This window comes from Episyrphus balteatus, chromosome 4 (assembly GCF_945859705.1).
Source record: "Episyrphus balteatus chromosome 4, idEpiBalt1.1, whole genome shotgun sequence".
Taxonomy (NCBI): domain Eukaryota; kingdom Metazoa; phylum Arthropoda; class Insecta; order Diptera; family Syrphidae; genus Episyrphus; species Episyrphus balteatus.
In genome coordinates, this window is record NC_079137.1 from 75,407,246 (window position 1) to 75,529,141 (window position 121,896).

At 30.9% G+C, this 121,896-nt stretch overlaps 7 protein-coding genes and 1 long non-coding RNA gene across 10 annotated transcripts; 4 read left to right on the forward strand and 4 right to left on the reverse strand.

Moving 5' to 3' along the window:
• Positions 1-42,568: 42,568 nt before the first annotated feature.
• LOC129918228 (calcium channel flower) lies at positions 42,569-59,222 on the reverse strand. 2 transcript variants are annotated; one of them, XM_055998634.1, is made up of 5 exons: positions 59,036-59,219; positions 58,839-58,968; positions 47,627-47,834; positions 47,457-47,564; positions 42,569-43,462 (listed from the first exon to the last, which is right to left on the reverse strand). In XM_055998634.1, exons 1-5 carry the CDS (start codon positions 59,036-59,038, stop codon positions 43,309-43,311), a joined length of 603 nt encoding a protein of 200 aa, XP_055854609.1. In that variant the 5' UTR covers positions 59,039-59,219; the 3' UTR covers positions 42,569-43,308. The 2 variants fall into 2 exon arrangements, with proteins under 2 accessions (XP_055854609.1, XP_055854610.1); XM_055998635.1 differs by lacking the exon at positions 42,569-43,462 and adding an exon at positions 46,226-47,058 and having other exon boundaries at positions 59,036-59,222.
• Positions 59,223-61,234: 2,012 nt separating this feature from the next.
• Positions 61,235-63,409, forward strand: LOC129919738 (endothelial zinc finger protein induced by tumor necrosis factor alpha-like). Its single transcript, XM_056000726.1, has 3 exons — positions 61,235-61,450; positions 61,590-62,570; positions 62,625-63,409. Exons 1-3 carry the CDS (start codon positions 61,292-61,294, stop codon positions 63,372-63,374), a joined length of 1,890 nt encoding a protein of 629 aa, XP_055856701.1. The 5' UTR covers positions 61,235-61,291; the 3' UTR covers positions 63,375-63,409.
• A 1,456-nt stretch (positions 63,410-64,865) lies between these two features.
• LOC129918547 (F-box only protein 32) lies at positions 64,866-83,041 on the reverse strand. Its single transcript, XM_055999152.1, has 5 exons — positions 82,338-83,041; positions 68,657-68,925; positions 68,410-68,591; positions 66,753-66,845; positions 64,866-66,684 (listed from the first exon to the last, which is right to left on the reverse strand). Exons 1-5 carry the CDS (start codon positions 82,439-82,441, stop codon positions 66,301-66,303), a joined length of 1,032 nt encoding a protein of 343 aa, XP_055855127.1. The 5' UTR covers positions 82,442-83,041; the 3' UTR covers positions 64,866-66,300.
• Positions 83,042-91,639: 8,598 nt separating this feature from the next.
• LOC129919600 (dimethyladenosine transferase 1, mitochondrial) lies at positions 91,640-93,183 on the forward strand. Its single transcript, XM_056000540.1, has one exon. The coding sequence runs from the start codon at positions 92,121-92,123 to the stop codon at positions 93,132-93,134; it is 1,014 nt and encodes a 337-aa protein (XP_055856515.1). The 5' UTR covers positions 91,640-92,120; the 3' UTR covers positions 93,135-93,183.
• Positions 93,184-96,199: 3,016 nt separating this feature from the next.
• LOC129918797 (uncharacterized) lies at positions 96,200-111,018 on the reverse strand. Of its 2 annotated transcripts, none has more exons than XM_055999523.1 (3): positions 110,863-111,018; positions 96,711-96,851; positions 96,200-96,648 (listed from the first exon to the last, which is right to left on the reverse strand). In XM_055999523.1, the coding sequence occupies exons 1-3, from the start codon at positions 110,897-110,899 to the stop codon at positions 96,365-96,367; spliced, it is 462 nt and encodes a 153-aa protein (XP_055855498.1). In that variant the 5' UTR covers positions 110,900-111,018; the 3' UTR covers positions 96,200-96,364. The 2 variants fall into 2 exon arrangements, with proteins under 2 accessions (XP_055855498.1, XP_055855497.1); XM_055999522.1 differs by lacking the exon at positions 110,863-111,018 and adding an exon at positions 96,921-97,123.
• Positions 99,423-100,887, forward strand: LOC129918800 (uncharacterized). Its single transcript, XR_008773005.1, has 4 exons — positions 99,423-99,691; positions 99,772-99,842; positions 99,894-100,446; positions 100,531-100,887. It is a non-coding gene; the product is annotated as an uncharacterized LOC129918800 (long non-coding RNA).
• On the reverse strand, positions 101,133-102,743 carry LOC129918799 (cytoplasmic dynein 1 intermediate chain-like). Its single transcript, XM_055999524.1, has 5 exons — positions 102,403-102,743; positions 102,056-102,347; positions 101,642-101,999; positions 101,423-101,583; positions 101,133-101,361 (listed from the first exon to the last, which is right to left on the reverse strand). The coding sequence occupies exons 3-5, from the start codon at positions 101,808-101,810 to the stop codon at positions 101,260-101,262; spliced, it is 432 nt and encodes a 143-aa protein (XP_055855499.1). The 5' UTR covers positions 101,811-101,999; positions 102,056-102,347; positions 102,403-102,743; the 3' UTR covers positions 101,133-101,259.
• A 4,756-nt stretch (positions 111,019-115,774) lies between the features above and the next one.
• Positions 115,775-117,440, forward strand: LOC129919890 (uncharacterized). Its single transcript, XM_056000988.1, has 2 exons — positions 115,775-116,106; positions 117,163-117,440. The coding sequence occupies exons 1-2, from the start codon at positions 116,001-116,003 to the stop codon at positions 117,417-117,419; spliced, it is 363 nt and encodes a 120-aa protein (XP_055856963.1). The 5' UTR covers positions 115,775-116,000; the 3' UTR covers positions 117,420-117,440.
• Positions 117,441-121,896: the final 4,456 nt, after the last annotated feature.

The following is a 121,896-nucleotide window of genomic DNA, read 5'->3' on the forward strand; positions in this document are numbered from 1 at the left end:
TTTTAACCTGCCTACAATTTACCGCCGCCAGCCGGATCGAATAGTAAAAATGCACTTTTCATAACAATGATACTTTTGGAGACTTTTTCAATTTCTCACATTTCCTATTTTAACACTCGTTTTGTAGTCGAGGTCGGACTCACATCGGAGCCGATTCGGACCGAGGTCGGACTCGTTTGCTAGAAGTGATTCTTTCTTTATCTGTTCAATTTGACAGTTACAGTTTTAGACAGTGTTCTTATTGGACTTAAAAAGAGTTTGTCAAATAGAAAATTGTAAATTAATTTAGGGTTTCCTGCCTCTTTTCGCTATCTCTTTACCATCATGAAGTGCAAAGGAAAATATAAGACAGAAATATCAAAATGATTTAACGGAGTGAGCCCAATTTGAACAGTCTGAAATTTCATATGAACAGACCTGTTCGATTTATTTTTTTCTTAAATAATTTGCAAAGCAAAAAAAATCAAAATACCCAGCTTTTGGTATAGTATCTACATATGTCACTTTTATATTCTTTTCAAAATTAATTCCCACCAGACACTAGCAAATTGAAAACACAAAAGACATGCAGCGCGACTAATCACTACACAAAACATTGCAATATTTTCCCACCCAATAATAAAATCCACGGTTGAAAAGAAACAGATCATTGACACGTTCCAATGCGCAATTTGTATTCTTCTAAAATTTTTCATTTCTGATGAAAAAAATATGAAAAATTTCATAATTTTTCCCTATATTTTCCCCGACCGTTCATAGCAAACAATAAACAAAAACATGGGTGGGTATTTTGTATACTTCTTCCGGTTGAATGGATATTTGATTGAGAAGGTGTTAAGCTATTTGAGTTGCGACAGCTGGCTGTATGGCGGACTTTATCTATTCATTTCTTTTCTTTTCAATTTTGTATTATAGCCATTGTTATAAATTTTGTACTCGTGCATGTTCCCACAATTTATATACAATTTTCTTTTCTGTGTATTTCCTCTTTTATTAAAATGTAATTACGTACAGAATATAAAAGCAGTTCATAAAATGGGCCAATTTACATGTTCAATTGATTGTGTATAATTGGCTTTTATTTGGTATTTCCATTGTAACTGGAACTTAACAACCATCCCTGTGTGAATTATGTATGGACGGCTACAAGAATTTAGTTGTCGATTGAACAGAGTTTTAGTTTCATTCCAGGTCAGAATTCAGAATTATTATATTTTAGAAATGATTGATGTGAGGCAATATGCCAAAATGTCTATCGGCTATTGAGTATTGAGTTTGTTATTTATGTGAATTTGCGAATTATAGATTGTTGGGTTGGTTTGATTAGCGTGTTAAGTCAGGGGTGTTACATTTGATGCCTTTGTATGAAGGAGGTCCTTTTTTGATTATATTCGTTGCTCATTTTGATGGGTGGGAAATAGTTTTCACACGATTAGCCTTGTCATGGACAAACCAGAGGCCTACTTTGCAATTTGTATCAAGCAGTTTTGTGTTTACTTGGAATTTGACTTTTGATGGATATCGAAACTATTTTGATATTAGACTTTGTTGGTTGGCGAAACTTAAGAAATTTGTTTTACACAGGTTTGAACTTAAATTTGGAAACTTAATGACCGAATGGTACATAACGAAATTTGAAATATTGCAAACATACTCTTTTTCAATTTGCGAGCATTTGCAAAACTTCGCAAGTTAGAATTCGAAAAAGCAATCAAATCTCAAAATCTATGAATATTAAAAATCTACTTAAGTCTTCATCCTTCCTTCGTCCTTTTGAAAACATTCCAAACCTCCTCTTTTTCCATTTGCAAAGTTTTGCAAATTGATGTCATACATTGCGAAATAGATAAACCATTTTGAAATTCCTCCTTTTTGGCTTTGCGAGCATTTGTAAAGCTTCGCAAAATGATTTCATACATCCATAAATATTGCAAAACGTCTTCTTTGTGAAACATTGCATATTTTTTTTCGCTTTGCGAGTATTTGCAAATCTTTGCAAGGTGATTCTATGCATTGACAAATTATAGTAGCATTTCTGACCTCATCTTTTCAATTTGCAAACATTTAGAACCTTTGCAAAGTGATGTCACATATTCTGAACTTAAAATCGCATTAAAATGGCAAGCATCTACTAATGTTTTTAATATACTTTTCTTCTTCTTTTATTTTATTATTTTATTTTATTAGCAAAGCTTTGCAAAGTGATGTCATAAACTGCAAAGTTTAAATAGCATTTCAAACCTCCTCCGTTTTGGCTTTGCGAGCATTTGCAAAGTGATCAAAAGTTTAAATTTGAAAAAGCATTAAAGTCGAAGACACCTACAAATATTCCAATTCATCTTCGAACCTCTTCTGTTTCAATGGGCGAGCACTTGCAAATCTTGGCAAAATGTATAAGAAATAAGATTCAAATCAAAAGCACCTACAAATATTGCAAATCTTCTTCAGTCTTCTTCCTTCTTTTTCGTTTTTAGTATTTGCTAAACTTAGTAAAGTGATTTAACATTGCGAAATTGAAATCTCATTTACAACGTCATCTTTTCCGATTTCTGACCATTTACAAATCTTCGCACGGATGTCACATAATTCGAAAGTGAAACAGCACTAAAATTCAAGTGTATACTAATATTGCAAATTGTCTTCGGTCTTTTTCTTTCTTTGCGAAACATTGTAAATCATTTTCTTTTTAATTTGCAAGTGTTTGCAAAGCTTCGCAAGGTGATTTCATACATTGCGAAATTTGAATAGCATTTTTAACGTACTCCTTTTCGATTTGCAATTCTTCGCAAAGTGATGTCACATATTGCGAAATTGAAATCGAACTAAAATCGCAAGAATAATTAAGATTTCAAATCGCATTTTGTCTTCTTGTCATAAAATTGAACAAAAAAAAAAGGGCCAAGCATGACATAGAACATTTATCAAGACTGCTAAGAAGTTTTTCTTTTAGGTTTGCACCATTATAGAACCTTTATATCAAATGAAAGAAAACTCTAACTGCAACCATTATATTTTGCTTTAAGGCAAGTACACACCATCCGTCATAATATTATAAAGCTTAATCGTGTCTTGTGGCTATCTTTCACTTAACCCTTTATTTTTTATAACCATATGTCTGTCTAGAGGCTATATACGATTTAATATATCTTCTGCATCAGCAATTAAGGCTAACGCACTTGGATGATATATTGCATTTATGGTCAACGATATGTTAACAATTGTTTTCCTTATGGTGTAAAACACGTGTCCTTTCATAACTTATCACACATATAACTACAATGCATATACGCCCACACTCTTTGATATGGCCAAGCCTCCCAACAATACCACAAGAATCCACATCACACACAGCAACAATCATCAATTAATAATAATCCAAAATGTCTACTCAAAATGATTGATTATCCTTTTTGACCTCAAGGAAACAATAAAGGAAAACAAGAATGCGTGAATCCTTACTACATTCTTCATTGCATATCAAACAATCAACTTCAAAGAAGAAAAAAAAAAAAACAATATACAATTGGTTCCACATACTTCGCCTTCGCCAATATCTTCATTCTTAACACACTCATACAATAATATAAGCAAGAAATATTACTGGAGCCCTTTTTATCCTTTGCAATATTTCCTCATTAAAATTCCACGGGAAAAATACTTTCCTTCATTTCTCGTTCTTGGTTCGTTTCTTATCCAAAGTGCAAACGATAATTCAAACCGATGAAGTAGTTATGCACTTTGGTGATGTATGGGGGCGTTTTGAAACTCAAGGAGTTGCAAATTGCATCTCAAGAGATCGATTCCAGGACAAAGACAAAAAGGAAAAAAATAATGACGAATTTCAAAAGGATATGAATAAGAAGATAGGATAAGTAGTATGTAAATTATATAAATTAAGTAAGGTATGCTTCCAAGTCGCACAGGGATATAAGTCCCAGGGACATAACGCCCACTTTATATTTGTGTAGCTTGTGATATGACCCATAAGCCCATTTTAGTGAGTGGAATATAAGCCACAAATTGAGTGTTAGACTTATGTTATGACATACTCAAGTTGGACATAAGCCCCCACAAATAAAAAGTGGGTTTTATGTCCCACTAACAAAGAATTAGAATTAACAAAATTATAAAATCATCTCCGACCTGTGTTGGACATAACTACATAATTTTTTTCGGACTTATGTCCCACCATATTGGAACATAATTCCATATTAAAATGTTATGGAATTATGCCCCCACCTAATTTTTTTTGATTTTAAATCGAACGAATTGCTTCGTCATGCTTTCTTGCAACTCACCAAATGTTAGCAGTTGCGTTATAAGAAAAAATGTCACTTTCGTCAAAGTACCTACGTATGGCATTGGGCCCATCTAATCCTTTTATAAATATTCATTTGCCTCTTCTCCAATGAAGTACAGTTATTCTTTATTTTATTCACTTGTTTTGTTCAACTCTTGTGGCGCTTCAGAAATCTTCCGATAATAATGCATTACCACCTTCTTTTTCCTCCCACATTCTCAAATGCATATTCGATAGCATTCCACCATTGTGTATCCACCTTCATAACTGTAGTATATGCTCCTGTCAGACAAAAAGGCAATATGGGAGCGGTGGGTGAAGCATATGACGATGATAATGGAGCACTCGCGTTTTAGTACGTGCAACTACCACGTGATGAAGAGAGCTTTCAGTATTATAGAGTATAGAAATGGCGCTACCTAACCTCTCTATGAAGTGATTCCCAGTTTGACGGAATTTCAACTCGATTGAATCATATTCCATCATGCCAACTCCCTCAACAGCATCCAGAGCAACAACAACAACATCAAGGTGAGTGCAGAAAGAAAATCGAAATTGATTTCAATATGACGTGTGAGATTCTGCGAGTTCCTCTCTAATAACGGTAGTATATTCGATTTTGATTGTAATGAGATGCCTGATGGCGGATGAGCGTTCGTTCATGCTTCTCTTGTTGATTATGATTATATGCGAGAATGTGTAAACCAACATACCTACACCCGTCACACGTTTTCCATATATGTGTGATGTGGTTAAAAGGATTCCAATTGACACTTGACGTTTTTGGATTTGAATTCGGGTGGGTGATTAAAGTTGACATTAGCTCAAGGGACCGATGTTGATTGCTCATTTGACAGATGGTTAGGGAATCTCTGCGTTTGACAGGATATACGTTAATATGTGCTTAGTTTTGGTTTCCGCGGGGTGTTTTCACTCGCTTTATGCCTCACATGACGTCTGATTCAATCAAGTGACATTTAATTAAAAACTCTTTGGATTTTCGGTTAAATGTTGAGGAAATTTAATGACGAATTTAATATTAGGTCAGAAGGAAAAGGTTAGGAATTTCTAAAAGCTCTGCGTCACGCCCAACAAATTCACATCGAATTTAAACGTCAGACAACCTTTCAAAATAATATGAAATATGTTTCTCGCCCCCAACCAATCAACACACACCTCCAATTTCGATCTACATAAAATATAACTAAGATAGTTTGCAAAACCTTTTTGCACGAAAGAGCGTGGAGCCACCTCAAACTATCTACACTTAATAATAAAGTCTGTGGTAAAATCTAACCACGTTCCATCGCGTGCCATTGCTGGTTTTCGCCTTTGTTTGGCTTCTGTCAATATCCATCATATCCGTCGAAGCGCGGAAACATTGCCATCTTTTGTGAGTTTCCCCCTTCCTTCTTCAAAAAACCATGATAATCATGTCAATGTTTATGATGACGTGGTTGGAGCAATAAACTATATACACGTTCATTCTTCACCCAAACCCCACCACGTAGATATACATGAAGTGAGAAGCATTAATTGGACATAAAAACTTTAGAGTTGTTCCCCAACGCAGAGATGAGCTATATAGAATGCGAGACATGGGAGGGCTTCTATGACTTAAGTAGCACTCATCAACAGCAGAGCGGCAATGCTGTTGCATTATTGTCAGTTGTCACATCACATTGGAGGATGATGATGATGGTGGAATTTATGAAACGTCACTCATCACGCGGGACCCACCGATAAAAGTGGTGGTGAATGTCATATTCTGCGTGTGAAATGCAATCCTTTTTTCTATTTTGATACAAACTTTGTGGCTCTGTGCTGATGTTGATGGTTATGGAATGAAAAGAGGGTGTGTTTGTTTTTTTTTTAGGAGGATAGAGGAGGATGATGATGATGACAGTTGCAATGAAAATTGCAAGCACAAATTGCATCAAGTGGAGAGATATAAAGTGCGAATGGAAGAGTTTGTCTCTCTTTGATTTTTTTATTATTTTTTGTGTTTTTCTTTTTTTTACAGAAAAAAAGGGGTGCATTTAATCCTATAACACTTTTATTGGTAGCAAGTGCAGATAAGTGTTGGAAAATATTATTTTATGATCCTCCATTTCTATCTATAACTAAAAACATAACAGTGGTGGAGAGATTTGTGTGTTTATTCATTGAACAAGCCTTTTAATAATTCGATGTAATCGCTGGGTTAGTTAATGTAGATAAATGTCATTTTGACATTTGCCAAACTGTCACTCTGATCCGGATAAGAATAAGTATAAACTTTAAAAAGAAGAAAAACTACTTCTGGTTGCGAAGAATTATGAACGCATTCAATGCAAACAATCTCAACTTCGTTCTCACTCCTTATAAATAAGTAAAGTCGGTCCAAAAGTACCTTGTCATCGTCAATAGAAGTCAGAAATTTTGTAAGGTGTCCACATTGGCCTCGTTCTGCCGACTCATTTTGACATTTCTGTGTTGCTTGCTCACTTGCACTTTATGGTACATCTTGCCAAAAGAGTCAGAAAATTTTAAACTCATTTAAAATCATTCACATATGTAGCTGTCAAAATGAGTCAGCGGAGTGAGGCCTAAATGATTACGCGTCCAATTTTTTTTTAAATAAGTTTAAAATTTCCTACCTCTTTTGGCTATCTCTTTCCCACCATGAATTGAGAAAATTGAACACAGCCTTGATAAAAATGGACACTTTCTCATGAGAACCGACCCATAAACCGCGTCCGTCGAGTCTGTCATGTATGGGTCGGTTTTCATAAGAACTTGTTCATTTCATTTAACTGTCAGTTAAATCCCTCGACGTAACTGAAGCGATGGATTCTATGGGTTAGCTCCATTAGGATTGAGTCCAATGTGACACTATTATAAATAAGTACAGAGATAAGTATGTATCCTAACAAATGAAAGCGTTCAGTATGAAACAGAGCTGTCATGGTTCTGTTTTTTTTGTCAATCAATGGTTCTGTTTGCTTTGCCAATCAGCAAATTTGAAGTAATCGTAAGCGAATTAAAAAGAAGACAAAACCTAACAAAGTTTATTATCCTGTGATGCAAATGTAAATGTCATGTCATTATAAACTACCGTTGAATTGAACCATTTAATTTCCCCCAATGACTTTGGAAAAACCTTCAAAATCCAATTCGGTCTTATTTATGGTTACAAAACCTGCGGAAGCTGTCAATTAAAATTCAACTTAATATCATTTCGACGTTGTACAAATGGTCTTTTTTTTGCATTCTTAAGCACCAACTGCGAACTCAATTATATTTGCTGAGTACTTCACTACTAACCAAAAGAAAAACCACCATTACTCTAAATTGACAGAAGTTTAATTTACTCTTCTACGCCACTGCTTCAAGTCACGAAAGCATTCTAAAAATCATTTCGCTCCACAGAGTTGGTAGTCCCCCAAGTTCTCAATCTCCCCATCCATACGGTTTACACCAAAAAAAATGATGTGCTGACTGTAGTTCTCCAACTATATCCACAACAACACCCACCACAGACACAGTAAAAACTATTAGGTACCCTCTCTCGTTTGCGGTGAAATGTTGTGGCTAAAAATATCCCATTATTTTCTAGACTGAAAATACAATTTTATGTGCGGTTTTATGCACCTCGTTACGACCAAATCTCTCTATTATTTCTCTCCCTAGTTTCTATATGTATGTTTCATATAGTTGACATCGTTGTCAAGTAAAGTATAGAGAGAAGTAGAGAGTGTCGACATTGAGGACAGCAGCAACGGAATGGGATAACGTAACGTTTCGTCTTTCATGTGGCTAGCTAAAGCATACCAACCAACTCGTATACATTATAGATTTACTGACTCTCATAACGAATGCCTTCACCACATACCTACATATAGTGACTTAGTGAGTGTTATTGGCTTTTTGGGGTCAAAATATAAACTTCAACATATATAAATTGTCCCGGAGGAGGTTGCATTTAATTAAAAAATGTGTCACTCAAGTAAGAGGTTCCTTCGTGTGGCGGTGATGGAGTCCTTTTTATTGTGTATCTTGTTTGTGGTTAGTGTGCTCTCTTTCGCACTGTTATTTTCTTTACAAATTGTACTGACCTACCTCATTTTTATATGACTTTATTGTTGTCTTATGTCATTTTTTGACATTTACAAATTCAATATGGAACATTTTTGACATAAGAGAAATAATTACTTGTCATGAATAAATGCTTGCAAATCAATTTATCTGTCAATGGTTTTCTTTTTTTTTAAGTTTATTTTGTGAAAAATAAAAAAAATGAAATGAAAAACAAGGTGACAGAAACGCGTTAATACTCTCTGGTAAAAGTCATACAACAACCACATCGCACAACATTATACACATAGCCCTGAACGTGGCATCCAGAGAGATGTTGACAAAGTGTCTGGAGCTTAATTACAATGTTTTCAGCGCGCGGACATGTTGTTTGGGTTGAACTCTTGTGGTAATTATGTGGATGGATGGATGAATGGATTCACATATGGGACATATATGAAAACTGTTGCAAATTAAGATGTGACACATGCAAGATGACATTACATTTTACAAGCAATTTATTTTTGAACAAGGTCATTTTATATTATTGTCTTTTGAATTATTTACAGTTATTTAGGTACTTATTGAGAAATTATAAGGAGAAGATTATTAAAATGACATTTATGATGCGTCATTGTAGTATAATGACGTAAGGTACTAAAAGATGCCTCAATTGGCCTCAACACAGGGACGTCAAAATTAGTCGAAGGACGGTGCTTACATTTTCCTCATTCCGTCAACTCATTCTGACAGTTCTGTGAGTCCAAAGATTTTAAAGGTTGTGGCTAGGGCTGTAAAAGTAACGACAAAATGAGTACCCGCATGTATACGTTACTTTTGGTTCTAGTACCCGCATCAACGATATCGTTACTCGTTACTTTCGTTACTTTAGGTATATTTCGTATGTTTCGCATGTTTTGCATGTTTCGTATGTTTCGTATGCTTCGTATGCTTCGTATGCTTCGTATATTTCGTATATTTCGTATGTTTCGTATATTTCGTATATTTCGTATATTTCCTACATTTGGTATTTTTGTTATGTCTCACGATTTACGTTAAGAACTTATTATTTTGGTTGTTTTTTTTTATATATATATTAAAAGTAAAAACGACATTAAAAATTTAATAATGCAAGATTTTGAATGACAAGAAATCTTTTTTAAAATGGTATACAAATATTCTCTAGCTCAACTAGCTTAGCAAAGAGTAAAGTTTTCAAGAATCTGCTTTCAATATCAGATTTTCGATGTACCTAAACGTAATTTTTTTTTAAGATATGAATGTGCCGGTGCTGAATAAAGTTTTTACCAGAAATAGTTAAATAGAATCATAACTAACATAATTAAGAAACCAAACAATTCAAGATTCAAATAAGAATATACGAACACGCCCATGTTTCGTTTCCTCCCGGTCCAAACTTAAAAATTGTCATTGCAGCCAACCTAAAATAAAAACCCATTCAATCATTTCATTCAATCACATTCATTCCATATTCTCATTCAAAGTTGTCGTCACTCATGTCAGACACCACCTCACCACACACAAGCAAATCAAAAGAAAAAAAACAAAAACTTTAAATCACGAATAAAACCAAAATTGTAATTATTTGTTTGAATCAAACTAAAGAATAAAATAAATTAAACAAATCAAACAAAGGAAAAGAAAAATTCTTTTTATTAATTACAAAAAGAAAAAAGGAGAAAACAGAATACAAGTACGGCTACGCCCCAACAGATGCAGTGTACCATTTTGTTTTTGTTTGACATTTACCTATCCAAATTGGTATTCTAATTGGAATGTATCTACACTACACTCAAACACACTTTCACATAATTCACTCCACACGCACATGTCCATAAAGAACAGGTACGAAAGAGAAAGAAACAGAATTCTTATTTACCCCTTTTGATAAAATGATGATACCGAAATGATGATACCGAACCGATACGAGATGCGAAATAATGCGCACACGACAAATGCAGTGTACCATTTTGTTTTCGTTTCGCATTTCCAAATTGGTATTGGAATTGGAGTATCGTCGCTACTCGTATGTTCCGTATTTTTTGTATGTTTCGCACGTTTCGCACGTTTCGTATGTTTCGCATGTTTCGTTGCTTGTTCAGTACTAGTAACGAAACATACGAGTAACGAAATTATTTGGGCAGTAACGTTTCGTTACTCGTTACTGAAGTGAATACCCGCATTTAAGTAACGAATACATACGGTTTGCTACAGCTCTAGTTGTGGCTATCTCCTTCTCACCATGAAGTGCAAGTGAGAAAGCAACATAGAAATATCAAAATGAATCATCAGATTGAGGAGAATTTGAGTACAGTCACCATCAACGGATGCACTTTGACATTAGGCTAAGCGAAGCAAATGTCACAACTCGCAACAAAAATCTATATTTTTCTGTAAACTTAAGGATCCTATCACAGTTGGTTGTTACTATCTCACCCGTGAGATACAAAATACAGACGTCAAAATTTGTGGTATGAGTAGTCGTAGTAGTAAATAACTTCAAATTTCTGTTAAATGTCACTTGGTACGTCAAATTTACTCAATTACAGTTTAGTGTAGCAAACACCTGACACTCACTTCTTAAAGCCAGAACTATAATTGTCAGATGCGTCGGACGAAACGGAGGGGAACAGCGCTCGCAACTGCACTCGACGGATGAAAACTTGTCGAAAAGTCAAAGAAAACAACAACAAAAACGTGAATTTGACATTAGCATCCGACTGCTTTCTCCAATTAAAGTTCTGGCTTAAGTTTTTTCTTGTTTTTAATTTATTTTCAATAAAGAAAACTGTCATGAAATATTTCTCTTACGTCACAAAATGCCCCATAACGTTGTTGTCGCCTCCTTTAATTAATTGCCATGAGCATCAAAGTCGGAAAGTTAATTTCTTTATCGCCTTTCTTTTTGTGTCATAATACTAATTGTTTACCCTTCACCCATCCGTATATAAACAAGACAAACAGCTAAAAACAATTCACAACGAAAATTTAGCTCTAATCAAAATAAAAATAAAGAAGAAAAGTTCTTATCTTTTGTCATTTTTGTTGGTTATCTTTGACAAAGTGGTAGACAAATAACCCAACGAGAAACAAATCTCTAAAGACCTAGTAGGGTTGTGTCGGGTCCTTTCAACAAATTCAAAAAAGTAGAAACAATAAAAAAAAAACAGCATCACCCACGCCATCACACAAAACAAAACGATAATAATCTTTAACCATATTTTCTCTTTCTCTCTCTCAACTTGCCTTATCGCTCAAAGTTTTCTATTTACTTTGCTCTTTCACCGGAAAAATTACTTTGTTTTGCTTTGCTTTTTGTTGTTGTTTTCTTTGGTAAAAGTCATGGTATCTGAACCAAAAAACTGAAATAGAAACAAACGCAAGGATAAAAGAAGGAAAAAAACTTTAGACTTATAAGCAAAAGTTTTTCCACAAACATACCAGATAAAGTAAAGGAATAATGTATGAAAAAGGAGAAAATAGCTAAAAGAAAAAATGCTTACATTTAGAAGCACTTTAAAACGATTAAGGATAAGGGATAAAGATCAAATACTTTTTTTGGTATTTCCTTATGAAATACAAAGTTACTGTTAGTTTTCTCTACTTTTGTTCATTTAATCTATTACCTACAAACCTTAAACTTGTTAAAAATACCGTTACTATCTTAGTTTTGCAATGCATGCTTTCAGCAACTCAAACACGTCTAAAAATCATCCATATTAGGCGTGTTTCACTCTGAGTTGTAATGGTGCGTTCAGCAATGAAAGTGAAATATGTAAAAGGTATGTTTGGTTTGCCAATTTCTTGTATCCAAAAATATTTTAAATATTTTAAAAAGCTTTATTTATAATCTTGAAGGTTTATATTTTAGTCTATTTAATAGACCCGAGCTCCAGAGCAAAAATAGAACAAATTCGTTCAAGACTTTTTATTGGCGATTATGATTCCTTGGCATACAAGAATACTCCAGCCAAAAGTGCTACTAAATCCATTGGTGCATTTCTGAGAAAACGGCAACACTGGTCGGTTTTCAGTTTTTTTGATTTAACTCGAAAACCAAGCCTGACTTTGAAATGGTTCAAAGACACTTTTCATAGCAAATTAAATTTTCTGTCAAGTTAAGATGGTTAAAAAATTTTAAAAATTATTTTTGACTAAAATTCTAACCTAAAATCAAAGAAAAAAAGTTAAAAAATTGACAATTTTATTTTTTTTTACTAAATCAAGGGGCATTTTGTGTATGTAGCCGGGACGTCCAAACTTTGTACTAATGAAATAAAGTAGAGGTAAAATCCTTTGATAATATGCAATTTTTAATTTCTTTTGTCAAGAAACAACTTAAATGTACCTATTCAAAAATTAGCACTTTTTCTAAATTTTTGACTTTTTTAGTTAAAAGCAAGTTTTTAAAACTCGATAAAATCGTATTAATTGGTAACTTTTAAAGTAAACATACTTCGAGGGATTGATTTAATATAAACTAAATAATATGACAAACAAAAAAATTTATTTGCATCCTTATGGCTTTTTGTGGAATTTTGTGTATGTGCATTTTTATAAATTTGGGTCGAATGGATGGACGGAGAGCTTTTAGCTTTGGTCTATTGCATAGAAGAACATTTAATACCAACTCTTTTACTGTTTTCAATGGCCTGAAAAACAATTCTTGTAAAGTCCACGACCAACGAAAAGTTTCTCTTGAAAAACGAAAAAAATACTCTTATGAGTTTGAAACAAAATAGCTCAGGCAAATTATTAAATCAAATTGCACTTTTCGCGGGACAAATTTTTTTCATGGAACGTGTTTAGGTGAATGTCCTTAAATCATAAAAGTGAATTTTTTGGGATGATAAGATATCGGGAACAGCCGCCATCTTGGAAAAGAGGTCGGTGCCGTTTTTATTTTATAACTCCATTTTTACTCATTTAAACCAAAAATGTCCGAGGATAGACTTATTATCAATTAAATTATCTAAAAAATGATATACAAATGAATTCCGTGAGTTAGTTAAATTCAATTTTATAGTCGGTCAAAGTCCGGGTTCTTCTCGCAAGGTTAAGACAATATGACATTTTTTCAAATATCTGAAGAACTTTTTATTTGTTTGGGATTTTCTTAAAGAATGAATTATAGCACTTTTAATTATCTATGAAATGAACCCTTTATTGTTTTTGTAACCATCACATTGTAGAAGCAACCAAACGTCGAAGTCATGTTATACGATTTTTTAACTGAACATATTTGGGATTTCAATAGTTCAAATAAACAATCAAAAATTAAACACAATAGTCTCGAAAACATAACGGCTTACACACCTCATATCTTGAGTTATACTTATCGTAATGCTGAGATTGAGGTGTTCATGTTTAGAAAAAATGACAGGGCATCAGTTCTTATATTTAGAATTTTAAATAGTGTCACTTTAGCTTATTCACATTAATTGGAAAATTCACTTCATTGAAAACCTCGAAAACTATATAAAGGTTAACATTAAAGATTTCAAACTTTGAATTCAATATTAAGACGAATATAGTTAAAAAACTGTTAACATATATTTTAGTTATACCTCCACTTCAAAAATTTGCTCGGTCTAATAGAAGAAAACTTGTTATTTTCTCACTTTTGACTAGTAGATTGTGAACTTCGACGTTAGATGGCTTATACATTATGTTGGTTACAGTTACGATAAAGGGCTCATTTTATAGATAAATTAAAAGTGCTATAATTCATTCTTTGAGAAAATCCCAAACAAATAAAAAGTTCTTCAGATATTTGAAAAAATGTCATATTGTCTTAACCTTGCGAGAAGAACCCGGACTTTGACCGACTATAAAATTGAATTTAACTAACTCACGGAATTCATTTGTATATCATTTTTTAGATAATTTAATTGATAATAAGTCTATCCTCGGACATTTTTGGTTTAAATGAGTAAAAATGGAGTTATAAAATAAAAACGGCACCGACCTCTTTTCCAAGATGGCGGCTGTTCCCGATATCTTATCATCCCAAAAAATTCACTTTTATGATTTAAGGACATTCACCTAAACACGTTCCATGAAAAAAATTTGTCCCGCGAAAAGTGCAATTTGATTTAATAATTTGCCTGAGCTATTTTGTTTCAAACTCATAAGAGTATTTTTTTCGTTTTTCAAGAGAAACTTTTCGTTGGTCGTGGACTTTACAAGAATTGTTTTTCAGGCCATTGAAAACAGTAAAAGAGTTGGTATTAAATGTTCTTCTATGCAATAGACCAAAGCTAAAGGCTCTCCGTCCATCCATTCGACCCAAATTTATAAAAATGCACATACACAAAATTCCACAAAAAGCCATAAGGATGCAAATAAATTTTTTTGTTTGTCATATTATTTAGTTTATATTAAATCAATCCCTCGAAGTATGTTTACTTTAAAAGTTACCAATTAATACGATTTTATCGAGTTTTAAAAACTTGCTTTTAACTAAAAAAGTCAAAAATTTAGAAAAAGTGCTAATTTTTGAATAGGTACATTTAAGTTGTTTCTTGACAAAAGAAATTAAAAATTGCATATTATCAAAGGATTTTACCTCTACTTTATTTCATTAGTACAAAGTTGTCCCGGCTACATACACAAAATGCCCCTTGATTTAGTAAAAAAAAATAAAATTGTCAATTTTTTAACTTTTTTTTCTTTGATTTTAGGTTAGAATTTTAGTCAAAAATAATTTTTAAAATTTTTTAACCATCTTAACTTGACAGAAAATTTAATTTGCTATGAAAAGTGTCTTTGAACCATTTCAAAGTCAGGCTTGGTTTTCGAGTTAAATCAAAAAAACTGAAAACCGACCAGTGTTGCCGTTTTCTCAGAAATGCACCAATGGATTTAGTAGCACTTTTGGCTGGAGTATTCTTGTATGCCAAGGAATCATAATCGCCAATAAAAAGTCTTGAACGAATTTGTTCCATCCAAAAGGGTCTATTCAATAGACTATTTGTTCAGTAAATCATACGATTCAGAGAATATTATGCATAAATCATTTGAAATCTTGATAAATATAGTTTAAAACAAATATTTTAAGGAGCGTCCAAAGAACTATCACATCAGAATCTTACTTGAAATGATTTTTAACTTATATAATGGCATTTCTTTACATTTAAAGATGTTAACTGAAAACTCTTTAAAACAAAACCAAAAAAAAGTTCAATAAACTATCCTCCGACAGACTGGAAGAAATTTCTTCCTCTCCCCTTGGTTTTGTTCTTGTTGAAAATAAATAAAAACTTTAACAACACAGCACTAAAATCTGACAAATAAAACTCCAGATTTCCAATCACAAGCCATTAACATCACTCGCAGATAGATACACGTAATGATATCGGACTTCTTCGCCCATTAAAAATCGATTTTCATCGTCAGTACAGTGGGGCTGGATTGTTAAAAAATTGTTTAAAAAAAATGTGGAAATCTATTAAATCCTAAATTCTACCACCGTTCAAATTAGTTGTAAATAGATAGTGTTGTCAAACAAACCTAACATCATCTGTCAAACAATACTATTAGTAGTTTACTAGCGATTTTCAATGGTACGCATTTCAACGAAATCAATGGAATTCTTATCAACTCGGGCAGAAGAGCATGAGTTGTTTTAGTAGTAAATGTACTAGATCATTTTTTCATGGAAAATTAGCAGCTCCAAAGGAACGGGGCTAATGTTAAGCATAAATAGAAGATTTTACTAGCCGTGTTCATTTGGCTGGGAGCGATAAAAATGATAAATCTAGTACAACAATGAATGTCATTAAGCTAAAGAGTATCTCTCGTAATTATAAACGTTGTATAACTTTATACGACTGTTTAAATTTGGAAAATGTGATCGAAAACCTTGTTTATTGTTGCCTTATAGCTGTCAAACTTATACACAAGAGTCAAGAGTAGATAGTCTTAACCACGAATAATGTGATTATTATTTTTATTAAATAAAGAATATTTCCAACAACCTCGAATTTTAACACCGTTCTATTGGAGACGGTAAGCTACTCATTAGAAGATGATCTAGTACATTTACAAATAAATTTTTTATGCTTTTTGCGAGTAGATTTGAAAAGAAATGTAAAGTGCGTTCCATTGTAAATGGAAATTACTGGTAAATTACTCATGAGTAGTTTACCATTTCCAAAGGAAGGACATTCAGCGTCTTCTTTTTTTTTTAATATATGGCTCGGAAGTACTTTGAAGTATTTTGAGCTAATTTAACTTAAGAACTGAAGTAGTGTAGCTTGAAGTACTAGGCAATAAATAAAGGACTACAAAGAAGCGCTGAATTAGAAATCGCTAGACAAATTATTGTACTTGAATTTAGTTTCGAAACAGTTTGTTCCACTGTGTTTCGTCGTATCCGCCTTAGGAGCCAAAAATGCAATCAAAGCTAAAGTTGTCTGGGTCTTTGCTGCTGCGGCGTCTTTCCTCTTTATCCCGCCCAACCAAAACCTTTTCGATTTATATACTCAAAGAAGAAAAACCCTGCAGCAGCACTACCAAGCAAATCGATGACATACGATGCATCTCTTGATATTTTTCCAATGACAACGTTGAATGTGAAATGGTTCCGTGATAGGAAAAGGTATGAGGACGAAAATGTTTCTCATCTCATCGTCAAGGCAATAAATTTCTCCGGAAACTGACACCGAAACAGAAGCACAAATGTTGTCTAATTTCGTTCTTCGCGTACCTAAAGTGTTAGAGTATCTTTTTTTTGAAAATAATGTAAGTATTCCCTCAAATATCAACACCATGCCGGCAGATAGTGGCGAGGTAACTTCATAAAATGCAATCAGACTTGCGGTTGAGCCCGAAAAATAAAAGGGGAAGACACATCTCTGTTTACAAGTTCACTTTTTTGTCTGGTTGCAGAGCAATATTTGGTGTGTCGGAACTTTTAGTTTTTTTTTGATAAAAGGTACACATGGTTCAATGTTAAAGTTCATCAACACGAAGTCCATTGGAAAGTGTTTAGAACTCGAGCGTTTTTTTGTTGTTTTGTTTTGATCTTTAAAGAGGAGTGTGCACTTGACTGCATCGTATTCTATTTCGGCTCTTGTACTAAAATGCACCTGATAGTTGTGTTTACACTTTTTAATGATGGCGATAATAACAGTATCGTTGACAGAGTGACCTTTGTGTTTATTTAACAGACATGAACAAGGATATCAGGGGTTTTTTTTGTATTTTAATTTCTTGATAGAGTAAATTAAGTGTAAGAGTGTAACCTTCCGACTTTTCGTTATTCTTTTTCCTTTGAAAGCCACTTTAAGTGTTTGGGGAACATGTCTGTGTAAACAGATAAAATAAGAGCAAGAGACCTTTGTCGGATGAATGCGATGACAAACATTAATTTTTTGTATCCAAAGTAAATGAGAAAATTATAAAACAGAGAAATTTATAATTGGATCTGGTATACAGTAAACAATAAAAAAAAAAGAAGCTGTGCAGTGCAACCAATAAGGAATTTTTTTTTTAGATTTTATTATAAACTGCGAAGTGTTTTTATGTTTAGTTTAAGTTACTGTTATGAATAGCCAAAAAGTGAGAAGTCATTGAACTTGGTCATGAAATTTATAATAACACTTTTAGAACATTGTCTGCCCAGAAAAACCAACTCAATAAAAGGTAGGTTGGGAATATTTGGCCAAGGACACTCAGAAAAAAACTTTGGTAGTTTCAAAAATTTTATAATTTGTTTCAAGAATAGATGTAGCTTAAAAAATTCCCAACAACATCGTATTGTAACGATGAATAACTGAACTACTTTTAAGATAAATGTCTGAACACACTACCTAGTACTGCAAAGGTAGACGTCTAAAATCGAATTATATATGAGGACTGTTGGCCAAGATCGAAAGGCGGACCCATACAAGTGGTGGCCAACACATACTACAAAATTTCATATTTTGACAACATTTGAGGAGCTGATTTCCAGCTATCGGAAAAAAATTGGACAATGAGATATGAATGTCATTTTTTAGGTCTTTTCAACACGCGTCTGATTCAATCAAAAATAATTTTCTTAACAGCACACAGAGATAGTTATTCAATGTCAAAAAACGACTTTATTTCCAAAACAGCCTATTGAACACCAAATATTTTTTCCAAAATGGCCTACGCAAAATGTTCTTTCCAATAATATAAGGCCTCTTCAGTAAAAAAAATATCAATTTGACGTATGATAAAATGCCTTATTACGATGATGGAGGAGTAACAAAAGTAGTTTTCGTCATCACTTAGTTCCGTTCGTCCATCTGTTGAGCGTGCTAGGACCTAAACGGTCTAACGATTTTAATTAAATTTTGTGTACTTAAGGGTTTTAGTAAATAATATTAAGAATCTGTGTTGTTTTTAGTTTTTCTCAAAAATTTGGATAATGCTTTTTGTTTTTTGCGAAAATTGACTTATTTTTTAGCTTATTTCGTACCAATTTTTTTCAAAATTTACAGACTGTTATTTCTTATCATTTAAAAAAATGAAATATAGAGCTATTCAAATAACCAAAATAGACACTCCAAATTACAAGAGCAAGTACGTGCGAGCCAGAAACGCATTTTAATTCAATTTCATTTATAAAAATGTATTTTTGTTTCTTGTTATAAACTAAAATACTGATATTGATAAAGGTTTATTTACAAATTTTTTTTTTAAAAATCGTGATTTTACCTGCAAAAGAAGATTTTTTTAATAGTTTTACTTCCAAAAGAAGACATAACGCAATTATACTCGTACTTCCAAAAGCAGATATACCGACTTTTTAATAAGGAATTTTCAATATAAAGACTTGAGATATATTTATTTTGAAAACTTTAATTTTATTAAAATTTCGTAAAGAATAAATTTGTAGAAGATTATTTTGCTCTATATCTTCTGTATTACGAAGTGAAGGTTTTTGGCATTTTACTCAAAACTACCTTCAGGTCAGATAGCTGGTTTCAGAAATCACCTCCTCATTTGCTAAAGTCTACCTTTCTTCTCCTGGGACAAGTGTTTACAGTGAACGACTATTTTTCGAAGCAGGAATAGTCTACGAAGATAAACGTAATCGTTTACTACCAACAAATGCGGAACAAATAGTTTTCACAACACCACAACTTGCCTTTAGTAGATTTTAAGTGCTAAAATTAAAATTTTTTAATAAAACACACATTTTGGTATAATAATTTATGTCTTTTTTCTTCTCCATTTGGTATTCGGTATTCGGCCGAATAGTTAAACTATTCGGCAGAAAAATAGGCCGAATACCGAATAGTGGCCGAATGTTCGCGGCATCTCTATAAAAAAACTCTAAACGGAATAAATCGACCAACGAATAAAATGACAGATGTCAAAAATGAGAAATTTGTATGAAAGTCGCTCATCGGAAACAGAATGAAGTCGCTCATCGCCCAGCTTTTAAATTTAAGGGAATAGAAAATGATGGATGCAGACGGACGTGACAGAAAAAATTTCAACTTAACAATCCGGCACATCCGTTGATAACAGTTGTTTTCAAAAATAGTTTAGTTTGATCTTCGTTTTCTGAGTGCACACCGGAAAACGTGAGAATTAAGAACTGTATTCCTTTCTTTTCCGAATGAATTAATTTTGAATTTTTATTGTTCATCCCAACTAACAGTATTACCGCCGATACATTTCAGCTTCTGTTAAACTTTAGTTAGTTTGTTGGGCATGGAAAAAGGAGAACTATATACAAGTTAGACCCTTTATAGCAATGTACTTATAAGGTCAATAAGAAGCTTAAACGAAGCTTTACCGAAGCTTTTAGATTTGACAGATAGTTTCGGAAGAGCTTGTATACCTTTTAAATACAAGTTTTATCGAAACTATAGAAACAAAAATTAAAAAAATAAAAAGAATTATCATTTTCAATTGATTTTTATCCTGAATTTTATCTTTTAATCTGAAATCATATATAACATTCTATTAGTTTTTAGTACCTACATGTATTAATAATAATTTTAAAAGTATATCATTTTTTACCTTAACCAGGAATCGAACTTCGTATCTGCTTGCTGGTAGTCCACCACTCTACCAACTCGACCAACCTAGTATATTCATTAATGAAATCAAAAACTTAATCAGTTCAAATAGCTGAAATGTCAAAGCAAAAAAATGTCTGAGCTAGATTATTCAATATCAAAACCAAAAATCAAATACTAAACTTAGTAATTTCTGTAAAGCTTCTATAAATTCATTAACCAAGCTTGTCCGAAAAAGCTTTCTTCTGTTAAGTTTAGCAACTTATTAGAAGTTGTTAAACAAGTTCGAACTTCTACAAGCAATTAAATTCTGAAGCAAGCTCAATACAAGCTGAACAAAAAGGAGTACCTGCGGCACTTCAATTTACAGAAGCTGTTGTGTTTGTTGGGATAAGTGAAGAAATAGTAGTAAAATTACTTGTGACATTTCTGAATCAGTAAGGAAATATCGAAAAATCCTTGAAATTTGAAATGAGCTGTCAAAAAGCAATTCGTCATAGCCCTGAACTTTTTTCAACTTCGTCGCGTGACCAGTTTGACGTTTGTTGTTTTTTTTTTTCACCTGCTGCCTTTTGTCTACTGTTTATTTTTTTTTTCGTTCTTCGCAAGTGGCTCATTGATTTTTTTTTTATTAAAAACGAATGTAAAAACGATCTCTTACATATCTACTTTTTTTGTATTTAAATTACAAATACAGCTCGTCGAGAGACTGCATTCGGTTGCTCATTGTTCCGTGATTTTGAATAGCAAATTATTTTTAGACATCTTTCATTTTAGTCGTTCAGCGACGAGTAACGCATTCTCTGCAGCTCTTAAATCTGTGATTGTCAATAAAATAAAAAAAATCTATAGGATTACCACAATGGAGAGTAATACTTGGTCTCCCTATTCAAATGAAAAAATTTACAATGTTCTCTATATTTTAAATTTAAATATTTGACAGTCAAACTGTCACTACTGGTTTATAATTATTCTCAAAATGCTACCATTGTTCTTTAGCTCGTTTCAATGGAACTCGTTTAGGTTGGTATAAAACTTCTGTTATTCATTAAGGTTAACCTTAATTAAATAAAGGTTATCACTCATTTTTATTTAATATTTTCCCTTCATTGTCATAAAATGAAGTATTGCTGTAAATATGTCAAAGAGTCAACATGCGAATCAATATTTTAAACAATTCCCACATTAACCTTCTTCGAACTCACTGTGCCTCCTACACAAAAAAGTAGAATTAAAAAAAATGACAATTTATACACGTAATTAAGAAGCCCTCCCAAGAAAAAAAAATATTATTCACAAGAAAGTTCACCCTTTCCTCACATTATTCACGCTTGACAGGTCACTATAAAACAGCTCCTCCAGACAACTTCAAAAAAGAACTCAATGAGTGCATTTTCTTATAGTTTTGTGATACACAAACTTGTAGGTATTATGATTCGACAGAAAAGGAATCACCTCTAAAGGTGGAGTCGACTTAAAAAAAAATTTATTTACATATGACTGCGTTTTGTGATTCAAATTTTGTCTCTCTTTTGTTATTTTGTTGTTGTTGTTAGAAAACCATTTAAAATTCTACAGAAAAAAAAAAACAAAACGAAGAAACGGTTAAAGGAATAAGAATTATTTGCATAAAATTTAGTTTTGGGGGTCAGTTCCCACGGGTTAAATTTTGTAAATATTTTACGGGCATGTTCATTGAATCAAACGACACGGTTGTCATTTTTTATAGATAAATAACTGAATTTCCCTCTCCCTTACTCTTTACCAAACCAACCTTGCATGGAAGATGTTCTTTTGAATTTTTGTCTTATAATTAAGAATTCACAAAAAAAGATAGACTAATGCACTCTTTCAAGCAGAACGTGTTTGGAAGCCTTCGCAATGGCTTTTGGCGTACTCCTTGTACGTGACTAATGGTACAGTTGATGACTTGAATTAAATACGAAGATAATAAAATTTTTATATAGGGATTTTCATTTCCAAAAATGAAAATTAAATAGAATTGATTGTTTGAATGTTAAATGCATTCCATCTGGACTTTTTGTGGAATAGCAAAATGAAAAGATGGAATAAATCGGTTTTATATTTATAATTGAGAAAGGTTTCCGCACAACAAAAAAAAAGGACAAGGTCACAAAATTTTGACATAAATAGAATTCGTGTTAAGATATTAAATGATAGAAAAGCAGCAAAAGGCATTTAGGTTAAATTTCTATCGTTTTAATAAAACTTCTTAGCCTCACAACCTTCACAAATAAAATATATCTTTTTTCGACATGACTTCAACTCATACAGAGATAAGATATAGTATTGGAATGCTTAAATTAATTAAAAATTAAAAATCAATTGTTATCAAGTTTTTACCTCAGCTTTTTTGTTTTAAAGATAAGTTCGTAGATTTGCTTATTTTAAAAGTCCTATTGCCTGCCAGATGATTTTTTTTTTAACAATCAAACTAAAATCATTTACCATCAACTATCTAAAAGCAATTTTTATAATTATTCATAATTCCTCACTCCAAAGTCATTAAAAACAGTTCTTCTATTTTTATCGCTTCTTTATCACAATTAATCACTTGTCACTAACTCCTTCAAACTTATAAAATAAAAAGAAGCAACGTTAATCTTCCGCACTTCATTGTCACGGGTGTAATTATATAACTTTTTTATCAACTTATGCCACTAAAGGACTATATACACAAACAAAAACAACTCCAAAAGTGTACATAATACAAGTAATTAATGTCCTTTTTGGTGAATAATTAGTCCACGTTATCTGTTTCAAATGGAAAAACTGAAACAAAAAAATATATAACCAACCATCATCATATCGTCCAACAACCACCCACCAACAACACACAAAAACGACAAACCATTTATTTTGAAAAACTGTGCGTTTAAAAACGAAAGAAGGAGTATAAAAAGAGAGAAAGGGCAAAAAATAAACGCCACGATAATTAATCCTGTTTGCTAACATCTGTTTTAATGACAAACTCTTCTATAAAACATTATAACCCTTTTCAAGTTGGTTAAGCGTTGAATGGTGCTGTTTGGAGCACCAGAAGCAGCAGCAGAGAGAAGTTTGAATGTTTTCACAAAGATTTACAAATATAGAGACAGAGAGAGGGAGAGTGAAAAAGGAGAGAATGAATATTGTGTGAATGCATTGCAACCAAGGATCCAGCAATATCCTCTGTTTTGTGAGTGATAAAATAATTTGTGCCATGTGTGTAATCCTTTGAGTGCGTTAAGTATCACGTTTCATATGCATTCACACGTGCATCCGCCGCACCACCATCCAAATATACTATTTAACACAAAACCAACCACCCACTCACCGAAGCGCCACCTAACTCTCTTTTCAATTCAAAACTCAACTGTCAAAAGCAAGGATTCATAAGGATAAAGGTTTACAATATACCCATACGAACATTATAGAGAGGAAAGAGAAGAAAAAAAAAACTATTAAAAGGATTACTTTTCTCAAATAAACAGCATTAAAACAGCAGTGACACAAAAACCGCTTCAATTTAAAAATTGCATCCACTCTAGTTGGTCACGTCCTCTATTTCCTTCGTTGGTTCTATGATGATGATAATGATGACGACAACGACGACCGACACGACGAGGACGTTTTGGTTTTCGTCTTACGTTTTTCGACTTTCGTCCTGGGCGCTCATCTTCTTTACTATCCTATCATTTTCTACAATGACATTAATTTTTCTTCCTCTACTAAAGTGAAATTTGTCTATACACACGTTATAGTATACACTCCGAGTCTCTTGATTGACACTTTTGATAGAAGAAAAAAGTACTAGAAGAAGTGTTACCCTAAGACAGTCAATTGTTAAGGTGGATATAAAACGGTTTTCACCATCAATCAAATAAGTTTTACAGATCCTTGAATGGCAACTACAGACAATCAAAGAGTGATAGCTGGATTCCAAGAGCTTTTTAGCTTTTAAACACCAGAGCAAAATTATCGCAATGTTGTTGTTTTCAAACACTTTGGAGTAGACTTTAATTTCTTTGAAGTAGAATTTGACGTTTGGGTAAAAAGCACTTTCAGTAGTCGTATTCATTTGGTGGACTACTCATGGGTAAAAATCTAGAACAAAAATTGTACATTTCTTATCTTATCAAATAGAAGACCATGTTTTGATTGTTGTACTAGATTTTATAATTTATCTACTCATGAATAGTCGCCAAATAATACGGCTTGTGATCGCTTTAATCTTATGTAGTGTTAATGAAGGCAAATCTAGTACAATAAAGTCTAGTACAATAAAATCTAGTTCAATAAAATCTAGTAAAATAAAATCTAGTACAATAAAATCTAGTACAATAAAATCTAGTACAATAAAATCTAGTACAATAAAATCTAGTACAATGGAATCTAGTACAATAGAATGTAGTACAATAAAAGTAAATAACAGCTGAGGAAAACGAAGAGAAAAGTATAGGTTCAGTTGTCCTACCCAAGAAGAAGTACAATAAAATCTAGTACAATAGAATCTAGTACAATAGAATGTAGTACAATGAAAGTAAATAACAGCTGAGGAAAACGAAGAGAAAAGTATAGGTTCAGTTGTCTTACCCAAGTAGAAGTTCAATAAAATCTAATACAATAAAAGTAATTAACAGTTGAGGAAAACGAAGAGAAAAGTTAGGTAACTTCAGTAGTAACAAACTACCCGTGGGTACCTGGAAACAACTAGCTGGGAACATTTTCATTATCAGTCCCGAATCCAGTGTTGTCGAGTGTACTTTTTATGCAGAAACGTAAAAGTGTGAGAAAACTTTTTAATGGCATTAAAAATTTCATAATTCTCCTTAAATTTCCCTATGGAAATGGGGGGAACTTTTGTATAGATATTATGAATGAATGAGAGGGGACAGGAGGCAAGAATGAGCTATATTTTATAGATATACAGTAAGCCGCAGTAAGGACTTTCTACTATGAACGCTTGTTTTTCATCGTATCTCTAGAGTGGGAGCGAGTCTAATACTCAAAATGTGTATACCCTGTAGGAGTCAATGAAAGTACACAGAACATGCATTTACCAACGACACTTATATGTACAGAGGATCTCTCTAGATTCTTGTATATACATCTTTATAGTATCGTCCTTTTATAGCGAAAGCTGGTGATGATGATGATGGTCTTGTGTGTGCATCCGATGTGTTTGCCCTAGTTTCCACTAAAAAAAAAACCGTCATGCAAGTGCAGTAGTACACTCTTTTGCTTAGTATGTTAGTAGTTTTATTCGCTTTTGTTCTCCGAATGCGGTTTGACAGTAAATATCCTTAAAGGACACCTCTGCTCTATGTACTTCAATTAGAGAGAAAGAGATTTTTCGCAAACGAAACTGCAGAACTGTGAGCGAATTTGTGCTTGGTGTTTTTTGGAAAATAAACCGGGAATTATCAAGTTTTCTCTGTTTGTGTCAAGAATGGTTCAGTGGTTGTCGCAAGAGATTTGTCCTGTGGGAAATAGCGACAAATCCACCGCCCCGCCAAAAAACTATATGACACAAGAACTAACTTGTGTGTGTGTGTATTTGTGTTGGTATACACAACAGAGCAGACACAGAGGTCACTTGTCATTTTACTCGCCGCTGAATTTGTGTCTCTTGAATGTGAACGCACGCGATTTAAAGTGGCAATCATCGCTCAACGGGACTTAAGAGTCAAACAATACACAACGAACATGGCCAGGACATATTAGACAAAGCGAAAACACAACCCTCTCGCTGTATGTACGAGTAGAGTATATCCCTAGCGGATTTAGATTTTCCGTTGCGATGTCCTTTTTTTGGTTCATTTATTCTACTGTTGTTAGTAGTTGTTGTTGTTGTTGGATGAACAATCATGCTAGATTGAATGGAAAACAGCTTGACAGTTCGTGTAGAACATATGTCGTGAGAATGTACTGAATTTTGATGATAAAACACGGAACTATTGTGGTTGTAGCACTTTAGTGGTAGTACATAAATGAGGACTCTTTAGATATAACACACTGCATGATGTAGACGGACTTTGGAGGATAAGGTTTATGAATGTGAAACAAATCGCGAGTTTGTTGTCGGAGGATTAAGTCAATCGGTTTGATATAAGGCCAGTCTGTGATTTCAAGCCATCGCATCATTGTGTATAGGGGTGATAGGTCAAGTAATATTATTTGAACATTTATTTTGATATATTGGGTCAACAAATAGTATGATGACATATGAACTAAGAATGGGATTTGTTGGTACGTATTTAAATGTTGGGAGTTGTTTTGACAGAAGAGAATTTCGCTTTTATAAAGGTATTTTGATTGTTTTTAGCAGCTGTTTCGTTACCTAAACAATTTTTCATCAGAAAACGGAAATCCGTTCGTATAGCTAGAAGACGCAAATAATATCCAAAATATTTTTATCAGTAAACCTGGAAGGTTTCCAAAATATAACTGTTTAAGTTAGCAGTTTATTCAAAATAAAATAAAAATTTATTTCAAGTTTTTGGAAAACATCTATTTCAGATTAAGATAATCTTTTAATAAATGCTAACATATGCAGTTTTCTAGATAATTTTAAGAAAATCTCATGTTTGTTCTTAGCAAGATTCATAACTATGTACAGAGAAAAAGACACCTTAAATTAAGCGGATTTCTGTATGGTTTTTTTCCAGGATGGCTTCCGTCTTAAATTAAGCGGGAATCCACTAAATTTAAGCTGAAAATCTTCATATTTTTATAATTTTTCATTTTAAATTTAGTGAATTCCCGCTTTATTTAAAACGGAAGTCATCTTGGCAAAAAAAAAAAAAACAATCCAGAAATCCACTTAATTTTAGCTGGTCTTTTCCTCCGTGTGTTATTTTTATTTCGTTTGTTAGCAATTAAAGTGCAAATTAAAGGATTGCTTTTACAAAAATATTAATGTGTGCTTTATTTTTTTTAATACAAAAATGAATAACAAGAAAACCATCCAATTTAATAGTCGAACTTCCGGTTTGTATATTAGAAAAAAAGACATTCAAAAGTTATGAACATCTTTTAAAACCCGTCGGATTAATTGGTCAGTGATAAAAATTTTGTACTAACTATTTAAGTTTTTCTTAAGAAAAAAATGTTACGCATACCTACGCCACAGTGACTAACTTTCCAATAATAAGAATGAGGTACTAAATGAAAGAAGATACTGAGCATAAAGCAAAAAACAAAAACAGCCCAAGTTAAATGAGAACAAAAAGTTGATCCGAAAAATCGGGCCTGAAATCCGGCGAAAACTGAAAATCGTATAAAAAATCACAATTTCGATTTTAGTTTTTTCCAAAAAATGTTTCCCCACTTAAGCAAAAATTTTTTTCTTCAAGAAAGGTTAAATGAATTTAAGTCAATCAGAAAACAAATAATTCTTTTTTAAAGATGGTATAAATAGAGCATAGGAATTACTTTGACTTTATTATTAAAAAATTATTTCTTAGAATCGTAGCTAAGAGTAAAATATGATAATTGTGATGGTGATTAATAAAAAAAAGCATAAAGATTTTGATTACGCTTCAGTTGTAACTAACTGACAATGTAATAAAATCTTTTGGAACTTAATTTTGACTCACTTCCATCTATCGTATCGAACTAAAACCCTGTACATTGTACATATACATTAGGGTGGGTCAAAAAAATCGAAATTCTTTTTTTTTTTATTTGGTACTCCGAAAAATCGATTGCTACACACCAAATATTAGCTCTTAATATTAATGGGAAGGTCCTCCGCTTTGCAATTTTCCATTTTTACATCAAGCTTCTACTAAAAAAAAATAATTTTTTTATTAATTGACTTTTTAGCAAATTTCTTTTCATATTCTTGTAGGAAATTGAACGCTCTACAAAAAAGGCCTTTTGTACACTTTTTTCGTTTATCTAACCGTTTAATAGATATTTTTTGTTCTTAATTTTGTAACAACTTGAAAAATTATAATAATCAAACCGGCAAGACATATTCTTGTAGGAAAAAGATTGTTCCACAAAAAAGGTCTTTTTAACTTTTTTTATTAATCTAACCATTCTAAAGATATTCAAAGTCAAAGTTTAAAAACATTTTTTACTTTTCAAAATTTCTAATTCACTGGAAAGTCATTATTTTCAAATTAGCAAGATATATTCTTGTAGGGGCTTAAACGTTCTATAAAAAATTCCTTGCAATCAAATTGATTGTTTTAACCGTTTAGAAGATATTCGTATCTAAACCAACTGATTTCAGTAGTTTTCTTATGACTCGTATGCATTGCGATTTGGATACGATTATCTTCTAAACGGTTAAAGCAATCAATTTGATTTGATGAATATCCAAAAAAATATTAAAATCAAATTTGTAGACCCTGTTCAGCAATTTCGTATTTTTTTTTTACATTAAAAAAAAAACATGAATGATTGCTTTTTTTCACAACCGAACGAGCGGCTTGCTTGGCGGTGGGTGCGGATACTAAACGACTTTGCGGGCGGCTGGAGGTCGTAATTTTTGTCCAAAAAAAAAAATAAAAATACTAAATTGTAGGTCTGAACAGGGTCTACGAATTCGATTTTTTTGGATATTCATCACCAAAAAAATAGATAATGTCAAAAAACAAATCGCATATCGTAAATTTTTTACTTTTTTTTATCGATATCTCGAAAACGGTTCATGATACGCAAGAAATGTGTATCCATGAATTGTAGAACACGGTAAAAGCTACAAAAAAGCATCTTGTAAAATTTTCGTATCTCGAAGGATAGTCGAGTTATTGTCAAAAAAGTTATTGCGGAAAAAGCTCAGGAAATCTTGGTCGAAAACTTCAAGTTAAGCTTTTTTAAGCATCCTATACCTACATACAACATATCCAAAATTTAGCTTTCTCGGTCATTTTGAATTTCTAAGCCGTTTTTTCCGACATAATGACTGGCCTATTAGTTTTTTAAACTATTATAAGAACAAAATATTATAATTTATTTCTTTTCAAATTCAGCACCTCCAATGAATAGAAACATATTTGTTTATAATTGTTACTATAAGTTTGTAGTAATACGAAAATGGGCTTTCAAAAAGCACAACTTCTCATGTAGGTAACTCTAATTCAAACAGAGACAAAATATTTTTAACACATTTTCAAATTGAAATTTTTAAAAATTGCAAAATATTTTTTTTTTTTTTTTCATATTTCTTATAATTCAACTTCTTGGCATTTTTAAAACTAAATAGCTAGGTAAAAATTCATTTAAATCCGCCTATTAATAACTCAAAATTTATAGCCCGATGTTTTTCGCTCTCACTTATGTGTCCGCTTTTCGATCTACTGTGCGTTGGTCGGTGGCGACCACCTAAAATTTACGGATAAACAAAAGAATCAAGCTTGAAACTTAAGCTTAAATTGAAAAAAAAATCGTTTCCTTAATGAATTTCATATTTTATGTAGGAAGGAATAAAATCACCTGCGTGTTCGTTCAGTTGTAGATTCAACATTCAATTAATTAACTGTCAGCTTCTGTAAATTCAATTTCTCAAGAATCTGACATATTTAATTTTATATCCAAACACAAAAAAAATGCACAAAATCCATGTTAATTCAAATATTTGTACGTGCGTGTGCCTCTGCATTATAATTATTATTGATTCCCGGAGGCAGGCAAACACTCAAAGTAGAATATCATTTTCATTATAAATATGCACTGAAATAAGAATGAAACATGAGAGAGATCAGATAATAAAAATTCCAAGAAGACAAGATGAAGCTTCTTGAAATGAAACCATCGCACACTTAATTTTCATTTGATATGCCCATCGGATTTAACCTTCCAGGTTTTTCAATATGATGATGGTGGTTCACCTTTGTGTTCCTTCAGCAAGAGTCTGGCATTCTCATCTAAACAAATCATTTTCAATTTAATTCAACTAGAAAAACTACGATAGATCATAATTTTTTTTTTTTATTTCTTCCTTTTCTTTTTCAAAACTTACATATATTTTAAACGTTGGATTTGGAATTGAGAAGTTAAATGATTTGGAAAAAGGTCGATTACACTTTTGAGATTGGGCGGTCATATTGAGGAGAGGTTGTTTATATACTGAGAGCGAGTGAGCCTTCTTAAGTTACCATAGATTCCAGATGAAATATGCGAAACTTTTCTGTGTGCAACAGCTCAAATTTCCCAGGATATATTTAACTATGGATGACTAAACACTGACCAAGTGCAATGTTATGAGATTGCTTGCAGCTTGAAAGAGGAATTCAATTGAATTTTTTTTTTTGTTGTTTTTGTTATTATTTTTATATTTTTCCTATTTTTCTTTCTTTTGGAAAAAGAGTCCTTGAAGGATATTTTCTTATCGAATTAAGTTGAGCAGAAAATTTGTAGATTACAATTGAAGAAATTGATACTTTATGGGAATTATATAATGTATTTTGAGGGCAGTATGCTTGGTTACAGGATGTAAGAGTTTGTATTGTGATTTTTAACGCACGTGAGTTATGTATGTATATTCCTTGTAGCACTAGTTAGAAGGTATTTATTAAGGCATATGAATCATGGTTTTATAATACAAATCCTAGACATTACAAATATAAATTCCTCCATTTAGTAGGACTTATTAAGTTATTGGTTCCCAATAGCCTTTATTCTTTTAAAATGTTAAAGCTTTTAAATCTTTCACATCAGCGCACCTTCAGGAAACATTAGGGACTAGATTTTTAATCAACGTCATTTTCTGAACGGAAATTTAGCTAACCCTCTCGAAACCAGCATAACATATATTTAAAAACTCGTAAAAAATATTCCATTAAATAATTTTTTAGGTTCCGAGGGCTAAATTGAAAGATAATAATGTCTAGTTATAGTACAGGTAAAATAGTACAAAAAATCAAGAAATAAAAAAAAATTGTTACACTCATGAAACTTGGCGAAAAGTTTGCTTTGGGTGGAAGGGTGTTTTTTCGCGGACAAGAGGGAGGGGGTGAAGGTCAAATATGTATATACTGAAAATAATTGTTTGTCGAATATCATCATATGACACATGTTTTCAAAGTATTTTTTGATGCTGAATCTAATGACATAAAAATAAAGGCAATACCATTGCCGATTTAAAGCAAGGGTGCTTGTTTTTTGACTTCAACAAGTAAAATATAACCGAAACCCATGTGAAAAACATGCTACACTGATACAATTCGGGATGAAGGTTTTAGATAAAGCAGGGTCAAAGGATTCATAAAGTTCTTAAAATTATTTTTGGTGAAAGGGTGTTTTTTTGATGGGTTAAATTGTGTGTGAGGAAAGTATCATAACAGCTGACTTAAATTGTATTAATTTTTAAAACTTGGTGTAAATATTTTGGTTGGTATAAGAATTAAGAATCTATAAAGTGTACAAAATTATTTTGAGTGAAAGGGTGTTTTTTTTTAAGAAATGATGAAATTCGGAATTAGTACCACAAAAACTAGGAAAAAATTATTACACCAATGAAAATTGGGAACAATGTTTCATTCATAACAGAAACCAAGAACCCAAAAAGTCTATACAAATATTTTAGGTTAAAGGGTGTTTTTTTTTTTTTGGGAAATAGGGAAAATCCGCGATAAGTCCGATAAAATCAGTGGTATAAAAGTTACCCTTACGAAATTTTTTAAAAATGTTATCTTTTCCATGGGAATTACGAATAATGTAAGTCTATAAATTTTTTTTATGTGAAAGGGTGTTTTTTTTAGAAGTAAAGAAAATATGGGTATATTTGAAAAAGTGTGTAATAAAAGAGTAATATTAGTGGTACCCTATTGAAATTTAGAAATTATGTTACTTTTAAGATAAGAAACAAGAATCTAAAGTGTCTATAAAAATATCATGGTTAAAAGGGTGTTTTTTTGAGTGAAAACAAAAATTATGGGTCACCCTAATGAAATTTTGTAAAAACAATGATTTTGGGATAGAAAGCAAGAACAAACAGTTTTCATAAAAAAAATTTTGGTGAAAGGGTGTTTTTTTCGAAGATACAGTAAAATCTGCAATTGGTCCCAAAAAGCCCATGATTCGCGTAAAACGTGTAAGATCTTATCTATAAATGTTTAATTTGTCATCAAAACCATAAATAAAATGAATCATTGGCTTTTCGGGACCAATTGCAGATTTTACTGTATCTTCGCAAAAAACACCCTTTCACCAAAATTTCTTGCTTTCTATCCCAAAATAATCTTAGAGCAATCGTATTGACTTTATTTTTATGTCATTAGATTCAGCATCAAAAAATACCTTGAAAACATGTGTCATATGATGATATTCGACAAACAATTTTTTTCAGTATATATTCGACCTTCACCCCTTCCGCGAAATCCGCAAAAAAAAAAACACCCTTCCACCCAACTTTTTTTTATAGACTTTTTTTGTACTTGGTTCTTATCCCAAAGGCAAACTTTTTGCCAAGTTTCATGAGTGTAACAATTTTTTTTTTTATAAATGCCTATTTTACATGTACTATTACTGGATTTAAAAATTTAGTCAAATATCATACCTTTAATTTTTTTTTTTTTTCAAAAAAAGACTGAAATTAATTTTTTTTTTTGGTAAAAGTTTTTTTTATGGTCATAATTTAAAAAAAAAAAGATATAAAAATTGTAAATCCAGACAGTGTTTTGTTTTTTAGATTAGAAGAAGTAGTACCTATACATTGTACAAGGGACAAGTGATTAATAGTGATAAGGAAGCGAAAAGCGATAAAAGAATTGTTTTTAATGACTTTGGAATGAGAAGTTATGAATAATTACAAAAATTGCTCTCAAGAAGCTGACGGTAAATGATTTTATTTTAGTTGTTATATAAAATAGTCATTTGATTTCATAAGGACTATTTAAATAGGCAAATCTACGAACTTATCTATTAAACAGAAGAGCTGAAGTAAAAACTTGATATCAAATGATTTAATTTTTGAACAAATTAAAATACATATAGATACATTTGGTTGTAGTTTATTTATATTTTAAAGGAGTTTTCACCTGCCTTCGCCTTATGCCTTATAACAGGACTTGGATGTTAAGAGTCTTGTATATGGGCCAGGGATGCAAAAACGGCTTTCAGCACTGTATCGAAAGTGAAATAAAAAGTGTATGGAATAATATTGTACTTTTTGAACTTTTCAACTTTTATTAAGGAATAATTCAAAAAATGAATTTTTAATAAACTTTAAGACTAAGCAAACAAAATTTAATATATCATTTAAAAAATAGGAAAAAATCATTTAATGGTATTTTATGTTTTGTTCTTGCGTGTTACTGTGATGAAAAGTAGGTCGTTTACAATGATGTTTTATTACAACTCATAAGTTTGATCTTAGCGTAGGTAGAGAAAAAGCTTTTGGTAAGTTAATTTCATAACTTTTGCACCATTTATTTATGTGGTATAAAAAAATCAATAGGAACGTATTAGACCAACTTTTTTAAAAATATGAATTTCAGAATGGTAATAGTTTTTATCATATTTAGAGAAATAAGGAAAAATTGGTACAAAAAGGAAAAAAAGCATATTAATTTAATAAGAGGGGCAATAGTAACGCTTCGTTTTATTTCGGCGCTAGCGCAAATTTGAATCCTTACTGAAGTTTTCGAAACAACTCGGAGCATAGAAAGACGGACACGATCTGGGAATTTCTTTTGAACAATTCAAACTGACGATGAAATAATGGAGACTAATATTTTTCACCAACATTACTTTATCATATTAGAATAATCACGATCTATTAAACGCATTAAGCATTGATTTTTCGGTTAACAAATTATGGTAAGAATTTTTGTACAAATCAAAAGTTCGCCATCCAACTTACGTTTGTTGATTCCATTACAATGTAATTATTCAACATGCTGCTTTTTACCTCATGACCTAAATTTTGTATTCAAACTTTTTTATAGTTAAAAACTGAAAACCATACTGACATTACTTATAAAAATACTCCTAAACGTTTTCTTACAAAGACCTCAAGCTGTTTCCTAAATAGGTCATAATTTTTCGATTATTTGCCGATGTCACTATTAACTTCATGCTCAAAAAAAAAAAAACCGCTCGTAGGTACTAATGTGTCCGTTTTTCATCATAAAAAGAGCAACAAAAGGACATTGTTGAGCTAAATTCGGTACTTTAATGTCTCACTTTATGGTACTACAAATTAGAAGGCAAAATCACAAATTGTATCTTCCTTCTAAAAACTAACACATTGCGAGGGTGTACGAATAAATAAATAATAATTGAGATTTCACGGTGCATCATTGATTTTTTCGTCCTGATCAAGATCTTCCTTAGAACCACATTGTCCTGTGTAAAGAAAATACACTTTCAAAAAGGAACACAGAGAAAAAAAATAAACATAAAGATGTAGAAAATATTTCACTTAAAAGGATCAATTCAAGACAATGGAATTGCAAATCATTGCCATGAAAAGGACAATTATCGCATCCACAAAAGCAACCATGATGACGATAAATGGTTAAGGTTCTACTACAACAACAACAAAAAGAAAGGAAAGGATCAGCATTCTTTATTCTTTAAACATCCTGCAGAGCAAAATAGCAGATGTCTCCATACATTCTCGGATTCTTTGCACTGATCTATCCGATCGGTATTGTTTGGCAGTCTTGTTATCCTGTAACTATTATTGGTCTTATCCCTCGTCGCACATTGTGGCCAAAGGATCTTTAACTTGGATTTTAGTACTTTTTTGTCTTTTCTTTGATAACAAGAAGCAATTGCGCTTTTCTTCCTATTTTTTTTTTTTTGTTTTTTGGGATTGAGACTTTTGGCAAACAACTGCACATCCTTAAAGATAAAGAAAAAATAAGATGAAATCTTATTTATGGAAGATCACTGTATTTCACCAGGTAGATTTGAGAGAGATTTACTAGATATTTGTGATTCACTCCTCTTTGAAAATGCTTCCCCAGCAGGAGTTTGCTGTTGCTTTCGAACAAAACATTCCAAAATGCGAGCCACTGGTCAAGGGAGGCATATCTCACTTAAGACATGAGGTCCTTTTGGCAATCTTTTGTGGAGTTTTTTCATTGTTTACGGTTTTTTTTTTTAGTTTTTGACACAATGACGGTAGCAGACGCAATCTGCGGTAGCACAATAGATCGACCGTATACAGCTCTGATAAATTTCGGAAGGATTTATAAAGATTTTCGATTTGAAGGGACCTTCTTTTGTAAAGAAATTTTATTTTATTGTTTGCTTATGCTAGACAGCATGAATTTGTCGGTAAGTTTAATGTTTAAGAACTAAGGAGTAGACACGTTATGATGTCTTGTTTGACTAACTGAAGGCAACGCAACAGGATGTATGTGTCAAGGGGAGTGTCGTCTTTTTTAACTTTTGTGTGATGGTGAACACATTTTTAGCCGAAACAAAAAACAACAAACAATTCCGAGGGAGTCGTCAATTTTTTTTTTGCCGATATCTATTGCAAAAATCAATATTATGTTTTATGGTAGTGAAATTTTAGAAAAAAAAAATAGGTACCAGGATTTCAAATACTAACGGCCAAATTCTTCACATGAGTCTTAAGTCAGTCTAGTACCCGGTCTAGCTAGACCAGGTCCTAGCACTAGTACTCGGTCCTAACGAAAAGTTAGGACCTGAGCATTTCTTCACATTTATAGGACCTGATCTAAAATTACAACGCAGTCCTAAGAATTAATTCGTATAAAAGTGGTCTAACTGTCATTTTGACAATATTTTGATGTTTTAATTATATTATTTTGATAATTCAGCAAATTAAACAAAAGAAAATAGACAAAAAACGTTTAAATTTAGTGATATCACCATTCAGCAAATAATTTTAAAAAATTATAATGACGCAAGAAGACCTAACAAGAAAAAATGCAAATAAAAAAAAGTTAAAATTCAAGATCCAAGTTCTATCAAGAAGTGTCACCATCAAAAATGGGATGTCATGATCTATTAATTATGACGATCGCCTGCCGGAAGAAGAATTATATTAAGTTAAGAAATAAAAAAAGATAGTTTGCGTTTAAGACGTTTGTACTTATATATATCAATAAAAATTACAGTTTTTAAAAGCGCAGTCTTTTTTTGTGTCATTATGTCTCATAGAAGTCATTGTTGTGAGTCGGGTTATTAACTATAACTTGAAGAAATAAAAGGCTCCGACTTTTTTGTTTAAAAAGTCTACCCACAACTTTTTGAATTTGTTTAAAAAGTCTACCCACAACTTTTTGAATTGCGGGATAGATGTCATTTTCCAGCTGTGCATCAAAAATTAAATCCATTTTCTTCAAAAAAAAAAAAAATATATAAAAGGCACAATTTCTATAAAAATGCCAAAATCAGAATAAAAATCAATAAAAGCAAAAAGTATCTATTTGAAAAGTCACCAAATCTCGTAACTGCTAATTAAATTTTGAAATAAATACAAAAAATTCAACCAAATCGTCGCTAGACTGTCGATTTTTAGGTTCTAACTTTTAAGAAGTCCTAAGTAAAAATCGGTACCAATTTGACAGTACTAGGCCTTAGTACTCGTGTGAAGAAATCACTTGGTACCGATTTGAGTCCTAACGATTGGTATAATAACAAAATACTAGCAGATTTTGAGTCCTAAATTGACAGTTCTAGGGCTTAGTACTTGAGTGAAGAAATGAGTTGATACCGATTTGAGTACTAACTTTAGGACTAAGACCGGTTCTAGCGCTAGGACTCTGTGAAGAAATTGGCCGTAAAAAATAGTAACTCCGAATGAGTTAAATCGAGCTAACCTCGGAGCTGAGTCTATTTTAGGGCGATTTTGTTCACTAGAAGTTAAACATAACTTGGGGATTTTTATCTTCAACTTCTGAATTTGGATTTGTTCACTGAAAGTTGACGTTTTCAACTTTTGATTTTAAACTTGAGAGTTTATAAACTTCCAGTTTTCTCAACTTCCAGAAAAAGTGAAGTTTGCCGACCAAACTTGTGAGTTTGCTTCAGATTTTAATTTTTTAATTTTTCTGTCAAAATTTTGTTGGCAGTTTTTGCGTTAACGCATTAATAAGCAAAAAAAAGAGAAAACAAAAATAATTTACAATTAAATAGAGAGTTGCATTTTATATTTTCATATGTATTTTATTAAAACCTTTAAACCTAAACATGTCAACAAAAAAAATACATTTTTTAAGTGAAATGGTTCTTCTTCTGTTTTTTTTTTTTTGTTAAAAATTTCTGCTGGTACCACTCTAGAATTTGTATCCCGAAACAGATTTTAGTTGGATTTTAAATTCTTGAAAAACGGTGCACATGCACATACAATCGATTCGTTGCTAATAATAAATAAGAACAGACATTCTGAACACCAATTAAAACACAAGAACTAATAAAATTTTATCAGATGACGTAAAACATTCAAAATATGATTGGAAGATGTCACTATTTTTGTTTATTGTCGCAAATATCCCAGGGATATTTTAAAAACTAAAAGTTAGCCAACTTTTGTTTTGTAAACTTAAGAGTTAAGAAAAAAATAGTGAACAAAACAGATTCTCAACTTTTGTTTTAACTCTCAAGTTAAAGTCAACTCTCAAGTTTGTCAACTTGAGAGTTTGCCTCAAGTTGAGCAATAGTGAACAAAATGGCCCTTAATGACCTGGATACAAATCTTTATGAAAAGTCAAAACTATTTACAGAATAAATTTATTTAATCTATATTTAAATTCTATACACATTCATGATAAATATTTTACATATTTTTTTTTATATGTATGCTTGTGTTGTTTGTTATTCGAATTTATTTAACAAAATTTTTATTAAAGAAAAAGCAAATAAAATTTTTAATTTACAATAAATAAACAAAATCTATTTTAAGCTTGATGAACTTTTTTTTTTAATTATGTATTTATTTGTCTCTTATATGAACTGAACACAATTAAAATAAACATAAATATCTACAAATAATTTTATTCATTATTTTTGGTTATAAGAAACTATTCAATACATATTACATAAAGGTACATGCTGCAATTTATTAATATATAATTATGTTTTTATTTTGTTTTATTAATAATATGTATTACTTTTTTTAGAATTCACTTGTAGATATTATTTGCGATAAAGTGTTTTTATGTATAGTGCGTAAAATTTTAATGTGAGAGTGCTATAGATAAAATAAACCATTAAGTAGATAATAGATAAATATGTCTAGAATTTATCAATTAGAATTTATCAATTAGATTAGAAAAGAAATGGAGGATTATTGTAAACAGCCTTATCGAGAATTTTTATTCGTATCGGAAAAATTCATTTGTATCATCTTAAATCGGCTGCTGCATTTTGTTCATCGACGAGCCGATGTTTATTCAAAACCACATCATTAAATTCGTACGCCGAATCACATTTTATTCCAAAATTTGAAATGTTTAATGGATATAGCTAAAAAACTTCTAATCAGATAAGTTCCCATTTTAATATTTTTTTTGTTGCATATTTTTAGGCATTGTACACCGAACTTATATCGATAATGTAGTGCTGATCTTTAAATTTTTTTCTTTGAATAATTCAATAATTGTAAGAATTACATACATATCGTCGGTCTCATAAGGAAACCTCGTAACTCCACTTTTTTTCAGAAATGACTTTCATTAGAAAATATGTCAGCGGAGCAACCCAGAAAATTTGGAGTCATTCCAAAAACTCTAAATAGACTTAAATTCAAATTTTGCACAGCGCGTTTCTTCACAAATACTCTGTTGTTTGTTTACTCTTTCGTCTCTTCTTTCGTTTCCTTATGAGACCGACGATATGTAGTTGTGAACGGAGTCCTTGGACTTTCATTCTCGTACCAATTAAATTGCACATTTTATTTATATTTATAGTCTCTTAAAACTTGGTTAACTTATTGAACTTTGTTATTTTTTTTATAATTATTTACGATTCTCGTCTAGTAACCTAACGAGAAAAATCAGCATTCCTTCACAACAGTTGAATTACAAAAATAGTCTCTTCAAATTAATTCGTTGAATTGACAAACAATTTGAAAACGAAGAATCCAATCGTTTTCATTTTAAAAAAGTATAGCCAGTTTCACACTCAATAGATGGTAAGGCAGTGCATATTCTATGATAGAAAGTGCCACTTAATGCTTAGGATATTGGCCATTACAGTACCACTAACTTGATTGTGAAATAAGTCGTAAGGATCAATTTCATATACTAGTGGTAAAATATTAAGGCAGTGCATTTTTTAACGAACTCAATTTTTTAATATTACCCACTTTAGTATCACGGGAATAAATGACTCCTTCCCTATACCTTCATTATACGTCTCAAACACTTCGGTCCAAATTGAATAAAAATAATTTAACTAACATGTTGAATTTGAATGCTAAGACCTTGACAATTTCAATATTCAATAATGAAAACTCGTACGATCATATTTACAAGATTCATGATAAACTAAATGGCAGAATTTTTTTTGTTAAATGATGAGGTAGATGGATTCTTTTTACACCATTTACATAATTTATGGAAAAACTAAAAGCAAAAAATCTATTTGTTGGGCCAATTTCAATTTTGTTTGTATGTTTGTGTGTTTAAAACCAATTAAAACAAATTATAATTTTTTTATTTTCTTATTATTTATCAGTATCGTTCTTTATTTGATATAATTATCCTTAAAATTAAGATATGGACAATATAATAATTATTTTTTTTTTGTTTTATATTTTAAATTTATTTTATTTATATTTTAAATACAATAAAAAAGAAATACATACATGTTGTTGATTTTTTTTATTTAACTTTTTTTATGTAAGTAAGTAAATATGTAAAAAATCATTTTGAATGAGAAAAAAACATAATAATCAAAAATATTAAGGAAACAAATTTTTAAAGCTGTCTTTTTTATTTTTTAAATAATTTACATTTGTTTCATCTCAAAAATTTTAACAATATATAAAAAAAAGGAAAACAAAAATAAAAACAAGAAAACAGAATGTATTTAACAAAGAGAAAAAACAAAAACAATGTAAAAAAAAGGCTCGACAAGTGGAATATATCAGTTTACAATTCAGTTTCATTCGTGTTTTTTTGTTTTATATTAACTTTAAGCTATGGTTTCTTAGAAAAACATTTTCACCAAAAAAACGGTCATAATTTAGATTCTGAAAAAAATGTGTTACAATAAAATCAATTGAGATATTGAATTTGATTGAAAACCAGTCTTATTGAATTTTGTTGAAGTGATTTTGGTCAACACTAAAAACGACTGCATTTTTTGAAAGAACATTTTTCTAAAAAACTTTAGCCCTCAGAATAATTTTTTAATGTTAATTTTAATGATGTTAAGTATTTTTTTTGTTTAATGATTTATACTTAAAAATATAATTTTATTTTTCAATTTATTTTTGTTTAACTTTTTGATAGGATAATGCAGGAATATATTTTATAGTTTTATTTTGTTTTTTTCTTTTTTATGCGAACATTTACATCAATCGATTTTTTTTTTTTATTTTTCATAATAATTACAATTAAATAACTACATTACTAAATATTGTTTTTTGCATTTAAATCATTTCTATATATAAACTTTTTTTTATTCTTAATAATTTGTTAAATTTTATTTTTTAATTTTAACGTGATGATTTATTGCTGATGGTTTATTAAGAAGTTGTTCGATTGTAAACTGGAAACAATTTAAGAAAAAAAAATTTCGGAAACACTCCGATGCCGTCGGGGCTCAATAATTCCTAAGATTAATTGTTGCTTAACAATATTTGGTATAGAACTCAATTGAATATCGTGAGACCGTTGCTACCAGCAGAAAGAAAGGCCAAACAAGTCGACCCTAGTCTTGGTTTTGTGGTGGTATATACACTACAAAGTCGTCGGAATCAGTTCAAGACGATGGAGCTTAAAAACGATCTGTGTCGAGCTATAGGAAAAGTAAAAGCAGTTTAATTTCGTTAAGCTGAGTGAGGAAAAGGCTCGTGAAAGAGAGCACTGTAGCCGGTTGCAAAGCCGGATTTTTCAAAAACAGTCAGAGTAAAACGATTTCCACATTAAGAAATGTGGAACAATGTTATCTTTTTCGTGGAATTTATGTGTAAGATTTATGTAGGCGAAAAATATCCAAGAAAAGACTAAGCTCTGAATGCATCTTACGGATTTCTCCCAAAACTGAAAGTGTGATGGGGATGCTTCTCTGGAGATAAAAAATGTAGAATAGTCTTCAACCAAAGATTACCTACAGGTTTTGGAAAATTTATTAGATCCCTCTGCGATGCAGCTTTTTGGCGGCACTTACAGATTCGTTTTCCACAATGCTCCTTGCGTTTTTCTTATTTCTTTTAAACTTAAAAGTACTTCGTTCGAAAATAAATTCGATGCATTAAATTGCCCTTTCTAGAGTTCAGGTCTCAATCCAATTGAGAATATCTGGTCGGTTATGAAATTTAACATTGCGAAGAAGCGTCCAGTAAATTGAAGAATTGAATTTAACATAAAAAAAATACTTTTTCGGACACGATACCTGCTTCCATATGGAAAAACCTCTCTCAGTCAATTTCTCGGAGTTTTTATTCTTATGAATTTAAATCCATAAGGGATTCATGAAAGCAAAAAAAAAGTAACGAAACGAAATTACCCTCGAGAATCTCGACATGGCTCATTTCTACGGAAAAGAATTTTTACAGAGTCTGATCATTGATCATACATCTGACACTTAAGGAAATTACAAACAAATAATCTTGAAAAAAACGCATTTTTATCTCTCAAAAAAACAACTTCAATGCAACCGAATCAGCTCAATCGAAAATAATATTCAATAATAATTCCTTGTATGAGATAATTTAAAATATATATAATAATAATAATATATAGATATCTATTTTCTTTTTTTTCAAAATAAATATCTAACTTATTTTTTAATATTAATATTTTTTTTACGTGTATATATATATTCAATTTTTTTGTTTAATGTTTTGCTTCCTATTTTCAAAATGAAATTTTAAGTTAACAATTTTTTTTTTAGTTTTGTTTGTTTTTTTTTTGCTATGTAACACTTTTATTTTTAATGCAAACGAAATTTACATACAACATTTTTGTTTTGTTTTTTTATTTTACTAAATTTTTAAGTATTAAATTTTGTTGTTATTTTTTTATATAATTTTCATATAAATTTATTTTTTTCTTCCAATTTTTTGTTTTATTATTAATTTTTCAATTATTATCTATTGCTTTTGTGTCAGGTTTGGTGTATTTGTTTTTTATGTTTATGCCATAAGGGTCACTTTGCAAAATGTTTTTTTTTTTTTTTAATACAAACTTTTTAATGTTTTGTGTTTTTTTGTGTTTATATTTTTTTGTTAATGGAAGTCCTCAATTTTTGAGCGTTTTGCCATTGTTTCTTGGTAATATTTGGCTTTTCAATCAGTGGTGTTTTTGGTGGAAAACAAACAAAAAATAGACATGAAGTATGAATATTTTTAAAAGAAATAAACAATATTTTAATTTTCCTCTTTTTTAAGTGGCACTTTTTATGTTTAAAGATGATTTTTTTAAATTTTGTTTTCAAAACATTTACCCGGAAAAATAAAATTAAAAATTACAAGGAATACAAAAAAATAAATGGAATTGATTAAAAAAAAAACAATAAATAAAAAAAACCTTAACATTTACATTTAATGTATAATATAATAATATATCAACGCGCACAAACCTGGGGTGTTATGATTAATTTTTTTTGTTTTAACTAGAAATTCTTAAAGTTTAACATTTATACTAAAAAAAGAAAACATTATTACATAATTTTTTTAAATTAAAAAAAAAAGGAAGAAGTTTTTTTTTTCTTTCGTTATAAAAAAAAACATAAAGGAAGTTGTAATGTCTTTCTCTCATTGTTATTATTTATCTGTTAGTTATTGTTGATGTTTTTTTTTTTTATTAATTTTTGTTATCACACATTGCTATCCGTACCTACGGCACCGGTAAATGAGAATGGTTGTGCATTATTTACAATGCTGGCACGATCATTTGATGTTGGTGTTGTTGTTGTTACACCGCTAAAGCCTGAATTCATTGCTGCATTACGCATTTCTTCTGCTGATGCTCTGTTTGTTTTTGAAAAAAAAAAAAATAGAAAAATATATTAAAATAAAATTTCAAAATTCTTAACTAAAAATTATAAAAAAAGAAATATTCACTACATAATTAAACAACATTCAAAATAATAATAAAAAATATATTTTGAACAACTAATTTATTAATTTAAAAATTAAAAATCATTATTGTGAATTAGAATATATTTTTGTTGCCATATCTAGCGGATTTTTCTAAGTGCAAATCAAAAACACAGGTAAAAAATTATTAAAAACCAAGAAAAACCAAAATAACAAACTTTCAAAAGTAAAATTGACAACAACAACAACAAAAACTTGCCATGCAAATATTTAAAAAACAATGATATTTTGAAGGAAATTTCTTTTGGTTGGCTACGAAGGAAACGGAGTCAGTGGCTGTATGATGGATTGTGAACGTATAGCTCGTTGTGTTGCCAAACGCTACTTGTTCCAACGATGTAAACCTACAATTAGCACACATTAGAAACCGAAAATTAAAAAAATTGTTTAAAAATTAAGTCGAACGTCTGGCAGGATGCAGAAAATGACTACGATGAATTATTTTGGAACATGAATAGTACTTGGTCTGTATGTTTGTTTGTTTGTTTTTTTTTTTTTAATTAGGATGGGTTTTTTTTTAGTAACAAAAATTAAAGTCTTTTTATGTGTTTAATATTTCAAAATGAGAGATAACGTATTATTTTTTGAAGGCCACGAACCTTAACAATACTATCTTTGAGAAAGAAAGAAGAATCAGCAAGCCAACAACATTTTACGAACGATAAACGATTATTGGGGGGGTAATTCCCTGATTTTTGAAATGAAAATCGACAAAACGATAACAGTCAACGTGACTTCTCGTTTAAATGTTTTTTCTCGCTGGCCAAAGTTCGTATGCCAAGTTGGAATTTAGAATGTTTGATTTTTTTCCTTTTTTCCGTTTACATTACTAGAATTAAAATTAATTCCATTTGTAAAAAAAATCGCAGTATTGTGAATTGCATAAGGATTTTAAAAACAACTTGTTTAGGTAGGTACATGAAAAACTTTGGGAAAAAGCAACCGTCTCGTCCCGTCTTGCAATATTGTGAATCAGGTATGAGAATTTGAAAGTCATTTCATCATTTACAAAAAGTCAAACTTGAGAGTTGAAAACAAAGTAGTGAAGAAAACAAATATTTAACATTTGCTTTAACTTTCGAGTTGAAGTCAATTTTCAATTTCGATAACTTTGAAGTTTGCTTCAAGTTCAGCAATAGTAAAGAAAAATGGCCCACTTATTTTACATTGAATTTTTTTTTCATACAAACATTGCCTATAATTTTTTTTAATTAAATTGTTTTTTAATTGCAATAATTTAATTTTTTTTAATACAAAAAAGTCCCTTCACAACCCCGCAATGAAATATTTCAATTGGATCTCCTTAAATAAATTGTTCATTAGCACATTTCAGACATTTCAACCATTATTTTTTGTTTGCGTTGGCAATGCAATGGTGATTGAAATAAATAACTAAAAACTTCGGTTAAATCGACATAAAGCATTTATCGCATCCAGAAACGAATAAATGCTCCAAATCGAAACCTATTTAGCTATCGTTTAAGCGCTACCCTTTGACGATTATTGACTTACAGAAAGCTAATTTTCAATTGTTAAAACATTATCGTCTAATAAAAAGTGATTATTGTTTTTAAATGAAGCAAAGCTATATTCGAAACCATATCGTCTGTCTATAATGAAATTACGGAATAACCTACACAGAACACTTTACTAAGTTGATTCAGAAACGTAGATGTTTAATATAAATGCACCTATAAATGAAATAGAATATGCAAGAACGACAAAGCAAGTAGGGAAGTGTAATGGTTTCTAAAATGTCGAATTATTTGAGAAACAAAACATATAGCTGATAACGAATCTGAAGTCAGAAATTCACAGGCACGTCCCTTCGAATAAATTCACCGTAATTTTTTTTTTGAAAAACTATATATGCAATCTCAAATGGTTTTCTCGTAATTTCTTCTCTCCCCAAGAATCTATTCGAATAATTAAGCTATTGCGAAAAACCGGTACCGCAATATGCCGGTCACTTTTACTTCTTAAATCAGTAAAAGGCGTTTCAGAATACATGCAGATAAACCATTTTTGTAAAAATTCTTTGTTTCAGCTTCCCAATGCTGTAGAAAAGGCGAAAATACAGTTTAAGAACAATTTTTACAGCGAAGAATGATTTCCTAACAGCGGTTTGATTCCGTATGTCCTCTCTCGAGGAAAATGTCCTCTCTTTCCTGGAAAATATTAGACCCTAAAAAACACGACGCTAGACAACAAAAGACTAAAAAAAAACAATTTTAATCAAAGGACAAGGGATAAATAATTGCAACACTACTTGAGATTTTATGTTTGAAAATTTACTCAAAGGTAGAATACAAAATGAAAATTTTCAAGCAAACCACCATCCAGCCTTTAGACTCATACTTTATTTGTATAGGCGTTTAGGCATTCAAGCATTCTAAAATGTATAAAAGAATAAAAGTGATTTTTGATTGCGAAATTAATGTTAAAACTATTTGCTAAGGTTTTAAAAGAATACAAAAGAAAAGAAATTTTTTAACCAACTTCAACAAAACTAATTAGTTTAATATTAGTTCAACTACAAAAAGTGTGCAACCAACAAAACAATTAAAAATGTAAGCTAAAATAAACAAACAAAAAAAAGTTATTTGCCTTTTCCACACACGCAAGTTATATGTCTTTCGTTTTAAAGGCGCGATGTATTTTTTTTTTTTATTATTAATTTCAAAATGCACTTTGGCGTTATTTTTATTATAAAATTTATAATTTTTTTGGCAGAGAGGTGATGGAGCCACTGGCGTATAACTACTATGATGACGAACTAGGCTGAGGCTGGGTGATGCAAGGTGGTGGCGGTGGTGTTGTTTAGTCGTTATTTTTCATTTTTTTTTATTAAAACTTTTTATCCGATTAATGGTATATTTTTTTTGTATTGATTTGTAGGCGCTAAACATTAAGGACACCAAACTGAAGAAAAGAAACTCAAAAAAGGATCTGGATGGAATATGGGGTCGAAGAAGAAAATGAGGAGCATGGTTGGGGCAAGGATTTTTGAGGACTCTAAAAACTTTCTGTATCGTTTTGTTGGTTCTTTTGAGCAAAAATTATCAAATATTCAAGATCTAAGATCATGTTTTTTTTTTGTTTTGTTTCTGTGATTGTTTTTTTGCTTTGAATGTTTTGTTGTTTTTGTTGAGTTTTTCAATGACACCATTTCAAAATGAATTTTTCTACAATTTCATTAATTTGGTGGGGATGCGTTTTTGTTTTGCTTTGCTTTGTTTTGTTTATATTTGTTTTGTGTTTGCTTGTTTTGTTTTTTGAAAGAGTATTTGTTTAAATGTTTTTTGTTTTGTTCAATGAAATTGGTTTAAATGATTTATGTTGGACGCCATACATCGGGATCTTCCATTAACGTAACATGTTGATCGGTGCTCATTTGCATTTGTCCACCACCAGGTGTCATTGTTGTCGGTGAAGTTGCTGCCGCAGCCATATCTTCACGTGTTCCTCTGTTTTTTGTTTGATTTAATTTTGTGTTGTTGATTTTGTTTTGTGTTAGTCAGTCAAACATTATTGTTTTTTTGTTTAGTAAGAGAAAACGTTTTGGAGTTTATTAAATTCGGGGTAGCATGAGAGAGAAAGGAAAAAGAGAAAAAAGGACAAAGAAACAGAAGTAGTAAGAGAAGAGACAAAAAAAAAACGAAAAAAAACACACATATTAGCGATAAGATTCTTCTCCATTGGTTTAATTTAAAAATTCCATAAAAATATTTTAAGCAGTTATATTTGACTCAAGTATATTTTTGAGGGATTTTTTTAAATTATTTTTTTTTTTAATTTGCGTGTAAACACACTGTGTGGTTAGAAAAAAAAAAATAGTATTTGCAAAAATTAAAATATTACTTACTTTTTACCAAGCGACATCATTCCGTAAATTGTTCCGGTACCGAAAATCAATAATCCTGGGAATAAACTTCCCAAACCGAAGCAGAAGACTAATGGAATAACGGCAAGTCTAAGAAAAAAAAGTAAGGATGTTAAAAAAAATAATTATTTTTTTTATAATTTGTTACTTACGCGCAATAACATGCCGCTCGATTCCATAAAGGTCGATTATCTGCTGTTGTAGCGAATATTTTAGCATGTTCTATAAAGAAACAACAACACGGCGCTTCCACGGCTAATATAAAGAAACCTATAAGTATCTGTACAATTCCAGCGATCAAGCAGCTAATGTTTAATGTCAAAATTCCAAGGGTGTCGTAGAAACCGAACAATATGGAAACTGTAAACACATAAGAAAAAAACATACAACATTAGTCAAAAGCTAATAACAAAGACTGATTGATATCCATCATCATCCAAAATCATCAAATTTAGTTTTAAGAGAAAAAAGGTAATCATCAACTGTTTGTTATTAAGTGATTTAGTACAAGTCTCACAGGTTTGTTCAAAATGTTCGCCTATCTATTCAAAAACGAATAAATTCTCTCTTAAATGAGACCTACTTAGGTATCGTTTATTTATTGACGATTATTGACTTACAGAAAAAAAAAAACAATTTCAATTTCGGGAGGCAAACCTCGGCCACCCGATTAAGAGGCAACTACTAGTTCACCTAGACTAATACGACTTCTAAGGATATGAAAACTTTTATTTATATGAACTGTTTTGAAAATATTGAATCAGGCATGATTTAAAATAGCTTTAAAGATTCTCAAACTGTGAAACGATTATCGTCAGGAAAAAGTCTCAAATAATACGCTGCGCCCCTTTGAACTAATCGAATTGAATTTAATTTCAAATTAAAGCAAATAAAACCCGAGGTCTTTCAAGTCAGAAATTGTAGGTTAGGTCATGCAGCCTGTTTTAAAGTTAGGAGTGTTTTTCATTTCTAACGTTCCCACAGGCTTCGGAGTGAAATGTCAAGATTTGATCCGGCAGGCCTCTAAATTTTGAAAGAAGATATTATTACCTTTATTTTGACATCACTGATTCTTTAATGTCTACATTAACAACAATTGCATCGCACCTTTTGTCTAATTTTTTCTTGTATTTCAATAATTTTAAAAATACTTTGTATCAATAAAAAAAAAAAAAAAACTATCAACAAATGGCATTAAAAACTTCAATGCCAGGAAAGTGCTTAGACCTTTGATTTGATACAAACAAAACTCCTTAAGTCGTCCACGAACACCACCAAAAACAGAATTTTAGTTAAAAACTCATGTTTAGCGCTTTTAAACTTAAAACAATCTGCATAAAAAAAAACTGCCAGGCTTTCACCCGAAAGACCTATTAATTTTGATAGCTGACAATGTCACCTTTAATTTGACGTCTTTTACGAAGTTACGAAAAGGTCTTCGCCGGGTTATATTCTTTTGGATTACTTGTGTGTAAAAAGCTAAAGAGTATGTCATTGAAGTAAGACGTGAATTTGATCGGCTCCGCACATAAAACTTTTATCCGCTTTCCTAGTACCATAGTAATAATATCTATAATTCGTTCAACGATTTTTTTTTTATTAAACATCTTGATTTATTAACTTTAGTTTAAAATCAAATACGACTTAAATAAATCATTATAAATTAAAATCGCGTGAACTGAAACAATTTTGTGCTTAGATAATTTCTTTTGTCTCTTGTCCGCAATGTCAAAAACTAAGACCGACACCACCACAACTATAACAACTGCCACAGCCGCCTCCACCACACCGTCAACTTCCACGACATCATCCACATCTTCCACCGTCTCAGTATCAAGCGCCTCTTCAACCTCTTCTTTAACCATCACCACCAGAGCCACTGCATCGACATCTGCCATGAAAAACTCCCCCGCTTCCTCCTCTGTTGCCGCCAAACAAGCTCAAGTTCAAGCAAAAACTCGCTTGCAGAAAAGTAAGCTTGAAATGAATAAAACTCCCGACCGATCTAATTTATTGTTACCAGGACCTAACAGCAACAAAAAATCGACGCCGACGTTGCTTCTTGATAATAATGAAAACTATAAACGAAACAAACAACTTCGTGATCTAGAAACAAATTTAATGGGAAATCTTTCATCTTCTTTAAAAGAACTCGAAAACAAAATAAAAACACATATAAGTGAAACGTTAACTCTCTTAAACGATCGCTTATTCCAGTGCGAGAGCGAATTAACTGAGCTTAGAAAAGAAAATGATAAAATTAGAGATCAATTAGAGGACCATCAGCGTGTGCAGCGTCTCAGTGATGTAATTGTTTGTGGATTACCAAATGAAGGGAGTGCAATCGATCTAGCAAAAAAACTTGCCGCCAAGCTAAACCATAATCTCTCTCCACATTTTGATGCATTCCGTTTAAACACACGGAACCTCAACACTAATATAAACAAACCAATATTGATCCGTCTCTCGTCTCCTGCAGAAAAAAGAAACCTACTCTCTGCTTTCCAGACAAACGGTTCTCTTACTTCTTCGCAACTATTTGATGCGAGTGGAAGTGAAAATGCAAACAATGAATCTACCAACAATCTTGACCAACGCATTTACATCAATGAAAGCCTCTCACCACTTAATAGCTCTCTATTACGACATGCTATTAAACTTCGAAGGGAGGGAATTTTGTTTTCGGCGAGAACTAAAAATGGTTATGTTTATGTACGGAAGAGCAGTGATGATACAGAGATAAAGATCGACTCTAGCACTTTTTCTACTACTAGTATTGCTACTACTATTACACCTTCTCAGTCTTAATTGGAGCAGATCATCAGTTATGATAATTTATTGTGTAAATACTTTATTATTTTTATTATTATTATTATTTTTTCTTTTTTTAATTTTTTATTTTAATATTAATTTAATTAATTTATTAGAGTTTCCTATCGCTGTAATTCTTTTTACTGTTAGTGCTTTTTATCTTAATTTCTCTTTTTTTTTGTTTTTTTCTTTCAATTTTAGTTAGTTGATATTACTTGTTTTCTATCATGTCTGTTGGTACGTTTCCCTCTGGTGGTATAAATGTTTGTACTAAATCTATGTTGAAAATATTATCTGATGCCCGGGAAGGTTTCAAGGTTTGTTGCATGAATGCGAGAAGTTTGAATTTGGATAAACTTGATTTTGTTAAGTATGTATTTGGTTCCTCGGGAATTGATGTTGTATGCATAACGGAGACATGGTTGAAGCCTGAAATTTCAAACAGTTTGTACCAACTTAATAACTACAAGTGGATTCGTAACGATAGAATCACAGCTACTTCCGGAGGAGGGGTAGCAGTTTATTGTAATGCAGGTCTCAGTACTAAAGTTATCGCCAAATCTGAAAATACTGAAATTGAGTTTCTGATTTTAGAAGTTTCTGATGGTAATATTAAATGTTTACTGGGAGTTGCGTACAATCCAAATAGAAGTTGTTCACCTGAACCTTTGTTTTCAATTCTTCGGGAATTATCGGCAAATTATGAAAACATAATTGTATGTGGAGACTTCAATACAGATTTTTTTCTCTCTGATTCTAGAGCTAATCAACTTAAGGATGAAATTGCAGCAGTTGGTCTATCTGTCGTAAACTCAAATGCTACTCGTTTTGGCCCAAATTCCAACCCAAGTCTTCTTGATTTAATGATTGTGTCAGATTTATCTAATGTTTTTTTATTTGACCAATTATCTCTTGAAGGAGTTTCTGATCATGACTTATTATATTGCGCATACAATATTGACTTCTCGAATAGCTCATCTTCATCTTCGTTTCAATATCGAGACTTTAAATCTATAAATTTTGAAGCGTTGCAAAATGATGCACTTAACTGTCCTTGGACTCTATGTTATAGCCTGCATAATGTAGATGATAAGGTCAATTTCTTTCAAAATGTGCTTCTTGAACTGTATCAACATCATGTTCCATTAAAAACAGTTTTAATAAGAAACAAAAATTGCCCTTGGTTTACATCAGAAGTGCTTAGTTCAATTAAACAACGTCGCAAATTATATTCGAAGTGGAAGCGGCACCCTACAACTGTAAACTGGGAGATTTTCTGTCGCACTCGGAACCAATCGACTTTTGTAACGCGAAGAGCTAAAAAGAGATATTTTTTCTCAAAACTAAGCCCTGGTCAAACTTCACGCAAGTTTTGGAGTAGTTTGCGTACGTTTGGGATAGGTAGAAAAGAAAAAGTGGATAGCTTTCCACATCCCAACGATCTGAACAGAGCTTTTATATCAAATAATCTGCAGACATTGAACTTTATACCTAATAACTCTTCCCAGTATGAAGATTCCACTGAATTTGATTTTGAAGTCGTATCTGATTATGAATTAGTACTGCACTTTCGTTCTCTTAGTTCCAATGCCGTTGGTGACGATGGGGTTCCGATTCGTTTTGTTAAAATGATACTACCGCAAATAATATCCACATTTTCTCATATCATTAACTTTTGTATCACAACCTCCTCGTTCCCGCAGTGTTGGAAACATGCTAAGGTAATACCTGTGCCTAAGAAAAGTAATCCTTCAACCAGTGCTGATTTCCGTCCCATCAGTATATTGCCTTGCTTATCTAAGATTTTTGAAAAAGTTCTATCAAACCAAATTTCAAACCACATACGACAGCATAACTTATTTTGCCAGGTGCAGTCTGGATTTCGGGCTGAGCACAGCTGCTCTACGGCTATGGTTAAAGTTCTAGATGATATTCGAATTGAATATGATAAGGGTTTCTTAACCCTTCTCTGTTTGCTCGATTTCACAAAAGCCTTTGATCGTGTAAATCATGGTATTCTATGTAAAAAACTTAACTTATATTTTGGTTTTAGTAGAAGATCGGTACGTCTAATTCAAGACTACTTGGAAAACCGGAGTCAAAGAGTGAAAGTTGGTGACACATTTTCTAACTCGATTAATCTGCTTGCTGGAGTTCCTCAGGGTTCGATTTTGGGTCCAATCTTATTCTGTATTTTTATTAACGATCTACCATTAGTGTGCAAAAATGTCATGTTTCATCTCTATGCAGACGATGTCCAAATTTACCTTTCTCGACCGTTTAACCTATTGGAGGACTTATCGTATAGAATGAACGAAGATTTGCAGCGGATCTATGAATGGGCTATTTGCAATGGCCTTACACTAAACCCGGCCAAATCTCAAATAATTGCCATTTCTAGACAGAAATTTGATACAATCGACCTTCCACCTATAATACTGTCGCAACACAAACTTGAGTTCGCGTCAACGGTTACAAGCCTTGGTTTCAAAATAAATTGCTCTCTTTCGGCCAACGACCATATTAACCTCGCTGTTGGCCGTATTTATGGTGCTCTTCGAAAGTTAAATATGTTTGCCGGATTAATGCCAGTCGATGCGAAATTGAGAATCAGCAAATCCTTGCTCGTTCCTATAATTGAGTATGCTTCAGTAGTTTACGCCAAGCTTGATTCCCTCGCTTTGCATAAACTGCTTGTTGCTTTTAATAGCATAATTCGCTTCATTTTTGGTTTGCAAAGGTTTGACCATGTTTCGCAATACCATCAATTGGTCCTAGGAAGCAGCTTTCAGCATTTTCTTGATGCTAGATGCTGCATTTTCTTGCATAAAATAATAAACAAAAAAACACCTTCATATTTATATGATAAGTTAAACTTTGCCCAGTCTGCTCGAACCTTGAATATTATTACCCCTTTATGTACATATCTAAATTCATCGAGATTATTTTATGTTTATGCCACCAGGTTATGGAACTCCTTACCATTGCCTTTAAAACAAGTAATAGGAATTTTAGAATTTAAAAAAGCATTGATCAACCATCTTAATTCATCTTAGCACACAAACAGTAGAAAGAATATATTAAATCTTTTTTCTTTTAATTTAAAATTGTATCTTATGTTATTATGTATGTATAAGTAAAAATTAAGCTAAATTTATTAAATTTTCAAGTCCAACTTAAGGTACTATAAAAGACTCAGTCTTATTTGTACACCATTTTGAAAAATAAAATTGAAATTGAATTGAATTTAGCTCTATGAAATGCACAATGTACTTTACTAAGCCAATCGTGCCAGGATGCGGACGGGAAGACTTATGGTTTTCGTAACTACTAATAGTCCTCTTTCACTTACAATTTGAAATTTTCTTTAGCTCGATGAGTTGAGCGTTTCTGCAGTGGTCGCCAGAATCTCCATCACTTTATAAAAAAAAAAGGATTATAGGCAAAAGTATACGTTGTGCTAACCATATTCTTCAAAGACACCTTATCTTAACCTATGCATTAAGTTCAAAATAGCTAAGTTACAAACTAAAAAAATCCGCGATTGCGTGGAAGTACATATAGTTTTCTTTAACTTTTCCCCCATTTTTTGAGATCGTATTGGTATAAACTCAAACAAACATTGCCTTTTATTTATAGGAAACTTAGGGATATAACATGAAATCAAACCAAATTGAATATCATACGTCTCAGCCCTCGTTTTTTTAAAGAAGATATGAGGACAATGTTTCTTATAAAGATTCTTTTGTACATTACAACTTTCCCTTTTATGCCTATTTCGATTGCAATAAATATGAAAAGTCTATGTGGAATTAAAACAATAATAAATAGTAGCGCACGAAACATCAATTATTGTTCAAATAACACTACATGACAAATGAGCTTTATGAATTTATAATTAGATTAAAATCTTATAGGAATATGTATCACTTTCTATCACAATTTTAACTCAATTGTGACAAGAAACTGCACTTAATTGAATTCAATTCAATTTAATAAATTGATACTAGCACACGATAGATAGATACACAAAAATAATTTGACCTGTACATCCCACATTCCATTCTGTTCATCTATAGAAATCAATAGCCTCTCAGCAAAAGCATTAAAACTCATTATCAAGCTACCTTACAAATCTATTAACATGATAAAGCTATTATAGTTCTACATATCTATATGAAGAGTACACAAAAGCATACACACTCGCACACAAACTATCATAGTTGTCACTCAATTCCACTTCATCGTTGTGAGTGGTGCCTATGATGCCTATGATGCCTGCCTGCCGATGCTGCCGGTGTGCCTAAGATAAGATTAATCAGCAGTAAACTAGAACTGAACAAGCATTAAGATGAGATGGTGAATCATTTATCTTGAAATCACAAGGTGAAGAGGAATATAGGAATGAGATGGTGAGGTGAGATAGTTTGCTTTAGATGTCAAGTAGATAGATACCGTATCATTTGCGTCTATCTCCTCATCTCCCTGCTACATATTGCAAAAAAAAAATGTTATTGGAGAAGCAAATCGAATTAGTAAATTAATTCCATTTGATAGAGTTTCACGTTTGAGCTCGCTTTTTTTTGCTTTCAATGTTTTTGTTACTTCTTTCTCTCTATCATCTATCATCTAGTATTTACAAGGTTTTATTTTTTCTTTTATGTTTTAGGTTGAAATAGAGTTTATGCGAAATCAGAGAACTCGTTTCATAATTACTCAAGCAATTGAAGCCAAGTAAGGTACTAAGTTATTTTTTCCAATTGCCGCTGCGGTTACAGTTTTGTGGACAACAATGTTGACATAAAACAAGACCTCATGAGATCCCAACATGGATTGAGTCTTCTTCTCTTACTCAACAGTTAGTTTATTTTTTTTTATATAAATTGTTGCTGTTTGTTTTTTTTTTTTTGTGATAAGAAAAATTTTAATGACTTAATTGAAGTAACTTAGAAGATAACGTCGCTTAGTCATATTTTTTTGGAAATATTTGGAAAAATCAAAAATATAAAAATATTCTGTATGAAAATAAGTCTAGTACACGTATGCTGCTTTTTTCCATGCACTCATTAAAAAGTAACATTTTAACATCAATTAGCATTTGTTGATACCATGAAATTCATATCATGTTTTCTTATCAATTTGGGGTGTTTTTTTTATAACTATGCACTTGATGATCGATGAGACCAATCATTTTTGTAAAGATATAGAAAGATGTAGTTAAGCAAAATGTATCTAATTTTTCAAGTCAATGATCCCTTTTTATTTTCTGCTTGCATTCGGACTCATGACTTATTTTTGTGTTATCTAATTTCTTGTTTTGAAAATTGACGGTTTTATCAAAAGTTTGCTTGAAAATTTTACTTAGAATTCAGAATTATAGATATAATTTTCCATGCAAATAATGTTTGTTGGTTTATTAAAACACAATAATAACTAAGTTGGTAATTAAAGATTCATCAGACATGCTATGGTTAAAAAATTTTACCTAGTTATTGGTAATATTTTGGCACAAAATAGAATGGTAAACGGTTCCAATTCCCGAAAATGGCTAAATCTTTAAGACACCATAATTAAGTCAGTAACAGAAATGTATGCACTTGGAGTTTTTGAAATCTTATATCAAATGAAAAGTTGAATAGTATTTCTTGGTGTTTCTAAATAGATATCATTTGTAAAGAATTTTCGAAGGAACTTGTTTTTGAATTTCAAATTTATTAATGGATTTTTCAGAAGTAGGTACCACACCTCCTCCCACAAAAAAATTGGCAATAAAATATTGGGAGAAAGTGCAAAATTAGGAAGTACTTCAATATCTCCAATAGTAAAGAGATTTGAACCTTGTTGAAAATGTTTAAAGATGGCTAGTCCGAACCGATTTGAAGACTTATCATGCTAATCCACCATTTAACAGCAGTAGAGAAAAATTAAAACGGATTGCATATAGAGATTTAAGAATGCAATCACAGAAGATTTTTGTTATTTTGTATGAATAAGAAGAACTTGGCTTGTATTCGTTCCATGGACTACTTTATTGTTATTCTTTATTTTGTACCTAATCTGTCGATCTCAAATGCTTTGGCATAGAAAAAGTAAGAAATTAATCGCTTTTTTTAATTATTCTTTTTCGATGATTCTGGCAACATCTCAAATAATGATGAGCAAAAGATCAATATTTTACCTAAATTGTGAAGAAAAAAACGAATACTGAAACTTTGAAAAGGTGTGTTGAAAAGTACCTACGCAGTAATTTTTGCATAAAAAACACACAACGCCTGAAAAAAACCATTTAATGTTTTTTTTTTTTGTTTTTACTTCAATTTAAGACCTTGAGCTAGTTTAAAAACACAATACATTTTTATCATGCACTTTAAAAAAAATAATTTTCAAACAAAGTCTAGCTAAAAAGATATAGTTCTCCTTCAGCAAACCAAGAACTGAAGCGAGTTCGTTCAGCGTCCCATTAACTAGCTTGTTAAGATGGTTAATCCTTACCATCGTCCAAGCTAGTAGTCGTTTACGTGGCTAAAGTAAACTATGGGTCAGCCAAATTCGGCAAACAAAAAAGTAAGGCTAATCGTAATGCTCTAGTTTAGACATTCTTTAACTTACCACGAAAAATTATAATAATTGATTTAGCCATATATCCCTTTTAAAATAATTAAAATATTTGGAGGTGGCATTTATCAATTGTCCAAACCAATAACATAGCGGCATTTTGATTTGCTTATTTGAGTACAGAAAATTTTACGCTTTACAAAAAAGGTCAAAACGATTTTTGGCTAAACCAATTAGTTCAAAAGTTTATTAAGTTCAAGATTCACCTTAAACTCGACTGACTTTCATATGTTACAACCAGAAAAACTGTTGCCCAAATTTCATGCGAAAATGTTAATTTAACGTTTAAAAGCTATTATCCAATAATTTTGGTTGAATGAAAAATAAAATTGAACAGTTAAATGAATTTTGAAATTTTGTAATAAGGCAAAAAGTGTGTGACGATATGTTCAACATCATAGCTTGTGACCCACAAATTTTACAGGATAGACGAGAGACTCTACTACGAAGAATAGTAGAGTACGAATTGTTGCAATTTACTGTTTTGAAAATTTTTCTGAAAAATTGCATCAAATTGTAATTTTTGTTAGGGTGGAAATGAGATCTCTAGAATGCGCTCTGTACTAGCAACCGCTTCTGAATTCAAGTCTTCTTAAAAGCTTAAAAGCCATTTCCACATTCATCTTGTACGGGTTCCATTTGATATTTTTTATAATCTCAAAGCATTCATACATGCAGTTTAAAAGCTCGTTATCTAAGATCCTATTGATCCCCTACCAATTTATCTTATAGGATGCTATCACTTCTTTAAAAGATGTCACTCATTCAGTAAAATATAAATACATAATTGGCACCAAAATGTCTCTGCAAAATGATTCATCTAACATTCAACTATCCTGCCAGGACATTCGCATACAAAAATAATTAATTATCTTTTTCAATGCCATACATAACATTATTCTGACCATTAGAAACATGTATGTAAGTGGGCGTGAGTTAGTATTTCCATGTCAATGTCGAAGCTTAAATGGGTTTTTTTTTTTTTTTAATACATTTTTCAACACACAATTTTTTTCCATCCAGATTGAATAAATAATCTCCAATCATATTCATCATATAAAAAAATGTGTCAACTGTGTGTATCAGTTTTGTTTCAACATATGTATATTCAAAACAACAAAATGCTGATACTAACTACACATCCCCCAGTTGTTATATGGATTATATCAAAAACAATCATCGCTTTTCACAAATGTGAACAAACTACTCAGCATCCCCCCATTAGAACAGCAGCTCTACACCCATTTTTTTTTTATTATCGATAAAGGGTTCAATGAGATGTCGATAGTAAAGAAGTTATTTAATCACATTTGTGTGTTTGTTCTATGCAAAACATGGATAACACACAACTATCAACTTCCCCTCCCCAACAACCCATCTCTGGAGAAGAGGAAAGACATTGACATTGTTAGCGCAGCAGCAAAAAAAAGTACACAGAAACAACAAACATACATCACACGAGTACGAGTTGAGTTATTTGAAGAAAATTAGAGAAGAAAAAAAAGCCTGTGCAAAAAAAGACAAAAAAGAAGAAAAACTAGAGCACTTGACCAAATTAAGATGAAGATGATGGAGCAGTTAAATCTTGTCAAACAAGTGCACAAAAAATACACAACATCTAATTCTACTTTTTTTTTGTTTGTCCAACGAGAAAAAAAAGGAAAGAAAATGAAAACAAAAAAAAAGAAACATTTTCAGAGAAGAAGAACCCCAACAACTGGATGAAGTGTGTATATAAAGAAAAAAAAAACAGCCTTCAAGAACACAACCGTGATATATACAGAAAAATAGATAATAACCGAAAAAAAAAATGGAAAAATCGATAAAGAACGAAAAAAATCCCAACTGGACAGAAATACTTTTTTTTCCCGATCAATTTTTATAACTTCCGCAATTTGGAGAATACTAAAAAGGAATTCATGAATCATAAACACTTACAGAATGCTCCAATTGTTCCTAGAATTGGTGCTCCATATCGCATAAACCAAGGAACATCAGCATTTTGACTTTGCTGCTGTTCTGTTTGACCTGGTCGGGCCAATAGAGTAGCCATTTTTTCAGCGAAAGACTGTTTGAAAATACATAATTTTAATTTATTGTTTTTTTTTTTTTGATTATTTTGATAGTTTACTTACCATTATTCTGGTGGTTTTTTTGATGAAGAGTTAAATGAATTAAATATAAATTAATTTTAAATTTTCCGAGTTCTTTTTTTTTGTAGTTTTCTTCTTTTGCAAACGACGAAACACAACGAACACGAAGGCGAAAAAAGTTTTTCTCCTGCTGTCAACGAACGACACGAACAACGATTGAAAATTTTTTTGACACATCAAATGCGCGTACGCATACAAAAAAGTTTTGTATGTATGCGTTGTAAATTTGAAATTTGTTTTTGTGTGGGTGTGTGAAAAAAGATGACATTTCTTATTTGAGCTCAAAGTAGCTCAGTTTGATTGATGACGGGAGGTTTTTTGCTCATTTTTGATGGTTTTAAGGTTAAAACGCAGTGAACATAAAAAAAAATCTTCACCAAAATGTAGGCTGGAAGAAACCTAGGCGAATATGTATATAAAACGAACATTAGCTGCGTTTCTTTGGAAATATTTATCTACTGCTTAATACTTAAAACTACTTTGAACTACTTTTGCTATACTGAAAAAGTAGTTCAAAGCAGCTTTAAGTACTAAGGAGTAGATAAATATTTCCAAAGGAACACAGCTATTGAGGGCCAGTTGAAATAGCTAACCCAACTAACATTTCAGCTTCGGTTAAGGTATTACAAAAGCTACATTTCAGCTTCTTTTAAACTTTAGTAAGGTTGTTGGGCATGGAAAAAGGAGAACGTTATACAAGTTTGACCCTCTATAAGGATTTTAAACGAAGCTTTACCGAAGCTCTACCGAAGCGTTGAGATTTGACAGATAGCTTCGGAAGAGCTTGTATAGCTCTTTAATACATGTCTTATCGAAATTAAAAAAACAACTACAAATCATGAATTTTATCTTTTGACCTGAAATTATATATATTATTCCATTAGTTTTTAGCATATCTATTAATAATAGGGGTATTCACGATTCGATGCAAATGGTTTTGTATCGTTGTAAAAGTTCAAAAGTGTAACATTTTCTTAAAATAAAACAACCAAATATACAGACTAAATTTTTTTTACACTTTTACAATTTTGCTATACCCCAACCCTATTGCAAAAATAAAATACAATGGTGCAAAATTTGTCTATTGTAGTTGTAGTAGTAGAAAACAAAATTTTGCATTTTTACACCTTTTTGTTAAGGTATAACTACATTGGCTCAAAAAGTGAAAAAGTACAAAAGTGAAAATTTTCAAATGCATTTTTGTGTAGTTTTTCGGGTTGGAAAATTAAAACTAATGATGCAGAAAGCTTATTTTTTGGTCTAAAAAACAATTTGTATACTCTTTTTCACAAAACAATTGCGCTAGCGAAAAAAAAATATTTTCACTTTTGTACTTTTTCAAAAAGTGGTGTATGTAGTTAAGCCTTTACACAGGATCGCGAATACCCCTAATAATTTTAAAAGTATATAATTTTTTTACCACACCCAGGAATCGAAATTCGTAACTACTTGGTGGCAGTCCACCACTCAACCCACTCGGCCATCCTAGTATATTCATTAATGAAATCAAAAACTTAATCAGTTCAAGTAGCAGAAATGTCAAAAAAAATGTCTGAGCTAAATTATTCAATGACAAAACCAAAAAGTGTCCCAGCTAGATTATTCAATATCAAAACAAAAAATCAAATACTAAACTTGGTAATTTCTGTAAGGCTTCTATAAATTCACTAAGCAAGCTTTTCCGAAAACAAGCTTTTTTCGTTTAAGTTTCTTTAACAGTATTTAAACAACTTATTAGAAGTTGATAAACAAGTTCGAACTTCTATAAGCAATTAAATTTTGAAGCAAGCTCAATACAAGCTGTATAAAAAGTAGTACCTGCGAGATCTCAATTTATGGAAGCAGTTGTGCTAGTTGTTTACAGTTTAAGGACATCTAGCTGGAAACTAGAAAATGAATTTCAATATGGATATTCACTATTCGATGCAACTGGTCTAGTATCATTGTAGAAAATGCTTTACCAGTTGCCTTTTATAAATTTGTATTTTTAAAACGAAAAACAAATAAAAGTCAAGCTCATTTTGGTATTTCCTTCAGTAGGTACTTTCTAAGATTCAGAATCTTTAGTAAGAAAATATAATTTTGATTGTGTTTACACCTTCAAATTGATTGTACAATTCAACCGTTGTCAATTCGATCATGCTGGCAGCACCACAAAACTCCTGTCAAACATTTTTTTTTTTTCAAAACAAACTACCTGTCAGCTGATTATGGTGCCCAAAGTTGGTCTCTAAAAAAATGACCGATTTCTCAGAAAATAAACAAAATCCACCAAAAACTAAATTAAAAAACTGTCGTATTTGTGGTATAGAAAGTGAAGCTGGTGAAAAACTATTCAATTCACAAAGTGAAATCGAAAAAATCGCTGTGCAAATTTGTTCATACATTTCATTCAAGGTGAATTTCTATGGTTTTCTTCTTCTTTTTGACAGTAGAAAAAAAATTACCCATATTCACCACTATTTATATTCACCACAAATATGCAATAATTTAAACCGGAAGTTGTATTTATTTTTGTTGTTTTTTATGCTTTCAGTTACAAAATGTTCAAATCTATCCAAATTGGATATGTCCCGGATGTCATCTACAATTCGAAACAACAAATGAATTTTTTGAATTAATAAAAAATGGCCAAACTAAATTATACGAACAATATGGTTATCCTTCAAAACCACCTCGAAAACGCAAACGAAAAAAAGTTCATACTTTTACCGTTTGCGGTACTCAGCTAGACGATCCGTCTTCTGATAATCATCCTAATGAATCTATAATTCCTACAAAACGTATTTCCAAAAAGCCTATAAGATACATTGACTCAATGCAAGGCAATGAACTTGAAGACCTTTATAGTAAAATCGGTCTTTCGAAAAGAAAAACGAAAGAACCTCCAACAGAGCCCATTGCTCTGATAGAAGATCAAGATGGAGTTACTCTCGGTGAGTTGATTTCAACCACCGATCAACTCCATCGAAACTCTTCACGATACCAATGTGACTTTTGCAAAGCGGCTTTCGTTAAGGAACTCGCTTTCTATAGTCATTTAGCTACCCATAAGAATATCCTTTACCAATGCACTGAATGTCAAGCTGTTTTTCAGGCAAAATCAATGTTTGATGAACATGTTAGACAAACAAAACACATTGGCTTGGGTATAATTGAAACTCCACCTGAAATTCAAATTGAAATTCCCGCCAACATGCAAAAAGTTGAACCGCCAAAGACTGAAATTGAAATAAAGAAATCCACAAAGTTTGTTTGTATTTCCTGTTCCAAGTCATTTGATACTAATTTGGCTATGCAACGGCATCAAAAAACACATAATGATGCAAGACCGTTTCAATGTGACATCTGCTTTGCCAGATTCAAACGTAAAACTGTTCTGCAAACCCACAAAGCCACTCACAGAACTGAACATCCATTCAAATGTCATAAGTGCTCGAGGAGATTCACTTTGAAACAGACTTTGCAAAATCATTTGAAATGGGTTCATGATGGCATTAAGCCATATTATTGCAAGGTACGTTTGAGGTTGCTTCTTTTACAGACAAATATTGAAATCTTTCTCTTCTAGATTTGTAAGAAATACTTTAGCCAGAAATCCAATCTGACCGAACACAAACGGATTCACAATGGAGATCGTCCATTTGTTTGTCTTAAATGTGGAAATGCCTTCAAGACTTCCTCCCAATGTCGACTACATCAAAAGACTCATGTCATACAAATCGAATCCAAGGAGAAAGAGAATCTCGAAAAGACTATCAAATGTCTAGTTTGTGACAAGTATTTTGTCACCCGATTTAATATGAAAACACATCTTCGAATACACACTGGAGAGAAACCATATGCATGTAATTTGTGTCCTAGGAAATTTGCCGATCGATCGAATTTTCGAAAACATAAAAAAAACCATCTCGTAGAGAAGAAAACAAAACAACCAAAACAACATACATTGCTTAAATCGAATTTGAATGAAGAAATTTTGTCTTCTGAAACGGCTGATGATGAAAATTTGAATTTAGATCCAGATCCTGATGGATTGATGCCTACGACATCGAAATCATTTACTATTTTGGAAAATATTGTTTTACCAAATGTGAATAATTCTTTAATTGGTATTATCAATGAAAATGATGTTGAAAATGTTGACCAATGGAATTCGGATTTGATGGTAACTGATATACCGAATGATGAGAATTCAATTGTTCAGCAACAACAACAACAAGAAATGTTGATGAATCAATTGGTTTGTATATCATATCAGGATCCAATGAATCCGGTTACAAGTAAGACGACTTATTATCTTGTTAACCAAGGGATATAGGATGGAGGATAAAGATGAACTTTATTTTAATTCAATTGCTGCCTTGATTTCAATAATTGAGATCTAATTTTAATTTTTTTTTTGTTTTCTAGTCAGAAATACAATCTTAAAACTATGCCATTTTGAAGCTATACATAAGTCGTAGTAGTAGATTTTATTCTTAATTACCTAATTGTTAATATACTGGTTTTCATTTTTATTGATATGGTTCTTCCAATGACACAATAACTTTAATAAAAAAAAACAAAAAAAGCAATCATGTATTTGAAATCTAAACTTTAAAGAAAATAGGATGTTGTAAAAATGATTCGTATTAAATGTAAAATAAAATGCTTGCTTTTCTTAAGACAGCTTGATTTTTTGTTGATTTATAATTTCAAACATAATAAAATCGTAGATCTCTAAAATATTTTTATTCAAGGAGAATGTCCAAAAATGTATGGAGAAAAAACCCAGCACCACCGATACGATTGAGACCTTCGAATATATGGCTTAAAAGGGCATCAATAGTGTAGGTAATAAATATCATTTTTTTTTTTCAAATAACCATCCCCGGAACTTGCTATGACAATTCTGATATTTCAGCCAAAACGTTTTTTCAATGATTGTCTTGGTTTTAGTTCCATGAGATGCAACATCGAAAAATACCCTAATATCATGTGCCATATATTAAGGTTGATATTAAACGACGTAGTAAGCTTGTTTTAGGTCAAAATGCACATGATAGACAATGGACCCACTCGATTTATGTGAATGTGAGTCATATCTACTCGGGAAGAAGAGCATGAGTAGAGTATTAGTAGACTACCACGTATGATGGAACAGGGCTAACATAAAATGATTGGTATCTTGCACGAATCACGGTTGCGTTTTGGACGCGTTTTGGACGCGTCTTGGACGCATTTTGGACGCGTTTCGGAGGCGTTTCGGACGCGTTTTGCACGCGTTTTGGACGCATTTTGGGCGCGTTTTGGATGCGTTTTGGACGCGTTTTGAACGCGTTTTGAACGCGTTTTGGACGCGTTTAGGACACGTTTTGAGCGCGTTTTGTACGCGTTTTGCACGCATTTTGGACGCGTTTTGGACGCGTTTTAAACGCGTTTTGGACGCGTTTTGAACGCGTTTTGGACGCGTTTTGAACGCGTTTTGGACGCGTTTTGGACGCGTTTAGGACGCGTTTTGTACGCGTTTTGGACGAGTTTAGGACGCGTTTTGGACGCGTTTTGGACGCGTTTAGGACGCGTTTTGCAAGCGCTTTGGATTCGTCCTTGTCTGGGACGCGTTTTGATGCGCTTGGGACGCGTTTTTGACGCGTTTTTTTTTGGGCTCGTTTTGGACGCTTCCTGGTCTCATCTTGGAAAGTTTTGTTTGATCTCAACCAATAAAAGCTCTCTATGTAAGTACGCATTAATAAATTAAAAAAGTTGTTTTCAGCGTCCAATAGATATCATTTTATATATATATTTTTATTTTGCTCTAATAAAATCGTGTTCCACATTTTTTTTTTTTTTTCTTAAAATCTACAATCATAATGATATATAAACATTTTTTTTTTTTCATTTTTCCTTATCATAATATACTCTTCTTCAAAAAACCAAATTCCAGTCATTATAACAATTTTTTTTGTTTGTGTTTTGTTTTGAGATGAAAACTGAAAGTAAAGAGATTTTTTGTTCTCTCTCACAAACAGGTATACTTTATATACACATAATAATATATTTTCCATTGCAATTTATCAAATTTTTGTTTTCTAAAATAAATTACGTAATTCTTTCATAAAATGCCGCAATATTAAAATTCAATCTGAAAAGTTGTTTTTTTATTTTGTTTATTAAAAATTCATTAGTTTTCTTGTTCGCATTTAACCTTTTTTATTTAAATATAGAATACCTACTTAAAAATATTTGTTTTTTGTATTCTTTTTAAATATATATTTTTTTTAATTATTTATTTTTTCGCAAAATTCCAAAAGCAGTTTTTTTTTTGTTTTTGTTAATTTTAATGAAAGCAGTTCATTTTTTGATAGTTGTTGGTTTTACTATTTTATTTAAATATTCGCATTAAAACATTTTTATTTTTAAATTTGTATCAAAAATTATTATTTGGAACTTATATATTTTACGAACATAAAAATCTTAATGAACTGGCAGCTTGTAATTTTATTGTTTCTAATTCAATCTTTAGAGACGGAATTCAATGTTGTTTGATTTCTTGTTTAAATTTCTTGAATTGCAGTGAAAGCTTTTGTAATTTTGTTTTTCTTTTTCGATGATATTGGGCATATTCACTTGATATATTCAATATTTCCAACATTTTTTTGATTTCAAAAAATCACTTTGCTGAATCTTATCTGGTAAATCCCTTTGGATACAAAAAAAAAAAGATTTTATTGTTTAAGATTTATAAGTTGAAAAATTCAATAGTATGGTAAATAAATTCTAATATCACTTATACATAAATATTATATTTTATATCAAAAATTTTTTTCATTAAATACAAAATTTTTAACAGACATTATTATTAGCACACAAAAATAATATTAAATGATAATCATGTTGAATATGATAGTATAAATCTTTGATTTAAGACAAAAATTGTATAATGATAAAGGAGGACAAGAGTTCTTGTCATATTATGTTTATAACTGCCATACAAAATGATAAATGATAAAAATGTATAATACCGAGAGTACAATAATTATAATTATAATCAAATCTAATAAACGACTTCTTAATAAATAATAGTTTTAGTTAGTGTGTGTGTGTATAAACAATCATATAGTTGTAGTTAACTGAATAGTAATTCTCATTTTAGTAGAAGCAGTTTCTCTTGTAAACTCATTCTCTATTGTTTTTAATTTAAATTCTCTCTCCATTTTCATTTTGTTCTCTTTTATTCAAACAACCAAAAGAAATAATACTTTTTTTTACAAAGAGAAAAATTTGAGAAACTGCGATGGCAATACTGGTTGTGAGACTTCTAACTGACCACCAGCTTCTTCAAGGCGTTGCTTAAATTCTGGACATTGATCAACAATACATGGATGGCCATCTGATGGCCAAAATAGGCAACAACAATAGCGACATAATGAGAGAACTTCAGCAAATTGATAATCATCATTAACGCCATAAGTTCGACGCAATTGATGATAAATCTTTTTCCAGTCTTTTTTACCAGGCTGTAACTTAAATTTGTTCATATCTAAGACAGTGTTAATTTGATTTTGATTAAAATGAAAACGAGTTAGCTCACGCCAGACACGTTGTTCGGAAACTAATGCTGCCATTAGGGTCCAGGCACTGGAAGTAGCCTTGAAGAAAAAAAAAAATTGATTAAGTCGTATAGAAGATTGATAAATTATAAAAAAAAAATACTTACCTCCAAATCCTTATGATCAGCAATTCTTAAAATAATTTCTCTAATACATTCTTCAGGTAAATCGTGTAGTTTTGGACGTATTTCTGGACCAGGCTAGAATGAACAGAAAAATTAATGTACATATGTAATGGCGATTTTTCAAAAACGAGATCTTAAAGCTGGAGTTTAAAGAACTTAAAAGATTGATTTTGTAAAATTTTCTGCTTTAAAAAAAATTTAGGTAGGTAATTGACTAACACTGCAATTAGCAGTTTAGAACTCTTTTGCAGCTCTGTTGAACAACTCAATTTTTTTTTAAATTTTTTTCTGAAAATCGAAGTGAGTTGTTTTATTGAAGATTGTAATGTTTCATCATAATCATGTTTTTTTTTTAAATATTTATTTTAAGACATAGTTGGCAATCATCAAACCCCAAAATATTTAAAGCGGAATTCAGAGTCGTCAATCAAGTCAAAATTTTACTCAAGTGAACATTAACTCTTGCGTTTGGCCCACTTCAGCTGCTGGTTACGTTAAGAAAACGAAAGGGTTTTTTTTTACTTTTAGCTTATGAATTCCATTTGAGGAAATTTTGAAGTAAACGCTTGAGTAAATACTCAGAAAATTCATCTCAGAATTGTGGTTGAGAAAAAATTTTACTTGAGTGACGATCGCTCTAAATATTTTGGGGTTATATGGTTGCCAACTATGTCTTAAAGTAAATATTAAAAAAAAAACATGATTATGATGAAAAATTACAATGTTGAACAAAACAACTCACTTGGAGTTACAGAAAAATAAATAGGAAAGATGTCAAAATTGTGCTTATTAAAAAAAAAATCCATGTAGGTATTAAGAGGTCTAAAGTTGTGTTTTACTAATTTGGCACTTTTTGGATTTGGTTTTCAAATTTTTTTTATTTTTCATTGAATATGAGCAAATACCTAAATTCAAGATCTAACACCTTTTTTAATTAAATTTAACCAAATTTTTATTTTATATACTGTTTTGAAAAAGAAAATTCTATTCAAACGCTTATTTTGTCCGCTATTTTGGAGCCGCCATTTTATTACTATTGTTCTTCAGTGTACCAAATTTCATGATTTTTAGTCAATAAATGGTCGTGCAAATGATTTTTGACGGCAAAAAGCATCAAAGGCACCACCGTAAAGCCAAATAATGTGAGTGGACAATTTAATAGCTTTAAGCGTCTTGATAACAAATTCAAAAGTCCGACAGTTGAAAAACGCGGCGTTATATGGTTTTCGGGGGTTAAATACTCGAGTTTTCCAATGATGAGTTTTCATCGCGTAAAGGGCGTAAATTTCCACTCCTCAAATTAGCTATGGGTTCTTAGACAATGAGAAGAGACTTTGATGATATATTTCTATAATCTATTTCCAAAGGCCATTCGCTTTCGTTACGCTATTTCATTTGGAAGCAAATGTGCCCATTATTATGAAAATGGATGGACTAAGTCGCTTTTTGCATTGTTTCAAGAAAAACTACAATAATCTTGTACATTTTTGGATTTTTTGTAATATGTACTAATAGGGAAATTAAGTTAATATTCGGAGCAATTACAGTCATTTAAATGGAAAATTGAATGATCGTCCTTTTTATTTCTGTTGTATTCTAATAAAATTCATGTTTATTTAAAAAAAAAATCGTAACTTACCTCTTTAATTTCAATTTGACTAGTTAACGATTCAATTCGTTTTATTGTCTCCACATGCTCTTGCCATAAATTCATACTACCCAGGGGTTTACCCCAGCATTTCTGATTTTCCTGATTAACAATTTGTTGCAATTGTGTGGTTAAACCACGAAGGACGTTAAAATGTTGTTGACTATCATTTACTATAAAAAAAATATATTATTATTATTTTATAAATATAAGTTTAGGATATTTTTTAATTACTAACCATGTGATGCAACTTCTTCAACCATTTGTAAAAGTAATTTTTGAGCACTGCCTGACAAATTAGCAATGCCCTTATGGGCAACAAGTAATCTTAATAAAGCACATATATAATGAAAACGTCTACGATCTCGAACTGAACTTCGAAAATCTAAACGTCTTACAACTTCACCTAGTCCATTAAATCCGGCAATTTCACGGGTACATCGTATTGTGATGTGGCAGTGTGGCGGTATTGTTTCATTATCTTCATCATCGGATGTTGAAGGATGTCTGTAAAAAAAAAACAAAAAGTTGAAAAAAAAAATGTTAATATGTAGTCCAATGATTTTGAATGAGAGAAGTAAATTTAGAAAACGCATATGAATTTGGAACGAAAAACAAACTTAATCGAAACGGTCAAGACGAGCCAGTTAGAAATGCTTCACACTTAACGAGAACTTTATTTGGAAAGGTATTTTAAAATTATTTACATATTTGTTTCGGTTTAAGTTAAAAGGTCACTATGGTGTATGCGTAACCTTTTCTTAGTTTTTTTTTTGTAATGTTCTATTTTTTTCTTTTTACAGAAGATTTTAGGAAAGGTTCACATTGCATTATATATCATGAAATTTTCTCAAGTCCATTTTATATATTTTCTCTGCGTGTGAAGAGTTTTTTGCAAACCAAATTCATCCTTTGAGAAATTTAATTTGAAATTCTAATTTTAACCTTCTGCAAATAAGTTTCATAGATTTCGAAACCAATTTCACCTTTTTGCAAGTTAAATTCACTTTCTGATAAATGTTTGAATTTTTTTTAATAATTCACATAAAAAAATAGACTGATCTGATGACTAGAGCTCAAGATTAATGATTTATGATTTTTTTAACTTTACCTGCTGCCGGAATTCTAAAATACCATACAATCTTTGGATTTCCACAAACTTATGTTTGTGTTATTATTGTTACATTTATAAAAACAAAAAAATTTAGCATGGGCAAGAATTATGGAAACAACTAGATGTCAGATATCTTAGGATTGAAATAAGATATCGACATAAATTAAATGCAGTTACAAAGGCTACTATTTTATCTAAAAATTAAATTATTAACGAAGTTTTTAAGTGTAGTATTAGAATTGTAATTTTTGTTGAAATGGGTGAGGATGAGGACATGTCAAAGTAACGTTTTCTTAAATCCCGTCATTATTACAGAAATGTTCTCAGTTTGGGTCTTTCATAGTTCTTAAAGGTTCTAATAGATCCTAATAAATATAGCAAATAATAACAAATTGTAAAATAAAGTTGTTTCAGGCGGGATTTTATACAATTTAAAAATCTAAATTTTTTCAAAAATGTGCAATTTACGGAGCCTTCCCGATTTCGTTTCATTTTTTCCATTGAAGACTCAAAATAGAGGATCAGATTTGGTCCCAGAGACCACTTAACATAAGTTATGAGCAGTAAGTAAGTGAATTGAAAAAGAATAAGTCAATTCAGATGGGTACTAAAAACTCACAAAAGATCGATTTCGCGTGAAAAACGAGCATTCTTCAGAGGCTTCCCGATTTTTATTTTTCCATTGTCGAATAAAAACAAGTATTAGAATATGTTAAGAAAACCACAAAGCATAAACCATGAGTTGCAAGTAGTGATCTGAAAAAAAGTCCAAAAACGCTCGACTCTACTTTTCAGTGTGAATAAGAGTGAATTAATTGAAAAATTCATGTTTTTGACTTTCAAAGGGTGAATTTGATTTGCAAATGGCTGAATTCAATAGAAAAAAATGCTTTTTGTTTTCACAACTTCACGTTTGCATTTCTAAAAGGCAAAACTTGAGATTAAATGATTAATAAGTTTGTTTCAAATTGATTTACCTTAATATAGTATAAATATTTTAATTTCTTTTAAACTATAACGAGTAAGTAGTATCAAAATAATCCACTTAAATTTTCTTTGGCTTAATAAAAAGCTACTCCCTCACTACTACAATTCTTTTGAAGATAATAAAATCAAAAAGCATTTCAAGTCCACCCTGGAGAACCACAAAAGGTTTCGCCTTGACAAAGAATTGTTTAAAATTAATTATATTTCCACTGACGTATTTAAAGGTCAGAGAAAGAGATAATGTCTTAATCCTACAAACAGTTTTATATATGAGGAATGTATGTAGGTCATTTGAAAAATACCAACAAGCCACATTATACCAGCATTAAAAACCCTTTGAATTAAACTATAATCTTACATTCTTTGTCTCCACATCATTACTATGAGTTTTTCCCTAGAAACTGTCATGAACCTTTTTTGCAATTCTATCAGCAGTAAGTTGGTACCTACTCCTACATAATTGCAAAACCTGATTTATCTTTTCCTTTAATTTTCAATCTATTCATCTGGCCGGGACGGGACCGGGCCGGACTTTTACTCTAAACTTCACTTCTTCTAACCTAACCCATCATCCAAACTAACTACTGTCCTTCTTTTTATAGTTTCAATATGTCACCACAATAAGCCCAAGTTTTTATATTTTTTTTCCAGGAATTCGGTCAAGTTTATAAAAAGATTGGTGGCATGGTGATGGTGACCCAGTTTTCATTTGGAGATGGTTTTCCTTTTCATTTTTTTTTAACTTTTGCAATACCTACAGATTTTTGTATACAATATAAATATAGCTTTTTTGCCCTTCTTCTATATTCTCTCCTTCCAATACATTTTGTTGTTGTTGTTGCTATTGTTGTTGTTGTTGTTGCTGCTGCCGTTGGCAGGATTGTTGCGCTGCATTTTGTCCTTTTTTCCGTTTAAACCTATACAAAAGTCCTTTTATATTTGTATGTATTTTGTGTATACTTTTGTATTTTCCATTGACTATCAAGTATGTGTCAAAAGGAAAGGCAGAGTATATACTATATGCAAACGTTAACGTTAGATTAATTTACCAAGGGCAAAAGGAAACAATTTAAAAAAAAAAAAGAAATTATGGCACTGAATACAATTTTTGCCTTAAAGGATTGATTGAAAAGCAAATTGGATAATGCGAAAGTGTACGAGTATGTAATTGAAAAAAGTTTTCAATTAGTTTTTTTGCACTTCATTATTCCACTCTCTTCATTCATTCGATGGTGAGAGATGAATTGATTGATTTAATGTGGGTCAAATAAAGTTGATTGACTTTGAATATGTTTTATAGAGCTTATAAAAGATGACCTTAGCTTCAGTGGGCAATTTCGTAAAAGAGAAAAACCAAATATCAAATTAATAATTTCGAACCAACTTTTGTATGCATTAATTCTCTCGCACAAAAAACACTGAGATATTAATTTGGTTTCAATCGTTTTGCTTGAAATTTTTCCATTTAGCGCAATTTATTCCATTCTGGTCGATTTGACAGACTTTGAATTTAATGGAGAGTGACAAAATTGGACTTTAATGATCATTTTATTAAAAGTTGCTTGAAAACTTTCCTATAAAAACAGTCAAAATTTTCTTGTCTAAAATTTAAAACCAAATCTTTAAACATTTGGGGAAACCGACGAAGTTACGAATACCAGAGTTACGGGAGACAGAGTTACGAGCGTCAAAGTAACGCGAAACCGAAGTTACGAAAAACTAGAGTTACGAATTCTAAAGTTATGTTAAGCTATGACATGTGATTTTTGGGTTGGCAACAATTGCGAGGAACGATATGGAATTATGGAAATACAAACAAGAGATTAACATTTTTCTCATTGGTCAGAACTAAATGAGTAAAGCGAAAATGGGTGTTATTAAATCTTGTAAAATTTTGATTGGATAGTTTGGGGGACATAATTGAAATTAACTTCTTATTTGTCCAACTAATATTGCAGCTACGTATCGATATTCTCTTATTTATGTTTCCATAATTCCATATCCTTCCTCGCAATTGTTGCCAACCCAAAAATCACATGTCATAGCTTAACATAACTTTAGAATTCGAAACTCTTGTTTTTCGTAACTTCGGTTTCACGTAACTTTGACGGCCGTAACTCTGTCGCTCGTAACTCTGTTATTCGTAACTCCGTTACCATTTCAAACTTTGTATCTATGTGCTTTTTGGTAATGTTGGTGGATACAATGAGGAAAAACACCACCTAAAAATAAGTGGATTTTGTATTAAATTGCCAAGATGAATTCCGTCTTAAATTAAGCGGACAAATATTCTTAAGTTCTTGAATATGCAAATTAAAAAAGAAATCCACTGGGGATCGATCCTACAACTGTTGGGCAGTTTAACGATAATTTTTAAATTTGTCTAAGTTGTTTCAACTATAAAATATTAAGAGGATTTCCTCATTCATTTTAAATGGTTTATTTTAATATTAAGACGTATGCCACACACAATTAAGATGGAATCTTTTTATTTTTAGTCGTTTTTTTTTAAAGACGTCAATTCTTATTAAAATGAAATGAAGTTTAACTTAAATTTAACAAAATTTTAGAGGATTCCACTTATTTTAAGCCGAAATCGTATTGTTTTAAGAGGGTGGTAATTATCTTATTTTAAGGTGCCCATTTTTCTCCGTGTACCACGCCAGTTCGTAAAACATATCAAGTTTTTTAATGTATATCCTTTTATTACGGTGACCATACTTCTAGGAAGAACTAAAAAAAAACTTATTTGATCGTTCTGAAAATATTGATTTTTCAAAACAAAAAATTAAATTTTTAGAAATGAGTTTTTATTTTTCCTTAATTTTGATGTAAAGATTTCTTAAACATTTTTATGGGAACACTTTCGTTGAAATCATTTAAGTCGTTAACAAGAAAGTCAGAAATCAAGAAAACGGGTTTATAATATAACTGTTTAAACTTTTAATAACTTCTAAAAAAATGTCGGGATAGCTGTTTTTTGTTTATTTTATTTTGAAACAATCTAATGTTTAATTCAACATTTAATATGTATGTATATCCGTAAAAGTTTTGGAATTTAGCTCAGTTCGTTACTCTTCCACAATGTTGTTCATTATTCGAAAAAAAACTTCCTCTGGTGTAGCTTTTCAACCTGACAAACATAAGCTGGAACTGAATAATTGATGACAAATTTTAAAACTAACGTTTTTATCCGTAAAATTAGAAAAACCACTGTTTTCTTGTTTTCCGTACAAATTATTTAAAATTTTGATTAAAACTATCATAGAATGTGCAAATACGGGACAATCACGGTTTTGACAAATTACAAAACACGGGACACTTATACGTCTCGGGTTTCTTCAATAAAAATCCGGGACAAAAGCTATAGAAATACGGGACAGTCCGGGTTAACCGGAACGGATGGTCACCGTCCGTAGCTATAAGGGACATCTTCATGAGACTAATTTTACGTTCCGAGTTATTAGGCCCAATTTTGATATTGATTTTGAAAAATTTATTAGTATAAAATTTGTTTAAAACAATATTTTGTCCAAAGTATTGAATTTTTGAAATTTAAATTGGTGGTAAAAAACATTCTGTGATTGGAATGAAAAATACATAATCTGCAATAAATTCTACAATTTTTATACGTTTGTCAATTTCTATTCATTGCGAACCTATCATGATTTATCATTTGCTTGAATTTTCAAATGAAAGTCATGCTTAAAGCTTTTTATGTCTGAGTTAAGTAAATGTTTGCCCAAAGTTTTGAAATCCATTTCCCCCTAAGTCCCAAATCTAACCAATCTTTCACTCTCATAACAATTTAAAACATCCAAACTTCAACTAATTTCCTCATTTAGATTGGCAGCGCAGCTGGCCAAACAGTTAATCGTGCATAATCATAAAACCATGACGACTAAAAAATCACCTCTCACTAAACACTAAAATGGGCTTATCTAACATCAGTGTATAAGCTCTAATTAACGAAACGAATTGTTCAAACGATTGAGTTCATTCCACTTGCTTCATCCAATTAATCTGTAATAATAAGTTAATGCTTACTCGCAACTAATTTCTTGCACAATTTTCTCAGATAATAGTTTTGCTTTTATTTTTAAATTCAAATTCATGTAAAAATAAAATTATTTTTTCCACTTAAGAAAAAAAAAATTAAATTCATAAATTAAAATGAAATTGCGCAAAATTGGCGCCGTTATCAAAAACAACAATTCGATTGTGAAATAAATATTTTGTCGGTGACTTTGAAAACTTTGAAAACCACGTCGTTCATAAACTCTAAAAAGGTTTGCAATTCAAATTTCAAAAGATTATAGCCAGACACCGAACTCGAACAAAAGCAATTCCGATTTATTGTTTTTATATTTTATGTGCAGCCGCACATCCCATTTCTGATTTTCCACAATAAATCTGTGCTTTGGCGTGCGATGTGGCGTGCTCTTAAAAATGTTGAATCCAATTTAATTAATTTTCATATAGAGCTGATGTTGCAACTGCATGCATTTTGAATGCGCCCAATATCACAGACATGAAGATGCGTCTATTTTTGGTTTAATTCGAAGCAGATTCCCTTTATTTTTTGTCTGTTTTTAATTTTTTTTTTTAGATTTACGAGTGTGCTTTGATTCTTATTATAAGTGTGTTTGCTCGGATAGCCCGATGGAAGAGTCGAACTAAATTTAGATTGCCTGGAGGTGAACCAAGGTGTGTTGACATCGCTCTTCCAAATTGCATAGAAGCTGTTAAAATGTTTCAATTCCTAGTTTTTATTTTATCTTTTTCTATTTTCAAAGAAATACATTATGGGTTTTAATAGGCAATTCAACAACGACGACGATGTCGACGGGATTTTTTCTTAGTTTATATACAATCCTATAATATTTTATAAAAGTGAAAACGAAAAAAAAAGAGGAAGTTAAGATTAAGATGCAGCAATGCGGTCTTGCTTCTTCTGTGTCTATCTATAAATAGGCGAATACGGAAGGCTGCTGTTAGTTTAGGAAACATTTTTGCGTCTGGTTGGGAGTTGTTTTATTTTTTTTTTTTTTTTCATTTTACTTGTATGGAAGAGAAGAAAATTAAATTTACAATCACGAGTTTAATGAACTGTTTTTAATCGTATATAAAAATGTACGATACCTTATACACTAAAAATTTCAATATCCGTGTTCGGTGAAATTACGATATGTGAACATTTGAAGCAAAAGTTGTTAACTGTCTGCTTGGACAACAATTCAGTTTAGTTTTTAATTTGACTGGGAAACTAAATAAAGTAAAAGTATAAAGCACATGAAGATTAATAGCCATATTCCTGTATTGCTTAAGACAATAGGAATTTCAAAAGGTAAGCAGTCAAAAAAGGATAAAGAGAAATAATGGTGGTTTAAATATACGTCTTTTACGTTTATTACAAAATTTGTACTAAGCGTAGGTACAAAATTACACTGTGCTTGAAAATTCAATTTTTTTTGCCGATTCGAGTGTTCTGAACACGATGACATCCTTAGTTTTTCAAAGTTGGCTCAGTTAAGAAATATTTTGGCCTCTGAAGTTTTTAAGCCAAAAATCAATGAAAATCATATACATATATGGTTCTTATTGGTTTACATCGACGTTTAAAGATAAAATAAACATTCTTTTAGTAGAATACCAATTTATAGAAGAATTCCATCAATAAAATTATTATTTTGAAATTTTTAAACATAGTTTTTAGACAAAAAACTCTTTTATTTTTGTAAAAAACTTCATATTTTGCTCCGATTTTTTTCAAAATTTATTATTTTAGTTTTATATCCAATGTTTCAATAAAATGATACTATTTTAATGTTACTTCCTACAAAAAATCATCAAAATTTCATATATGTAATCTATATAAATTTTTGTTCCAAAATTTTTAAGTTTTATTTTAAGGGGTTAGGCCACTCAAGGTGCTGAAAAAAAAATTCCTTAAAGCAGTCAGGCAGGTATTTGTAGTTACACAAAAACTATCATAAACAAATATCACAAAATTTAAACTTTACAGAGAGTGTACGTGCATTGTTCAAAACGGCACGCAGCATAACTGAATAATTTTTGAATATGTTCTCTTAAAATTTATGAGAAATCTTGAAAACACTATCTCGCAGAGAAAAATGTAAGCATTTTTTGATTAATTTAATAGAACAAACTTTGCATTTGAATTTTGTATATGGAATTGATAGACGAAGGAACAAACTTTATAAGCACTTGAAGGCGGCTGTTTTTGAGTAAAAAACTAACTTGTGCATTCAAATGTCTATTATAAAAAGATTAAATAGATTTGTGTGACCCGTAAATCTTGCTTAGGCTTGCTTTAACCCGAATTTGCAAATTTGGCTGGACAAAATTTAAAAATTAAAAAAAAAAAAATGTTCGCAAAACATCATCATTATAATGGTGACAGTATATTTTTTTTAGGAATTGTGAATACAATATTCGAGTTCTTCGGAAAATTCTAAGTCAATTTCAAATGCATATTCCCTATAAAATATTGAAACCCAAAAAAGTTATAACGACATGAAAAAGTACAAACCAAATTCGCACCCGTGTGTCTTTCACGCAGGGTTTGCCTACAGAGGGTAACATTTCAACTTTTTAGGACTCGTTTAACGTTTTAGGAGTCCCCTTTGGATTTTTTTTTGGTACTTTAAGGTACGATTATTTTCATGAAAAGTTCTAACTATTAGTTACAATCCAACGCAATAAAATATAAATGAGAAAGAACAATACTTTGCGGTTTGTTTGTAATGAGACTCGCCTAAAAAATAGTGTAACATTAAAATCTATCCCAAAATGACCATGAATGTAAAATTTGAAAAAAACTAGGTAAATCTAAATTAAAACAAAATTTAATTTTTGCGATTGAAAACATGCATTTGGCTTCAAAAAAGTACATCACTTGGTTTCCTTTACCTTCAGAGGCACAAATACAAAAGTCTTAATGGCAAGTTAAAGAAAAAAAAATCAAAAAAATTGATTTTTTCAAAAAAAAAAAAACATTCAACTACATATTTTTTTACAAATTAAATTTTTTGTTGTTTTTGTTTTTTTTTTTGTTTTTTCATTTTATTCTTGTTAAGAAACTCAATTTAACTAAATTGATGGAGAGAAACTCAGAACATGAAAACAGGGAATACAGTTAATAATGATTTTCGAAAAAAAATAACTATTTTCCCAAAAAAAAAAAAAAACACCCAGATTTATTTCATCAAAATCATAGGAACTGTTTTTTTTTTTAGAAAATTTGGTTAAAAAGATGATAAGATGATAATGAAGCCATATCTAACGATTTTTATTCTTAAAGTTTTTCGAATTATCTAACACAAAAATTTTTATACTTTGTGAACTAATGTAAATTTGTTTGGTCACTGTGGCGTATGAGCAATATTTTTTATTTTAAATTCAATTTCAATGCATATTTTATCATATATTATTTCAAAGTGGGCAAAGAAATGAAAAAAAATAACCCAATTTTGAAAGATTTATCTATGCGTTATGTTAGAAATGTGCAATTGCACAATTAACATACACGTACCTAATCCTCTAGATAGCCCTTTGCATGATCGATATTTTCAGTCGCGTCGTAACTCGTAACGTAATAAAAATTCCCCTTGGATTTCTATCTCTGCAGAGCATTGTAAAACAAAGTCATGGTTAAATTCAATTTAACAATCAAAATAAAACAAAAATAAAAGTATTTTACATTATATACGTAGAATAGAAAAAAAAAAATAGTTCAATGTCACCCTATACTAAGTATAGGTTTTTTGTGCAGTTCGAAAAGCTTTTTGAATTTATTTTACAAATTCAACTTCCGTGAATTCTCTTTTAAAACATTGTACGTAGTTTTATATATATTTTCGTTCGTTACCTCCTTATCTTCGTAATCACTCTATACTACACTTACTCAGTACTCACTATTCAACTCAATTATTTGATTAAAGCTCATGAGAATGAGCACTGCACTGGCAGCAAAGTGGTGCACACACAACATCTTTCTTTCCTTATTCCGCTCCGTTGCGCCGTACCGTCTGTATCAAGCAGTCTTTTGCTATGGACAGAGAGTAGCTGACTATGAGAGTGTAGCACCACAAGAAGCCAAAATAGCAACAAAGTTAAAAAAAAAAAACACAAAAAAAAAACATGTAAAAAGAAAGCACGCGAAGCACTTTGTTTTGTTTTATTTAATTTTTTTGTTTATAAATATAGAGGTGTATAAAGGCTCGTTCAAACGTTATTATTAATTCTTTGTGGACCAAGCGGGTGGCGAGGGAGTTAAGAGAATAATAATCGCTTTTCAGTCGACTCAAGTCAGGGTTAGGGTTCGGTTTAAGTTTGAGAAATGTATACTTATTAATATTAATCTAGATACAAAAAAATATCTATGGGCACTTCAATTTATTGAGTCACCTTTTAGTGGCCAATTTCGTGTTATAATTAAGAAAACACTTTCAAGTTAAAACAATGAAGGTACTTTACCTTGAATTCATTAAAAAAAAAGGCATTGAACAATTTGTGACAATGAAGGTAAAAAATAAACTTGAAATTTTGAAACTAATTATAACTAAAGTATACAACAAATTTGTAATGCAGGTACCTTCTCTACAAGTTGACTTAATTTATATATGTAGGTATTATATTGAAAGTTTTTCTTAGGTTATTACTTTGAAATTGTTTGAATAATTTAGTGAAAAACGGACAAAATTAACAGGATTTCTTTAAATTATTTAAATTATCATTATGTATTTAGAAATGTATACAGTGTGAGTAGTTTTATATTTTCATTAATCCTTTTGTAAGTTCTGAATTTTTTATAATAACGTACTGAGCATTTGAGTAAAAAACGACTTTCTGGAAATGAAATTTTCTTTACCTGACTTTGACTTTAAAAAGTAGAAAACTATATTTGGCTGTTGTTAGTGTTTTCACAAAAGAATAAAGGTGTTAAATTGCCTTTATCATCTTTCCAAACAATTTTGACGCCATTATAAGTTAAATTAAATTCACATTACGCTTTCAAAGGCTTAAAAACTTATGATACCTCTTAACAAACATACATTATTTTATTTTTCGTTTTGAAGATTACCTACAAGTCTTATCAATTAAACTTCTAAAGTAAGTTACTCCAAAAATATAGTGAAGTTTACGTTTTGCAAAATTGTTGTTCTCACCCAAAGACTTGATATCCCGAAAAATAGGGATTAAGTCTTCTATCGTCACTTTGAAATTTTCTGAAAGATATTTTAATAGTTCCGTTATATACTCACTTTTTAAATTGAACATAGCTTTTGCGACGTCTACCAGATTCCCAAATAGGAAAATAACCATTTTCGATATCTTTGGTAGTGGCGAAAAGATCATAAATAATTTTTAATAACCATTTCTTCTACAAAAAGTATTTAAAATTTTAACGAGTTTTGTTATTCATATCGAACTTTGAAATAGATAAACAAAACTATATAATTTAAGGAAGAGTATTGTTTCGGAACCAGTCAAATAAATTAGAACTCAGATTTCATGGGGCTACTTTCTGCCAATAGATTTGCTTATTAATTTTATTCAATGTCTCGTTCAATACAATATTGAAGAAGAGGTAATATTTAAGTCTTAAATTTTGATTTTATCGCATCAGGAAGAAACTTGTTGCGGAAATGAGCCTAACAGTGCCTTAGAAAATAAAAATAATGCATTTTCTTCACGACACTGTATGTTTCTTTTTTGTTGGAATAAAATCGAATTTATACATTGCATAGATAAGTTTGGATGTTATATGCTTTATTTGATTCTTAAGTGACATTAATTATAAATTTTGACTGTATATCTTACAGATTTCGACATTGGCCCAAAGTAACCAACAATCCAAAGATACTTTGTGCAACAATTTGGAGATGTCTGCCATTTCGTGTATTCCCACGAAGTGATGCCAATTTATCGAAAAAAAAAAACTATGATCACTTTACACAGACTGAAAATTTTATTTTATCACATTTGACTGTCGCAAGTGTGACTATCACAAATCACCTTATACGATTAACCCAGGTTAAAAGTGATGGGAATTTTTGATACAATAGGTAACAAGGTTTTTGAATTTTGAATTCCTTATATTTTGAGAATAAACTGTCACACCTAGTATGTTACTAAATATAACAAAACCTGGCACAAATTCACCTCAGCTTATGATATATGTATGAATAAAAAAAAAAAATGTGTGCAATTCACACGTGGTTGAAGTGAAACCTTAAAAATCATTTTTAAAAAAATCGAAAAAATATAACTTTTTTTATTCCATCACTTTTTTTATCTGACAACCTAGAATAAATTTTATATCATCTGAAAGCTTATTGTTTCAGCTCAAAATATTTATGTCGACCATGTCTATACAACATCTAGAAAAAGAGCTAGATTTTTTTTTAACCCAATTAGTTTTCATAAAAAAAGCAAAACAATCAATCTCTTTTCTCTTCTAACGCCATTAAATCCATTTTTTAAAAGACAACCTATAATAAATTTTATATCATTATTATTTCACCTTTTATATGACGCTTCAATCATATTTCTACCATGCCTACAAAAAAAGTAAGAATTTTTTAAAGCCAACCATGTCGAAATTTCAAACTGAGATTACGGTACTTCCTCTACTGCTGGCTGGTCATCGGCAACAAAGGTGTTTTGAGGTATTTTTCAAGTTTTTCAATTAAAGATTTAATAACTTGTAGAGCACGTACCGTTATGTGTGATATATTAAATGAAAGGTAATATTATCAGCATAAATAAATTTGTTATGTGCTCTAGATCAAAAGATATAACGTGTTTAGAAAATGAACATCTTTTCACCGTTATCTCAGAATTTTGAATATGAAAATAATTGAAATTTTGCACAATCATAATTTATTTAATGACCTATCTATACTGTATAAATTGCATTTATCTATCTATTAAAACAAAAAATTTATGATTTTATGATTTATGATATTTATGTTTCAAATCACTACGATACTAAAAAAGTTTTCACTTCAAAAATAAATAATAGTTGAAACAAACGCAGTGAGAAAAAAGATTAAGGGTTTTAATAAATTGTAATCGGATTCGGAGGTAAATTCTGGCTAACAGTAAATCATCATAAACATTTTTTTTTATTTCTATTTGCATTTGGTATAGTACTCGTATCATTGAAATTTTTTATACACTGAAACAAGAAAATTACAACAGTGAACGTTTTAGTCGAAAAAAAAGTTAAATTCAAATTTTTTGTTTCACCGCGTAATAATTCCAATAGTAAAGTCCGAACCCTAGCCACAGCTCCTTTCTTCCATGTTTGTATTGTCTATCCCCTTCTAATTTTCAATTTACGCAATAAACAAAAAACAAAAACAAAAATAGTTACTCGAACTAAAGTCTAAACACACGACTGTCGTGTGCACTATAGTATCTATCCCCCACATGTCTTCAAGTCCCCCCATTGTCAATATTTCCCATAATGTTTCTTTTTTGTTGCATTTATTTAGTTGGTCTTTATATTGTATCTACTACTTCTACTATGTATTTCATTCGTTTTCGTTATGAAATATAGAGATTGAGAGACTGGAGCATTTTATCATTAAAGGTGAGAGGCTCGTTTTTTTTTTTGTTTTTGTTTTCATGATGAAATTATGAAACAAAGAAAAAACTCAACTTCCACATTAAAAAGAAAAAAAAAAAAAGAAAAATAGTGAGAGGTGAGAAAAACTAAAACAAATTAGTGACATTTATGTTTTCTACATTATATATCGTTGCTTCTTGTAACTTTTTTTTTATGTACCTTGTACGTTTTCCACATTCGAGCACTTTCAACTTTTCCCATCCTTCGTCCGTTTTAACCCATGCTTCGCCAGGCGAACGCCAGTCTTTCGAAATGAATGGCATTTTCCTTCCTCTCTTTCTCTCACTTGAAAGTTTTTCGCGACGCAAATTTGACAAATTATTACGACAAGCAAAAACTAATTTGTCTAATTTTCGAAACTTTAAATGAGAGTTGAAAGTTACTTAAAGTATACCCAACACAAAGAAAAGTAGATTTATTTTCGAAAGGCCAATCGTACTTATTTTTTCTTCTTCTATTTTCCGTTTAATAGACAAACACTCTTTGTTGGGGTACACAGCTGATTGAGCAAAACAAATACAAAAAAAAAATGAAAACACAAATCAACTATACAACAATGACTTGCGAAGTTATAAAAGTTACGAAGAAAAAAAAACAATTAGGTAGTAAAAAAAAAATAAAATTCAAGACGGACGAGCCGAACTACGCGGCAGCTAAATTTGTTCTAGGCTTTGAAAAATCTAATTTAGATTCAGCATTTAGTTAGATTGTTTTTTTTTTATACTATTTAACGACAACCCAACAACAACAAAATCCAAAAACTGAATGTGATGATGAAGAAGGCAAAACCAGCTTCGTTACGATACGACCAACGCCGACGAAAACGTCGAATCCGTAAGAGATACCAAAGGGAACTGGGGGCTATTTCAGATTCAGATTCACTATATTGTGTGTGGAGCTGATGGTGGAAAATTTGTATGAAGCAATGCACATTCGGTGAAAATTGGGGAAAATATAAAATGCACGGTGCGGATGGTGGAGAAGAAAATCTGTAAGCAGTAAAAGTTATTTTGGAGGGTGGTGCACTGTTGTAGAGCACATTTTTAAAATGAGCTTTTAAAAAAGTGGTTGCTATACAAATGTAAATTTCCTTCAAGATAGTGTCTGAGGGTAATTTTCATAATTATGTTCATTATAAGAGTGGATTATCCAACCTTTAACCCCTTTTAATCATAAAACACCTTATTTTAAAAAAATTCATTGTCTTAGTTATTTCGAAATTTACGGAGTAAATAAATAAGTTTAAATAATTCATTTTTGTATATAACTGCTAAAATTAAAACAAAATCCAAAAATAAAACCCCGTTAGTTTATGCAGGAAAAATATTTTTTCTGAGTTTCGTAGTTTTTACACAAATTTTGCTTATTTTCAAAAAAAGTCGAACTTTCAACATTAACTGCCAATTAAAAACTATTTGGCACCAAATTTATATTTATTACAATAAAGTGTAGTATTTCCATAAAGTAATATTTAAAAATTATGTTATAAGCTTCAAAAGAAGAAAAATATATTTTGAACAGCTTTTGTGGAATCTTTGTTGGTTTGTAACAGATAAGTTTATTTATATAAAAATGGTTGATTTTCTTTTTCAGCCGGGTGTGACCTTATCCCCTAACACATCAAAATTCTGTATAAAAAATAATTCAAATAGATACAATTTATATTTTTTACTTAGTATTCAAGTCAAGTTAAATTCAAAAGATATTTTGAACAATTGGTTAAAAACTCATTAAATTATGAGTAAAACTGTCACGCCCGCAACAATAGAGATGTAAATTTTCAATACTATCAAATGTTTGAAAATGATTCTTCAATCAAGAATTGAACCTGACCGATGTGTTATGCTCCAAATGCGCCTTTTGATGTTCGTGATTGCAAGTGGAGTTGCTAGTTGCTTCAACCATGATATTGATTGTTTTATTATTTAAAAGAGCAAAGAACAATCAACAAAACCCAATTGTTTTAATTGTCGATACACCGAAAACAAATTTTGTACTGATTTTTTAAATTCAAACTTAAATGGTCACTGTGGTGTATGTGTAACATTTTTTTCTTAAAAGTTAGAAAAATATTTCTTTTTCTAGGGAAACCAGTTGACTTTTTTGCTCATAAATTTTACTTAGATTGCCAATTGATAGTACAGGAAAGATAGACTTTTTCGTGGAACGAAATACAGGAACTTTTTAATTAAAAAAAAAAACATCTGCAAAAAAAATTTAACCTAAATTTAACCAGAACCCATTAAATTTTAACAGCTGCAAATTTTGTATTCACCTCAATAGTGTCAAAAATTTTACACAGGGTTAACTATTAAACGCAATTCACACACGGCCTTAAATTCTTACTTGCTCAAATACGATTTCAAAAAAAGTCTACTAAACTTCATTTGTGTCCGAATATGATTTTAACTTTCCCCTTAGTCTGTTCTTACATAAAAGTATCTCCCCAATCTAGATAAACTGAAAGTTTTCTTTGTTTTTATCTGGTAGTGCAACAAAGCTCTCTTTTGTGTGCTCCAATTGGATTTGGATTGAATTTTGCTGCGCGCTCCTACCGAAAAAAAAGCTTTTTCTATGAAATAAAAAATTTCTCCAAATCTCTCTGTTTATATCACCTCCTCTCATTCGTAAATGATTCTCTAGCATTGAAAAACAATCAATTTTAACTAGTAAGTTGCATTTATATATAGAAAAAAAGTACTATTATAAAAGTCCATGATGTATAATTTGAGAGTACCTATACTTAAAATTAAAATTTTATGGAAATAAAATCATATGACCACGAAAATGACAAATAAATAATTTGATAAGCCTTCTAGTCAAAACAGGTAGAACAAGGGTTATCGTTATAATTAGTCATCGACATCTTGATAAAAAGTAACCAATAAATCATTATCATTTACTACTGTTAATTGCGTTTTTTTTTTCATATTCGTGCAACAACGATTTGTTTACTTTTTGAGTCTTGCGCTATTCACCTGTTCTCTGATGTGTTTGAGCTTTTCATTGTGTGCAAATTTTGAAATTTTTGTTTGGGTTATAAATTAATAATAAATAAAAAGCTTTTTAAACAGCTGATCTTTATTTATATGAATTTGGATTATAAAAAAAAACACTTGAACTGCATCAGTTGCATGAACTTGCTCACAAAGTTGAAGTAAAACTTTGTTATTCTTTTTTGTTAGGGTGTAGGGTCTAGGGTGCATTTTTTTACATGGATATAGTAAAATCATGCCCAGAAAAAAGTATATTTCAAATAAACGGGGAAAATATCAAAATAAGATTAAATTTAAAAATAACCAATTGTTATAATTTTTGCTTCACCGAAAACAAATTTTGTTTTACTTTAAAAATTTTTAAAATTAATAATAAACGGTCACTATGGCGTATGAGGAATATTTTTCTTTAAAAATATTTTACTAAGCTACAGAAATTATTGTTTTGGTAAGGAAAATAGTTGAATTTCATGGACAATTTTCTTTCAAATATCGTCTTTGTAAGTCTTTTAGTTAGATTATAATCAATAATAATTATCAATAAAAACCACAAGGGTATTAATTAACCAACTAATCCTAAAGATTAACAAGAAACTTCGTATCTGACAATGCACAGTGGATAGAATTATAAAAACATTAGCCCAAAATTTTAAATGATTTAGTAAATTGGTAAAGCCATTTAGTATGTTACTAAGTTAAAAATCCGAATGATTTTTCGCTTAGTAACTTACTTAAATGACTTTAGCAATTTATTTAATTTTTTAAAATTTGGTGCCAGTGACTGAAATAATAATTGTTTTATTTTATGTCGTTTTCGATTGGTTTCACTCAAGGATTCAATCATTCTGAAATCAAATAAAACAGTCTGAATCGCTTCCACTCAATTCTGAAATTTCATATCTGTATCTCCCTACTCCCTTCCAAGAAAATTGAGAACAAATAAACAAAAAACTAAATTTTATTGGCTCATTTCGACAAATCAACTAAAAAATTACAACAAATCATACTTGTTTGAATGAATGAAATGCTAAAGAAAACAATAAACAAACGAAAAATTTGGGGTCAAATCACGGCACACGATTACGATCAAACGTTGACGTTTTTACTATTTCTGTCTCTATTTAATAAGAAGAAAAAGATAGGGACACATAGCAACCATACTTTAACGAACGTATGTCGTAATTCGACCCCTGAATTTCTTTATCAATGATTGCTATGGTGATGACCAGGGATAGGATCTTGTGGACCTAAAAACTTAAAAAAAGGCAAAATAAAACTTCCAAAAAGGCATAAAAAGGCATTTATTGAGAGAAAAAATGAAATATAAAAATTAATTGTAGTAATTTGAACAATCATGATTTTTTTAAAAATTTCAGGTAACAAGCGCCTGTGATTGTCCCTTAAGAGTACTTTAAAGGGGCTAAAAGAATTCTATACATCTGTAGAAACGAGTTGAGCCGAATTAAAGCACTTTTTTTTCGAGGGTGCTGTTTTCAAATCAGTTATTCTTTTTTTCTATATTTTTTCGTTGCTGAGATATTCACGTATTATTTGACGTAAACACCAAATTTTAGCATTTATGTCAAAATTTTTATTGCAATTTATGAAAATTTTGAGAATTGTTTTGACATACATACGTCGATGTTTTTTTTTTTTGACGTACAAACGACGATGTTTTTTTTTTACGTACAAACGTGTATGAACAAAAGAAACTTCTGATTTTCATGGCGTATACGGCAAACTCATTTTGGACAAAAATTTAAATATTTTGAATACTAAACAAATTTCAGATGTCCAATTACATGTATATATTATGTAGAAAAGATAAATTTTAACTATGTATATATTAACTAAAAATCAAAAAATGCCGCATACGGCACTTAAATACTAGGGCGACGATATGCATACATGAATATTGTAAATTGAGTAAATCCTAGTACGCAGCTGAAACGAAACGAAATTTTCCATACAAAATTTTCCATACGAAATTTTCACGAAATTTTGAACGAAATTAAATTTGTTTTGTTTTTGCTTTAAGACTTATTTTCTGATGTTTTTTCTTGAATTTTTTTTTTGTGGTATTTTTTCTTTAATATGTTGGCTATTGACTTTGGAGACTTCAAAATTTTTCGTTTCGCTTCAGCTGCGTACTAGGCGTAAGTTAGCTTGAGTAGTTAGCTTTTGAACGTGTCGGTTTCCGGCCGCGCAATAGAACGTAGAAGGCAATATATGGTAGCAATAGCAGACAAACAAGTTGCATAGGTAGATCTTTTCACTCGAATTTGTTTTTGTGGGATAATTAGTGAATACTAAATATGGATATTCAGGCCTATCGAGGTATCCGTTCGGAGAAACGATGGCCCGTTCCGATCGGAACTTACATATCTTTCAAGGTATCCACTTTTGAACAAAAAAATAAAGTATACAATCGCATTCATTTGACACATATGTCAGCGCGATTTATTCAATAAATAAAAATCCTTGTGATGCTCAAGTCTTCTTAATTTCAACCAACCTGTGAAATTCCACTTTTCTTAAAATATTCCGCAACTATTTCATGTCGGAGAATTTCCGATGAAATTCAAAGCACAACGTCAAAAAATCTTTGTTGAACACACTTCATCGCAATGCGTTGATAGGCGCCTAGTTTCATCGGAAGATTCTCCGATATGTCAATCGGAACGGATACCTCGATAGAAAATTTCTCCGAACGGATACCTCGATAGGGCTGATTATATTGAGAAAGTAATATATTGAGTAAATTATCTTTTTGTTTGTATATTTGAGTGTTTTGTGTGTAGGCATTACTTTAAAGACGCTAAAAAGATAAAAACAGGAAAAGGCAAAAAAAAAGGCAATAACAGGAGAAGAGGCAAAAAAAGGCAATAACGAAAGAAAAGGCAAAATAAAATACATATATTTGGCACGAGGGGGACGTGAAACGTGTTTGTTTTTAATCTATAATGTCGTAGGATTAAGCAAGAAAAAAAGGCAAATTCCACAACATCCTATCCCTGGTGATGACTCTAAAACAATAGAAAAATAAAAAGAAGATATTAGGTGTGTTTTTTTGTTTATCTATATAGATTTTGTGCAAAAAAACGACATCGAGATTTTTGAAATCAAAACAATTTACGTGTTAAAAACAACAAAAACTTTATCTGTATAGATTTTTGAAAAATCCAGATAATTATCCAGATTTTACTTTCTCTCGATAAAAACAGTAGTGCCAAAGTAGTTTAATTGTTGTGTTCATACAGAAAATTCTGAAAATATTAACAAAAAAAAAAAAAGCGGAGAAAACTCTCATAAAAAAAATAATCAAAAATTTGTTTGACATGGTTGCATTGAAATGTTAATATCTCGAGATATACGCAATGCACTTTTCAGATAAAAGTCTTAAATGGATCCTGATAAGATTGTTGAACAGATATGTATATAAAATTACCAAAGTTTTTTTCGAAAAATTAGAAATAAAAATAAAAAAGTTTTCACATTTGATTTTTAAAAAATCGAAAAAAAATTCAATATGGCTACCTTCAAACGCTTATAACACAAGAACGACGCAACTAATGTTAATGGTCATGGTCTTAAAATGTAGCTAAGAATATACAGATAATTTTTGTTTTTTTGTGAAAAAAAATTTTTTGAATCCAACATGGATGCCATGGCGATATGAAAATTTTTGTTTGCATCCAACATGGAAGTAATGGCCTTCCCACTTCGGAGTTAAAATTAAAAAAAAAAAAACAAAAGCAACATTTTTGACAAACAGCTGCCAAAGTATATGTACAGTGGTGCCAAATGTTTGCATGGATTTCAAAAATCCCGATGTCGTTTTTTTGCACAAAATCTATATAGATAAACAAAAAAACACACCTATTTACTGCCCAATAATTATACAAATGAAAATATGTGAACAGAATTTTAAGATAGAATTGCTATCATATAAACTGGATATTTCTGATGCATTTTCACCTAGTCCTATAACAATATCTTCGGTAGCATGCCCAACTACCTTCAAATGATAAGTAATCAAATAATTTTATACACTTTTGTATTTCGCGCGGATATGGAACAATGCAAGCCCGGGAGACTTGCCTCCGCTTGCTGATATTAACCTAGCGAATCTCACAGAAGGATCAATGAATTAAAAAAGCGATATCAAGAACTATACTTTATTGTTTTATCGTTATTTTAGAAAAAGTTCAGCTGCTTCGTAAATGCTCCCTTCCAGTGAGAGAATGAGTTTTTTTAATTTTTGCTCAACTTTTCATGGGAGTTTTGATTTGAAACGACCTGTACTTTCTTGCTAGGAAATTTGGTTTGACGTTTAATCTAAATATTAGTGAATAAATGTTATCTTCTTCGCTGGCTATAGGTCTTGTTTTGATTTTACCTATAGCCAGCGAAGAAGATAATATTTATTTAATAAAGAAAGGTCACGGAATAAGGAATAAGAATTTAAATATTAGTGATTTTGAGCGAATTCTTTTTTGAAATCAAGAAGAGAATTTTTATTCTGATAAGCGTTCTTTCTGTCATTTTCGTGCGTATAAAACACTTTCAGAAGGCTTCTGAATGATTCCGGATGCTTTCGAAGAGCCAATCGAAAACGACATTAATTTTTATCTGGCGTAAAACTAAGAGCGGAATTCAGAGTCGTCACTCAAGTAAAAAATTTTCTCAAGCACAAGTCTGAAATGAATTTTCTGAGTGTTTGGTCAAGCATTAAATTCAAAATTTCCTCAGCTAGAATTAATAAAGTTAAAAGTCAAGAAACCCTACACTGAGGGAAAAAACGCAACGTAAAATGTAAAATCTTCAACGTTGATTTAATGTTGAAAAAATTAACATGAAACTTCTTCAAAATAAAATTGAAACAACGTAAGAAATTTTTTTATTTTTGTCGGACTTCAGCTTTTGTTGCATTTTATCACTCTAATTTTCAACAGTGAGATAGCACGTTGGTAAAGCATTCGCCTAGTAACCCAAGAGTTGTAGGTTCGATCCCCAGCGGCTGCCCATTTTTTCTATTTTTTTTAATAAATTGATGCTTTTTTTAAAGTTAAAACAACTTTGATTTAAAGATGTTTTATAACGGTAAACCACTTTAAACTAACGATGCTCTACTTTGATTTTTCAGTTGAATCAACGTGGTTTTCGTTGATTTTAAGTTGTTTTTTCCCTCAGTGTAAGGATTTCTTAACGTAACGAGTAGCTGAAGTAGGCTAAACGCAAGAGAAAATGTTCACTTGAGTAAAATTTTTGCTTGAGTGACAACTCTGAATCCCGCTCTAAATAGTTCCGCCGAGTTTCGGTTCGAAATTTATGACATGCAATTCTGTGGAGTGTTGCGTTGCCCGTTTTTGTGATAAAAATATTTTCAAATTTCAGAATGACCTATCCAATATCGCGCCCAAATATTTAAATTTGACAGCAAATTGAAATAACAACAAAAAAAAGTGTCAGAAAAAGTCAGAAAAATTCATTCAATCATAATATTTTATGTAAAATTTTGACATAACGTGTTTTATTTTTATTCCTTTAAAGCCTAGTACGCTGCTGAAGTGCAAAGTGACAATCATCATAGAACGATATCATATTCGACAATTGTTTGTGTACGAAAAAGAGGTAAAGACTTTTTCCGTTGTGTCGAACAGCGTACTGCAGAAGCTGTTTACCAAGTCTTTTCGAAGATCAAACTTCCCTTAACTTCTATAAGTCAATTATAAGTTCGAACTTCTATTAGTAATTTAAGTCTGAAGCAAATCTCTATAAAAGTTATCGCCTGCGAGTTATCATTTTAAAGAAGTTGTTGTGTTAGTTGGGTGTGTATTTAATAGCGTTGGACCTTATTGCGAGTGCCATTTGTCTAACAATAGACGACTAATGTTAGTTGATCATCGAAAATAACTTTTGGTATTGTGAATTTCTATCGACAGACGACTTTTGTCGAAAATCTATCATCGACAATGAATTTTGGTATACACAATACCAAAACACCGTATTTATCGATTCGATCGACTTTTATCGTATCGGAAGTTAAATGACACCCGCAATAAGGGCCTTTGTTTCGGTGAGACTTTGAAGTCCAGTTATTAAAAATTGAACACAGAGTTACTACAAAAACTTGCATAGAACTTCACTTTATTCTTCCTGTAAAATGAGTTCGAATAAATTTCAAACTAAAAAATATCAACACAAAAAGATCTTTAAAATCAAACATTTTCATGAAAAAATGCTTTACTTTGTGTAATTCTCACGAAAACAAGGGAACTGATTTTTTACTACCGCTTTTGCTTTGGGGAAAGCAATTGCTGCTTATTTTATTTATTTTTTTTTTTTTTTCAATAATTATCAACAAAAACTTTTTATTTGTTCTATTTTATATATTTGTAATCACCCTGTACACAATTCCCAAATTCCATTCCATTTCATTCCTCGTCATCACCTGTCAAAAAAATTCCATAAAAATAAAAATTTTCCCTTCATTTCATCCATCCATCGCAAATGAAGTTTTCATAAGAAAAAAATTATAAAATATAAAGATTTTTTCACCGACAAGTATTTAATTTCCTATATTTATCAAAAACTATGTCGTCTGGTCAAGAAAATCAACCAAAAATCAAATACGCCGAAGGAGGTAAAATCGATCGTGCTCAACTAGAATTTATGAAAATAATCGAAGAACAAAATCTACAACGCGTTACTAAACTTAAAAGAGTTCGTCGTAATAATTTAATCACAGCCGGAGTTTTGGGAGTTTCTGTCATTGGAATCTACGCTTATTCCATCCTGAGTGTCCAACAAGAAAGATTCTTGGATGATTTTGAAGAACCAAAAAAAGTTGGAAATTAAAAAGAAAAATTTGTAAAAAAAAGTTAGGTTAGGTTAGGTTTAAGTTTCAGTCGTAGAAAATTCTTATATAAAAACCCTTTTAAAAATGCCCTACGGATCTGCAGCTGTCGCAGCTCGTGGTCTTCGTTTACCACCTTTACCAACAATTCGAGATCTTGTGAAATTATACAAGCTCCAAGCCATTAAGCAAATGTCACAGAATTTTCTAATGGATGAACGATTGACTGACAAAATTGTGAAATCCGCAGGAAGAATAACAAACAACGATGTTGTCTTGGAAGTCGGTCCAGGACCGGGAGGAATCACAAGATCTATTTTAAGACGAAATCCGTCAAAAATAATCCTCGTCGAAAAAGATCGAAGGTTCCTTCCGACTTTGGAACTTCTTCAGGAATGTGCCAAGCCTTTGGGTGTCCAAATGGACATCCATCAAGCTGACATTCTAAGATTTCCAATGGAAGAACATGTCCCTGATATTTCCCAAAAACTCCACCTAATTGGCAACCTTCCATTTGCTATATCGACTCGCCTATTAATCAATTGGTTTAAAGACTTGTCACTTCGACAAGGAGCTTTTCGTCGTAACGACACCACAATGACGTTGACTTTTCAAAAAGAAGTCGCTGAAAGGATTTGTGCTCCTCTCGGAAGCGATCAACGTTGTCGTTTGTCGATAATGTCGCAAATTTGGACAGAACCCAAACTCAAATTTATTATACCCGGGAAAGCATTTGTCCCAAAACCGGATGTCGATGTTGGAGTTGTAACATTGATTCCTTTGAAACAGCCAAAGACAGATATTCCTTTTGATGTGGTTGAACGTGTTAATCGGCATATATTTTCAATGAGACAGAAGTATTGCAGACGTGGGTATAGTAGGCTGTTTCCTGAAGAACAACGAGATGAGACGACCTATGAAATGTTTGAGGAAGCTGAAGTTGAATCGACATTGAGACCATTTCAATTGTCTGTGGAGGAGTGTCTTCGGTTGACGGAAGTTTATTGGCAGTTTATTCAGAAGAATCCTGAGGTGGCAAAGTATGATCATCGTGGACCGAAGGCTATTAAGCAGGAAGAAGAAGTTTTTGTTGATTATTAAATAAGGATTTTATGGCTAAATAAAGTTTGTATTACTGAAAATGCTTTAATGGAAGTTTTCTTTATTTCAATTGACTTTAGGCACTGACAAGAGATATATACAGATAGGTATTTTCATGGAAGGGTTTTGGTAAATTTTTGTCTGTTTTCGCTCATATTTCTTTAACAATTTACTAAGTTTTAGTATTTTAATACATTACAATTAGTATATTAATTTGTTTCATTGTTCTTAATATTAAAAGTATTCTAACTATTGTGCTCTCTGAGTATATATTCAAATAAGATGTAACGGGTGTGTCGTTAGAAAGTCACACCAGATACATACGATACGACTAGTTCTTTTTCTTTTTGTAGATTGCAATAGTCACACTGTTTCTTGGTTTTTGGTATGATCTTGCTTCATACCAAACAAATATAACCTTGTATAGATTTGAAACATTCAAAGGGTTTGTTGAATTTAAATCGACTGCATATCCACCATAAGTGTTCTTACATGACACTTTTTAATAACGAAATGGCGTGTTCTCTAACGACAACTACATGGACGAAGAAGAAGAGGAAACCGTTCAACATTTTCTGTGCATTCTTAAAGGAGAAGAAAGGAAATATGAAATTGGAAGGAGTTCACGTCATACTTCTAATCAATGTTTGAATAAGATATTTGAATTTTGAAATAAAAAAATGTTATAGTTAGATGGTATGTTGAATTTCCGAGGATGTCAGTATTTCAAACAAGTCTGATGTATACTAGTTTTCGATTTTGGTATGTTAGCTTTGATGTTTTTCTTGAACATGGTTTTGTTCTTCAATTTTACATCTCTTGTATGTGCTTTAGGGTATTCATTTAATTTGAGAGAATTTTGTCGACTAAATCCTAAGCAAAATTTCTTTGCCATCTCGAATCTAGACACTGGGAGTCGACGATCATTTTGGTGGTTGCATTATCGTTCATTCACTGGATGTGGCCCAGGTAATGTAGTCTTCAAATAATGATTCCAGGTGAACCTCAACAAGTCCAAATAATAATAATAACAGTATAACTATCTCGAAATCAAATTTCTAGAAACCATAACCTTAAGAACCAAATGAAAGATAATAAGCTAAGTCGAAAAATGGGTTGAACTCAACTTGGAGAAGTGTGACGTAGGCAGAGATGTCTAAAAAGAACTAAAATATCACATTTTGAAAATAACGGTCAAGGCAATAGCGTCGTTTGTTCTACGCTAATCATGTTCGAAGGCTTATAGAATTTGAAGAAGTCGAGCAGGTTCTCACATAATTTTTGAAGCGTCTGAAGCTACCTAACAGCATGTGTAATAAATAATATAAGTGGATGATAGACGATTGCCTAAGTAAATAACAATGGTGGTGATGAGAAAGAAAGTTTCAGTCTTTCAGCCCTATTATGCTATTATCTAAAATAAGAAGCTTTTAAATGGCTTTGATATTAAATTTTAAAAAATAGTTCTTAAAATGTTCATAGAAGATTATTAAAGTCAATTTGACGTAATTAACCAAGAAAATCTTTCGATTCACGTGAATCGAATAGCAGAATAGGGCTGTTGACGTAATTTAGTTTTTATATATAATTTCATGAAAGTAGGTAATTTTATTTATATTTATATAGTTCCATAAAGTGGTAGGAAATATACTTATTTGAATGGAGTCCATAAAATGTAAGGCAAAAAAAGAACAAACCTTGTATTTTTCAAAGATCTAGCTATCTGTTACCAATTGCATTGGTTCTTGTTCAAGTTATTAAAACAAAAATGATGCTTTTGTGCAATCGTTTATGTTATTTTTTACTATGCATTTTTTATAATTATAGTTATATGGAGTTAAATGTTCATATAAGTAAAATTTTAAATGTTTTTCGCCTTGATATTTTGTTTAAATAAAAGGTTCAAATACGTATGGAATAGTAGCTGCCTTCCTTTGGAAATATTTATCTACTTTTTAGTACTTAAAACTACTTTGATCTACTTTGCTATACTGAAAAAGTAGTTCAAAGCAGCTTTAAGTACTAAAAAGTAGATAAATATTTCCAAAGGAACGCAGCTAGTATAAGAAAATGAAAGCTAGACTTGAAGAACTCGTCTTTAAAATTGTCTTGGAGTGCTCTATCGTGAATGGTGAATCTCCAAGGGAATCTCGTTTCTTTCGGAATCTGTTTTGCGATCGTGAATCTGAATCTTATAAAATGACAGCTAAATTCCCCTCGAAATGTATTGCCGATACCAATAGATTCCCAGGGAAACATTTCATGATCATGATTACATAGCTTCTGGATGCATCTCTTTCCGTTGCTGTTTTTTATTTTTAAATGATAAATTAACATTTGTTCCGTTTATAGACACTTGAAGAAGTGTTAAAAAAATTGATCCCGTTCGAAAAGTGTTTGAAAAAATATCTTCGTATTCGCTCTCTAAATATCGATGTAAGACCATGCCTTTCGTTTAATCGAATTAACGAACGACCGAATTCATTTGTCCTTTTTGATCTACTTTATTGAGTGCTTCATCAAAGCAATAAAACATATTTTTCAGTTTTATTCATAGCTGAAAGGTGTTTATCGTGAAAAGATGCCGTGGTTAATAACACTTGAACATTTTGTTTTTTTCCCAGGAAAAAAAATGATACAGAGAAAAATCATTGACCGCTTCCCAAATTCCCTGACCAAATTTGTGTTCCCTATTCCTGACTTTCCAGTTTAGCGGACAACATGTATTAGGTTTTTCAGTAATTCATCTCATCATTTGGTTTGGTTACTTTCATGATGATCGTTTTGGTTGGTAGGTTGTTAAATCGTGTCGAGGTCATAACTTCCATGTGTGGATGTGGATCCATTACCTAGGAAGAGCTAATTATCACCATATTTAAAGCTGCTACAATATTGACTAGTCAGTCGGAAGGCGTCTGGTATTGTTTCCAAGAGCCTGTGCTTACAACTCAATATCACAAATCTCAATACGACAAATATGAAGTTATTTATCGACCTTAGCATTAAAGTCCAAAAGTACAATTTTCATATCGAAAAATCGACAATTAATTTGAAAAAAAACTCCCTCGTTTATTTTAAAAATTGTATTTGTTTTGTATAAAATTTGTTAAACACAAGGCACAGTAGTTAAAATTGTAAAAAAAAACTGTATACAAATTGGATTTTGTACAAAATTTTTTGGACGGAATTAGTTTCGACTTAAAATACAATAAAAATTATTCGATTCGTTTTTATCTTAATGCAACTCCTAATAAACCAACCAAAGCTACCCCAACAACTATTAAATTTGTGCTAATTGTTGTGGCTCCATTGCATCGATGATCGAGAAAACAGAAACAATATTCCACATCAGTGAAATAGTCTCTACGGACGTCGTGTTCCTTGACAGTGTGATTGACATAATGAGCCAATCGAACGTCGACAGCAGCTTTGCGACATCCTTCGTATTTATCAGCTGGAATGTCTGTTCGGAAATTTAAAGCACTCAAACATTCTCGGATAATTGTTTGTTTAGCTAAAATCACAATTTAACAATAATTTTCATTTCTATTCGAATTAATTGAGAAAAAGAAATACCTCCTCTTTTTTCTGTCACTTTCACACAAATATCTTCATCTTCTGGACAATGTTCGCCAAGGAATCCAATACCTCGCCAATTGAAGTTTTCACCACATCCAGGTGTGGCTGAAGTGCAACGATAGCACCAAATAGCCAAACCTGCATTAAATTGATAAATAAATTATTGAGAATCTAAGAGTTTTCATGCTTAATGAACACCACACATACTTTGTTCAATGGTTATTGATAAAATAATGAGAATAAATAGAGTTAGGGAAGCCATTTGAGTTGATAAATATAGTCTTGTCAATATTTATTAAATATTTAATACATAAAATGGACAACAAATAAACAAATAAAAGTAGAATTAAAGAAAAATTAACAAAACAACGCCCATAAATTGTTTTCTCAATAAATATAAATGACATTTGAATTAAGAATTTTTTGTTTGACACATGACGCATGTCTTCGTGTTGATGCAAGCGCTAACTGGTGGTGGATAGTAGGGCAAAACTCATTTATAGGGTGACTCAATTTTTTTTAACTTTTATTACAAAACATTTGATTATTAAAATTTATGAAATTTGTTGGCTCAAGATAGAAATATCGTCACTTTTGGCCAAAAATTAGATTTTTGATTTACTGTCCTGTGCATTTTTCTTGACTCCAAGAGCTGTGTTGACGGTTTTTTCACTTTTAATTCATTTATTTCTTGCTTTAAAAATTATTTTCTGTTGATTTTTCTTGATTTTAAATTAATTTTGATTTTCGTTGTCGACTTTGGAGACTTGAAAATTTTTCGTTTCGCATCAGCGAAATCAGAAGAAAATGATGGAGACATAAAGCGTCAATACGTTTACGTATATGCCGTAGTTCGACCCCTGTATTGATCCAAAATACAGATTTGTATAAACTCTTTTTCTTTTTATTTTGGAACCATGCTATAATCTAGTTTATAATCTAGATTACTGTAAAATCGCCTGAAAATCTACTAGTCTTTGTTAGCGGATACACTTTTATAACACATTGTTCTGTTTGGTATAACAGTTAAAGGACATAGTGAGAAAATAGAAAGCTTTTAAATGTAGTGTAATAAGACCGGGACTTTAAGTGGAAACAAATAAAAAAAGGGATACCTATTTGGTTTAAAAACGTAGAATTTTCATCTATTTGCATTTGATACTGCCAACAGGCTCTTTGAGCATTGAGTAACGGGAAAATGTCAAAGCAAATCTAGTTTACGTGTGATGTGAATATTAGCCCTGTTTCATTGGAGGTGGTAGTCTACTAATAGTAGATGTTTTTAGGTAATATCTTTCAAACTGACATTTGTCGCCAAATTGTCAAAACATGACAATTTGGCGACCAATGTCAGCTACCGTAATTCTTATTTTTTTTATTTACCGACGAAAAAACACACAAAAACCGAAAAACCACGCACACCACTGATTTTTTAACAATTATTCACCATTTTCCGCGAAGAAACACGAAGAAAATTTGTTATTTTTTAATTTATAATTTTTTCAAATGACATTTTATAAATTAAAACAAAAACAAATTTCCTGTTTACTGCGATTGAAATATAAAAATTAAAGGCCGACCTGACAGATTGGTGCCCTTTTGTGACAAACAAATCTTGACAACGTTCGGAAGATATTACCTTATTATAGGTCTGTTTAATGAATCTGATCCGCACAGAAAAGATCCAAAAAGTACAAGTTTTTGTGTTTCATGAAAAAAAACTCACCCCAACTTGTTCTACAATCTGTCATTTTATGTTTCATGAATTTGTTTAGCACAGAAAAGTTCAAGTTTTTCTGCTCCTACTTTTTTGGTGGAGCAGCTTTGTGAAAACTGTCAAATGCCAAAATATCACTTGCCAATTTATTGTTTTTTTTTTTCAATCAAACACATTTTTTCAATTCAATCGTTATAAAACATATTAAAAATAATTTAAAATATGGAAAATTACCAAATTGAAATAAAATCCACGTCTGGACATACATTGACCGTTCAAGTTCCCTAAAACAGGAAGTGTTTAAATTAAAATTTAAATTTAAATTTACAGCTGATTGGAAACTGCCAAAAATATAAAACAGGTAGCTGATCTTTTCTGTTCTAATTTGTTTTGACAGCTTTCATTCATTTGTGCTGTTCTGATCTATTCTTTTCTGGTTTTTCTTCATTAAACAGACCTTATGTGTACTGTGATTGTAGAACGCTTCGTTATCTTGCTACTGAAATCCATGATTATCTTTTGGTAGAAAGATTCCCATTTTGATTTTTTTCACCTAGTGCAGTGTTATCCTATGTATTATAAATGTGTCATTACAAAAATTCAATTGGATTTTGAGCATTTGCTCGAAATCTAAGACTGTAAAATTTTTATCTCTTAAGGAATGACCACACCCAGAAAGGTATGGGTAATTGTTTGAAAAAAATTCTAAATTTGGGACTCAGCATTCAGATGTGGAATTTTTATCATATCATGCATGAAAAAAATTTCAAAAAATTGTTTGCCAACATTGTGAATTTTGGCGCCACTTGGAACAATTTTTTTAATTTTAAATTTTTTTGTATATATTGGTAATTTTGGTTATACCTTAACATTACTCATACCGTAAGTGTTAATTAAGTAAATGAACTATAAAAAAGTGACGAATAGAAATTTCCTTATTTAATCAAAATTAACACATTAGGTGTGTTTTTTTGTTTATCTATATAGATTTTGTGCAAAAAAACGACATCGAGATTTTTGAAATGAAAACAATTTACGTGTTAATTACAACAAAAACTTTATCTGTATAGATTTTTGAAAAATCCAGATAATTATCCAGATTTTACTTTCTCTCGATAGAAAACAGTACTGCCAAGGTACATTACACTTATTAAATGTCAGATTCCAATAAACGACAGCTGCAGTTGACAGATATATGACAAAAAAAAATTTAATATTTAAAATTGAATTCAATTAGGAATAACAAACAACACAAATCAATGTAAGTATAAGCATATTTTTTGGAAAAAGATGAAAATTGTACGATAAACTTTGGTTTTTTTTTTAATTTAATAATTTTAGGATTCACGTGTTTGCAAGAGTGCGATATCTTCCCCAAAATTAAAGAAAAAAACCTGAAAAGGAGATGGAAAGTAAATCAATTTATTCTTACAATGAACTAGCGTATTAATCTTTTTTTCTAGGAATTATTTCACAAAAGAAGAATTCTGTGTACTATGCGCTTGGGTCTTAATCGTGTCGGTACCTTCAACCCTCACAGCCAAAATGTAATGTCAAATGCTCTTGGAATGCGCGCTCGTTTGCGAAAACGTCTATTCTTAGACGATCAACATGAATAAATGATAACAAAGCTCTTGTTGTTAATAAATTGCATCGTTAGAATGCCCACCACAAAAACAGTCTCTTACATTTTTAAAATGATACACGTCATGTATGCGTGCGCTGCGAAGAAAAGCAAATACAAATATACCTCCCGACACATATTCCCCCAGGAAACACTTTTCATCCCAAACAGCAGACAGCAACAAGCAAGACAATCCTAACATTGCATTATGCAGCTCATTCAACACCCAAAAATCCTTCAGCTCCCGTTGATGAAAAACCATTTCATAAGAGATCGCTTCACTGCGTTCAAACTTGGACGACATGTGCATGATAAGTGAAGTGTGGAAACAAATGGCATGTTGAAAGTGGTAATTGTTTCAGAGCATCATTTAGCTCCCCAATTGGTTGCAGGTAATATTTTTATTGATTCTCCTTTTTTGGTTCGATATATTCCTTATGTACTCTGCCTGCATTGATGTCGTTTTGTTTCTGTAGGACATGTCTTCTACAAATGGGTCTAAAGCCCCCATCGAGCTCCCGAGAAAATCTGCATGAATCTTCTTCGCAATTGCTTTCCCCTCCTAAACAGTTATGCAGAGGGAGGAATTAAGGCAAAACACATGGATTCCCAACCCAACTTAACCAACCCTACAACTGGACATCCGGGTCTGAACAACTCGAGTACGGCAGACTTTTTAAACTAAGTTTATCCATGTATTATATTTGTTTATATTTTATAACTTTGTCATTATTATTTAACGTTAGACCCCCTTTGTGCCATCAAAATTTTAAATGTATCTTAGAAATAAGTTATTTTATTATTAAATTGCAAATTGCAAAATTAAAACGTAATCCGTTTTGCTTTTTCTCATTAAGATTTATCTGACAAGTTTCCAATCCGATATGAAAATTAAATGAACAAATTTGTGCGCGCCTCACTGCATAATCTCGGAACTGCACTTACAAAATGTTTCCATAAAAAATTCAACACATAACTTTGTATTAGTTTTTAGAAATAAAAAACATACTCAAAGAAAGAATTACTCAGCTTTTGACAAAATTTACCTATATATTTATTTAACATTTTTGTTTCATGTTTTTTTTTTTTTTCATAAGTAGGTACCTACTCAGTAAATACTCTTTTACTAATTTTCATTATCATACATACACAAAACAAAAAAAAAAACAATCACCGATGCCGAGGGCACTTCGGTATTCCATAAATCAAGGCGACCACTGCCGTCGACAGAAGCGAACAAGGCGGGATGAATTGGAGACCATAACATAATTTGAATTTTCTTCAAATGAATATAATGGTTTAGTGTCCTACAAGTAAATACAAAAAATGTAATACATATTGGTCGTTATAGTAGATATTAAATTTCACCTTAAGACTCCATAACTTTATTGTCCAATCAATGGACGATGTAAGAAACAAATCACCAAAATCTGTTGTAGATTGATTTGGATGAGTTGATATTCCCGTCACTGGACCCAAATGTTTCTCATAGACTTCAGACACACCCGAACGTATTCCATGTCGATAAGCTTGAGTAGAAACAACAATTTATTTATAAGCAAATGAAAAATCACAACAAACTTTTACCATAATAAACATTGCCATCTTCACTACCCATAACCAGATTGTTAATCTCATTCGATGGAAAGGACATGCAACTGATAGCAATTGGGTTCGATTGCCGTGGCTGCAATTCCAGTGTATCTCCATGAGCAAAGCTTGCCATCGGATGAGATCGATAACACATTGTCTGCATTCTGTGTGCCAACCATTTGCAAACAATACACTGGATGCGTATGTGCAGTTGCACTTAGAGGTGCTCTGCTGGTTTAGCAAAGCATGTTGACATAACGGCACTTTGACAATGGAATACATCTTCGGGTGTTTGTTTTTTATATTTTGTGTTCCAGACCATTACAACACCATCTGGTTCATTGTGACTCTCCTTAAAAAATTTAGTGGGTTTTAGATAGAATCGTAGAAAAAAATACAAATGCAAACCTCATGATTGTGATATGAAACAACAACCAGTTCAGGAAAATGTGTTGGCCAATCCATTGAAGTGACGCATCGATTCTTAGACCATCGGTCTTCGTGGAAATCTCGATTCAATGACAACCTAGCATGTGTCCTCTCATCGTTTGACTCCTATCACCACCTCCAATGTATTCGGTGTAGATGTCGACATTCTCAGATAGAGCCCTTTCGAAGACACGTCCAGCGGGTAAAACAAACCTTTGAAAGTCCGCCGACAAGATGATCATCTGTTTTTGTTCTTCCGATAGTTCCTTAACTGAAAGCACAAATGTTAAATTAATGTAAAGAGAGGAGAGAAAAAATTCACTTACTTTATTTTTCTCTTCAGGCTCTTTTTTGTGTTCAAGTGGTGTTATGGCTGATGCAACTTCCTTCATAGTGGGCAAACCATGTGGTAGAATTCCTGGTGGTAGTTTGGAATGGAACCCATTGTCGATGTGTGGCAGCGATCTCTGTTCGTCATCTCCTTGGGCATCATAAGTAAGCATAGGTAAAACAGGAACAATTCTACGATTTTTTTTGTTTGTTTTTTTTTTTTCTCTCATTTTGTTTAGAGCTTTGTTTTATTAAATTTTAATTTTTTAAATAAAAAAGCAAAAGCAAACTTTTTGACAGACAGTTGTCAAAGTAAATGTTCAGTGCTGCCAAATTTTAACACGGATTCCAAAAATCTCGATGTCGTTTTTTTGCACAAAATCTATATAGATAAACAAAAAAACACACCTATTATTGTTAATTTTGTTTGTTTATACATTCCAAAACTTACAAAGGGATGATTTGTTTTATGTTATATTTAAACTAAATATAAACATCAAAGCAAACATCACAGGTGATAATTTGTATAGGTACCTACACAAATACTTGCTTAAGCCTACACTTTCAATACAAGTAGTTTAAAAATGATTCTAATCCCCAAGCTTGTCTTAAATCGTCGTAAATGTCTAATAAATTCACATTAAATGCATAATTATAAAGAGGGGGTGCTCAATATATGCACTTGATATTGCTAATTTGAACAAAAACAACAAATAATAATTTATTATTTGCACTTAACAATGATGTGATCACGATGTAGAAAAAATTTTATTAAAAACTGATCTTTTGACCTTGATAAAAGCCGGTGGCGAATTTATTATTAAACTTCATAACAATAATTAAAATAACATGGAAAGTTAATTATACTGGTCATTATTATTTGTTTATAACAGAAACGCCACATTAAGTGTAGGTACATATACAAAAAAATACCGATGTCTCATGTTTGGCGTATGATATTGGAGGTAAACAAACTGCGCATATTAAAAATTGCTCTTAATTTGTTATGCCAACAATTAATCATTGATTTCTCATAATTTCTGATTTAGCATATTATGACAAATTTTGGACACAAATCAAAATGATATGTATATTTAAGTCTCTTTTAATTGGAGCTTAAGGTCGTGTGTGAATTGCGTTAAATAGTTAAATCCGTGTTAAATTTTTGACACTATTGAGGTGAACAAAATAGTTTCAAAAAAAGAATTTATTGTTTAAAATTTTGTCTGCCTTTTTTCTGCCTGATACTTCTTTTTAATAAAAAAAAAACAAAACAAAACCATCTGCAAAAAAAAATTTAACTCAAATTTAACCAATAAATTTTTAACAGCTGAAAATTTTTATTCACCTCAATAGTGTCAAAAATTTTACACGAATTTAACTATTTAACGCAATTCACACACGGCCTAAAGGTTGGAATGTTGTTGTGTGTGAGTTTGTTTTCTTTTTTTTTTATACATACTTAAAATAATTCTTTGTGGGTGTTTCTTAATATTATTTATTTATTATTTAAATATAAGGAATGCAAACTTATAAGCTTATGAAAAACCCAGTCTTGTCAAATACATGTTTAGCAGATTGAGGTCTTTGATGCTTATGGAATTTTAGTTATTATAAAACCAGGCTTAAGTTCATAAAAAAAATAATAATCAAGACTTAGTCGCGCGTCACAAATATATAAAAGAACGCAAACAACATTTTTTGAGATTTGGTTTAATAAAGCCAGTATGATTGAATTCAAAGGTTGTCAAAAAGTTGAAGGTCGCTACTTTTTATAATATTGTTTTCAATTAAAATCTGAAGAGATATTATTATCTAAAGCCTAGTACGCTGCTGATGCGAATGCGAAACGAAAAGTTTTGAAGTCTTCAAAGTCAACAGCGAACATGTTAACAAAAAATTACCATCGGGTATAACAGCTTAGTAAAAATATGCTAAAAAAGATAAGAAAATAAGTTTGAAAGCAAAAACAAAACAAATTTAATTTCGTTCAAGATTTCGTTAACGAAATTTTGTATCGAAAATTTCTATTCGCTTCAGCTGCGTACTAGGCTTAATCTAGAAAATCATTGTGAAATTGTATTATATTCACTTATTTCTAAAGCTATAAAAGAGAAGTCAAAGTTCATGTCGACGGTTTTTCCAAATAGCCATATGTTTTATTAAAAATGGTAAACTACTCGTTAGTAGAGATGATCTAGGACATTTTCTTCTAGATCTCTGACCGAGTAGATGGGAATTCTAGGCGCGTTCCTTTGGAGGTTGTCTACTCGTGAAAAGAAATCTAGTACTACCAACAACACATTTTATCTACTCGAAAAAAAAATTAGTGTAGATAGTACCATATCTACTAATCATCTACTCATGAGTAGTCTACCAGCTACAAAGGAACAGGGCTAAAGTAGTCAGGTACTCATGATTAAAGTATTCTCTTAAAGTCGACAGTTGGTCTTTGTAATAAAATATCGTTTGACGTTTGCTAGAAACCATAACCAGCCTACTTATGAGTAGGTAGGTAAAAACTATAATGAGGTACCTACTATATAAGGTTATACTATACTTATTACTCTTAGTCATGAGTACACTACCACCTCTAAAAAAAGGCTGCTAAAATGGAAAATCTTTTAAGTCTACTTTTAAAGTCAAAGTTAGAATTTAAAACAAGACTTTTTTTTACTTCTTTTTCCAATCTATCAGCAGCGGCAATTTTACGCGTGATTTTAATTTAACACATTTTTATTAAATAAAATTGCCTTTTTCAACTAAAACTATAAAATAAATATGCTTAAAGCCTTTATCTATGGCAAATTAATACGACCAGTTTCTAGAATAATATTTAAGCCTTTTTAAATTCAACAAATTTTTAAATGAATAAATAACATTTTAAGCATAATAAAGTTAGAAAAATATGCCAGTCCTTCTTTTTTTTCAATTTTGTTGTTTTCTTTAAAGAAAACAAAGTTTCTACAAGCTTCATTTGAATACCAACCAACCAAATATGTAGATTCTTATCAAACTAGTTTGATGCACGAGTACCTAAGCATAAAAATATGTAAATTATTCTACTAGAACTGCATTAACATTAAAAACCTCTTTTTCAAGGAACTAGAACAGGAACTTTGTATATATGTACCAACAATGTTCTATTTGACTCATAAATATTCAATAAGTAGATAGTAAGACGTGCACCGATCAAATAAATGAGGTTCTATCTGACACTGACATACCTATTTGCTCTCTTTTAATTGTCATTTTGACGTTTTGTTGCATATTTTAATGTCAAATTATAGATTTTTTTCATACTTAATATTTTCTTTAAAATTGTTTTTGGGGGAATTCCTTAAATTTTGAATATTTTTGCAAAATTAATAGGTAATTTATTTTGCAAATTTATTCACTGGGCTTATAAGATTGATTTAATCGATAAATTAAGCAAAAATACATATTTCTCGCAGTCTAGAGGAATTTTTGAATTTGTATTAATTTTTCGAGGGTCAATAACAAATAAAATGTCTTATTGTGAAAGTTGATGAGTCCAGTATGTCCGAAAAAAAACAACAAACATTTTGCATTTTAACTGTCAATAATTTAAAAATCTCATTTGAATTGACGTAATATGATTTAAAAAAAATAAAGATAATAAAGAGGCAAATAGTTAAAAAGAGCGTAAACAACCATTCGAAGAAAGACTTCGGCTTAAATAAGATGTTTTCTTTAAAGACACGAACAACAAAATAGACAACATTTTGAACCAGTACAATAATTTTTTGTCAATAGCTTTGAACTCGTTATTGTGAACTTTAATAGTTTTTCTACATATGTGTTTGTTTACATTTTGATGATGACTGAATCAAAATGCAGTTTATATCGATAATACCTTCTCATAAAAAAGTTTAATGCGCAACCTAAACCGATCGAACTAGAAATATGAAATTTAAATTTTGTTTACAAAAAATTTAAGCTAGATTTGAATTTATTTTATTAAAATGTGTATTTACTAAATTTCACAAATTTTATTGTTATTTTTTTTCGCATTCACAATTACTTTAAATCTGCCTAAGTAGATTGGAAGTACTTGATAAACAATTAATATGTTAAACCGTTGAATAATTTTTAATAAACCGGCAGCACACCGGGAAAAAAATCCACTGCAAATGAGATAATGCTACAGCAGCTTTACAGGATTGTGTATTTGATAGCCAACAAACTTATTAACCATTTGGTTACTGTTTGTTAATTTTTTTTTGTTTGTGTTTATTTTTTTGTTTTTGTAATAATATTTTTAAAGTATTTTAAGATATATTTTAAAATTTTGATTCTTATTAGAAAAAGTATGTTTTTCTGCTTAAACTTATAAACACTGACGACGAATAAGATTTTGTTAAATTATTGAGTGCAAGTGTTATTAATTTCTAGACCAAAGTTGTAATTCATACTATTTTCACGTTGTCCATGTGCACTGTGGCGTATACGTGCTTTTTGTAATTATTATTTATTTGCTATTTTCTTAAACCGCATGTGCAAAAGGTAGGGGAGAAGAAAACGGGTTGAAGATTGAAAATGTAAGTTCATGCAATCACACGACACATTACACTGGTCTGCAAAATTCAACTTTTTTTTCTCCTTCAAATAATTTTTTGATATTATGAAAGATTAGACTTTTCTGAATCTAAATCTGGTTTCAGAAAAATTCTATCAGGTACCGTTTTTGTAAAAATGATTTTTGAAAAATGTGAGTAGTTTCTAAAAAATCACCCTTTTAGATTCATTTGAACGTGTATAAAATTAAAACCATTTGCCGCATAGAGCTCAAATTTGGTTTACTTATTCTTCATAATATGACTTATCGATTGACACCAAATATGTTCTTTTACATTCATGTTTACTCATTTTTTAAAATACTGATTGACAAAAAAAGCAGACATTTCGAAATCCTTCACTTTTTAGTAAATCCTACATGAACAAAAGCACCTTAATTAAGGAAAATGTAAAATATCAATGCCCATTATATTTAAAAAGTCAAATATGTATGTAAAGAAAACCAAAATAAAATACATTAAACAAAATTTGTACATGTTTTGCAATTTTATATACTATTTTTCTATTTAGAAATATCTTATTTGTAATAAGCCATTCGATAAACTGCCTTGTAAAGTTTCATATTTGTTTCTCCTAGAAACAATAGTACACTTTTCTTATAGTTTTTGATGTGCTGAGTTAGAATCCGAAGTCAAATTCTATCACGTCAGGATTTTAAGATATTCGCATTAAAGTATCACAAAATTAAGTTTTTTTTTTTAGAAAATCTCAAAAAAACTACTATATCTCAAAAATCAGAGCTGATCGAAATTTTTTGAGTTCGGATTCAAACTCAATTAAAGTCCATTAGAAAAGTATACTTTTTTTCAAGGGAGAAAGATATATTAATTTTTAGAGATCAGTTTCTTTATGGTAAGATATGCCAAATCTACTAAACTTACTTAAATTAAGATATCTCGGAGAAGAAAAGAGATATTGAGAAGATTGAAATTGAATTTGAAAGAAAAAATAAGTTCTATCATAAACCGCATCAATTTTAATTCAAAAAGATTACATTATGCCAAAATATTTCTTCGAAAACAGCAAAAAAAAATGGTTTTTGAGATTTTCTAACGGGAATATCTAAAAAAACGTGACGTGCTAGGTCAATTCTGATTTCAGATTCGGAATCAGCATACAAAAATCCTTTAGAAAAGTATAGTTTTATTTAAAGGAGGATTTCCTTGCAGACCAGTGTTATTAGCCGCATTCCTTCGGCGGTGGTAGAGTACTCATGAGTAGAAATCTAGTACAACAACTGCACATTCCTATCTGCTCGAGCAGAAGATCATGTGTTGATTTTAGTACTAGATCTACTTATCATCCATGTAGATTATAGTTACACATGTGTACTTTGTAGCTTCCTTTCGAGGTGGTAGACTACTCATGAGTAGAAATTTAGTACCTACAACATCCGCTACACATTCCTATCTACACCAGTCAGAAGATCATGTGTTGATTGTAGAACTAGATTCACATATGAGCAGTCTACCATATCTAAAAGGGACACGGCTATTTTTCAAGACTTTGAGTAAAGCAGCGGTAACAGTCTACGCTGGTTCTAGCGACTGAATGAGTCAGCGGTGCACATTATCGGTATAATGCCAACTTTTTACAAATCGAAAATAAGACGATCCTAATTTTAGAGTGGTCATTACCATACTCATAATAGCCCTGTTACTTCGGGAGGTGGCAAAGTACTCCTATTACACTTCAGATTCTTTGTTTTTGGCAAAGTCAATGCAATTGCCATCTATTTGGGTAGAAGAGCATTAGTAGCTCTGGTGCTAAATGTATTAGAACTAGATTATCTACTGATGAGTAAACTACCACCTCCAAAGGAACTGGGCTAATGTTAACTTTATTCTTTGATGAGTAAGGTTTGATGCAAAAGGTTAATGAGTGTCTCTCGCGTTGGGAAAATACAAGCCTTAGTTACTTAGTTACAAAATGTTAGTAGGTACGCACAGTATTAGAGAACTGAATGAGAAAAGGAATGAAAACACTTAAATTTCAAATCCGGGTAATGTTATGCGATTCTAAAAGAAGTTTGAATTAAATTCATATTAAACAAAATTTTGAATCTTTGACTTATCATCAGCTAAGATACCAACAATAACATAAAAAAGACTAGCCACCATAATTCGTAAATAATTGCTTATATAAGTATTCATTACCTTGCTATAAGACAAGTTTGAAGTGATTCACAACATCTTCATAGACATGCCTATAGGAGTATAAGTTTCCATAAAAATAAATACAAAATTATATATCGTTAAACTCAAGTACTAAATAATGGTCGTTACGGAGCAGTTCCGAAGAGTATTTGTTGAAACTGAATGTTATTTTCTACCGACGGGCGTGCGAACTTTTTTTTATAAAGTTTAATGGGTCATTGAAATTAAACGCCAACGACCAACGACCGGCAGTAATAATGTCAATTGTAAGCTTTGTGCAAATACTAACTTCGTTTAAAACTGCGATCATAAGAGATGTGTGTAAGAGAAACGACAACTTTTGTAAGTAGAGATGGTTCATTGTAGCGTGTATTAATAAAGTTTATATATAAAAGGTAATCAACTTTTTTTTTTGCTGATAAGATGAATAATAATTTGATTAAAATAAAAATAAATCTTTTGTTCACTGAGGTGTAACAAGTTGTTTGCAAAATCATTTTTATAAATAGGAATAAGCATTTAGATGTGTTTGGCTGTTGTTTTAAAGTAAAGTTGTAACAGTTTTGAAATTTGTATTGAACTTTTTTTTTTTAATTTATGAGAAAGTTAATTTTTGTGAGTGATGCGCTGATGGCTGATCATTTGCTAAGTTAACCTGAAGGGAGGGTCAAATCGTTCAACCGTGACAGGTTTTGATCTTGAAAAGTAAAAATAAAAAACTAATGACCTATGTGAAAAAAAATATCTCGGTTCCAAACAAAGTTTTAATACCAATTAGACTATAATAATCTACTAACACAGAAGATCATGTTTCGGTTGAAGTACTAAATCTACTAATTAAGATTGCATCTAGATTGCCGGGCATAAACGTGTCCTATGTGAACGAACACCTTCAGATGATTGGTGAAATTCATAAATCTAGTACATCCATCTGCATAGTCTTTCGCATGCTATAGAATTCCTTTAATAGCCCTGTTCCTTTGGGAGGTGGCAAAGTATTTCTAGCACAATTTTCAATAGAACGCACTTTCAACGAAATCAATACAATTCTCATCCACTCGACCTGAAGAACATGAATTGTTCAGGTGTAAATGTACTAGATTATCTTGCCATGAGTAAACTACCACCTCAGGGCTAATTCAAAACCGTTATTAGCTTACAACGAAAACCATCATAACCTTTTTTTCTAGTGTTAACTTTTGCTTCTTTTAAAACGTTAAGTTTTATAAATCAAACAACACTTTTTCTTAATTTCACTAAAAACCCTTCTAGCCTATAAAATTTTTTAATTGATTATAACTAGTGCAAAAAGGAAAAAAATATCAAACAAAACATCTACACTGTTAAAATATAAACAACAAGATACTCGGCGCCAGTCAGACGCGATCAGATAACCTTACTAGTATGATGTCTCCTTAATACCTATACTAAATTTTAATCGCAAAATATTCAACACCTTTTAGAAACTGGTTGTAAAGTCTGTTATTCTTTGCTATTTCCTTTTGGGTCTTGTTTCACATTCCGATCTTCAAGAAATTGGCGTCACTTTAGGCGATCCGATCGAAAATGGTCTTATATGTATTATATTTAAATTTATTAAAAAGAGTTAAAATGGAATTGGATGTAAGAATTCACTTTTTCAAATTTATACATTTTTATGTAAAAAAAAGTTGATAATATAATTTATGTATGCATACATACGAAGATTTGGGTTTCCCAAAAAACTGACATCTAGCATAATTTCATGACAGCTCTGACAGATAATTTATTTGCTTTGCAAGGTCTTTTTAGGTTTATACGTCAATGGAGATTTTTGTACGAATTATTAAATTTGGACTTTGATCCCGACTTAAAATTTTGTTTTGAATATTTTATGGAATTTTTTTTACTAACAAAGAAAAAAGGGGGCGTTAGCTTAAATACATATTAATTTTTTGAGTTTAAAGTAACAAAGCTGAATTGACCCCTAAAATATAAGATTGGCCTTCAAAAAGTAGGAGAGATACTTATTTCAAGAGTATTATAAAGTTATTTTCTTTTAATAAATACATCATCGACTGACCACGGGACTGAAAACACCTGTAGATGAAATTAAATTTAAATAAACTTCAATGCCAATATTAGCTTAATGTTTACAAACAAAAGCACAATGTAAAGAGTTAGGCCCCTTTTGTGCAAACAAATTTATTTATTCCAATGTAAATTTTAGAATAACTATATGTAGTATCTCTATAGTGTTAAGAAAATTAGAAATTTTAAGTGGCAAATGCAAACATCGGTTAATCGTCGATAAAGTCATTTCGGGAAACTACTTTTTATTTTTGTCTGACATTAACTTCTGATGGATATACATACGAATATGTGCTTTATAGGTATACTATTGTTTAACCTTAGTTTAACCGATTGTTACGACTAAATTAAGTTTTTATTTTTATATGACATTTAATTTATTATTTTCTCCATCGCATCAGGGCGTACTTATTTAAACATTATTTATTTATATGGTCTTTGACAGTTCCTATAACTTTTTATATAGACGATTTTCAATGGAAAGCACATTCAACGAAATTAATGCAATTTCCATGCATGAATAGTACTAGTAGTAATTGTACTAGATTATCTACTAATGAATAAACTACCACCTACAAAGAAACTATTGAAGCTAACAGTTATAAATGGTTTATTTAAAGTAGAACACTAGCCGCATTCTTTTGAAATAGATTATAAATTGATCTAGTACTACAATTAAAACCACGTTCTTCTGCTCTAGTAGATATGTGCAGTTGATAGTACTAGATTTACTCATGAGTAGACCTCCAAAGGAACGCATTCTAGGTCGTAAACTAACAAAAAAGTAACTGGACGAGATGCAGTGATTGTCAGTTATGAATTTGCGTCATTTAAATTTCTCGTTTTCATTTATTTTTTTAAACTATTCCACTGTCAACTCTTAATACTGTTCCATAAAATATTAAATTTAATCCAGTTTATGGATTTTAATATTCATAAATCTACAATAAACATAAAGAAGGATTTAAAATCGTTTTTTTAAAGCTGATTTGCAATTTCACAATAAAATTTAAATTATCCATACAAAATGGTTAATCTAGAAAATTCATACATTTTTCAAGGTCGAAAAATTTAACAAAATTTTTGTTTTCTGTCTTAGAACATCATTAATTAAATCAGAGCTCATCAAGAAGTTTTTTTATACATTTACCCGGAATTAAAATACAAAAACAAAAAAAATGACCAGCAATATAATTTATAGGAATTTTGTTGACAGTTTGAATTTTGTTTTAAATTCATACGTCACATGGTCTGGACGTTTATTAACTTATTCTAGTTTGATTGTTGACGATTTCATAGAATTGGTCTTCAGAAGTAACTAATTGTTGTAATTTGTTTCGACTGAAAGAACTAATTGGCCAAAAACAGACTTGAAGTAATAAATAAACAGGAAATCTAAGACATCAGGTTTTGGTATCGCCAAATCAAAACCACTGAACTGTCAGTTTTACTGCCATTACAAAGGGTGATATATTATCTTTTGTAAACAAACTATAATGACTTATGATGCCTTAAAAGAGGTATGGAACAATGTTTTTTTTTATTGTTTACCTTACACTAAAAAAAATAATAACAACAAACAGGATATAGCTTTTAAGTTAGGTCTCAAAAACTTGTTAATTCTAGTCTACATTTCAAATGCCTTGAAATTTAAATGACAAAAAAGGCGCCGTGAAGACGTCGCCGCATATTTTATGGTAACATAATAAACATTGGAGTTAAAAGGTAAACAAATTCTTAGAGTAGTTTTAAAACCTGTTTGATTCGCAAATGGTCTTAAAAACAATATGAGAAATTCGTAAAAAAATATTAAGAACCCGTTGTGATATGTCTCGTGTTGCAATCTATCTTGTACCGAAATTCCAACTAAAACGCCTACATTTTATAATAATTTGGATTTTATTCAAATATTTATTACATGATAGAATCTAAAAGTAGAACTTAAATTCATCTGTTTATTTCTTTTTCTGCAACAATTATGTGTGTATATGTATATTTATTAAACAAAAAGTTTTTTTTAGGCCTAAGGTTATAAAACGAAGTCTCAATTTTATTCAAGTAAGTTTATGATTCTCATTTTTTTTTTTTTTAGGGTTTATGATTCTCGGTAAAGTAATTAAATTACCTATTTAAATCTAGTGTGTGCTGTGCCCTGTAATCTGTATTTATTTTTTCATCTGACCAATGAGAAACCACAAAGTTCACACATCAAAATAAGTCTTTGTCTGCTTGACTTAATAGAAGAAAATAAAAGAAACTTAGTTTTCATATACGTTATTAAACACTCAGCCAGAGGTCCCATTATTGTAATGATTTGCCCTTGATTTGTATACTTCGCGGCGAATTCCTGTGGTCTATCAGACGAAATTATTATTTTGTTGTGACCTTGAGTTGGGCTTTTTCTTTCAGATTTATATTCATCGAATTGCGGAAATATTGAAACAAGAGTGAATGTTTTTGATTTATGTCATCGTCAATTAGCTATACAACATCTCGGACTTCCGCAACTGAAATTATATCCCTCGAATTGCTTTTATTATTTTATTTTATTGTATAAAAATGCTTTAAGCTTAAGCTACATCCTACATATATGAAGATAATCTTTTCACACACAAATGGTCAAGTGTTTCTATATAAGCTGGTGCGTTATTTTATTATCTTGTCACGTTTTTTTAAATTAAAATTTAAATGTTTTCACAGTTAATAATAACAGATACCTATACAATTTTCTTGTAAGAGAACAAATTACTTCCTATTTCTTTTACCCCAAGAAATAATTTTCATCTTCAAACTAAATTTTTATAAATACTTATTCTCTATTCCACAATTTTTATGTTATTGCAGAAAGTACACAAACAGATCTATTTAAAGAATAGCCCCGTTCCTTTGAAAGTGGTAAACTAGCCCTGAGTGGGTGATCTAAATTCTAGTACATTTACTATTAGATCTACTCATGTCTCATGCTCTTATCTGTCGGAGTAGATGCTAATAAAATACTAGTTATTTTACTAACTCCAAAGGAACAGGGCTAATAGCCGCGTTCGTTTGGAGTAGATAATTAGTAGATCTAGGACTACAGTCTATAAATGATCTTCTGCTCGAGTAGATAGGAATTTGTGTAGTTAGTTGTACTAGATTTCTACTTATGAGTAGTCTACCAACTTCAAATGAACGCAGCCAATAATAGCCCCATTCCTTTGAAGGTTATAGAGTTTACTCATGAGTATATGATAGCTCGTGAGTAGAAATCTAGTACAACAACTACACGTCTAATAGAAGAGCATGCGTTAATTGTAGTACTAGTTCTACTCATGAGTAAACTACAGCCTGAAAGGGAACGAAGCTGATGTAGTACATTAACTATTAGAACTACTCACTAATGCTCTGCTCTTTTGTCCGAGTAGATACGAATTGCATTGATTTTGTTGAAAGTACGTTCCATTGAAAATCACATTGCATAAAACATTGCTAATTGAAACATACGATCAATGTAAATCCACTATTATAAGTCGTTATCTGTAAATGTTAACGTAGGCTTTTAAAAATGTAATTAACTGATGCAATCAACATTTCCACGATCATTATCAATCGAAAAAGTAGCTTCAGGATTAACTGCCTCCTCCTTTTTGTTAAATCTATATTATATCACATAGGTACTCCCTATCTTTAACTTCCATCCAACCAATCAGAGTTATTTTAAACCTCCCATAAGAGTTAAAAAAAATGTAGGTATGTACCTAAAACTTTCCATTTTATTGAAGCAGAACACATAATAAAACGAATACAAAAAACAAACATTTTTAAGGGCTTTCAATGTCAACAACAATAAATGCCGGTAACCGGTCAGTCCATTGAACTTGATACACTTACCAAGTAGCATTAAAATGCGTGCAAAAATAAATATGAAAAATAAACTCATTCATATCATAAGCTGCATAAATTTAATTCGTCAGGTGTAACTAAAAAAAAAAACTCTTGGATTATAACAAAAATTGTGGAATGCAAAAGAATTTATCACAAAACAACAACAAGCCGGTTTTAAATCGAAAAAACCCGCGCGCCTTCTCAACGGTTTGCGTATGATATATAACTTTCAAACGGATCTATTATAACCCATATGGGCGCCTCTGTGCTCTCATATATCTTGGATAAACCCATCTCTCTAATTCTATTGTTTGTTTTTATTTTATTAATTTATTTCATTTCATTTTTTGTTTTTATTTTGTGTGCTTAATAAATTCAAAGGTATTTAGACTGGTTCCTCTTTAAGATACTTTTATTAACACAACACCTACACGTATAATATTCTTCTCTAAAAGATCTTCTAAGATCTTCCACACAGAATCTTGCTTTCGTCATTTTGACAGTTAAAATAGTCTCAAATCATCTCAAAGCACCTTTTCGTAGGAAGCACAAGTCAAAATGGTATGAAAACGACACAAAAAAAGAAATACAACAAAAAAAATAATACACAGACAAAAAAAACAACGTATCGAAGAAGAATTTGTTGTTTTGGTGATTTTCTTATTTATATTGAGCCCGCCTTAGCAAAGTATCTTCAGTCTGAATCAAGACCTCAAAGTGATCACAACTCCTAAGAATCTTTAAAGAAAGCTTATACAAAAAGACACTATCTAAAGTTTATAAAAAAAGCTTAGAATACAAAAAGATAAAAAAACAAACAAGTGCTTTAAAAAAAAAATTAAAAAAAAACTTTTAAGTGATTTAAATCTGCAATACAAAAAACAAACAAACAAACAAAGCTAAAAATGTCGTGCTTAAAAGTTAGTGCAGTCCTCAGTGCTCTCATCATCGTTTTTGCAATCAGTTATACAAACGCTGCTGTTTTCTCTCAACCCGCTTACTTCCATCCTGGTTAGTATACATACTTTGTTTTTATTTTATACAAAATTAACGGTTCAATTTATTGACATAATGACGTTAGCTGTCACTTTTGAGTCAGCGAATCTTATTTTTTATTGTGGGCAGGGCTTTAAACTGCTAAAACTTGTATTATTCAACAAGACATAATCCATCGTAAGCCAACAGTAAAGTAAATTCCAATGCATGATTGTTTTGTCAATATTTATATGCACACGTAATAACCCGGCTTAAATTATCATGCTTACGTTTATTTAGTCATGATTATTTTTATAGCTGCTTGCACACTCATTGTGGTGTCGACCTAATTATAAACCAATCAATCAATATGAACACGTTCAGTGAGAGTTAAATCATAAAATTAAAATTTAATTTTTTTTATTAAAATTGGTTTTGTCATTGGTTTACTACCATGACATTGTATTTTAAAGTTTAAATTAATAAATGGCAATTTAACAAAAGTAGTGAAGTTTTGTCATTAAAATGACATTTGTTAAATATCAATTTACAAACACGCCAAAATTGACATTTGAGATAATCACTAATTTTCAAATGTCATTTAGAAATCTTAATGGTTTAACTTTTTTGGGGTAAATCAATTTTACTCAACGTAAACAAACAACAACATTTTTGTGGTTCCGTTTCACTATCAGGTTATTTGAATAAAATAATCATTTTTATTTAGATAAACACATATTTCTTAAGAATCACGCCCAATATGTTAAGTTCAAATTAAATCAGAAAATATTACAAAAACAACAAAACGAAGAATTATGTTAAATGTCATTTCAAACTGCGTCAGATATCACATATTCTGTCAAAAAAAAGCTGTTTATGTCAGACATTCTTGCCATAATTATTTCAAAGCTTGTATTTCCAGTTAGGATTTTTGTTTTTTTGGACATTAAATTCCGGCCTTTTTTTTGCAAAATTTAGTTATTTAGTATATTTTGCTGACGTCAATTGAACCGATTAAACAAAATATTTATTCAAAAAATTAAAATAATAGCAATTTTACTAATGAACATTTTATTATTTTTTTACTTTTAGTATATCCTGGTAGATGTTATGACAAAATTACCCATACATTAATGTTGCCCAACAAAGAATACAAACCAAAAGGAATTTGTGCAGCATTAACATGTGATATTGAACAAATGACAATCAATATTGAAACATGTCCCTATATGGATATGCCAGAATGTGAAGAACTCAAAACCGATCCATCATGGGGATTCCCCAAGTGTTGTCCTCAATATGTTTGTAAAGATTTTAAAACTGGTGAAGATGTCATATTTTCGGCATAATTTTGACAGTGACATTACAAAGAACAAAACAAAAAACGTGATTGTAGACAGTAGGATGATGTACCAAACGCTTCATAATCTCATTGAATTGGCATATGGCCAATTCTGAACTCATTAGATGTTAAAATTATTTATTTAAAAAAAAAGAAAACACAAAATATTCAAACATTTATTTTAAAGAAAAAAAAAAAACAAAAAATCCAAATACTATTATGAATAGTTAACTTTAAAATCGTTCAATGTTTGAATGTATTATTTTATAATTATTATAAAAAAAAAGTATTTATTATAAAATTAAGAGACAAAAATTATGTAAGTGTTAAAATTACTATAAGGCAATGAATTTCTTTGTTGATGGAATTTGTCAAAAATTAACTAAGTTATGCGATATTTGCAGGCTGTACCAAATTATTGTTTGTAATTTAGTATATAAGAAAATTTAAGAAAAAAAAAAAAACAAAACAAAATCAAAAAAATAATCGTAATGAAAAATCATTACAAAAATAAAATAATTTATTAAACAAAAAATTTAAATCATTGGCTTTTTACTTTTTTTTTAAACTACTACAATTTTGTAGGTTGAAATGCTAAAAGAATATTGAAGATGATTGTGTTCATCCAGTACAATGAACTTTTCTTGTTTATTATTGGATTGTTTACAAAAGTGACCTTCAGGTCGTAAACATAAACAAGATTTATTTGCATAATCAACAATTATTTGCATATATACAATGTCTATTTAAAACATTTTCAATACAAAAACCCGTATTCATAGACGTTCAAAAAAATGTCTGGTTACATGGCAGAAAACAAAACAATACAAATGAAACAGACAACCTTGGAAATTCTTTTTCCTAAGATAATTTTTTAATTTATTGACTTATTTACACGGCTAACTATTTCTGGATTTACACGTGTTAATCTAGTTTAAAACATTAAAATATCACCTTCAAGATTAGTCGATTAGTATGCTCTTCTGATTTGGATCAAACATAATAAATAAAACAGATTCAAAATGCCGGCAGTATTGTCTATAAAACTTTTTTGGTCTCAGTGTTTGTTTATTTAGTCGCTGACAACTTTTTCAAAAGTCAAACCCATTAAATCGATCGATGAAATTAAAGAAATGCAACTCACGTTGGGCGCCAGTTATGGCAATTTTGCAAGCGAGAGAATATAAGAATGAACAATTAATTTGTTTTTGTTTACTTTCGATCTAATCCATATTCAACCAATAAACCAAATGATAAAAATCGAAGCAAAAATAAAACTAAACAGGCGGGTGTTTGCGTCATGACTTTAATAAAAACGATGATTGACAACTCTAATCGAGTAGGTGTGTTCAGTTTAGAAATGTAAGCAACACACAACACCTAAAATGATGCCACTCGTACCTTGTGGGTATCGTTTTGGTTTCAGATTGGTGGAAAATTTTACTTATCAAAGTCAATCAATCAAGTAAATTCATAATTATTAATAAATGACATTATCATACAGGGGCGTATTAACTCGAAATCGAATAGAGTTTGTTTGCGGTATGTTAGAGGCAATGAAATTGAAGTCCAACATAATAAAAAGAATTTTTTTTTTTTTACCTTCTGGATTATCAAGTTTTAATGCACAAATGTCAGAAAAAAAGAGCAATCCATAAAAATGTAAACTATTTTTATTTTTAGTACATTTTTAGAACGGTTTTTGTTTATTGTTTATATTAGCCCTATTCCATTGGAGGTTGAAGTTTACTCATGAGTAGATCTAATACTATACCTATACAATTAAAACATATGACCTTTCTGTTTGAGTAGATATAGAATGTGTGGTTGGTAGTAGTAGATTTCTACTCATGAGTAGACAACGATGAAAAAAGATGAAAACTTTGACTACAGACAAAATTTTTGGAAAGAAGGTAGAAGGTCACACAATGCAAATTGATTTTTCTTTTATGTTCAAGGTAGTTTATATTGGTTTCATCAATAGGCCTGTTCCATTGGACGTGGCATTTTACTCTTGACTCGTGAGTAGAAATCTAGTACAACAATTACACATTCCTATCTCCTCGAGTAGAAGATCATGTGTTAATTGTAGTAGGTACTATAGATCTACTCATGAGTAAACTACCACTTCTCATGGAACGGAGCTAATAGCATTTTAACGTTGTTGAATTCATATCTTATACGTTAATATTCATGTCAGTGTCAACCAACTATCAAAATAGTTAAAGACAAAAAAATTATTTTTTTTTACGTGTACGAACGTCACACAAAAAAATCCCCAGACATTTATGTGTATATAAAATACCAAACTGTGGGAAAAACATTACTTTTTCCAAATATAGCTTTAAACAAACAACTTAACAAAATCTGCATGCACCTCATCATGATCTTCGTTAAGCAAATGACAAAAGCTTTAAGTATTTAAGCTTCCAAGATGTATAAACTCGTTTTAATGAGGGCTTTCAACCTCCCCAGCTCAATTGAAATTACATCACTTAAAATTTAAACCACGTATTTATTTTTTATTTTGCAGAAAATTATCAGTATACCCTCCATGGACTCTTGGTCTTGACTCATCATAAACACTTTCAGATATATTTTTCCAAACAAGTACCACTGCAATCATCTTTTAACATAAAAAAGAACCTATAGGCAAATAGTAAGTAGTAGTTTGAGAAATTGCCCCTACTTCCGTTGTATCGGCACACTGTTATTTATGCCAACGGACGACAAAAACAACTTTAAGGTCATACCACATTTAAATAATTGTCAGTTTTATTACAGGTTTTTTTTTCTTTTTTTGAACGTAAAAGAATAAAAATATAATTTATGAACCGATTTATTGATGGATTATTGTATATCATAAAAAGATGGTTTAAGCTCAAGCTTACATTAACGTCATCGTCACAAAGAATACAAAAAAAGTTACAAATAATTGCCTAGAAGTTTACCTTGAATATTGTTTTGTATACGTAAGAAAGAATCGTGGCTTTAAAAATCACGGCATGTGTCGCAGAATTGTTATCAATCAATAGAATCAAATTCTGAAAATAGAAACTATTAAACATTTTAAAATATTTAATTAACTTACTCATGAGCGCGCTCATGACGCATGCTTCTACTATATGTCTTCGTTTAAGCCATTATTGGCATTTTTTATTCTTCTGAAAATTAAAAATTCTAATCAAGAGATTAATTTTAAGCAATTAAAAAGGTGTAGTTCGGTAGCATTCTTCTAGTAGAATATACAAGACTAATAAAGATTATCATATAATATGTTATTTTTAAAGAAAATGATTCATCAACGTCGTGTCTTAAAATGAATCATGTGACTTAGTTTAATCAAAAACTAAGATTTTGAATGAAAAATATAAGATGCTCAAAAAGAATTTATTTTCATAGAAGAATAATTACAATTATGACCCCCAAAATTATTAAAAATCCCCTGTCTTCACTTCACATTGTCTATGATTGAAATATCGCTCAAACTTGTTTACATTTCATATTATTTTCGTTGAAATTGGCACACTTAACGCAGGCCACTTGAACTAAAGTTCTGAATTTTCAGAGGCCCTAATTGTTCAGTAACCAAATGCCACCTAACTTTGTTTGATATCTGACCAATAAAAGCCTCTTAAAATTCAGAACTTAGGTTCAGGCGGCCTGCAATCGGCGCTGCGGGTTTGGCGCATGTCTTTTAAGTTTTTAGACGCTCTGATTGGTCAGAACCAATGTCACCTACCAGATATGTGACCAATCAAAGCGTGTAAAAATTCAGAACTTAAGTTAGGGTGACCTCTGTGTCAAACCCGGTCATTTTCTTGATATGCATTATTGTATATCATAACATTAGGACATTATAGGAGAGTACCACAAGGAGAACGCTCTTAGAGATCTGGCATTTTTTAAGTGGAACAGGAAATCTTAGCTTCCAGTTTGAATTATTTGGTTTCACTAATGTTTCTTGGCTTATTCAAAAGCAGTTTATTGGGATTTCACAAACTTAAAATATATCAAAACACAGGCCCACTCGAGTAATTTTTCTCTTACCATTTATTTTGAAGGAATTTAAACTTAACCGAATGGTTGGCTTTTCAATCAGTTTTATATCCACCGAAATATTTCTCATGTGTTAACATATCTCCCGGAAGCAGAAATCAAAGTTCCAAAAGTGTAACATATAAATTAGGCAATGTTAACAGATTATTGAGTGAGTCACAACAGTGAATTTTTTTTTTTGTTTTATATTTTGGAAACTTGAAAAATTTCTGTTTAACCATTCAACCTTCATAACACCTCTGTGAATACTAATATTAAATAATCAAGATGTTCTGTCAAATATTGCTCTAAATTCAAAGAACGATGACACAGTCATTTCTACTTTCATGTTTGAATGATTTGAATTTAAATCATCTATGAATGTGATTGGAATCCATTCCTTGTTCCTAGAAAATTCTAAGGAATTTGTCTGATAGATTTGGATT

Coding starts and splice junctions, on each gene's coding strand:
- LOC129918228 (XM_055998634.1), bottom strand. Junction 47,565..47,626: donor CGAGCGGCATGTTATTGCGC/GTAAGTAACAAA, acceptor TTTTTTTCTTAG/ACTTGCCGTTATTCCATTAG. Junction 43,463..47,456: donor ATGATGTCGCTTGGTAAAAA/GTAAGTAATATT, acceptor AAAAACAAACAG/AGCATCAGCAGAAGAAATGC.
- LOC129919738 (XM_056000726.1), top strand. CDS start 61,292: ATGACCGATTTCTCAGAAAATAAACAAAATCCACCAAAAACTAAATTA. Junction 61,451..61,589: donor GTTCATACATTTCATTCAAG/GTGAATTTCTAT, acceptor TTATGCTTTCAG/TTACAAAATGTTCAAATCTA. Junction 62,571..62,624: donor TTAAGCCATATTATTGCAAG/GTACGTTTGAGG, acceptor TTTCTCTTCTAG/ATTTGTAAGAAATACTTTAG.
- LOC129918547 (XM_055999152.1), bottom strand. CDS start 82,441: ATGCCATTCATTTCGAAAGACTGGCGTTCGCCTGGCGAAGCATGGGTT. Junction 68,926..82,337: donor GAATGTGGAAAACGTACAAG/GTACATAAAAAA, acceptor TTTTTTTTACAG/ACATCCTTCAACATCCGATG. Junction 66,685..66,752: donor CTGATCATAAGGATTTGGAG/GTAAGTATTTTT, acceptor TTTTTCTTCAAG/GCTACTTCCAGTGCCTGGAC.
- LOC129919600 (XM_056000540.1), top strand. CDS start 92,121: ATGCCCTACGGATCTGCAGCTGTCGCAGCTCGTGGTCTTCGTTTACCA.
- LOC129918797 (XM_055999522.1), bottom strand. CDS start 96,975: ATGGCTTCCCTAACTCTATTTATTCTCATTATTTTATCAATAACCATT. Junction 96,852..96,920: donor ATCAATAACCATTGAACAAA/GTATGTGTGGTG, acceptor AATTTAATGCAG/GTTTGGCTATTTGGTGCTAT. Junction 96,649..96,710: donor AGTGACAGAAAAAAGAGGAG/GTATTTCTTTTT, acceptor TTGTGATTTTAG/CTAAACAAACAATTATCCGA.
- LOC129918799 (XM_055999524.1), bottom strand. CDS start 101,810: ATGCAGACAATGTGTTATCGATCTCATCCGATGGCAAGCTTTGCTCAT. Junction 101,584..101,641: donor AGATGGCAATGTTTATTATG/GTAAAAGTTTGT, acceptor TTTCTACTCAAG/CTTATCGACATGGAATACGT. Junction 101,362..101,422: donor TAAAGTTATGGAGTCTTAAG/GTGAAATTTAAT, acceptor ATTTACTTGTAG/GACACTAAACCATTATATTC.
- LOC129919890 (XM_056000988.1), top strand. CDS start 116,001: ATGTCGTGCTTAAAAGTTAGTGCAGTCCTCAGTGCTCTCATCATCGTT. Junction 116,107..117,162: donor ACCCGCTTACTTCCATCCTG/GTTAGTATACAT, acceptor TTTTACTTTTAG/TATATCCTGGTAGATGTTAT.